This window comes from Lontra canadensis, unplaced genomic scaffold (genome assembly GCF_010015895.1).
Source record: "Lontra canadensis isolate GAN:19392208 unplaced genomic scaffold, GSC_riverotter_1.0 scaffold77, whole genome shotgun sequence".
NCBI lineage: Eukaryota > Metazoa > Chordata > Mammalia > Carnivora > Mustelidae > Lontra > Lontra canadensis.
Window position 1 is genome coordinate 2,859,133 of NW_022631071.1, and position 144,179 is coordinate 3,003,311.

Sequence of the window (144,179 nt, forward strand, 5' to 3'; positions counted from 1 at the left end):
CATAAAATGAATTAGGAAGTGATTTTCATCATTTATTTTCTGGAATAGATTGTACACAATTAGATTTAATTTTCCTCTAAAGAGTTTTGTGGAATTCTCCAGTGATACCATCTGTACTCAAGGATATCTTTATTTGATGGAGTTTTAAAATTATAGGTTCACTTTCTATAATGGTTATAGGACTATTCAGATTGTGTATTTTATTTTGCTTGAGGTTTAATACCTTGTGGTTTTCAAGAATTGGTCCAATTTCTTCTAAGCTATTGAAATTATGAGCATAAAATTGTTCATAGTATTCTTTCATTGTCTTTTAAAAATACTTATTTGTTTATTTTAGATAGAGAACACAACTGGGGGAGGAGCAGAAGAAGAAGAAGGAGAAAATCTCTAGTAGACTCCCTGTTGAGCATGAAGACCAACACAGGGCTTGATCTCTCAACCCACAGATCACAACTTAAGCCAAAATCAAGAGCTAAATGCTCAACCAACTGAGCCACTCAGGCACCCCTTTTTCATTATCTTTTCAATGTCTGCAGAAACTTCAATGATATTCCCTATCGAATTCTTTTTTTTTAAATTATTTATTTCTTTTCAGTGTAACAGAATTCATTCTTTATGAACCACACACAGTGCTCCAAGCAATACGTGCCCTCCATAATACCCACCACCTGGCTCCCCCAACCTCCCACCCCTTGCACCTTTAAAACCTTCAGATTGATTTTCAGAGTCCATGGTCTCTCATGATTCATCTCCCCTTCCAATTTCCCTCAACTCCCTTCTCCTCTCCATCTCCCCATGTCCTCCATGTTATTTGTTATGCTCCACAAATAAGTGAAACCATATGATAATTGACTCTCTCTGCTTGACTTATTTCACTCAGCATAATCTCTTCCAGTCCCATCCATGTTGATACAAAAGATGGGTATTCATCCTTTCTGATGGAGGCATAATACTCCATAGGGTATATGGACCACATCTTCCTTATCCATTCATCCTCTGAAGGGCATCTTGGTTCTTTCCACAGTTTGGCGACCATGGCCATTGCTGCTATAAACATTGGGTACAGAGGGCCCTTCTTTTCGCCGCATCTGTATCTTTGGGGTAAATACCCAGTAGAGCAATTGCAGGGTCATAGGGAAACTCTATTTTTAATTTTTTAAGGAAACTCCACACTGTCCTCCAAATTGGCTGCACCTACTTACATTCCCACCAACAGTGTAAGAGGGTTCCCCTTTCTCCACATCCCCTCCAACACACGTTGTTTCCTGTCTTGCTAATTTTGGCCATTCTAACTGGTGTAAGGTGGTATCTCAATGTGGTTTTAATTTGAATTTCCCTGATGGCTAGTGATGATGAACATTTTCTCATGTGTCAGTTATCCATTTGTATGTCTTCATTGGCAAAGTGTCTGTTCATGTCTTCTGTCCATTTTTATACATGATTATCCGTTTTGTGTGTGTTGAGTTTAAGAAGTTCTTTATAGATCCTGGATATCAACCTTTTGTCTGTACTGTCATTTTTTAATATCTTCCCCCATTCTGTGGGTTGCCTCTTTGTTTTGTTGACTGTTTCCTTTGCTGTGCAGAAGCTTTTGATCATGATGAAATCCCAAAAGTTCATTTTCACTTTTGTTTCCTTTGCCTTTGAGACATATCTTGAAAGAAGGTGCTGTGGCTGATATCAAAGAGGTTACAGCCTATGTTCCCTCTAGGATTCTGATGGATTACTGCCTCACGTTGAGGTCTTTTATCCATTTTGAGTTTATCTTTATGTACGGTGTAAGAGAATGGTCGACTTTCATTCTTCTACATATAGCTGTCCAATTTTCCCAACACCATTTATTGAAGAGACTGTCTTTTATCCACTGTATATTTTTTCCTATTTTGTTGAAGATTATTTGACCATAAAGTTGAGGGTCCATATCTGGGCTCTCTGCTCTGTTCCACTGGTCTGTGTCTGTTTTTATGCCAGTGCCATGCTATCTTGGTGATCACAGCTTTGTAGTAAAGCTTGAAATCAGGTAATGTGATGCCCCCAGTTTTGTTTTTCTTTTTCAACATTTCCTTAGCAATTCAGGGTCTCTTCTGAATCCATGCAAATTTTTGGATTATTTGCTCCAGCTCTTTGAAAAATACCGGTGGAATTTTGATCGGAATGGCATTAAAAGTATAGATTGCTCTAGGCAGTATAGATATTTTAACAATGTTTATTCTGATCCAAGGGCATGGAAAGGTCTTCCATCTTTTTGTGTCTTCTTCAATTTATTTCATGAGTGTTCTGTAGTTCCTCGAGTACAGATCCTTTACCTCTTTGGTTAGGTTTATTCCCAGGTATCTTATGGTTCTTGGTGCTATAGTGAATGGAATCAATTCTCTAATTTCCCTTTCTGTATTTTCATTGTTAGTGTATAAGAAAGCCACTGATTTCTGTACATTGACTTTGTATCCTGCCACATTACTGAATTGCTGTATGAGTTCCAGTAGTTTGAGGGTGGAGTCTTTTGGGTTTTCCATAGGAAGTATCATGTCATCTGCGAAGAGAGAGAGTTTGCATACTTTATTGCCATGTTGGATACCTTTATCTTTGTTGTCTGATTGCTGTTGCTAGGACTTCTAATGCTATGTTGAACAAGAGTGGTGAGAGTGGGTGTCCTTGTCGTGTTCCTGATCTCAACAGGAAGGCTGTGAGCTTTTTCTCATTGGGGATGATATGTGCATCCCATTGAGGATGATATGTGCATCCATATTCATCAGGGATATTGGTCTGAAATTCTCCTTTTTGGTGGGGTCTTTGCCTGGTTTGGGGATGAGGGTAATGCTGGCTTCATAAAAAGAGTGTGGAACTTTTCCTTCTGCTTCAATTTTTGAAACAGCTTCAGGAGAACAGGTGCTATTTCTTCTTTGAAGGTCTGGTAGAATTCCCCAGGGAATCTGTCAGGTCCTGGGCTCTTGTTTTTTGGGAAGTTTTTGATCGCTGCTTTAATCTCGTTACTAGATATTGGTTTATTCAGATTGTCAATTTCTTCCTGGTTCAATTTTGGGAGTTTATAGTTTTCCAGGAATGCATGCATTTCATCTAGGTTGCTTACCTTATTGGCATATAACTGTTGATAATATCTTCTGAAGATTGTTTCTATTTCCTTGGTGTTAGTTGTGATCTCTCCCTTTTCATTCATAATTTTATTAATTTGAGACTTCTCTTTTCTTTTGGATTAGTGTGGATAATGGTTTATCAATCTTATTGATTCTTTCAAAAAACCCACTTCTAGTTTCATTGATGCATTCTACTGTATCTCTAGATTCTATCTCATTGATCTCTGCTCTAATCTTGATTATTTCCCTTCTTGTGTGTGGAGTTGGCTTAATTTGTTGTTGATTCCCCAGTTCTTTAAGGTGCAGAGGCAGCTGGTGTATTCTGGATGTTTCAGTTTTTTTGAGGGAGGCTTGGATGGCTATGTATTTCCCCCTTAGAACCACCTTTGCTGCATCTCATGGGTTTTGGATCGAAGTATCTTCATTCTCATTGGTTTCCATGAATTGTTTAAGTTCTTCTTTGATCTCCTGGTTGATCCAAGCATTCTTAAGCAAGGTGGTCTTTAGTTTCCAGGTGTTTGAGTTCCTTCCGAACTTTTCCTTGTGATTGAGCTCTAGTTTCAAAACATTGTGATCTGAGAATATGCAGTGAATAAACTCCGTCTTTTGATATCAGCTGAGCCCTGTTTTGTGACCCATTATGTGGTCTATTCTGGAGAAGGTTCCCTGTGCTCTTGAGAAGAATAAGTATTCTGTTGTTTGAGGGTGGAATGTTCTGTATATATCTACGAGGTCCATCTGGTTCAATATGTCATTCAATGCTCTTGTTTCTTTATTGATTTTCTTCTTGGATGATCTATTGCTGAGAGAGGCATGTTAAGATCTCCTACTATTGGGGCGCCTGTGTGGCTCAGTGGGTTAAAGCCTCTGCCTTCAGCTCAGGTCATGATCCCAGATTCCTGGGATTGAGCCCCACATTGGGTTTTCTGCTTGGCAGGGACCCTTATTCCCTTCCTCTCTCTGCCTGCCTCTCTGCCTACCTGTGGTCTCTGTCAAATAAATAAATAAAAAACCTTTAAAAAATAAAAGAAAAAGATCTCTTACTATTAATGTATTCATATCAAAATGACTCTTTATCTTGATTAATAGTTTTCTTATGTAATTGGTTGCTTCCATATTGGAAGCATAGATATTTACAATTGTTAGATCATCTTGGTGGACAGTTCCTTTAAGAATGATGTAGTATCCTTCTGTATCTCTGACTACAGTCTTCAGTTTAAAATATAATTTATCTGATATGAGAATCACTACCCCAGCCTTCTTTTGAGGCCCATTGGCATGAAAGATGCTTCTCCATCCCTTCACTTTCAGTCTGGGTGTATCCTTAGGTTCGAAATGGGTCTCTTGTAGACAACATATGGATGGGTCCTGTCATTTTATCCAATCCACAACCCTGTGTCATTTTATGGGCGCATTTAGGCCATTCACATTGAGAGTGAATATTGATTGATACGTTCTTATTGACATTGTGTTACCTTTGAAATCTTTCTTTCTGCAGATTGTCTCTATATTTCTGTTCAATGCTATTCTTAGGATTTTTCCTCTTTTATGGAACCCCCCTTAATATTTCCTGCAGTGTCGGTTTGGTTTTCGCAAACTCTTTTAAGCCTTGCCGGTCTTGGAAACTCTTTATCTCTCCATTATTTTGGATGTCAGTCTTGCTGGATAAAGTATTCTTGGCTGCATGTTCTTCTCATTTAGTGCCCTGAATATATCTTACCAGCCCTTTCTGGCTTGCCAGGTTTCTGTGGACAGATCTGATGTTATTCTGATGGGCTTTCCTCTCTACGTAAGGAGCTTCTTTGTCCTAGCTGTCTTCAAGAGGGCCTGTCTACAGTTATAATTCCTTCTTCTTACTATCAGGTGTCTCGAGGACTTCTGAGAGTCTATAATCTTGGGGGGAGACCATTATGCCTCTAGTACATGAGTGCTGGTTCCATTCGTGAGATTGGGAAAATTTTCATGGAGAACTTGTTCCACTATATCTTCTAGACTTCTTTCTTTCTCCTCCCCTTCAGGATTCCAATAATTCTGACGTTGGAACATTTCATGGCATCATTTATTTCCCTGATTCTGTTTTCATGGCTTCTAAGCTGTTTGTTCCAGGCTTCCTCCTGATCCTTTTTCTCTATCTGTTTGTCCTCCAGATCACTAATTCTATCTTCTGTCTCAGTTGCCCTAGCTTTTAGAGAATTTAGATTAGATTGGAACTCATTGAGAGCATTGTGAACATCATCCTTGTTGGCTTTCAGTTCTTCCCTAGCATTGTGAACATCATCCCTGGTGGCTTTCTGTTCTGCCCTAATCAATTCTGTTTTGCCATCCATGGCTTTCTCCAACCTAGCTATTGCCTGGATAATTGTTCACCTGAATTTCTTTTCCAACATATTGTCTATGTCGATAGCCATTAGCTCTGTGGCAGAAGGCCCAGCCTCTGAATTTTTCTTCTGTTGGGCATTCCTCCTCCTAGACATTTTGTTGAGAGATTGCTGAACGGATGTAGCTGGATATATCAACCGTGGTGCAGTCAAGGTGCACCCTGGAATGCTTCTAAGCAATCAAGAGTCCCCACCCAAAGGAAAGAAAAAAAGAGAGAGAAAAAAGAAAAAGAGAGAGAGAGAGAGAGAGACAGGAAAAAAAAAAAGAAAGATAAAATGAATTAGATGGCCCAGCCCAAGCGGGCCCCAAGTTAAGATTTATGAGGTATCCAAACAAAAACAGACAAACAAAAAGACTGACAAAAGTATATGACAAGAGAAAAAAAAAATATATGTATATATATGTGCAGGACAAAAAAGGAACCTCATCAGAAAGAACCCCAAGTATAACCCAAGTATAAGATTTATATCTTATCAGGACAAATACAAATACACAGAAACACTGGCAGAAGGAAAAGATGGGAGAGTGGTTATAAGTTCTCAGTGTGAGGGAGGAAGGTTATTTTGATTCTTCCTGGATGTATCTTGATATCTTTGTTAAAGGACTCAACTTTCCTAAGATAAAGGGGGATTAAAAATTGGTTTACCTATAGGGGTAGCATTGATTAGGGAAAGGGGACTACCTTGAAGTTTAACTCTATATGGATATTACAAAATAAAAATTAAAAAAAGAATAAACTAAACTAAAATGAATTAAAAAAATTAAAAAAAAATAGAAAAGCAAAAGAAAAACACGTGTATATGTATAAAAAGTTCAGGTTAAAAGGTTATTATGGAATTATGGAGATGTACTGGACATCTCGCTGTAATGGTAAATACGTTAAAAAGTTATCTATAAAAAAAAGTGAACCAGAATAGTGGTAACGAATTAAAAATAAAAGTTGTGTCTGTGAAGTAGTGGTGGTTGTTCTCTTGTCTTTTTTTTTTTTCCCCAGTTGGCCTCCTGGGGGAGGGGTCTGTCATGTGAGTTTTTAGGCAGTGTTTCCTGAGTTAAGTCCTCCCACCCCCTCAAGGGGGTGGGCTCTGAGGAAACTGGTTTTTCAGGCTTTTGTTTACTGGAGGTTTTTATGTTTGTTTGTTTGTTTGTTTGTTTTCTCTTGCCTTGACAGATTTTGGTGGTTTTTAGAGGTTTAGAGGAAAGCAACCTGCCCCCAGACCTCCCTCTCAGAGAGAAGCCTCAGTCTGTTCCTCTCTGGGTGCTGCAGAGCACATATATTCCCCCTTGGCCGCTGGCAGAGCACGTTCCCAGTTGTGGTCCCTGGAGACAGAGGAACTCTTGCTTATACCCAAAACCAACACAGTGGCGGCTGTCTGGGCAGCTCCAGACCGCCAAAGAGGTTCCAAGCAGTGATCCCATACTGAGATTTTTCCCGCTGGCCTGGGCTGGGAGTGCCTGGTCTTTTCCGGTCCTAGAGTACCAGGCTGGTGCCTGCACGCACCGCTCTCAGGGGAGGGTGTGGGGTGTGACTCAGAATCTGGTAGCGTGGTGCAGTGCACACACTTGGGGAGTGCAAAAAGGCTGTAGTTCTGTCAGCTGGCGAGGTTCCCTGCCCCTTACGGGAGTTGCCTGGGCGCTCTCAGGTGCGATCACGGCTTAGGGACCAAGACCTCGTTTCTTCACCGCAATCTCTCTGGCTCAGCACCAGGAGTGGCTGTCCTGGGTTTGGTGACTTAAGCCCCTATCCCTAACCGCCCCGATTGCCACAATTTCCCCCCATGATCCTTTGCTCTTTTTGAGTGCTTTCAACCAGACTCCGAGTTAATGCTGCGTTCCCAGTCACAGGGCACTCTTGTATTGGGGTATTACTTTCCAATGGATCACCTCTGGTGGCTCCCTCCCCCTTTTGCTTATCTTCCGATATCAGTCCGTTGTTCCCACTCCACTTTACCTGCCCACTGGCGTCTTCTGCCCCCGTAGATTTCCAGATGTGTATAATTCCAATCCCAGGCTGATTTCATGGGTGATCAGAGTCCTTTGGCAGGTAATCAGCTCACTTTAGGGTACAGGTTGAAATGGCGCCTCCTCCTAGTTCTCCGCCATCTTGTCTCCTCCCCTATCTGATTCTTGATATTGATAATTTGCATCTTCTCTCTCTCTCTCTCTTTTGAATTTGTCAGTCTTGCTAAAAGATGATCAAATTTATTGATTTTTTTTGATGAACCAATTATTTTTCACCTTGTTTTATTTTTCTGTTTTAATTTTATTGGTTTCTGGTCCTATCTTTATTATTTACTTCCTTTTGCTTGCTATGGATCCATTTCACTATGTTTTGTTTGTTTGTTTCTTGACATAGAATCTTAGATTATTTAATAGAAGCAATACTGTTCTCCAACATTTTACCACTTAGTGGTAAAAATTGTTCTGTCAGAACTGCTTTAGAGGTATCCCATGTATATTGATAAGTTAAATCTTCATTATTTTTCAGTTCTATGTATTATTTCTATTTCAAAGAAGCTTCCTCTTTGATCAACAGATTAATTCAAAGTATATATATATATATATTTTTTTAATTTCCAAGTGTTTGTAGATTTTCTTTTTTTTGTAATTTGGTATTACAATGGTCATGGAACAAACTATGATTTCAATTATTTTGAATTTATTGAGTTTCTTTTTTATGGTTAATAATATGGATTATATTCATGAATACTTTGTGGACAATTGAAAAAATTGTGTATTCTGTTGTTGGACATAGTATAACGTGTGTGTGTATTTCAGATAGATCCTACTGATTAATTATGTTGCTTAAAGTATTAATGATTAAGCAAAAGTAAAATCCTTTTCCAAAGAAGAAAAAGGACTATATTTTGTATTTTTAAAGATTTTTTGTATTTTTAAAGATTTACTTTAGAGAGAGAGAGAGTGTGTGTGTGTGTGTGTGTGTGTGTGTGTAGAGTCTTGGGCAGGACTAGAAGAGGACTCAGAGAAGTTGGGAAGGAAATTTGGGATCCCAAATAACAAAGTGTCATCTAAAAGATGTTTCAGGAACTTGGTGGGAACTTCCCTTTGGCCACATATGCTCTTTACTTTGTGGGAGTGGAAGAACAGAAGGAGTGTTAGAGTCATTCCCTTTAAAACAGTTTCCTCAGCAGGGGCCATCCTTGCCAGGGTTTAAGAGCAATACAGCAGCCATGAAGAAATACAGATTGTACAGTTAGATATAACATAGTGCAGTCATGTGATTTAGTTATTTGAAAGAAAGATAATTTCTACATGTATTGACACAGAAGGAAGCCAATGTCACATGGTTAAGTAAAATAATGCAATATTTTTATATATTTATTAGAGTGAGGATATATTAATTTTGTTATAAAAAATCCAATGTATTTTTCATAATATCAAAAAAACCCCATGTATTGATTACCTACTATGTAACATGTAGTAGTAGGTGCCAAAGAAACCTCATCTTGGGGCGCCTGAGTGGCTCAGTGGGTTAAAGCCTCTTCCTTTGGCTCAGGTCATGATCTCAGGGTCCTGGAATCGAGCCCCGCATCAGGCTCTCTGCTCAGCAGGGAGCCTGCTTCCCTTCCTCTCTCTCTGCCTGCCTCTCTGCCTACTTGTGATCCTTGTCTTTCAAATGGATAAATAAAATCTTCTTCAAAAAATCCTTAAAAAAAAAAAAGAAAGAAACCTCATCTCATTTTTTCTTCACCACACTCATCCAGTTAAGATAACTATTGTTCCAAGAGATAAAATGATTTGCCCAAAGTCACTCAGGTAGTAAATGGAGAACCAGTTCGACCTCATGTCTTGTGAATCTAAGTTTATTACTTTCTTCAGGCTTACCAGAGTTTATTTCAAAATTAAAGAGAAGTGCTGGAGAAGTATTCTCTACATATGATTTGGATCTATTTGCCCCTACTTTTGACCAACTGTCTAGATTGCCCTATGACTTTCAGACCTCTAGTATACAAATTAGTGATTTATAAGCCTAATTTACACCACAGTATGGACACTGCTCTGTTTGTGGCTTCTTTACATGTTTATTTTTATTTTCAGGCTTGTCTGGCAAGATTATATGATCCACAGTTCATGTAATTTGGGCTATTATGTTGTTGTAGTGGAACAAGGAAGGCTCAAAGAATTCTCGGGCACTGAAGCAAGAGTTAGATGAAAGTTCATGACTAAGATGCAGAAGGCCATTTATTCAATAATGTCCTAGTGACCTGTACTCTGGTGTGAATTAGTGGTAGTGATATTTCACTGCCTCTCATATATATGCTGACAACCTGAAAGAATAAGGGACAAAACAGTTCTTTATGATTTAGTAAGGTGTGCACACACCATATCTCATTTCATTCCCACAACTACACTGTAATATAAATGTGTTAGGTCCATTTTATGGATGAGTAAACTGAGGATCTTAGAAGTTAAGCAACTTCGAACATTTTTTAACTTTTTTTTTTTAATAGGCTCCACACTCAATGTGGAGTTGAACTCATGACCCTAAGATCAAGAGTGATATGTTCCACCTACTGAGGCATAGAGAGAAGTTTAAATTTACCACAAAAGGTACCTGTATTAGTCAGGGCTCTCTGAAGAAACACAAACAAAAAGATGTGTATACACATACACACACCACACACACACACACACACACAATTTGGATACATATGAAACAGTTGCAGTTTGAGTTCAAGAACAGTCTGCTGGAAGAATTCATTTTTGCTTGGGAGAGATCAGACTTTGTTTTGTTAAGGTCTTCAACAAATTGGTTGCAACCCACCCACATTATACAGAGTAATCTGTTTTACTAAAAATCTTTGATTTAAATATTAATCTTATCCAAAAAACACCTTCACAGAAACATCCAGAATAATATTTGATCAAATATTGGGTCCTGTGGCCTTCTCAAGTTAAACACATAACCATCACAGCACCATAATTTAAATTTCCCTTTATGACTTGCTCTAAAAAATAGAAGACTCTGTTTTAATCTTTTAATCATGTTATTGTTGTTCAAATTTCAGAAAGTATATAGATCATTATACAGATCAATGTCCTCATATTTCATATTTAAAGGATGAACCATCTAAGAGAGAGGATACTGAGAAATGTAAAAATACTCAGCTAAACAAATTCCTTAAATCACCATGTTCATTGCAAGATAAGAAAAAAAAAATAACCATGTCCTAAATTTAACCTCTCTTTAGAAGGCCATACAAATTACATTTTTGTATCAGTTGAATTCAAAAACATAATTGTTCACTAACTCTTATTTAAACACAATTTTAAGAAATCCAGTAATAAAGTTAACTTTCTTCATTTCAATGCAAATATTCTTTTCAAAGTTTGAGCAATGGTTTAGCAAACACTGAGGCTTGTAAAATACCTATCAGTTTTTTTCTTTTTACTATGAAGAACAAAAATGTAATTGTTCGTTATGTGCATAACTCAAAAATTACCTTCAAGTGCTACTTTTCTTATGTTGTACTGAGAACTGTTCACGATGTGCTTTATTTAATAATAATAGAACCTGATGGGGGCATATAAGTGCTTAGTATATAGCTATAGAGACAAGTTATTTGTTAAATCTGTTCTAAAAATAAAACTAAAATCATGTCTACATAGAAAGCTTGAATCAAGTAAGGAGATTTGTTTTGGTAACCTGTAGCAACAATAGGTCAGTACCACAATACAATGTCTTTATAAGGATAGCCTGAAATAAGTAAACAATGTCAAGGTGAATCCATTTATTTGGACTATTATAATTAACCAAATCAACTATTTCATAATCTGACCAGTTATACCTTTATCAGCAGCTACCAAAGCAACCATGTGCAGAATTCTGTGTTAGCCATTGTGTAGTTATACCTACATAATACAAATTGAAGAACAAACTAATTTTATTTTTTTAATTTAAACATATGAGATAGTGGGGTGCCTGGGAGGCTCAGTTGGCTAAGCAGCTGCCTTTGGCTCAGGTCATGATCCCAGGTTGGATCAAGCCCCACATCGGGATACTTGCTCAGTGGGGATCCTGCTTCTCCCTTGCCTGTTGCTCCCCCAGTTAGTTTGTGCTTCCTTTCTCTTCTCTTCCTTTCTCTCTGTGTCAAATTTTATATATATATATATATATATATATATATATATATATATATATATATTTAAAAAAGCATATGAGGTTGTGTTAATTTTCTCCTGCCCCCAGAAAACCAACTAAAATGACAAAAATAGGATTTTTTTTAAGAGGATACACTCACAACATTAAAAGTAATAAGAAACAAAATGGCAGTAGATACGAGATGTCTACACATTTGAGGAAGATAGAAAATGTACGTATGAGTGGTGGTTACTGAAGAGATAGAACTCTAAGATCTAAGAGCTTTCAGAGGAAAATGTTAACCAGAACCCAATAAATCAGGGCTAAAGAATTCCAGAAAATCTCAAAATATGGAGTCATCAGTTACTTCAAAATCCAGGGTGAGGCAAAGGTCAAAGAGGAGGAATGCCTGAAAATCTGCCTATGGGGCTATTAGACTTTCAGGCATTCTTCCTCACTCTCTCTCTCTCTCTCTCTCTCTCTTTCTCTTTTTTTTTTAATTAACATACAATGTATTATTTGTTTCAGGGGTACAGGTCTGTGATTCATCAGTCTTACACAATTCATAGTGCTCACCATAACAATACCCTCCCCAATGTCTATCCCCCAGCCACCCTATCCCTCCCAGGCTTACTGCTGTTCCAGTGGATGCATAGTATATCAGATAGAGACCAATAGAGCTTCACTCCCTCAGGAAGAAAAATTACAGTAGAACATGCATTCAGTGTTCTGGATTTTCAGGGAGCTGCCTGAGTGAAAGAATTACAAATAGAATCCAATATATTCTAGAAGCCTGGGGTCTGCTGAGAGCATGAGAGTTGGATGACTTGTGGTAGACCCAGGTAATCAGTGGTATCTCAGACAGGAAGGGAAAAAAAGGAGCAAGAAATCACAAGCTCAAGGAATAGAAACTAAGGGATTTCATGCACAGACCCATCCTCCCAAAACAAGGTAAAGAGGTTCCAAGAAAATATAGCCAGGCTGATTGGAGAGGGTCTTTCCCTGTACAAGTCAGTTTGTAAAAACTAGGAGAAGGGACAAACTTTTCAAATGTGCAAATCCTAACAAAAAGTTATGAGAAACATAAAGAAATATGGAAACATGGCTCAAAGAAACAAAATAAACTGACAGAAACTGATAACAAAGAAATTGAGATATATGAATTATCTGATAAATAATACAAAAATAAGTGTCATAAAAGTCCTCAGTAAAGTCAAGAAAACAATTCATTAAAGAAATGAGAATATCAACAAAGAGACAGAAAATATGTTTTACTGAAAATTTTGAGCTGAAGAATATAATGGCTGAGTTGAGAAAATTCACCACAGGGTTTAACGTCAGACTTGATCAAGCAGAAGATAGAATGAGTGAACTCAAAGACACATGATTCTGAATTATGCAGTCAGAGGGACAAAAAGGGAAAAGACGGAAAATGCATGAAAGAAGCCTAAGGAATTTAATAAAACACCATAAAGCAAAACAACATATGTATTATGGGAGAGCAAGAAGAAGAAGACAGCAAAAGGGGAAGAAAGTTGATTTACAGAAATAACAGGCAAAATCTTTCCAAATCTGGGAAAGGATATGGACTTCTAAATTCAAAACGTATGTGCAGAAAGTTGGTCTAAAGCTAGAGGATTCACTGGTGAATTCTACAAAACATTTAAAGAATTACTCCAAATCTTCTCAAACTGTTCCAAAAATTGAAGAGCGGGGAACATTTCCAAACTAATCTTATGAGGCCAGCTTAATGTTGATAACAAAGCAAGACAATGAATCTTGGAACACCGAAAAAATAAAGTTTAAATTAAAAAAAAAAAAGGAAGTTAACAAACAACCTCATATATAACAACATCAAAAAGAAAAAATATACTTAAGAATAAACTTAACCAAGGAGGTGAAAGACTTGTGTAATGAAAATTACCAAACATTGAAGAAAGAAATTAGAGAAGACAAAAATAAATGGAAATACATCCTAGATTGATGAATTGGAAGAATTAATATTGATAAAATGTTCATATCACCAAAAGCAATTTACAGATTCAATGCAATTTTTATCAAAATCCTAATTGCATGTTTTTAGAAAAATATGAAAAACAATCCTAACACACTATGGAGCCAACTTGAATGGCTGAAACAATCTTGAGAAAGAAGAACTAAGCTGGAGGTATCATACTTATTGATTTCAAAACATATTACTAAAACTACAGTAGTCAAAACAGTATTTTACTGATATAGACACAGTTACAGATCGATAGAAGAGAGTAAAGAGCCTAGAAATAAATCCCATATATAGTCAAATGTTTTTAACAAGGATGCCAAGAATATACAATGGGGAAATGATAGTCTCTCTAATAAATGGTCCTGGGAAAACCATGTGAAAAAAAATGAAATTAGAGGGACATCATATACCATACAAAAAATCAATTCAAAGTGGACTAAAGACTTAAACATAAAACCTGTAATTAGAAAACTACTTGAAGATAACACAGGGAGAAAGCTCATTGGTCTATGCAATTATATCTTAGGATATCAAAAGCGTATACAACAAAAGCAAAGACTACATAAAACTAAAAAGCTTCTGTGCCCCAAAAGGAAAAAATCAAACAAATAAACAAACAGTAAAAAGGTAATCTGCAGAATGGGATAAAATATTTGCAACCTATCTATGTGATTGAGAGTTAATATTCAAGATATATAAGAAATTATTATAACTCTAACAAAAATCAAATAACTGACTTAAAAAATTGTTGACTTTAATAGACATTTTTCCAAAGAAGACATAAGAATGGCCAAGAGGTATATTTTTAAAAGCTCAATATAAGGAGTCATCTTTAAATGTAAATAAAACCCACAATGAGTTCTGATCTCACACCTATTATCATGACAACTATCAAAGAAGAAGGAGATGGTGAAAAGGAAAAAAAGAAAAGAAAAGAAAAAGAAAACAAGCATTTGCAAGTAGAGAAACTGAAACTTTTGTGAATTGTTGGTGGAAATGAAAAATGGTGCATCCTGGAAAACAGTATGGAAGTTGCCTCAAAAACAAAGATCAAACTATCATATGAGCCAGCAATCCTGCTTCTGGGTACTTGTCCAAAAGAATTGAACCCAGATTTCAAAGAGACATTTGCAATCCTGTGTTCATTACAGCAATAGTCACAATAGCTAAGAGGTGGAAACAACATAAATGTCAATCAGTGAATGAATGTGGTATGGGGAACAAAAGCAAAAGAAAGAAATTAAATTCCCTGACAACTTACAGCCCATTGACAAGTCCTTGAGACAAGCAGAGTGACCTTCCTTCAGGAACTCAACTGCTAGGTCATCTAGGTGGCTCAGTTGGTTAAGTGTCTGATTCTTGGTTTTGGCTCAGGTCATGATCTCACAGTTGTGAGATCAAGCTCCATGTCAGGCTCTGTTCAGTGTGGAGTCTGCTTTATATTCTCTCCCCCTTCTAACCTCTCTCTCTCTCTTTCTCTCTCTCTTATAAATAAATATTTTTTTAAAGGAACTCTACTGCCTCAATGTTAATGCTTCCCTAAGTGCAGAAAACAAATTTAGCTTAACTTTAGCCCAACGTCCAGGATCCTTTAAGTTTCCTTTAAGATATCAAATTTCCTTTGGAATCTCCCTTTATCTCTATCCCCTATGATATATGTTAGCAATCATCCTCCAAGCATATGGCTCACTGATACACATCTGAAGGATCTCATAAATAAAGTTTTACTGGACAATAATAAAGGACCTCTTCCTAACAACATCTAGCCTTCAAGGTCCTGGAAATCTTGCTTCCAAAAATCCTTAGATACTTATTTTATTCTTAACCCCCTCCCAACTTGAAAGTATATAATCAGCCACTCCTCAAAACCCCAGTGCATCTCTTTCTGCCCATAGGTCCCATTTTTGTGCTTTAATAAAACCACCTTTTTGCACTAAAGTTGTCTCTAGAATTCTTTCTTGACCATTTGCTCTGAATCCCAACATTTTTACATCCAATAGATCAAGAAAATGTGGTATATACATACAATGGATTATTATTCCACCATAAAAACAGAAGGAAATCCTGTCTTATGCTATGGAATAGATAAATCTTGAGGATCTGACAGGCAGGAAGACATTTCTCTGTCCTATGGTTCTTCAAGCTAGACTTAAAATCAAATTGACATGAGACAGATTAACAGGGAAAAATAAAGTTTAATAGGAATATTAAATAGGAGAATCCATGAAATTCCTAAAGGTGAAGCAACAGGAAGCTTATAGGAGCTAAGGAAATGAATAGGGGTAAAAACTCATTAGCAAGAAGGTGAAGAGTGGTGTTTGGAAAATCAAGATTGTTCTCTTATGCAGGTAAGTTCCTTAGGTAAAGTGGGCCTCTGTTAATACTTCTCTTCCTGTAGCAAGCTTTCCTTCCAGTATAAATTGAGGCAGTTATGAGGGAAGTAGAGAACCTTTCCTGTGTCTGCTGGGTGTTTATTACTTTTAACTCAAAATAATTTTTATGCCAAAGTGGCACATTTTGGGGTGTTTTATCATGCACAATTTCAGGATGTTATACTTAGTTGAAGTAAGCCAGTCACATAAGGACAGATACTGCATGATTCTACTTCCATGCAGTATTTAAAGTAGTCAAACTCATAGAAACAGAAAGTAGTACTGTAGTTTCCCAGGGCTCAGTAGTGGGGGATACTGGGAGTTGCTTATTCAGTATGGAGTTTTGGTCATGCAAGATTTAAAAAGTTCCAGAGAGGGCCACCTGGGTAGCTCAGTCAGTTGAGCATCTGCCTTCAGGTCAGGTCATGATCTCGGGGTCCTGGGATTGAGCCCCATGTCAGGCTCCCTGCTCAATGGGGAGTCTGTTTCACTCTGCCCCTTCCCCCTTCTCATGCTTTCCCTCTCTCTCTCTTTCTCTGTCTGAGGAGGATAGAGACTCCAGGGCCCCAGCCCCTACCTGTCCCCTGCTCCCCATTGCTCCTGCTGGGGCAGAAGAAAAGACCAAATGGCCATCCCATTTGGTTAAGATAAGATAACAAGTCATTGCTCTTGCTGAGGCAGAAGAAAAAGACAAGATGCCCCTCCTGTTTGATCCAGAAAAGAAAAAGAAACAAGTCCCCTGGGGGTGATTTAGCACTCTCCTGAGACACCTCCTCATAGATTATACTTCCACATAAAGGGGCCATTTGGCCTTGAGAGACTGCAAAAATGTCCTGCTACTATCTGGCATCACCTGTAACCATAAAAACTCACTCCTAACCCTGTTGGGTGCTCAGACTTTGAGAAAAGATCCCACTGAGCCCATCAACAATAATAAAGCTAAGTTTTCCCTAATTTCCCATGTGTTGCTTGAGTTTCCTAGGTTGCTTCAGATTTTCCACAACATGTCAATTAAATAAATAAATAGATATATAGATAGATAAATAAATAAAATCTTTTACAAAAATGAAGTAATAAAATACAAATTTCTAGAGCTCTGCTGTACAACTGTGGTTATAGTTAACAATACTGTATTTAAACATTTGCTAAGAGAGTAGATCTCATGCTATGCAGGGCTTTTTTTACTACAGTTAAAAAAATGGTAAAGATCTTAGCACTTTCTTCTTTATTTTGATCTTCTTCCTTTTCTACATTTCAGTGAATAAGCAGTATCAAACACCAAACACGGGGAAAAATAAGGATTTTTTTTTTCTATTGGAAAAGGATTAATAGTTAAAACATAGTTGCTTTGTTTCTTAATTACACATATGAGTAAAACCATATATTTGTATTTCTCTGACTTATTTTTCATAACATAATTCTCTCTATCTCTGTTCATGTCATTGTAAATGGCAAGATTTAGTTCTTTTTTTTATGGCTGTTTAGTTAAGGAGTCCATTTGTAATGAGCACTGGAGTGTCATATGTAAGTGTTGAATCATTAAATTGTACACCTAAAACTAATATTACACTGTATGTGAACTAAGTGGAATATAAAAACTAATATATATATATATACATATAAGTATATATGTGTGTGTATGTGTGTAAATATATATATTTATATATATAGCCCTAACATTATATATGTAAATATATATTTACATATATATAATATATATGTATATATATACACTATATATATATCAAACCCTCCTGACCCCTACATTATATATGTATATTATATATATTATATATATTAATATATATATATAAATATATACATATATTTACACACATATATATATATATATAATGTTAGGGCTCAGGAGGGTTTGATAGATTGAAATTATCAAATATAATTTAATTTATTGTACTTGACAACATTACTACAAAAAGAAATTTACCAAACAGGAGAAGAAAAGGATAAATTCTGGTTTGCTGAACCATAGGAAACAGCTGAGGTAGTACAGTATTACTCATTAACTACAGCACAGCAAAATGTAAGTATTTATAGTACATAAAATTTTCCTGCTTAAGGGTCTGATTAAGTTTCTTGAGCCTTCTTTTTGATCTATAAGATTTAATGTACCATATCACCAAATGTTTTCTTTGCTATGTATCAAATGGCAGCTACATTTAAGCAAATATACAGCAAAAATATACACCTGGAACTAGACCAGTAAATGCCATCTCCTTATATGCTTTGTAGCAGACATTTCTAATTCATGAATAATCTTAAAAGATTAACTTCTCTTATATGACTATTACCATTTCTGTTTTCTTTCAGGTTTGCGGTATTTTTAAGCATATGTGATGTGGAAATATTGGGGTTCAGGGCTGATGGTCAAGAAAGAATTCCTGAACCATTTTCAGTGCAAAAGGGTGTTTTTATTATAACACAGGGACAGGACCTATTGACAGAAAGAACTTCACTGGGGTTCTGAGAAGCAACTGATTATATACTTTGATACTGGGGGAAGTAAAGACAAAGGGAAGTTTCTAAAAGAACTAAAGAAGTTCTAAAAGGGCTAAAGAAGACTCACAGGATCCTGAAGGCTTAGCTGTTGCCAATCTAAGGTTGCTTTCCCCTCTAGCAAGGCATTAATGTTAAGATTAGGAGTTCACGGAAGAATGTCATACTCTGCCTGCCTCGAGTATTTGTCAGTGGGCTGCAGGTTGTAAGGAAATTTAATTTTATCTACATTTCTTTTGCCTTTGTTCTCCACATCAATATATTCTCCCTGACTTTTTTTCCCTTAATATATAGAATAAATGGAATGATGATTGGGACTTAGAAAGCTCATGAGCTCCTATATGTTTATGGCTTTGAGTTGTAAAATAAAATATTTTTCTAACTGGATATTGAGTTATCCCCGGTTCAGTTTTCAATTTTCCTGCTCAAGGGTTTAGGAAAAACAAATAAACAAACACACAAAACTACATCGAATGGAACTTTTCCAAAAGATTCAAAGACAGAGATAACACGATTTATCAATGAAATATTTTCCAGTTGGAAAGAAGATACATCTCCAGCTTAAATTTGTTAATGGTTTAACCTACATAAGACTTAGATAGAAATTTGATGACAGTCTCCCCCACAGTGGTTATCACTTTTAGTGAAATGTCTGCCTATATCTGGGGGGTTTTTGGTTTTATGTGTTAATTTAGTTTTGTTTTGTTTTAGTTCTAAAATGTTCTGTATTTCTGCCTATTAAGAATACCCATGAGTTGAGTACTGATATTCCCCCTATTTCCTGTAAATGTCTTGGACCAAAGTGGATGCAGTCTATTTGAACAAAATTGCTTTTGGAAAACCAGGCAGGTTATCATTGCAACATTGCCATGCATTTTTTTTTTTTGAATGCTACTTCGAATTGCAGACACAAAGAATTCGCAATAACACATGGGCTACTGCTTACCACCTGCACACTGATAATTGAAACAATGCAGGTGGATTTTAGAGGGTACCTTCCAAGACCAAATCATCATGGTAACATCATGGGTAATAGTATTCCTGTAAAAACATAGGAAGATGTCTTTTCTCCACACTCTGTCCCTATTCCAAAGCTTCTGCTTCAGCAACGTGCTATAGCCATTGACAACAAAGAAATGAATTGCATTTGAAGATAACTGATCCCTTCCATAGCATTATCAGCACAGCTGCACAACTTTAATGCTCTGTGTCCATACACAGATGGTCAGGCTAGAGGAAAGAGAGCATGCAGATTTCCAGTTCTGTACTATCCTGGCTTCTCTATTGGGTTGGCTGACATGTTCTAACAGCTGCAATTCTGTGGGCATCTAGTTGGAATTGACCCATCTTTCAAAAGATGAAACCGTTGAAACATTGAGGATGATCTGCGTACTTGGGGATGGTGCAGAATCCAGGTACAAATCAACTCCAAACCTTTGAAATTCCCTTGCATTGAATTTACTGTTCAACCTATTGAGCTCTTTCCTTTTTTTCTTTCCATAATTTGGGCAAATCAGCCTAATAAATTTAGTTTATGTGTTAATTCAGGTGGGAAAGTTTAAGATTAATTTAGATTTTCTTAATTGTATCCTATATCTGCAATTCAACACCCAAAATTTGAATATTTTGAATCAGAAAACAAGAGAAGAACAAAGAGAACTTCTCTTTGCAAGAGAAGTTCAGAAATGCAGAACAGTTCAGACAAATAAGAGTACACATTCAGCTTTTGTCCATTTCAAACACTGAATCTTGTGGAAGATAGAAGCAACACATAACCATAAACAGGCAAGACTCATTTTATCTTTTTTTTTTCCAACTTTGTGTAGGTTATAACATACAAAAACATCAAAGTCCTTACAGTCTTAGCTAAGAACAGAATCAAGTTTTCATCTGTTGTTTTATTTTGGAGAGCTGAGATAAGAACTTTTCCATGGACTTAGTATTATGCAAGTTTTGGATTGCCCCTGCTTTTTACTTACCACACCCCACTTTCTGGTATAGTTTGTGATAGCAACTTCTATTTTGGCTTAGATTCTACCCTGCAACAGAGAACACAGAAGCCTCTTTCATAATAAATGACTGGCTTAGATAAAATCCATGGGCATGCATCTAAATTAATGAAGTGAATTCTGCTTTCTATACTTTATACAAATTCCTTCTTCCAGCATGCCAAATATAGAGTGCAGTTCATATTGTGAGGACTATAGAATGAAAATTGAGGTATGGTTTGTCAAACAGATATATTTATTAAGTACTTGTGATACTCAAATTAGCTGTGATGGGTACTAGGACAGTTAGAAAAATTGTAAGAGACTTAGATTTGTCTTTCAGAAGTCCTCAAATCAAAACAGATAATAAAATATGCTTGAATAATTTTATTTATTTTTTTAAAGATTTTATTTATTTATTTGACAGAGATCACAAGTAGGCAGAGAGGCAGGCAGACAGAGAGGGGCAAAAAGGCTCCCTGCCAAGCAGAGAGCCTGATGTGGGGCTCGATCCCAGGACCCTGGGATCATGACCTGAGCCAAAGGCAGAGGCTTTAACCCACTAAGCTACCCAGGCGCCCACTGAATAATTTTAATAGGGAAACATCTTTAAGACTCCTAAACTGGTTGAAAAATGTTCCAATATAAAAGTGAAAAGTGTTAGTTGGGAAGAGGCTAATGTGGTTTACATGAGAAACATCTTGAAACTTGAGGTTTAGTTGATAGAGAAGCTGCATACTGATCTCATGAATTTATATATGGCAGAGATAAGCCATGTATGTCTTATTTACTTCTGGATCCTCACTATACAAAAATATGAACCTGATGACCACCATCAAATCGGTTCCATGATGCAAGATATTGAGAATTTAAAGCTTCTCAAACACAGTGGCAGAATTTAGGGTTTGGGGTTATCTGCTCAGGAAAGCTGAAAGAAATGAAGTTTATCATATGGTTCTGGAGAAAATATCTTTAAGATCCACTCAGCATTTTAAGCAAGTTTTTATGCAGTTTCATATATAAGGGGGAAAAATCATGTTTGGAGAAGGGATAAGTAAGTGCATAACAAATGATCTCAATAGTCAAAAAAGAGAAATATTGTGTGAGCCCACTCTAACATTTATATCAATCTATCAGCGGTAAAATTCCTTTCCTTTCATATGATTTTACTTTCCAATTAAGGGATTTAGATTTTTTAAGAGTTTGTTAAATGTAGTTGGGTTTGTATAGATTTGTACACAGAACTATGTTTTTCGTTGTTTACCATAGCTTTGTCTTGTCAACAATCACTACACATTAATCGCTATTCCTGGAGCTTCTATTTCATTATAAATACTGCATGTAAACACGTTTAGGTCATTTTAATAAAATGTATGAATGCAGAGTTACAATAAATTCATTTGCAAGAGTCATTGATGTGTTTTAAATTCTTTGCTGTAATATATTATAAATTATTTGTAAGGTATACATTCTTGTACACCATCTTTAGCAGACTTATAAATATATCATTAGCTCTTTATACTTCATTGGGAGCCTTTCCTTAAAATAAAGCATTCTTGTATCCAAAATAACTTTTTATGGTAAATGTAGATCTAGCCAGAAAGGCAAAATTCAATATGATACAACTATTTTTTTTTTAGTTTAGGAAATCAGAGAATATGAATACTTACTGCCTTTTTGAACAGAGACAACATGGGGATATACTTGCCGTGTCTTCATCAAAGACTAATTGGTCATCACAATTTAGAAGCTCCAAAGCACTGCCAATGTTTACACTCTATATTCTTACATTTGGAAATGGAAACTGGTCCTTTTTTAGACAATAGGATTTCAGCTAACACATGAATTTGTCTAAATGCATCTGCATCTCAGAGCATCCCTTCTCACTTCATTTTGCAGCTGTTCTTGCCCTCTTCCAGAGTCATATTTTTAAGGAAGAAAATAAAACTATACACTAGAAGCAAATTAAAAAGTGATCATGGCACTGTATGTCCTCTCATTCACTCTGTTTTCTGTGTAGTCTCTATTTAGATAACAGATAAGACCTAAAGGAATTTTATACTTTAAGTATCCTAAAGGAAATTAACATAGTGGGGGCTTTGTAGCAGGCCTGATATTTGAGTAATAAGACTCCCTTTAGAAGACTGTTAGAAGACTTAAGTGAGATACTATAGGCAATGCCTTTATTACAAGGACTAGTAATAAGGACATAAGGTAATAATTTTCTTATACTTTTATGTAGTTTATACTTGTCCCAGCACCTGAAGAGTTAATTATAGCACTTTAATTTAAAGGTCTGGCTAGAACAAATGTAGACAGTAAGAAAATTTGCTTACCTTTATAAAGTATCCAAAAGTGCTTCCCAGGAACAACTAATTTTTAGGTAGAATTTTTATGAAAACTTATATATCTTGCAACCAATGAACTTATTTTTGAAATCCTCCACTTTGTGGTACATTCAGTTTTGTGGCATGTGTTTTACTGATGAAACACTTAGGTTCTATATTGCTTGGCCAACTCATTACTATTTCCCTTTAACAGAAACAGATCCTGAGAACCCAAATGAGAATAGCTCTCTGATCCTTTCCATGGGTCCATTCTGAGCAGCACATCTTACTCTTGACCTGGTTCCATCTTAATCTAACATCACTAGATAAACAGAAAGGCCCCAACATCACTGCAAAACTTTATAGTCTGCCAAAGCATAAGCAAAGACTGCTCAGCCTGCTGCTGCTGCCTCTGTTACAGCAGTAGAATGTTACAAAATTACATACTCTCCCTATTCAGTTAGTGAGTGATCACCAGTTACACCAAGTGTGCAGCTGCTGCTTTTACCCTGGCTATTAAAATTTGCAACTATAGTCCATGTGGTCTAAAATTAGAAACATGGCCTTCATCTCAAACAAGCAAACAAACAAAACAAACCAAACAAAAAGGATTCTGGAGTAACCCAGGAAGAGAACTCCAGAGCCTGAATCTTTCCATCTCCTTCTCCTCCTCCTCCTCCTCCTTCTTCTTTTTCAAGTCAAATTCATGAATTTGGTACATTGCCAGCTTTATCAGACATGACAAAAAATGAAACCTCTGATACTGTGAGTAATGCAAACTGGAAGCTGAGAAACAGTTTCATTAATTCTTGCTATGATCTTGTACATGGAGCTTGTAAAAATGTGTTAAGAAAACATAACTCAGCACAGGGGTCTGAAAGCATTGAAGGGAGGGGCTCTCAGGGTGTACCATTTGTTGTAGCTTGCATATTCCAGCAGAACAAGAAAGACTTCCGGCTGAGCAACAGCAAGCTGCCCTGGCCTAAAGCCACGAGAAGATGCTGCCACTTTAAACTCTGATTTTCCTCCAATAAACTGTGGTCAAAACAACCATACCCAACTTTCTTCTTTCCTTTATAAAAGGATGGTCTCCTCCTTTGTTCTCCAGACTTGCCAATGCTTTGTCATAGTCTGCTTGTCCCAATTTGCAATTCCTCAGCTAGTCCCGAATAAACTCAATTTTGCTGGCTGAATCACTTACCTTTTTCTTTTAAAAGTTTGACAGGTTTGATCCTCACTCTTCCAGTGATGTGTTTAGAGGAATACCCCTCAGCATGCTACAAATTCTTAAGTCTCCATCATCACTTTTCACACATGCCTCTTTCTCACATCTTTGCCATTGGTGTTTCTAAGAAATGAGGAACACATCTTGCTTCCATGTTATCTGCATAGTAATGCCTTTCTTGTTATCAGGGAAGGCCCCTTGGGAGGAGCACAATATTCTTACTAATCGGCAGCCAAACTATGTTGAAAGGGAAACCAACTTCTTTAAAACAGTTGTGCCTCAGAAGAGGAAACATAAATCACAATTCCCAAATTATCAGCCTGTCCTCCATGAATAAACATATATGGAATTTTTAGAATAAAATATAATAGATAACCTAAAAAGTTAAAAGATGAGACACTCATAGAATTTTGTTATTAAAATGTGATAAATGAAATAACTTGAAAGATAAATCATTTTCTCCAACATTTCTGCCTGTATTAGAATAAATCTTTTTTGTGTGTGTTCCTTAAGACTAATTGCACTGTTAATTGCTAATATTTCATAGCACATGCAGTCATATACATTTTTTAGGCAAAGAAATGGTTACAGCTTCACATACTAAGAAGTATTCCTGGCTGAGGGATCAAGAAAAGGAATGTTTCTTAAAAATGCATGAATGTATGTCATATGTCCTAAGGATAGAGAAAGAGTGAGTGTCAACGGGGTACTGCAATACAGTTTTCCAAGCAAAAATTCCAGTTGCAGTTTAGATGCCATAGAGCAGCATAATTTTGTTTCCTTTAATGCACATTTAAGGGCCTTTGCACTTGATTTGATTGGGTAAGAGACAGAGGAAAGATGGAGAGAGGAGGAGAGATGATGAAGGACCAGGTAGCTCTGTCAAGAAGGAAACTGACAGGAACATTCAAAATAGCTGAGCTTTGGGCTGGGACAGCCTAGCAGTATGAAGGGAAGAAAAAATGATCACAAAACATCTTTGGCATTTTTATTTATGTCCAGTGGAAGAGGTGAATATATTTTAGCAACTCATTCCTAATGAGGAAACTTTCTAAGTGTGGACAATTGTTTCCCACAATAATGGGATACCCACAAGCTATTTTTTTTTTTTGTTTTTGATGATTCATTAAAGAAAGTGATGGAGAAAGAATAAAATGAACTTCTATTTTTTCTGCAATGCTACATCAGGTTTCTTTTCACATTTCTTTTGTGAAGGAAAGAAGAAACTGAAAAAGTGTAAAGGAAGAAGGAAACAGAATATTAGTTTAAATTGGTTGGAATATTATCTTACTTGAACACTTATCCCAGTAGTGAATTTAACTAAGAAAACCACACTAGGAAATTTCTGCAGTATAAGGAAGTTCAATTTATACTTTTTGTTGGCATTAGATTATGAATGAAAGAATACAGATTATAAAGGGGAAAACGAGTTTGAGAATCAGAAACCCTGCATCCACTACCCTCCAAAGGCAGGACAAAAGCAAAAACAGAAAAAAAAAAGTCTAAATACAGTAGGTACAATTTAATTTAGATATTAGAAGATCATAGAATTTGGAATTTAATCCAGTCAAAGGAGCATCCATTTCAATTTCTAACTCCTATAAGATCTCTTAGACTCAGTTTTCTTGTCTATTAAATAGAACTAGTATTGCTTAACTTACAGGACTGTTATAAGGAATAGATATGATCATAAGATTAATACATACCTGATATGAATAGATCAAATTATGTTTACTGTTATTGTTCTCACAGGTTTTTACCCAAAGAATGCATGAAATATTAATGCATTTTGGGAATTCCCAAGACCTGATCTACATTTAGCCAAAAAACACAGTATTCCAGGATCTCTGTCACATTGTTATTAGAGAAAAATAGGAATTTGGGGAAGGATGGGTGGTCCAGGACTAGGTAGGGATATGTTAGAAAAGATTCAGTTTCCTTCACATAATTCCCAAATCCACTGGAAATTAAGGAACTGCAATAGCACATAGTATTCCAAATATTTTGATGTCATTTTATCTAATGCAGGTGATGCTGAGATTTGATGGTGCTATAGCTGTATGCTATTTGCAATTCAGAATCAGATGGAACTGCAACGTTTTCCTTATTTTCCTTAGCCACGTTATAAGAACATTAGAATAAAGTTGAATGATAGAAACCGCGATAACTTTAGGAATCTATTCAGGACATGCAAGCCTGTTTTTCAAAAAATTTCTTAATTTAAGTTCACCTTAATTAACATATACCATATTATTAGTTTCAGGGACAAAATTCAGTGATTCATCAGTTGCATACAACACCCAGTGTTCATTACTTTAAGTGCCCTCCTTAATGCCCATCACCCAATTACACCTCCCCACCCACCACCTCCCTTACAGCAACCCTCAGTTTATATTCTAAAGTTAAGAATCTTTTATGGTTTGCCTCCCTCTCACTTTTCATCTTAATTTATTTATCCTTCCCTTCCACTATGCTCACTTGTTTTGTTTCTTAAATTCCACATATGAGTGAAATCATATGGTATTTGTTTTTCTTTGACTTATTTTGTTAAGTATAATACCCACTAGTTCCATCCATGTCATTGTAAATGTCAAGATTTAATTCTTTGTGATAACTGACCAATACTCCATTGTATATACATATACCATTTCTTCTTTATCCACTCATCTGTTGATGGACATCTGGGCTCTTTCCATAGTTTGGCTATTGTGGACATTGCTGCTATAAACATTGGGCTGCATGTTCCCCTTTGAGTCACTATGTTTGTATCCTTTGATAAATAATTAGTAGGGAATTGCTGGGTTCTAGGCTAGTTCTATTTTCAACTTTTAAAGAAACCTCTACACTGTTTTCTAGAGTGATTTCACCAGTTTGCATTCTGAACAAAAAAATGGGAAAATTTTTCATGTGTCTGTTAGCCATCTGTATGTCTTCTTTGGAGAAATATCTGTCCATGTCTTCTGGCCAATTCTTGACTGATGTTTTGTTTTTTTGGGGTTAAGTCTGATAATTTCTTTATAGATTTTGGATACCAGTTCTTTATCTGATAAGACATTTGCAAATATCTTCTCCCATTCCATAGGTTGCCTTTAGTTTTGTTGACTGTCCCTTTGCCGTGCAAAAGCTTTTTATCTTAACGAAGTCCTAACAGTTAATTTTTGCTTTTGTTTCCCTTGCCTTTGGAGACATGTCTACAAAGAAGTTGCTGTGGCCAAGGTAAAAGATGTTGTTGCCTGTGTTCTCCAGGATTTTGGTAGGTTCCTGTCTCACATTTGGTCTTTCATCCATTGTCACGGCCCGCATGACAAATCGACCAGGAATGTGAGGGTAAGAGGATGGTGAAAAGAAATTAAGAGACAAAGAGATGGGGGCAGGAGGAGCACTGAGGAGGATGTCCAACAGAGCCAATTTTATTCCACATCTTACAAGCATTTATAAGGCAGACCACAATAGAAGGAGTAATACATCAGTACCTAGTCAGATGACCGCAAGTTCCTATAACAAGTTTACATTAACTACAAACAAATCTCGTGATGCCAGGTAGTCACAGCTAATGCCATTAGCAAGACAATCAACCAGGGAGCGGGATATGGGAAGTACAGGAACAACAAGGACCAACTAAGAATTCATGACCCTGACCACATTGTTCCCTTCTGTAGGGAGAGCATGTGGGAGTCACGTAGGCGAGCGCAGGACACATAGCACAGACCCTTTCTCAGTGTTACTCAACTTTCCTGTCCTTAACCCCTTATCAAGGTGTCTGGACTTTAAAGGAGACACAGGTCAGGGCCTGGTTTGATCCACCACTCCAACCATGCCGTAACCTCCAACAATACATTTTGAGTTTACTTTTGTATATGGTGTAAGAAAGTGGTCCAGTATCATTCTTCTGCATGTGGCTGTCCAATTTTCCCAACACCATTTTTTGAAGAGACTGTCTTTTTTCCGTTGGATATTCTTTCCTGCTTTGTTGAAGATAAGTTGACCATAGAGTTGATGGTCCATTTCCAGGTTCTTTATACTGTTTCACTGATCGATGTGTCTGTTTTTGTGCAAGTACCATACTGTTTTAATGATTACAGCTTGAGGTCTGGAGCTGTGATGCCTCCAGTTGGTTTTCTTTTTCAGCATTATTTTGGCTACTCAAGGTCTTTTCTGGTTACATACAAATATTATAATTGTTTTTTCTAGGTTTGTGAAAAATGCTAATGGTATTTTGATAGATATGTCATTGAATGTGTAGACTGCTTTGGATAGCATATAGATTTTAACAATATTTGTTCTTCCAATCCATGAGTATGATTTTTTTTCCCATTTCTTTGTGTCATCCTCAATTTATTTCATAAGTATTATATAGTTTTCAGAGTACAGATCCTCTTTGTCTTTGGTTAGGTTTATTGTTAGCTATCTTATGGATTTTGGTGCAATTATTAATGGAATACATTTCTTGATTTCCCTTACTTTTTTTTCATTGCTAGTGTGTAGAAATGCAACTGACTTCTGTGCATTGATTTTATATTCCGTGACTTTGCTGAATTCCTGTATGAGTTCTAGCAATTTTTGGTTGGAGTCTTTTGGGTTTTCCACAGAGTATCATGTCATCTCTAAAGAGTGAATGCTTGACTTCTTCTTTGCCAGTAAGGATGTCTTTTTTTTTTTTCTTTTTGTTGTCTGATTGTTGAGGCAAGGACTTCCAGTACTATTTTGAACAACAGTGGTAATAGTGGACATTCCTGCCATATTCTGATCTTGGGGTAAAGATCTCAGTTTTTTTCCCATAAGGATGATATTTGCTGTGGGTCTTTCATATATGTTTTATGTTATTAAGGTATGTTACCTCTATCCCCACACAGCAGAGAGTTTTTATTAAGAAAGTGTGCTGTATTTTGACAAATTTTTTTTCTGTATCTATTGAGAGGATCTTATGCTTCTTGTCCCCTTTTTTTAATGTGGTGTATCACACTGATTGCTTTGCAAATGTTGAACCACCCTTACAACCCAGGACTAAATTCCACTTGGTCATGGTGAATAGTCCTTTTAATGTGCTGCTGGATCCTATTAGCTATTATCTTGGTGAGAATCTTTGCATCCATGTTCATCAGGGATATTGGTCTGTAATTCTTCTTTTTGGTGGGGTCTTTGGTTTGGGGATTGAGGTAATGCTGGTCTCTTAAAATGAGTTTGGGTGTTTTCCTTCAATTTCTACTATTTTGGAACAGTTTCAGAAGAATAAGTATTCTTTAAATGCATGGTAGAATACACCTCGAAGCCATCCTGGACTGGACTCTTGTTTGCTGGGAGACGTTTAAACACTGATTTAATTTCTTTATTGGTTATGAGTCTGTTCAGGTTTTCTCTGTCTTCCTGTTGCTGTTTTGATAGTTTACATATTTTTAGGAATTTATCAATTTCTTCCAGATTCCTGATTTGGTGACATATTATTCTCACAATATTCTCTTTTAATTTCTTCAGTGTTGGTTGAGCTCTCTCCTCTTTCATTCATGATTTTATTTATTTGGATCTTTTCTCTTTTCTTTTTGATAAGTCTGGCTAGGGGTTTATCAACTTTATTAATTTCTTCAAGGAACCAGCTCCTAGTTTGTTGATCTGTTCCACTTTTTAAAACTTTTTATATCACCGATTTTTGCTCTAATCTTTATTATTTCCATTCTCCTGCTAGATTTATTTATTTATTTAATTAGTTAGTTAGTTAGTTAGTTATTGCTGTTCTCTTTCCAGCTTTTTCAGGTGTAAGGTTAGCTTGTGTATTTGAGACTTTCTTGTTTCTTGAGGAAGGCCTGTATTGCTATATGCTCCCCTTTGCTAGGACTACCTTTTTCATCTCAAATCTTCTCAACTGTCATGTTTTCATTTTCATTTTCTTCCACATATTTTTACATATTTTTTTTATTTTATTACTGTTTTTTTTTTATTTCTTTTCAGTGTACCAGAATTCATTGATGCCTTTTATTTACTAGTTGAACCATGCATTCTTTATTAGGATGTTCTTTAGCCTACATTTATTTGTGGATCATTCAATTTTTTTTTTCTCATGATTGACTTCAAGTTTCATAGCATTATAGTCTGAAAATATGCATAGAATTATCTCAGTCTTTTTATACTTATTGAGACCTGATTTGTGGCCTAGTATGTGATCTATTCTGGATAATGTTCTTTGTGCACTCAGAAAGAATGTGTATTCTGTTGTCTTAGGATTAAATGATCTGAATATATCTTTTAAGTTCATCTGTGCCAGTGTGTCATTCAAAACCTTTCTTTCCATGTTGATCTTCTGCTTAGATGATATGTCCATTGTCATGAGTGGGGTGTTAATTCCCCCACTATTTTTGTATTATTATCAATGTGTTACTTAATTTTGTTATTAATTTGTTTATATATTTGGCTGCTCCCAAGTTAAGGGCATAAATATTTATAATTGTTAGATCTTCTTGTTGGATAAACCCTTTTATTATGATATAGTGTCTTTCATCTCTTATTACAGTCTTTGCTTTAAAACACAGTTTGTTTGATATAAGGATGAATACTCCAGCTTTCTTTTGCTGTCTATTAGCATGATAATTGGTTTTCCACCCCCTCACTTTCAATATGGAGGTCACATTGTGTCTCAAATGAGTCTCTTATAAGCAGAGATTTTTTTTTAATCCATTCCTATATCCTATATCTTTTGATTGGAACACTGAGTCCATTTACATTCAGAGTAATTATTGAAAGATATGAATTTAAGGCCATTGTATTACCTGTACAATCACTATTCCTGTAGATTGTCTATATTCCTTTCTAGTCCTTGTTACTTTTGCTCTCCCTCTGCTCAAACAGTCCCCTTAATATTTCTTGTAGGGCTGGTGTAGTGCTCACAAATGCCTTGTTTTCGATTATCCTAGAAATTATTTTTTTCTCCCTTTATTCAGAGTGACTGTCTTACTGGATAAAGTATTCCTGACTGTATATTTTTCTCATTTAGCACATTGAATATATCATGCTAGTCCTTTGTGGTCTATCAGGTGTCTGTGGACAGGTCTGCTGCCAGCCTTATGTGTATACACTAATAGGTTAAAGATTCCTTGTCCTGACCTGCATTCAGGAATTGCTCTTTATGTTTAAAATTTGCAAGCTTCACTATAATATGTTGAGGCATTGACCTGGTTTTGTTGGTTTTGAGGGGGTTTGTCTGTGTCTCCTGGATTTAAATGCCTGTTTCCTTCCCTATATTAGGGAAGTTCTTGCTATAATTTGTTCAAATAAACTTCCTGCCCATTTCTCTAACTCCTCATTAATTGGGATCACTATAATACAGATATTATCTCAGCTTATGGAATTGCTGAGCTCTCTAAGTCTCCCCTCATGATCTAATAGTTTTCTTTCACTTTTTTCTTTTCAGGTTCATTATTTTCCACCACTGATGTGCTATTCTAATTCTTTCATCCTTATTTTTATGGTTTCCACTTGGGACTACATCTTGATACTAGAATTTTTAATTTTGGCCTATCCAGATTATAGCATTTTTAAAAATTCCTATACTAAGGGATTCTCTAGTGTCTTCAGTGTCTTTTTCTTTTTTTTTATTTCTACTCTTTTTTTCAGTGTTCCAAGTTTCATTGTTTATGTGCCACACCCAGTGCTCCATCCAATACATGCTCTCCTATTTAATACCTGCCACCAGACTTTCCCACTTCTCCACTCCCTCACCTCCAAAACCTTCTGTTTGTATTTCATAGTCCACAGTCTCTCATGTTTCATCTCCCACATGGATATATCCCACTTCTTTTCCTTTCCTTCTCCTAATATCCTTCATGTTATTCTTTATGCTCCGCAAGTAAGTGAAACCATATGATAATTGATTCTCTCTGTTTGATTTATTTCACCCAGCATAATCTCCTCCAGTCCCATCCATGTTGACAGAAAAGTTGGGTATACATCCTTTCAGATATGGGCATAATATTCCACTGTATATAAGGACCATATTTTCTATTGTGGCCATTGCTGCTATGAATATTGGAGTACAGATGGCCCTTCTTTTCCCTACATCTGTATCTTTGGCGTAAATACACAGTAGTACAACTGCAGGCTCATAGGGTAGCTCTATTTTTAATTTTTGAGGAATCTCCATGCTGTTTTCCAAAGTGGCTCCACCAACTTGCATTCCCACCAACAGTGTAAGAGGGTTCCCCTTTCTCCACATCCTCTTTAACACCTGTTGTTTACTGTCTAGTTAATTTTTTTTCCAATTCTAACTGGTGTAAAGTGGTATCTCAATGTGGTTTTGATTTGAGTGATGATGAACATTTTTTCATGTCTGTTAGCCATTTGTATGTCTTCATTGGCGAAGTGTCTGTTCATGTCATCTGCCCATTTTGTGATGTGATTATCTGTTTTGCAGGTGTTGAGTTTGAGGAGTTCTTTATAGATCTTGGATATCAGCCCTTTGTCTGTACTGTCATTTGCAAATATCTTCTCCCATTCTGTGGATTGCCTCTTTGTTTTGTTGACTGTTTCCTTTCCTGTGCAGAAACTTTTGATCTTGATGAAGTCATAAAAGTTCATTTTTTATTTTGTTTCCTTTGTCTTTGGAGACATGTCTTGAAAGAAGTTGCTCTGGCCAGTGTTGAAGAAGTTACTGCCTATGTTCTCCTCTAGGATTTTGATGGATTCCTGCTTCACCTTGAGGTCTTTCATCCATTTTGAGTTTATCTTTGTGTATGGTGTAAGAGAATGGTCAAATTCCATTTTTCTATATATAGCTGTCCAATTTTCCCAGCACCATTTATTGAAGAGACTTTTTTCCACTGTATATTTTCTTCTGCTATGTCAAAAATTATTTGACCATAAAGTCGTGGGTGCATATCTGAGCTCTCTACTCTTTTCCACTGGTCTATGTGTCTGTTTTTGTGTCAGTACCATGCTGCGTTGGTGATCACAGCTTTGTAGTAAAGCTTGAAATCGGGCAACATGATGCCCCCAGTTTTGTTTTTCTTTTTCAACATTTCCTTAGCAATTCAGGGTCTCTTCTTGTTCCATACAAATTTTAGGATTGTTTGTTCCAGCTCCTTGAAAAACACTGGTGAAATTTTATATCAGGATGGCATTGAAAGTATAGATTGCTCTAAGCAGTATAGACATTTTAACAATGTTTATTCTTCTGATCCATCAGCATGGAATGGTCTTCTATCTTTTTGTGTCTTCTTCAATTTCTTTCATGAGTGTTCTGTAGTTCCTCGAGTATAGATCCTTTACCTCTTTCATTAGGTTTATTCCCAGGAATCTCATGGTTCTTGGTGCTATAGTGAATGGAATCAATTCTCTCATATCTCCTTCTATATTTTCATTGTCAGTGTATAAGAAAGCAACTGATTCTGTACATTGATTTTGTATCCTGCCACATTACTGAATTGCTGTATGAGTTATAGTAGTTTTGGGGGTGGAGTCTTTTGGGTTTTCCATATAACATATCATGTCATCTGTGAAGAGAGAGTGTTTGATTTCTTCTTTGCCAATTTGAATACATTTTATTTCTTTTTATTTTCTGATGGCTGTTGCTAGGACTTCTAGTATTATCTTGAACAACAGTGGTGAGTCTGGGCATCCTTGTGTTCCTGATTTCAATGGGAAGTCTGTCAGCTTTTCTCCATTGAGAATGATATTTGCTGTGGGTTTTTCATAGATGGATTTTATGTAGTTGTGGAACGTTCTCTCTATCCTTATACTCTGAAGACTTTTAATCAGGAATGGTTGCTCTATTTTGTCAATGCTTTTTCTGCATCAATTGAGAGGACCATGTGGTTCTTCTCTCTTCTCTTATTGATTTGTTCTATCACATCGATTGTTTTGTGAAAGCTGAACCACGCTTACATACCAGGGATAAATCCCACCTTGTCATGGTGGATAATCTTTTTAACATACTGTTCGATCCTATTAGCTAGGGTCTTGCTGAGAATCTTATCATCCATATTCATCAGGGATATTGGTCTGAAATTCTCCTTTTTGATGGGGTCATTGCCTGGTTTGGGGATCAAGGTAATGCTGGCTTCATAGAAAGAGTCTGGAAATTTTTCCTTCTGTTTCTATTTTTTGAAACAGTTTCAGGACAATATGTATTATTTCTTCTTTGAATGTTTGGTAGAATTCCCCAGAGGATCTGTCAGGTCATGGACTCTTGTTTCTGGGAGGTTTTTGATCACTGCTTGAATCTCATTACTAGATATTGGTCTATTAAGGTTGTCAATTTCTTCCAGTTTCAGTCTTGGAAGTTTATAGGTTTCTAGGAAGGCATCCATTTCTTCCAGGTTGCTTAACTTACTTGCATATACCTGTGGATAATAATTTCTGATGATTGTTTCTATTTCTTTGGTGTTTGTCATGATCTCTCCCCTTTCATTCGTAATTTTATTAATTTGGGTCCTCTCTCTTTCCTTTTGCATTAGTTTGGCCAGTGGTTTATCGATCTTATTAATTTGTTCAAAGAACCAGCTTCTAGTTTCAATGATGCATTCTACTGTATCTCTAGTTTCTAAGTCATCAATCTCTGCTCTAATCTTGATTATTTCCCTTCTTGTACATGGGTTGGCTCAATTTGTTGTTGATTTCTCAGTTCCTTAAGGTGTAAAGATAGCTGTTGTATTCAGGATTTTTCAATTTTTATTGAGGGAGGCTTGGACGGCTATGTATTTCTCCCTTAGGACCGCCTTTGCCATACCCCATAGTTTTTTCACTGATGTGTCTTCATTCTCATTGGTTTCTATGAATTGTCAAGTTTTTTGATTTCCTGGTTGTTCTAAACATTCTTGAACAGGATGGCCTTTAGCTTACAAGTGTTTGAATTCCTTCCAAACTTTTTCTTGTGGTTGAATTCCAGTTTCAAAGCATTGTGGTCTGAGAATGTGCAGGGAATAAGCTCAGTCTTTTGCTATCAGTTGAGCCCTGATTTGTGACCCAGTATGTGATCTATTCTGGAAAAAAAATTCCATGTGCGCTTGAGAGGAATGAGTATTCTCTTGTTTTAGGGTGGAATGTTCTGTATTTATCTATGAGGCCCATCTGGTCCTATGTGTCATTCAATGCTCTAGTTTATTTGTTGATTCTCTGTTTAGATGGTCTGTCTATTGCAGAGAGTGTCATGTTAAAATTTCCTACAATTAATGTATTCATATCAATATGACTCTTTATTTTGTTAAATAGTTGGCTTATATAAATTGGCTGCTCCCATGTTGGGGGTATAAATATTTACAATTGTTAGATCTTCTTGTTAGATAGACTTTTTCAGCATGATGCACCATCCTTCTGTATCTCTTACTACAGACTTTAGCTTAAAATCTAATTCATATTTTATGAGAATCGCGACCCCAGCTTTCTTTTGAGATCTGTTAGCATGAAAGATGCTTCTCCATCCCTTCACTTTCAGTCTGGATGTATCTTTAGGTTCAATGTGTGTTCTTGAAGACAGCATATAGATGGGTCCTGCCATTTTATCCAGTCTGCAACCCTGTGCCATTTTATGGGACAATTTAGGACATTCACATTGAGAGTGATTATTGAAGGATAAGTTTTTATTGATATCATGTTGCCTGAGAAGACCTTGTTTCTATAGATTGTCTGTGAATTTCTGTTCTATGTTACTCTCAGGTTCTTTCTTCTTTTATAGAACCCCCCCTTAATATTTCTTGTAGTGCTGGCTGGGTGGTCACATACTTTTTTAAATGTTGCCGGTCTTGGAACCTCTTTATTTCTCCATCCATTCTGAATGTCATCCTTGTTAGATAAAGTATTTTTGGGTGCATTTTCTTCTCATTTAGTGCCCTGAATATGTCTTGCCTGACCTTTATGGCTTGCCAGGTTTCTGTGGACAGGTCTGACATTATTCTGATGATCCTTCCTCTGTATGTAAGGAATTTCTCCCCCCTTCCTGCCCTTAAGCCCTCCTCTCTGAATTTATGATTGTGGATTTCACAATTAACTGTCTGGATGTCTTTGTAGACTCGTTGATCTTGGTGTGGTGTCCTCTCTGTCTCTAGGACATGAACACTTGTCCCATTCTCCAGATTAGGGGAATTTTCAACCAGAATTTGTTCAACTATATCTTCTAGTCTTTTCTCTTTCTCCACCCCTTCAGGGATCCCAATAATTCTAATGTTGGAACATTTCATGGCATCATTTATTTCCCTAATTCTGTTTTCATGGCTTCTAAGCTGTTTGTTCCAGGCCTCCTCCTGATCCTTTTTCTCTATCAGTTTTTCCTCTAGATCACTAATTCTATCTTCTGCCTCAGTTACCCTAGCTGTTAGAGTATTTATATTAGATTGGATCTCATTGATAGCATTTTTTTTTTCACTTCTGCCAGGTTGGCTTTCACTTCCACCCTTAGAGATTCTATGTTGTCACTAATGGTTTCTCCAACCTAGCCATTGCCTGGATAATTGTTATCCTGAGTTTCCTTTCTGACATACTCTTTATGTCTATATCCAATAGTTCTGTGGGAGAGAGCACAGTGTCTGAATTTTTCCTCTGTTGGGTGTTCCTCCTCCTAGTCATTTTGGTGAAAGATGTTTGAGGGGATGTACAGCTGAATATATCAACCATGATCTAGTCAAAGTGCACCTTGGAAAGTTTCAGAGAAATCAAAAGTCACCACCAAAAAGAAAGAAAAAAAGGGAAAAAAAAGAGAGAAAAGGAGAGAAAAAAAAACAGAAAAAAACCCTACCCAAATGAGCCCTAAATGTAAGATTTGTAAGGTACAAAAACAAAAATGAACAAACAAAAAGACTTACAAAATTAAAAGGCAAGAAGTAGAAAAAAAGGAAAGAAAAAAAAAAAAAGAAAAACCCAGCCAAAATGGATCCCAAGGACAAGATTTATACAGTACAAAAACAAATACACAGGAGCACTGATAGAAGAATTAGATGGAAGGTGGTTATAAACCCTTGATGTGGGTGAGGAAGGTTATTTTGTTTCTTCCTGGGTGTATCTTTGTTATTTTTGTTAAAAGACTCAACTTTCCAGAGATGTAGGGGAATTAAAACTGGTTCATATATAGGGGTAATATTGAATAGGGAAAAAGGATTACTTTGAAGCTTATATCTATATGTATATTAAAAAATTAAACACAGTTATATGTATGAAAAAAGTTCAAGTTTGAAAGTTATTATGGAATATGTTGTATTAAACATCTAGTTGTAATGGTAAGTAGGTTAAAAAATAAAAGAATAAGAACATGAGAATGAATTAAAAATAAAGAAAAGTTGTGTCTATGAAATATACAGGTATTGGGGCAATATCAGGGGTTTAATATATATATATTTTCCCCTAATGTTGTGGTTTTCCAGTTTTATGGGGAACCTATGTTTATTATCCTCTTGTTCTTTTGGCTTGTCTTCTGGGGTTGAGACCTACTGGCTTGTTCTTCAGTCAGTCTTGCTTGGGCTGAGGTGCCCTGCCCCCTATCAATGGGCTAAGGTCTGTCTGCAACTGGTTTTTCAGGCTTTTTGTTCTCTGGAGGTTTTTTTCTTTGGTGTCTTTTTTGGCTTTTCAGAGGCTTAGTGCAAAGTGAACTGTCAGCAGCCAGTCCTCCACCTCAGAGAGAAACCTCAGTCAACTCCCCTCTGGATGGTCCAAAACACACAGACACCCTCTCTGCAAACTCCACTGAACACTACAACCTCCCACAGGCAGTGTGCACTCCCAGCCACAGTCTCAGTGGTCATCTGAGGCTCCTGCTTGCCTCTGCACCCCCATGTCACTAAAATTGTGAGCAATATTGGTCTTGATGAGCCCAAACCCAGTGGCTGCCATTGCCAGGACTGCCGTCTGGAGATCACACCCATGCCAGATGCCTTCAGACTCCATGGCTTTGGTGCAGGTTGTGGAATGCTGGAGGTCCAGGGACCTCTGGCAGGAGCCTGCCCCAGGCTCTGTCAGGCACAGGCAGGGGTGCACGGAACCCCAGTGATGAGCCCAAACCCAGTGGCAACCATTGCCAGGACTGCCGTCTGGAGATCACACCCATGCCAGATGCCTTCAGATTCCATGGCTTTGGTGCAGGTTGTGGAATGCTGGAGGTCCGGGGACCTCTGGCAGGAGCCTGCCCCAGGCTCTGTCAGGCACAGGCAGGGATGCACGGAGCCCCAGTGGTGGTGCAAACAGCAGAAAGCCATAAGCTCAGGGACCACCAACTGGATCACCCACTGAGCTCTCTCTGACATGGGCAGGCGCTGGCTGTGACTGCCTTTGGACTGTGGGCTTAGTTCCATGTCTTAGGCCGCCTGATTCCAGCAACTGCCCCTTAAGACTCTTTGTTCTTTTTGTGTGCTTTTAACCAGACTCCAACTTAATGCTGGTTCCCAACCACAGGACACTTTTTTATTGGGGTATTACTTTGTAATGGGTCACTTCTGCTGGCCCCTTGCCCCTTCTGTTTATCCTCCAATATCAGTCTGAGCATTCCTACTCTGCTTTACTTCTCCACAGATGATCTCTTGCTCTGGTAGATATCCAGAAATGTATAATCTTACATCTCAGACTGATTTCATTTGTGTTCAGAGTATTGTGGTAGATTTTTAGCTCAATTCAGGGGACCAGTTGAAACATGGTCTCCTAGTTCTCTGCCAACTTGCCAACTCTTTTTTTTTTTAAGATTTTACTTATTTATTTGACAGACAAAGAGTGAGCACTAGTAGGGGGAGCCATAGACAGAGTGAGAGGGAGAAGCAGGTTTCTCATCGAGTGGGGAGCCTGATGCAGGGCTCATTCCCAAGACCCTGAGATCATGACCTGAGCTGAAGGTAGATGCCCAGTAACTGAGCCACCCAGGCGCCCCTCCAATGCCTTTTTTAAGCCCAGCTGTATCTTTATAATTGTTGTTTTAAATTCTAGTTTAGACATTATACTTCTATCTGTATTGATTAAATCCCTGGCAGTGAGTACTACCTCTGGTTCTTTCTTTTAGGGTCAACTTCTCCATTTTGCCATCTTGTCCAGAAAAATAAAAGAAGGAAGAGAAAAAACAACAATGACAGCAGAAAGGAAATAATAAAGTAAATAAAATAAAATAAAACTAGATTCTGGGTGTGTTCTTGTCTGCTTGTTAAAAGAAACTAGATCCCAAAATAAGAATTTCTTTATTGCTATATAAATAGCTTAACATATATATAGATAAATATATAAAAATATTATATATTTATATATAATATTTATCATATAATTTAAATATTTTATATATATTACTTCCATATATATGATAAAATGAAAGGAAACAATAAATAAATAAATAAATATTATATATATATATATTAAAATTAAAAAGGAATAAAAAAATAATTGAAAAGGGAATGGGTGACCCTGGTGTTGGTTATTAAGGAGGCCACATATTGCATGGAGCACTTGGTGTTATATGTAAACAATGAATCTTGGAACATTACATCAAAAACTAATTATGTATTGTTTGGTGACTAACATAACATAATAAAAAAATAAAAATAAATAAAACAAGAGTTTATGGGAAAATAATTTAAAAATAACAAAAAATAATGCTAAATGTATAAAGAATAAAAATACAAGGAATGTTATACACTGTTTCCCAAAAAAACTGAAGCTTTGCAGCCCTCTGTGATCAGTAAACACGATAGAAGTGAGTTGTTTCTGCTGGTCTTCTCACGGGGGTGGGGGGCTGTTGCACTGATTCTCAGGTGGACTTGCCCTAGTGCAGGTGCACCTCTCATGCCAGAGGCAGGATTCAGTGTCAGCAGCTCTGGATTCTACCTTGTGGTGCTATTTTGCTCCCTGAAGGTTTTTAGCACCAATGGCAGGATGAATATGGATGTGCCCCAGTCTCTAGCCCAGGAACTGAAAATTCATTTCCCCCCACTCTTCAGGGAGCCCTCATAACAAAGGAATCAATTACTCTTGTCTCCTCTGTTTCTGTGAGAATTCTGTGTTCCCCTGGCCTGTGACTGATAATTTTTAGATCAGGCACACAACTGAGTTTCAGAACTGCAAATTTTACAGATTCCTGTGGACCCATGCTCTTTCTCCTGGGGACAGAATGATGGTTCTTGCCACACTTCTGCTTTTTGCTGGACCCCTGCCAAAAAAGCAGTGACATGACCATGCAGCAGTTCACAGTTTATGTCAGCATAGAGCAGAGAGCCTGCACCTAGAATCTCTGTTTTCAGCCAGCTTCCCCACTCCTATGCTAGGATCTCTGCTGCATTCAGGCACCACCCATTCTTCTTGTGACCCCTGGGATCCTGAGACCACACTGTCACACCTGGGATTATGCCCACTTTACCACCTGAGTACTTTTAAGCCAGGGACATCCCCCACTGTAGCAGAGTTCTAAAAGTTCTGATTTTGCATTACTCTACTTATAACAATTTGCAATAGCCTCCTTAAGCAGGCTTCCTCCCATCCATCAGATCCTTAGTTATATCACAATGTATTCATGTCTCCACACCTACTACCTTACAAATGGTGGTTACTTTTCTACTTGTACACATGCATCATTTCTTTTCTCAGATCTCTGATTGATTTTGCAGGTGTTCAGAATGATTGGAAACTATCTATGTGTATTCAAGGGATGAGACAAACTTAGGATTCCCCTACTCCTCTGTCATCTTACCTTCTCTAGAATGAAGCATTTTTAAGGTATTTTCAGCCCAGATGGCTCATTGAGGCTATGATTCCTTTCAAAAATGAATGAGGGAATTTTGCTTCACTATGTCTGTTTCTTTTTCTGTAAAATGAAAAATAACAATGACTCTCTGACTCTTCTTTACAAAGGATTTTTTAAATTTTCTAATTTTTAAATTTTATTTATTTATTTGACACAGAGAGAGAGAGACCGAGAGAGTGCAAGCAGGGGGAGCAGGAGAGGGAGAAGCAGATGCCCCATTGAGCAGGGAGCCTGAGGCAGGGCTCAGTCCCAGGACCCTGGGATCATGACCTGAGCCAAAGGCAGACACACAACTCACTAAGCCACCCAGGCAACCCTGTAAATTTTATTTTTATGATAAGGATTAAAGATGATAATGAAGTCATGAAAATAAACCTCTCACTTTTTCCACATTAAAAAAATGTACAGAAATTAGAGATTTATTTATGTATGTATAATGTATTTATATATTTATTTATAAATATTATTTGAGAGAAAGAGCACAGCAGGGGGAGGAACAGAGGGAGCAGGAGACACAGACTCCCTGCTGACAAGAAGCCCTATGCAGGGCTCAACCCCAGAACTATGAGGTCATGACCTAAGCTGAAGGCAGACACTTAACCAACTGAGCCATGCAGGTGCCCCAGAAATTAGTTTTAAAGATAGGAATTGATCAAAAGATTGTCATAGCTCAAGAACAATTTAACATTTCTGGTTTCTCCTTTCTATTTTTTTTAATGGTAATGTATTCTTAGAAAAGCTCCTGAGCTCTTTGTCATGGTCCCATGTACTCTTTACCTAATGACTAAGGTGAAATAAAGAGGGAGATGGGAAAGAGAGAGAAAGTCAGGTTATATATTTTGGGTGTGACTAGGGCATGTTAATGGACTTAAAAAATTTTTAAGCATACTTGTAAAAAGGTGGTATGGTTTAGTAGTTAATAACATGAGCTCTGGTATCAGCCAATACTGGGTTTGATTCTCTGCACTGAGACAATGAACAAGATTATTTAAATCTCTTTCTGGCACACAGTAGCATCCAGTAAAGTGTAACATTTTCTAAAGTCTGTTTCTCACCTTCACCATTTATGGCACACTAAATATCCACCAAAATCAAGCCAAAGGTATTTGTAGATATAAACTAAATGCCAACGAGCCATGGAAAAAGAGTTTCCAGGCAGAAGCAGTAAGTCAAATATAACACAAAATTGTAATAATGAAAACTGGGTGAAATATACCGCAGTTGTCTCCAAATGGCAGGATTGAGAGAGAGAGAGAGAGAGAGAGAGAGAGGAAGTGCTCAGGCAGTAAAAATCAATGACCAGCGCAAGGATCTCCTAATTTGCTTTTATATGGCTTTGATCTTCTAGGTCCTTATGCATGACCAGGTTTCCTGTTGTTATTAGAAGCACTGGAATGCCTTCAGTTAAGTCTCTTAAGATATTATTTTCCTTCTTAACAACCTTAAATGGAAATTACAAGAATATCTCACAAGAAAGCTAGTTTCCATCAGGTATCTAGCACCTGGTGGTTTGAAGAGTTGAAAAAGTTTCAGTTAAAGCTAAATTTTTGAGCTTTGCTCTTCACTAGAATTCCCTCAGCTCATCAAAGCCACATCAGACTAGTATTCAAGTTAACAAGCTGTAAGTATAGCAGTCTCTTTGACTTTTCTAAAACTCAAAATATCATTGGTGTGGATCAGCACTCCTTGTAATCAATTGCTTTTTTGCTTTGGCCCTTTTTTTTTTGCTCTGAATAAGTTCTGCTGACCAAGGTCTCTTAATACTGCCCTGCAGGTTGTGCACTTTATGACTCTAGGGGACCCCATTCACATAGACATTAATGTGAATATCGACTCCCTGGAGTTGTGCAATATGCCTGGCATTACTGCTTATATTTATAGAGTCTACCTTTGGGATTGAGAATACTGTTGCAAGTTTAAAGTTGACCTTTAATTTCTCCTTATTATTTTTTAAATGATATCTGTATTTAGAGTTAGATCTTAACACCAATTATTAGTTTCAAATGATAAGGTAAAGCAAGACTGGTGGATAGCATTTTACTTCAATTTTCTCTTTAGACAGTAATTAGATACTTTTTTAAAATATATATATTGACTTGACAGTTGAAATGTGAGCACAGTAGGGAAGATGTTGACATACAGTGGTTTTTGCATATGCACTATCCTGGTGGAACATTTTCAGCATATTTGGGTTTGTTTTTAGTTTGTTCTCAGAAACTGTTTGATAAACCTATGATTTGAATTGGACTGGCCTAAAGAGAATACTTGTTTGAAGCATGCCTCTCTGTGGAAATGTCTTTTAAGAATCTCCCTTCCAGGGGTGCCTTGGTGGCTCAGTGGGTTAATCCTGTGCCTTCAGCTCAAGTCATTATCTCAGGGTCCTAGGATCAAGTCCCTCATGGGGAATCTCTGCTCAGCAGGGAGTCTGCTTCTCCCTCTGCCTGCCTCTCTGCCTACTTGTGATCTCTCTCTCTCTGTGTCAAATAAATAAATAAATAAATAAATATCTCCCTTCCATAGATCCATCTAGCCACATTACAGAAGTCCTTAAAGAAGGGCATACATGTCAATTCTGACATAAAGGCATGAAAAGATGTGGAGTCAGACAGAGATTGGCACACTAAGCAAGAACAGGGAAATAGGCTGAGACTCTGGACAAAATACAATTATTGTGACATAATTAATCCAATTAATTCCCTCAGCAAAATCTCACTGAACACATGATATGCAGAGATACTATGGAAGAGGGAGATGAATGATTAGTACATGAAAGTTTCAATCTTGGGATACCTGGTTAAGTGTCTGCTCTCAGCTCAGGTCACGATCCCAGGGTCCTGGGATGGAGTCTTCATCAGGATCCTTGCTCAGTGGGGAGCCTGCTTCTCCCTCTGTCTGCCCCTTCCCCTGCTTGTGTTCTCTCTCTCTCTGACAAATAAATAAATAAAATCTTAAAAAAATAAAGATTCAATCAAAGTCAGTGTCATATTGTTGTTAAGCACACCAACTCTAGAGCCAGGTCACTCAATTTCAAACTCACCTCTACCTATGTATAACATTGGTTACTTAAACTATCCGTGTTTCAGTTTTCTTGACTATAAAGTGGAAATCACAAAAGTAATTATCTCACAAGGTTGTTGTGAGGGATAGGTTACATAATCCATGTAAAGTACTAAGCTCAATGCTTGGTTTGTAGCTCTCAATAAAGACAGCTACTTTTATTATTATTATTATTACTATTATTATAGTATTAACAATAATTAGGAAGCAACATAGTAGAGAAATTAAGAGCATGAGTACTGGAGCCAGATGGTTTTGGATTCTAGATCTACCATTTACCAATATGTGATACTGGAAAAGTAAAATACCTCTTTGTATTTCAGTTTCCATCTTATCTAGTCATCACAAGAACTAGATGAATTGATGCATTGAAAGTGCTTTATAGAATGTTTTTCCCATGGAATGCCCTTGCTAATTGTTAGCTATTATTATTATAGGTTATATGAATGTGTCCTTCCATGGTGGATTCAATTTCCTCCAAAAAAATATGTCCATGACCCCCCCATACTTGCGCAGGTGACCTTATTTGGAATTAGGGTCCTTGCAGATGTAATTAAGATAAGAATTTAAAAATAAGAACATCCTGTATTTGTAGTGGGCCATAAATCCAATGACTAGTGCTCTTATAAGAGAAAGGAGAAGAAGATTTGTGATTCAAAGATACAAGAGAGAATTCCACATGAAGAAAGAGGTAAGGATTGCAATTATACTACCACAAACCAAGGAATCCCAGGAACTAGCAGAAGCTGGAAAAGGCAAGGAAAGATAATGTCTTGGAGTCCTTAGAGGAGCTACAGTACTACTGACGCCCTGATTTCTGACTTCTGGCCTCTGTAAGTGTGAGAAAAAATAAAATTCTGCTGCTTAAAGCCACCAAGTTTGTGGAAATTTGTTGTGACTGCTCCAGGAAAATAATAGACCTCCTATTATTTCAATTTCCTACTCTTAGCACATGAAAAAAACATTCAAACCCATTAGCCATCAGGGAAATAGAAACCAAAACCACAATGAGATACTACCTTACACCAATTAGAATGGCAAAAATTAACAAAACAGGAAACAACAAATGTTGGCAAGGATATGGAGAAAGGGAAACAATCTTGCACTGTTGGTGGGAATGCAAGCTGGTACAGCCACTCTTGAAAACAGTATGGAGGTTCCTCAAGGTGTTAAAAATAGAGCTATCCTATGACCCAGCAGTTGCACTACTGGGTATTAATCCCAAAGATACAGATGTAGTGAAAAGAAGGGGGATATGCACCCCAATGTTTGTAGCAGCAATTTCCACAGTAGCCGAACTATGGAAGAAGCTGAGATGCACTTCAACAGATAAATAGATAAAGAAGATTCATATACACAATGGAATATTACTCGGCCATTAGAAAGGATTAATACTTACAATTTGTATCAACATGGATGGGACTGGATGGGATTATCTAGGTGAAATATGTCAAGCAGAGAAAGACAATTATTATATAGTTTCACTTATATATAGAACATAAGGAATAGCATGGAGGACCACAGCAGAAAGGAAGGAAAACCAAAGGGGGAGAAGTCAGAGAGGGAGACAAATCTGAGAGACTATGTACTCCAGGAAACAATCTGAGTGTTACAGAAGGGAGGGTGGTGGGGAGATTGGGTTGCCAGGTGATGGGTATTAATAGGTAGCATGAATTATGATAAACACTGGGTGTTATATGTAACTAATGAATCATTGAACACTACATCAAAAACTAATGATACATTGGCTAACTGAGCATAATAAAAAATAAAAAGTAACATTTCCTTCTATTTTGAGAAATCTACCTTTAAATAGTAGAAAAAACATAATCATTTTAATAGCATTTTGCAGTTTTCAAGGCTACTTTTTAAATACATTTTATATACCTCCTGTTATGGATATTTGGAAGGTTGTTTTGTTTTATGCAAATGTGTCTAAGGATTTTGATTCACCTATTCACAAATATTTAATGTATTTAAGGTCCAAAGTCCTCAGAAAATGGCAAAGCCAAGAGGACCCTAAACTCACCTCATTCCATGGGCACAACTAGATAAAACTCACATCAGTGCAAATAACCCAGAAAATAGCCCGAAGACTGGCAGAACAAATTTTACAACTCAATGTACAGAAGAGGCCACATAGAAGAGGGTAGGAAGGGCAGACACTGGAGAGATAATCCCTATGGTTCTGGCTGCCAGAAGGAGGCCGCCACAGGTAGGGAATCACAGGCATGGAGATGGGTGAGAAACAGACTATCACATCAGGTAGGCTGCATGGGAAAGAAGAATCCCCATAGCATTTTACACTGAAAATCAGAAGGGCTGAATTTTATAAGTTCTTACAAACAACAGGACTTAAAGCCCAGAATTTTAAAAATCAGTGAGTTCAGCTCTGGGAAAGCTCGGGGCAATAGGAAGCTGAGTCCCTGGCCTTTGAGAGACAGCACAACAAACAGCCCACAGAGATATAGTTTAGAAGCAGCAGTTCAAAAAACACCTGGGACATGTGGGAGGGAGAATTAGTTACTAATTTCAGGGTTCTCTGAGGGACTTTTCCAAGAACAAAGGAGTTGACAGGTGCCATTTCCATCATACTAAACTTGCTATAGCATACCCTGTCCCCTCCAACTGAACCTGCCTCAGTCGCCGTGCTGTGGGTTCCTTCCCCCAGAAGACAGGGTCAAATCTTGGCAAAATGTATCTCCCAACCTCATATGGAGGACACACACACACACATTATCAAAACTGTACCCTTCCAACTCTCACTTGATTCCTGATGCAGCCCAACCAGTCTCAGACCCCATAGTGGCTTGCACCCCCTGTGGGAGAGGGCCTGATCTCAAAGCTTGTGGCACCACACTCCTACCCATTCAGGCTTTGCAGAGAAGACCAGGATGAAACAGTCTTGGTGACAGCTGTGTGTCCCCTGTAAAAGAGGACTGGTGCCACTTTATTAAAAGTGCATTCCCCATTCACTGCTTTCAAGAGCAAGAAACATAGATGACTTTCTGAAGACACAGAAAGAAACACAGAGAGTTAGTCAAAATGAAGTGACAGAGTAATATGTCTCAAAAGAAAGGACAAGAATATACCACAACAAAGGACCTAGGAAAAACAAAAATATATAATATGCCTGATAAAGAATTTAAAGTAATCATCATAAACATACTTGCTGGACTTGAGAAAACAGCAGAGGACATGAGTGAGACTCTTAACACAGAAATAATAAAGAAAAAATCAGAGATGAAGAACAGAGTAATTGAAATTAGAAATACACTTTTTGGAATAAATAGAAGGGTAGAGGAAGCAAAGAGACAAATTAATATTCTGGAATACAGTTAATGGAAAGTAATAAAGCTGAACAAGTAAGAAGAAAAATAATTATGCAAAATGAGAATAGACTTAAGGAATTCAGTGACGTCATTAAGCATAATCACATTTACATTATAGGAATGCCAGAAGAAGATAAGAAAGAAAAGGGGGAAGAAAATTTATTTGAAGAAATAATAGCAGAACACTTCTCTAATCTGGGGAGAAAACAGATCCAGTAGGCACAGAGTGCCCCAAAAATCAACACAAGGAGGTCCATACCCAGATATATAGTAATTAAAATGGCAAAAAGGACTGATGAAAAATTTAAAAAACAGCAAGAGAAAAGAAGACAGTTCCACACAAAAGAAACACCATAATGTTTTCAGATTTTTTAGCACAAAATGTGCAGTCCAGAAGGCAGTGAAATGATACATTCAAAGTGCTGATAAGGAAAAATCTGCAGCCAAAAATACTATATCCAGCAAGGTTATCATTCAGAATAGAAGAAGAGATAAATTTTCTCAGACAAATAAAAGCTCAAAAAGGTCATGACTACTAAACCAGCCCTAAAAGAAATGTTAAAGGAAACTCTTTGGGTGGAAAAGAAATACCATAAGAGTATGAAAAGTAAAACAAAAAACAAACAATCAAACAAAAACAACCCAAAAAACCCACAATAAAGCAGTAAAAATAAATATATCTGTACAAATCAGTCAAGGGACTCACAGAATAAAATGATGCAAAATATGACAACATATCCCTAAAACATGGGAAGGAGAAGAGTAAAGAATGGGTTCAAACTTAAGAAACCATCAACTTCATATAGACTGCTATATGCAGAAGGTGTTACACACAAACCTAATGGTAACCACAAATCAAAAACCAAAAATAGATATGCAAAGAATAAAGAGAAAGGAATCCAGTGATACCACCAAAGAAAGCCCAAAAAGTCATGAAAGAGAACAAGAGAAAAGGGGATCAGAGTAAAACAACAAAGTAAGGAATAAAATAGAAATAAATACACATTTGTCAATAATAAATATGAATGTAAATGGACAAAATACTCCTATCAAAATGTGTAGGTTGATAAAGCAGATAAAAACACAAAACCTATCTAATGTTTCCTATAGAAGACTCATTTCAGACATAAAAACCTGCAGATTGAAAGCTAGAGGATAGATAACCATGTATCATATGAAAGGATGTTAAAAGAAAACTGTGATAGTAAAACTTAAATCAGAAAAAATAGAATTTAAAACAAAGAATGTAACAAGAAACAAAGAAGGATGCTATATAATATAATAATAAAGGGGGCAATCCAATAAGAAGATATAACAATTGTAAATATTTATTTATCCATCATGGGAACACTCAAATACATAAAACAGCTAACAAACATGAAGTAACTAATTGATTACAATGCAATAACAGTAGGGGATTCTAACACTCCATTTACATCAATGGACAGATCATCCAAAGAGAAAATCATCAAGGAAACAATGGCTTTGAATGATACCCTATACCAGATGGATTTAAGAGATATATTCAGAACATTCCTTCCTAAAACAACAGAATACACATTCTTCTCAAGTTCTTATAGAACATTCTCCAGAATACATCACGCATTAGGCCACAAAACAATTCTCAACAAATTCAAAAAGATCAAAGTTATACCATGCATCGTTTTTTTTCCTGTTTTTTAAGATTTTGTTTATTTATTTGACAGGCAGAGATCACAAGTAGGCAGAGAGGCAGGTGGTGGTGGGGGGGTTGGAAACAGGCTCTCCGCTGAGCAAAGAGTCCAATGAGGGGCTTGATCCCAGGACCCTGGAATCATGACCTGAGCCAAAGGCAGAGCCTTTAACCCACTGAGTCACCCAAGTGCCCCCCATGCATCTTTTCTACCCACAATATTATGAAACTAGAAATCAACCACAAGCAAAAATATAGAAAGAGCACAAATACATGGAGATTAAATAACATGGTACCAAACAATGAATGGATAATCCAAGAAATCAAAGGAGAAATAAAAAATTACATGGAAAGAAATTAAAATGAAAATACAACAGTTCAAACCTTTGGGATGTAGCAAAAGCAGTTCTAACAGGAAAGTTCATAGCAATACAGGCTTACCTGAAGGAACAAGGACAATTTTAAATAAAAATCCTAACTTTATAATTAAAGGAGCTAGAACAAGAAAGCAAAAGCCGAAACCACCAGAAGGAAAAATAATAATAAAGATTAGAGCAGAAATAAATGATATACAGAAACTAAAACAAACAAACAAAACAGATCAATGAAACCAGGAGCTAGTTCTTTGAAAAGATCAGCACAATTGATAAACCTCTAGCTAGTCTCATAAAGAGAGAGAGAGAGGACTTGAATAAGCAATATCACAAGTGAAAAAGGAGAAATAACAACCAATACTGTAGAAATACAAATTGTATGAGAATATTATGAAAAATCATATGCCAAAAAATTGGACAACCCAGAAGGAATGGATAAATTCCTAGAAATATGTAACCCACCAAAATTGAAACAGGAAGAATTACAAAATTTGAACAGGCTGATTGTCAGCAATGAAATTTTATCAGGAATCAAAAAACTCCCAACAAACAGAAGTCCAGGACCAGATGCCTTCACAAGCAAACTACAACAAGCATTTTAAAAAGAGTTAATACTTATACTTCCCAAAATTTTCCAAAAAAATAAAAGGGAAAGGAAAACTTCCAAATTCATTCTACAAGAACACTATTACCCTGGTAGGAAAACCAGACAAAGGCACCATAAAAAAAAAAAAGAACCAAACATCGATGTCTCTGATAAACATAGATGCAAAAATTCTCAACAAAACACTAGCAAACTGAATCCAACAATATAGTAAAATAATCATGCACCACTATCAAGTAGGGTTTTTTCCCCAGGATGCAAGGGACTAGACATCCTAACAACAGATATTAGACAGCAAAATAATAAATAAATATATAAATAAATGCCTCTGAATCAGTAAGGAAGAAATAATATTTTCATTATTTATGCATGGCATGATACTGTATATAAAAAAATCCTAAAGATGCCACCAAAAACTGCCAGAACTGATAAGTCAATTCAGTAAAGTCACAAAATACAAAATCAATGTACGAACATCTGTTGAATTTCTATACACCAGTAATGAAGCATCTAAAAAGAAAGATTAAAATAATTCAATTTACAATTACACTAAAACAATTAAATATCCAGAAATAAACTTAACCAAACAAGTGAAAGACCTGTACTCTGGACATGAGAAGTCACTGACGAATGAAATTCATGGTGACCTAAAGAAATGGAAAGATATTTCATGCGCATGGGTCAGAAAAACAATTACTATTAAAATGTCTATACTACCAAAAGTATTCTACAGATTAAATGCAATTCCTTTTAATATGCCAGCAGCATTTTTCACAGTACTAGAACAAATAATCTTAAAATTTGTATGGAACCACAAGAGATCCTCAAGAGCAAAAGTGATCCTGAAAAAGAAAGACAAAACTGGAAGTACCACAATTCCTGACTTCAGGTTATATTATAAACTGTAATAATCAAAACAGTCTGATACTGACACAAACATAGACACATCGATCAATAAAACAGAATAGAAAGCCCAGGAATAAACCCACAATTATATGACCAATTAATCTTTAACAAAGTAGGAAATAAAATGAAAGGGGGAGAAGAGAGTCTGTTCATCAGGTGGTACAGGGAAAACTGGACAGCTACAATGCAGAAAAACAAAAATGGCTCACTTTCTTACACCACACACGAAAATAAACTCAATATGAATTAAAGACTTAAACGTGAGGCCTAAAACAATAAAAATCCTAGAAGTAAGCACAGGCAGTAATTTTTTCTGACATCAGCCATAGCAACATTTTTTTTTATATGTCTCCTGAGGCAAAATAAATAAAAAGCAAACATTAACTATTGGGACTACATCAAAGTAAAAAGCTTCTGCACAGCAAAGAGAACAATCAATAAAACTAAAAACTCTCCCAACCTACGGAAAGGGAGAAATTATTTGCAAATGGTATATCTGATAAAGGGTTAGTATGCAAAATATATAATGGACTGATACAACTCAACATCAAAAAATCCAAATAACCCAATTAAAAATGGGGAAAAGAGATGAACCCAATTAAAAATGAGGAAAAGAGATGAACAGACATTTTTTCAAAGAAGATATCCAGATGACCAACAGACACATCAAAATGTGTTCATCACTCATGATCAGGAAAATAAAAAATCAAAATTACAATGAGATATCATCTCATGCCTGTCAGAACGGCTAAAATCAGAAACACAAGAAACAGTGACTGCTGGTGATAACATGGAGAAAGTTGAACCCTCGTCCACTCTTGGTGGGAGTGCAAACTGGTATAGCCACTGTGGAAAACAGTTTGGAGGTTTCTTACAAAGTTAAAAATGCAACTACCCTGTGATCCAGCATTTACACTACTGAATATTTACCCAAAAAAGTCAAAAACACAATTCAAAGTGATACATGCACCCCATGTTTACTGCAGCATTATTCACAGTAACCAAATTATGGATGTGGCCCAAATGTCCACTGATAGATGGATGCATAAAAAATTGTGACCACACACACACACACACACACACACAATTATTCAGCCATAAAAAATAATGCAATCTTGCCATTTGTAGTGACATGAATGGGGCTAGACAATACAATGCCAAGAAAAATAAGTCAGAGAAAGACAGATACCTTATGATTTCACTCAGGTGTATAATTTAAGAAAGAAATTAAACACCAAGGGGGGGAAAAGGGAGAGAGGGAGGGATACAGAGAAAGAGAGAGAAAGAAACCAAGAAACAAATTCTTAGCTATAGTGAACAAACTGATATTATCAGAAAGGTGGTGGAAGAAGGGATAGGTGAAATAAGTGATGGGATTTGGAGAACATTTAACATGGTGAGCACTGAGTAATGTGAAGAATTGTTGAATCACTATATTGAACACCTGAAACTATTATAACACTATTAACTGTACTGGAATTAAAATTTAAAACTTAATAAAAATGTTAATTTAACAAACATTTATTGATGACTAATAATGTCTAAGACATTATACTGGAAGCAGTGGTACATTTCTTATCATAAAGGAGTTTACAGTCTATTAGTTTAGCTACTATGAATGAGATTTTAGGAGTCAGACAGACACAGATGTTAGGGACTTGGGTAAGGTTTATCTGAGAATTTTCCCAGTTTCATGATATCTTATGGATCTTTTTAAGAAAGGCATATCACTATGTTCCCTTGACAGAAATACTGGGTGTTTCCCTGTCATCTGTGTTTTTTGTTTTGTTTTACATTCTAGCACCAGTTATTAGACTGAGGTTTGGGAATCACTGGTTACTCCAACTCCACTCCTTATTTATAATATTCCTGTTAAGTGCTCTCTTGCCTATATTTGAAAACTGCTAGTGACAGAATCTCATCCTTTGTGAGAAAACTGGGTGCCTTTTTAACACAAAATATTAAAAAAAAGTTGTTCCATATACTGATCTGCAATGTAGTTCCTCTTAATTTCTATTCACTGGTCACAGTTCACCATTATAGAAAAACAATGCATAATTGAAATAATGGTCCTTTAGAACTTATAACCAATTCCTTTTCTGATTTGGCTATGCATACCTAGCTTCTCCTACTGTTACTTGTTTTGCATTTATTTCAGATCCTTCTTGTTCTTGGTCTATGTCCACTGATTAAGTTCTAATTTGCCTAGTATCCCTTTTAAAACTTGACTTCCGTAATTCATTGTGACACTTTGACCAGTGAAAATTCCAGTATGGCTGTTCTTGGAGACTAGACTTATATTAATACAAACTATTTGTAGCAGATTTTGAGTCACATCACCCTGTTAGCTCACAATGAACTTAAAGTCAACGTTTCCAGGCCTTTTTTTTTTTTAAACAAATGCTGTTTATAAACCAAGGCGACACTCATTCATTCTTTCTCATATGATATTTAAGGACTAAGAGAAGGACTTCAAATTTATTTCTATTATGTTTCATTTTATTTGTTTTTTGTCTAGTTCCCAATCTGTAGTAGTAAACTTTTGGTATTGTAATTCAGTCTTTCAATATATTTCCTTGTTTTTTATACTCCTTAAACTTGAAATATTGATAACAGTTTCCTAAATTAGATAAGGAGTGAGTCTCATGTGAGACTAAGAGAAGGAGTGAAATATAGTTAAATTATGTATCTGGATGCTGACATTGATATTTATTATCTCCATTGCCTTTGGGAATTTATTTAACTGTATAATCTCAGGTTATTTATCTGTAAAATGAAGACAATAATTAATGTACTTTATGGTGTTATTATGTGCATGACATGTAATAATGTTTATAAATAATTTAACATGATACCTGAAAAAATCATTCATTAATTCAGACATTCTTCTAAACCTAAGAGATGTTATACTATTAAACAGGGCAGATAAAGACATTTCATAGAAAACTTATAGCAGTCAAGTGACATCATGAGTGTCAGTTTCATTAGTGCCTTGAGAGCATGAAGGAGAGGAGTGGAAGATGTGGTCAGAGAGATAGACAGTGACTAAATCATTCAGGGCATTTTATGCTATGGTAAGATTTTGGATTTTATTTTAAGTGAAATGGGAAGACATTAGAAGACTTATATTTTTGTTTAAAGATCACTGTGATTGGGGCACCTTAAGTGTCAGCCTTCAGCTCAGGTCATGATCTCATGGTCCTGAGATCAAGCCCCACATCAGGCTCTCTGCTCAATGGGGAGTCTGCTTCTTTCTCCCTGTGCCTGCCACTCCACCTGCTTATGCTTTCTTTCTGTGTCAAGTAAGTAAATAAATAAAATCTTAAAAAAAAAAGGTCACTGTGATTGTTGTGAGGAGAATGATGTAGATATAGCAAGAGTGGAAGTAGAAAGGCCAGTTAGGATGGAAGTTCAGCAAAAAGTCAAAAGGTGATGATTGCTAGTGCAATAGTGGTAGCAATGTAAATTAAGGGAGTTTGTAGATTTAGATTATGTTTTGGAATTAGGTTTGACTGAATTCACTAATGGATTGGTATCAGAGAATTAAAAAAAATGTGAATGAATGGTTCTTTTCAAGTGTTCAATTAATTTAGGGTAGCATTATTATCTATATCTTCATGCAAATAACCAAAATATATGATATATGACACCGAGACTTTTTATTTATTTTATTTTTGTTTTGTTTTGTTTTTTGAGACTTTTTAAACATATTGATAACCATCCTTAATCAACAGTCGTTAAGATGAAGCATTTTATTCTCCTTTGAGGGGCTTTAATTATTACAAACTAGTGCAGTTCCCTAGTAACACTCTCTGGTATCATAGAGCTTGTGAGTCTTCTAGACCAGAGTCTACAAATGCAGATCTGAGGACCAGACCAGTGTGGGTCCAAGATAAGGTTATCAGCAGTCTACGGTAATAAGAATTTTTTTAATTAATAAGGAATTTATATAGAGAGATAATTAAATTCTTATGTCTTGAATATAGGTTGACACATTCTATTCTAAGAACTTTATATGTTAATTCCTATATTCCTCATAACAAAGATATTGCCTTCTCTTAGAGATGGAGAACCCAAAGGAATTGACAGGTTAGGTAACTTACCTAATCCACACAAAATACATAATGTGGTTCTAACTTTGCTATGTGTCCTTTCTTATAGCAGTTTACTTATTCTGTGTTTAAGTGTTTTGTACTATATTTTTAAATGTACTTTACTTTTGGAAATGGTTATAGTAGTACATGATAAATATATGCTAACATTCTAAAGGTATTTGAAATCCAAAAATCTGAAAACAACTCCTTGAGAAATGTATTCCAGTCTAGAACCTCCCTGAGATTTGAGGCTGAGGTCTTGAGTGCTACTTAGCATTAAGAAGCTTTACAATTTTGATTTGCAAATGTCTACTCCCATTCAGTAGGCTGCCTTTTCATTTTGTTGACAGTTTTCTTCATTATGCAGAATCTTTTTAGTTTAATGTGTTACCATTTGTCTATTTTTTCTTCCATTGCTCTTGTGTTTGGAGTCAGATCCAAAACAAAACAAAACGAAACAAAACAAAAAATAAAAAACAAAAACAAAGACAAAAAAATACATTGCAAAGACTGATATCAAAGACTTTATCATCTGTTTTCTTCTAGACGTTTTATGGTTTCAGGTCTTACATTCAAGTCATTAATCCAATTTGTGTATGTTGCAAGATAGTAGTCCAGTTTCATTCTTTTGCTTGTAGCTGCCCAGTTTTCCCAACATCATTTATTGAAGAAACTGTCCTTTCCACATTGTATGTTATTGTCTTCTTTATTGTTAAATAATTGACCATATATACATGGGCTCTTTTCTGGGCTCTCTATTCTATTGTATTGATCTATGTGTCTTTTTATGCCAGTACCATACTGAGTTGATTATTATAGCTTTGTAGTATAATTTTAAATCCTGGAGTGTGATATCCTAATACATTCTCCATTTTTTTCAATATTATTTTGGTTATTCAGGATTTTTTGTAGTTCCATATAATTTTTATAATTATTTGCTTTAGTTTTATGAAAAAAATTCCATTGGTATTGTGATAGAAATTGTAGTGAATCTCTAGATCAATTTGTGTAGTATGCACATTTTAAAATATTAATTCTTCCAATCCAAGAGCATGAGATATCTTTCCATTTGTTTATGTCTTCTTTAATTTCTTTTATCACTGTCCTATTGTATTCAGTGACAAGTCTTTCAACATCTTGGTTAAATTTAACCCTAGGTATTTTATTCTTTTTGATGTGATTATAAATTGGATTGTTTTCATAATTTCTCTTTCTGATAGTTCTTTATTAGTGTAAAAAAGCACAATAAACTTTAATAAATTAATTTTGCATCCTACAACTGATAGAATTCAATAAAAAAACTGAATTGATTTCTTAGTTCTAACAGTTTTTTGGGGGGAGTTTTTAGGGTTATCTGTATTTAGTGTCATGTCATCTGCAAATAGTGACAGTTTTACCACTTCCTTTCCAATTTGGGTGCATTTAATCTCTTTCTTGCCTAATTACAGTGGAATGATTCCAAAATATATAAAGAACTCATAAAACTCAATAACATGAAAAAAAAATTAAAAATGAACAGAAGATCTGAATGGCATTTTTTTTTCCCAAGAAACATACAGATGGCCAGCAGGCATATGAAAAGATGCTCAACATCATTAATCATGAGAGAAATGCAAATCAAAACCACAGAATGGCTCTATCACTATACACCTATCAGAATGGCTATTATCAAAAAGACATGAAATAACAAGTGTGGTGAGGATATGGAGAAAAGGAAGGCCTAGCACACTGTTGGTAGGATTGTAAATTGGGGCAGCCTCCATAAAAAATGGTATGGAGGTTTCTCAGAAAATTAAAAATAGAAATACAATATGATCCAGCAGTTTTACTACTGGGTATCTATCTGAAGAAATTGAAAACACTAATTCAAAAAGATATATTCACTGAAACATTATTTATAATAGCCAAGATATAGAAGCAACCTAAGCATCCACTGATGGATAAGTACACACACACACACACACACGTGCGCGCGTGCAGAGGAATACTACTAAGTCATAAAAACACAAGATTTTGCAAGTTAACCACTTATGACATGGATGGATCTTGAGAGTATTATGCAAAGTTAGATAAATCAGGCAGAGAAAGACAAATACTGCATATTTCATTTATATGTGGAGTATAAAATAAAACAAAACAAACAAAAATAACAAAACGAAATTTAGATTCATAGGTAAAGTAAATAAATTGGTGACTTTCAGAAGGGAGGGGGTTTGAGAGGCAAAATAGGTAAATGGAATCAAGAAGTACAAACTTTCAGTTATAAAATAGATAAGTCACAGGGATTTAATGTACAGCATAAGAGATACAGTTAATATTTCTAAGGTGATAGATGATAACTAAATTTATTATGTTTACAAATTCACAACATATGCAAATGTCAAATCACTATGTTGCATACCTGAAACTAATTTATACGTTAATAAAAAATCTTTTTAAAACACACAGCTGCTTTAAGTTTTCTCATGGTTTACTCATGGAATTAGAGACATATCAGTATTCTTTTCTGAATGACACATTTCCATGTAAATTTCTATTTCAATTTGTGTTTTAATTACAAGTGAACTGACACTTAACTTTGAGTTTAGTTTTATCATTTGTAACTTGAGCCAATTGCCACAGTGGTCATTCAAAAGATTTGGGGAGTGAGTGAGCATGGAAAGGACCTTTCCCAATTACCACAGCACTGGATTAGCAACAGCAACTGAGTGAAGCGTTCTTATGCCAATCTTCTGGTTGGCAGCATGGTTAATGATGAAGCTTTAGAATGTAAGTTTGGTCCAGAGCTGACAGCCAAGAAAGAATTCTTTTTATTTATTTTTTATTTATTTTTATTATTATTTTGTTTCTTTTCAGTGTTCCAGAATTCATTGTTTATGCACCACACAGAATGCTCCATGCAATACATGCCCTACACAATACTAACAACCAGACTCACCCAATCTCCCAACCCCCTCCCCTCCAAAACCCTCAGCTGTTTCCTCAGAGTCCACAGTCTCGCGTGGTTCATCTCCCCCTCCAATTTCCCCCAACTCCCTTCTCTCTATCTTCCCATGTCCTCCGTGTTATTCCTTATGCTCCACAAATAAGCAAAACCATATGATAATCGACTCTCTCTGCTTGACTTATTTCATTCAGCATAATCTCTTCCAGTCACATCCATGTTGATACAAAAGTTGGGTATTTATCCTTTCTGATGGAGGTATAGTACACCATTGTATATATGGACCACATCTTCTTTACCCATTCTTCCATTGAAGGGCATCTTGGTTCTTTCCACAGTTTGGTGACTGTGGCTATTGCTGCTCTGAACATTGGGGTACAGATGGCCCTTCATTTCACTACATCTGTATCTTTGAGGTAAATACCCAGTAGTGCAATGGCAGGGTCATAGGGAAGCTCTATTTTTAATTTATTGAGGAATCTCTACACTGTTTTCCAAAGTGGCTCCACCAACTTGCATTCCCACCAACAGTGTAAGAGGGTTCCCCTTTCTCCACATCCTCTCCAACACACGTTGTTTACTGTATTGTTAATTTTGGTCATTCTAACTGGTTTAAGGTGGTATCTCAATGTGGTTTTGATTTGAATATCCCTGATGGCTAGTGATGATGAACATTTTTTCATGTGTCTGATAGCCATTTGCATGTTTTCTTTGGAGAAGTGTCTGTTCATGTCTTCTGCCCATTTTTTGACATGATTATCTGTTTTGTGTGTGCTGAGTTTGAGGAGTTCATTATAGATCTTGTATATCAGCCTTTTGTCTGTACTGTCATTTGCAAATATCTTCTCCCATTCTGTGGGTTGCCTCTTTGTTTTGTTGACTGTTTCCTTTGCTATGCAGAAGCTTTTGATCTTAATGAAGTCCCAAAAGTTCATTTTCACTTTTGTTTCCTTTGCCTTTGAGACATATCTTGAAAGAAGGTGCTGTGGCTGATATCGAAGAGGTACTGCCTATGTTCCTCTAGGATTCTGATAGATTCCTGCCTCACATTGATGTTTTTTATCCATTTTGAGTTTATGTTTGTGTACAGTGTAAGAGAATGGTCGAGTTTCATTCTTCTACATATAGCTGTCCAATTTTCCCAACACCATTTATTGAAGAAACTGTCTTTTTTCCCCTGTATATTTTTCCTGTTTTGTCGAAGATTATTTGACCATAGAGTTGAGGGTCCATAACTGGGGTCTCTACTCTGTTCCACTGGTCTGTGTGTCTGTTTTTATGCTAGTACCATGCTGTCTTGGTGATCACAGCTTTGTAGTAAAGCTTGAAATCAGGTAACGTGATGCCCCCAGTTTTGTTTTTCTTTTTCAACATTTCCTTAGCAATTCAGGGTCTCTTCTGATTCCATACAAATTTTAGGACTGTTTGCTCCAGCTCTTTGAAAAACACCGGTGGAATTTTGATTGGAATGGCATTAAAAGTATTGCTTGCTCTAGGCATTAGAGACATTTTAACAATGTTTATTCTTCTGATCCAAGAGCATGGAATGGTCTTCCATCTTTTTGTGTCTTCTTCAATTTCTTTAATGAGTGTTCTGTAGTTCCTCGAGTACAGATCCTTTACCTCTCTGGTTAAGTTTATTCCCAGGTATCTTATGGTTCTTTTTGCTATAGTAAATGGAATTGATTCTCTAATTTCCCTTTCTGTATTTTCATTGTTAGTGTATAAGAAAGCAACTGATTTCTGTTCATTGATTTTGTATCCTGTCACAATACTGAATCACCTTTTTGCACCAGAGATGTCATAAGAAGGAATTCTTAAGAATTCTTAAGATGTCTCTAGTTCAAAATGGTGATTTATTAAAGCATGGGACAGGACCCATGGGCAGGAAGAGATGCTGCCCTGGGGATATGAGAGGTGGCAGGGTTGAGGAGGTAAAGAAAAATGAGGTTTCAATAGAACTTTCATATACTAAAGGTGATCTACAAGATACAGGAGGCATTGAGGCCTTGCCGTTGTCATGGTCATTTTTCCCTCTAGCAAGGTATTAACACTAAGATAGGTGGGAGATTCTTAAAAAATGTCACATATGTCCCACCCAGGAGTGGGGGCAGAAGAAGCTTGATTTTACTTTGTCCTCAGCGAGTCTTCTGTTCCCTCACCAGTTAAGATTACAATATTTCCCTACCTGCAACCCTGCAATCGTAGTAGGGCTGTAGAGATATATGGTTTTCTTTTAATCATGAGGTCTTCCTTAGTGTAAGATATGGTTTTTGAAGTTTGGTGCATTCTAGGCAACCGCCTTATTTCAATGCGTGGTAGAATGGAGGGTATGATGGGATGGAAGTGTGCATCTCACTTTTATATTATGGTCATATACTGCTATTTTCCCTTCCTAATGGAGTAGCTGCTGCTGTATGTACCACAGGATAATGGCTATTTTATACAGCAATTTACATCTTCAGTGTGTATTACAAATACTAACAAACTGATTCTCAGGAGAGAAGTGTTACATAATGCCTGGAGCAAATATGCAACCTTTGTATTTTCCAGTGAATTAGGTAGGTTCATGAAATACAATTAATGGATCATCAGTATTAGTTGTAGCTATAGTAAACAAAATGATCCCCTAGTACTTGAGTTAACAAATGATGATTACAGGTTCAGATAACACTGCATTACCAGAGCCCTGAAAGGGAGACATTTGCAAATCAATCTTCTGCTTCCTGGTCTCAGAGGATTTCCTTTAATAATGATTGACATTTCTTCACAGCCTCTAAATGGGTGCAGCTGGCATGGTGCAAGATACTTAAGCATTGTGGATTGTCTGACTTTACTCCATTTGTCAATGCTTCCTGTAAGGACATATTTTACTATGGAAATATTTTTGATAAAAGCTGCAGTGAAGTTTTGCTCTTACCCTTACATCATGTCCAGTTAAGGAAACAACAAGACAAAAACCAAAAAAAAAAAAAAAAAACTGCAGTAAGTTCTATGGAGGAAACAACTGCTTTTATTATAAAAACTTGGAATTGCTTCAGATCAATTAAAATAGGGTGACTCATAAAGGCTGATAACTGAACAAAGTAAATCATCACACAGTACTCAAATAATTTTTATGAGTCTGATTTTTTTCTGTTATCTTGCCACATCAAAACTAACCATGGGGCAAGATGACCAGTACATCACTTACTGACCTAAAAATTATTGATCTTTTTAAATAAATGTGCCTGTTTATTTGCTGGAAAAAAAAATCCCCTTTCTCACTGTCCACCTTCCACTTCCATCACACCCTCTCAGCCCAAACACACACACACAGACGCACACCAAGAGTTTCAGGATCTGTAAGAAATAAAGTGCCATGTGCTATGGTGAGTGCTGTGAATTGTGTAAGACCAATGAATGACAGACCTGTACCCTTGAAACAAACAATACATTATATGTTAATAATAAAAATTAAAAAAAGAAATAAAGTGCCAAGTAGGATAGTCTTTCACCTTATTGAATATCTTCATGGGTATTTTCTAAATGCCCCATTGTTATAAAGAACAATTCTTAATTGCAGTGTCTCTTTCACTTTATTGCTCTAAGGTAGGAAGGAGCTATTGTTCTGGAATTTAAGAGAAGGTTAAAAAAAAGTTCAAAGTGAGACTAAATCTCAAAAACATCATTACATAAAATCTAAATTCACCCAACTGCTTTGTTGATGCTGACGATAAGCCAAAAATTTATTTAGATTATTGTGCTTGAAACACTTCATCTGACTCACTTTTCTGATTAGCAAATATTTCATTTCCTAGTAATGTGTCATACTATATGGGAGAAGAATCCTAAAAATAACTTCCTTTTGACCTTAAATCTCTTTATCTCTTTAAGAAAATTTCATAGTTTAAGTAACTTAATTCAGAATATAGTATGTACTGTTCAGTTGTATGTATGGTAATGCCATCCAAAATGTGCTTTTATTTTTTATTATTGTTTCCCATTTATAAATCCTTCCTTTGTTCTTGAAAGCAATAAGAATAAACTTACAGAAATTTTAAAAAATGATGCTAAATATCATCTTTCATAATATAAAAATAAGAACAAAACTTTCTGAATTATAGATATTATTTTAGCTTATAAACAATATGAAAGTTAAGTAAAAACAGAATTTATAAGAATTTCATATAATATACTAAAATAGCCTTTCCTATAGAAGAATGGATAAGAGTATAAGACCAATAGAGCAATGACTTAATAGGAGCTGGAGAAAAAGAAATAACCACATTCAACACCCCACAAAACAAGCCCTATTATTTTTATTTGTCAATACTTTCAAGACTTATTCTCTAAATCATCTTTGATTTAGCAATAAGTTCAAAATAAGTAGTTTCAGATTTGGCATCCAGATGTGGACAACTACTTTGTTAGTAGACTTGGCTTTTAGGTCCCAATTTTGATTAAAGGACATTATCTGGTATGTGACTTTTTGGGTGAGAGAGCAATGCTGATATAATAAAGATAAAACAGTTGGATAAACTGAAAACACAGAAAGAAATGTTGGAAACCTGATGAAGGGGAGTTTGTCTGAAATTCTTTCATTTCCTTTCATCACAAATACAAACCAACTGGTACAATATCATGTGGTGTTTCCAAATATTATTTATAAGCCAAATATTTGATCTGCTTTCTTTACATCTACAGAGAGATATCCTAGAGAAAGCAAGCCTGGGGACAACAATAGAATAATTGTTGTGCCCAACAAACTAGAATTTTTACATCCAAATTCATAGAGATTGAATTCTGCAGATTTCAGAAAGACTTCAAGAGAATTGACACTACTGTGTGAGAGCTCATTACATACGTTTACAATTGGACTAGATAAATAGTTTTAGAAAAGACTAAAGGCATTTTTTTTTGTCTATGAACTAATCTTGCTTTAATTCGGTGATTTTGTAGCTATATAAAAACAACAAGTGCAGCAGTGCTTCTGTGCATGTGCTATCATTTTATAATATGAAATTTGCTTATGCATGCATCTGAGTAATACTGTAGCTTAAGAAGAGTGGGAGTTTGCAGACAGGGGCTTTGCAAGCAAATTTAAGTATCTGTATGAGATAAGATGCCATTTATTAATTTAATCTAATCTTAAGCAGTCACTCAAAACTTCACTAATGTGGAACCCACTCATTCAGAGTTTCTAATTCCAGCACGTAATATATTCAGATGACTCAATTAGATATATTGTTTTGCAATGAATCTTGGAATGCTATATCAAAAACTAATGAGGTACTGTATGATGACTAACATAACATAATAAAATAATAATAATAATAAATGTTAAAAATAATTTTTTGGTCTATTTGCCTATAAAGGTTGTGTCAAAGGTGAAAATTCCTGATGTATTACAGCAGAACTTCTACTTGAGTAATTTTGTGTTTATTTTCCTGTACATTTTTCAAAGCATTAGGTCTATATAGCTTTATGTAAAGTCCATGTAATACGGATCTCTAACCAATTTCACTAACTACAAGTATTTATTGAGTATGTTTGGTGATTCCATAACTGTTAGGTTCTAACAAAATGCAAAAAGAAGCACAGTACTGATAAGACAAATGGAAAAACACATAAAACAATCAGAAACCAATGAAGTGGTACATTTTGTGGTACAGAGCTACTATTTTTAGAAAGCAAAAAAGATGCAAAGAAGAATGAAGTAAATATTGGACTGGATATTCTCAAATCTTTTCATGAAGGTACTGGGACATAAAGTCAACCTTCAAGAGTAAGTTTGGCTTAGATAAGCAGAAGTAAGCATGGAAAACATTCAGGTTAATGGAAATCACATAAGAAAGTACGTGGAATGTAAAATACATACAGGAAATAGTAGGTAATAATTTGTTAGAGAAGGATCAGATTATTCGGGGCCTAGAAATCATGTCAGAAACTTTGTATTTGAATTAGAAGGTAAAAGGAGACTACTATAGGATTTTTCTTTTTACTATGAAGTATGTCATTCATGAAAAGAGAGTATATACAAAGCATTGTGTGGTTTCAAAAAGATAATATTAAAAGAACAAAGAAAAAAAAAGAATCTAAAAGACAGACTCTTAAATACTGAGAACGAATTGATGATTGCCATAGGGGAGTAAGGTATTGAGGTTGGCCAACAGACACATGAAAAAAATGCTCCACAACACTTGGCATCAGGGAAGTACAAATCAAAACCACAATAAGATACCACCTCACATTGGTCAGAATGGCTAAAATGAACAACTCAGAAAACAAGGGTTGGTGAGGATGCAGAGAAAGGAGAACACTCTTACATTGTTGGTGGGAATGCAGACTGTTGTAGCCACTCTGGAAAACAGTATGAAGTTCCCTCAAAAAGTTAAAACTAGGGGCGCCTGGGTGGCTCAGTGGGTTAAAGCCTCTGCCTTCAGCTCAGGTCATGATCCCAGGGTCCTGGGATCGAACCCTGCATCGGGCTCTCTGCTCAGCAGGGAGCCTGCTTCCTCCTCTCTCTCTGCCTGCCTCTCTGCCTACTTGTGATCTCTGTCTAATAAATAAATAAATAAATCCTAAGAAAAAATGTTAAAACTAGTACTACCCTATGACCAAGCAATTATACTAATAATTATTTATCCAAAGTGTAAAAACATAGTGATTTGAGGGGACACATGCACCTCAGTGTTTATAGCAACAATGTTCACAACAGCCAAAATATGGAAAGAGCCAAGATGTCCATCAACAGATGAATGGATAAAGAGTGGTATATGTATACAATGGAATATTACTCAGCCATCAAAAAGAAATGAATCTTGCCATTTACAACAACATGGATGGAACTAAAGTGTATTATGCTAAGTAGAATAAGTCCATCAGAGAAAGACAAATGTCACATGATTTCACTCATATGTGGAATTCAAGAAACAAAACAGATAAACATAGCAGAAAGAAAGGAAAAATAAAATAAGATGAAAATTGACAAGGAAGAAAGCCACAAGAGACAATGAAATCTAGGAAACTAACTGAGGGTAGCTGGAGGGGAGCAGATTAGGAAGATAGGGTAACTGGGTGATGGGTATTAAAAAAGGCATTTGATATAATGAGCACTGGGTGTTATTTGCAACTGATGAATCATTAAATTCTACCTCTGAGACTATTAAAAAAAATCACCTCAATTTTCCTGCACTCAATTGAAGAAACAAGAATATTAGTATTTTAGTATCCCCTTATATTTACTTCCAATCATGTAATATGACCTCCACTGCAGAGATAACTACAATCTTAACTTTTGTGTTATATACTGATTCTGTTGGTTTTCTTTAATATTTTAATACATATGTATGCAATTTTAAACACTATATTGTTCACTTTTGCTTGGCTTTGTAATTGATATATTATGATGCTATATATATCTTTCTCTTTTTTTCTTTTCCTCAAAATTATATTTTAGAGATTCATGAATACTGATGTCTGTATCTGTGGTTAATTAAAATTTTATACTGACATATAGCATTCTGTTGTGTGAGTATAAGAGTATTAAGAGTATTTCTTTTTCCTGTCAACTTCTTATGGACTAAGGTTTTATTCAGGTTTTGCTGTCATGAACATTGCTGTTATGAGTTTTCTTGTATGAGCTTTCTTTGGTAGTACATCTTGAGAGAAAAGCTTAGGAGAATTGTTGGGTCATAAAATATTCATATGTTCAGTTTTTCTAGATAATGTAAAACTTTTATTCATCAGAAATTTATTCTTCCCCTAGCAGAGTATGGATTCATGTTCTTTGAAGCATCTTCATATTCTTGTCAACACTTGATATTGCCAGATTGTTTAATTTTTGGCAATTTGGTTAATATAAATTTTATTTAATCATTACTAATTATAGGACACTGATTATTAATGAGGTTAAGGATGTTTTATATATTAATAGGCTAATTATGTTCTATTCTCTCTGAAATGTCTAGTTGTATTTTCTTTGTATCTTTTGAGTAGGTTACATGTGATGTGTTATATAAATTATAGGTAATCCAAATATTTTCATAGATTATTACTTGTGTCTTAACTCTAATGTGTCTTAGATGAACAAGTTTGTTTTTGTTTTAACTAATTTAACTTATCAATCTTCTCCTTTATAGTTACACATTCTGAGTAAGAAGTCCTTTTTTATCCCAAGGTTGTAAAGATAGTCTCCTACTTTCATTCAGCATGATGCTTTCTGAAAAGGAAATGGGCAACTCCAAGTAACAGTGAGTTTAGAGTCACTAGAGATATATAAGGATAGGAATATTAAGGAAGAGATTCATGGACTAGGTAAATAGTTGGATTAGATTACCCCTAAAACATTTGTCTACCCCAAGAGGTTTTGATGTGGAAATATAGGTGAAAATAAATTCTGAAGCAATTTTGAATTTAAAGAACATTCCCTCCCTGGGATAACTGGGTGGCTCAGTTAAGTGGCCAACTCTTGGTTTTGGCCCAGGTCATTATCTCAGAGTCCTGGGATTGAGCCCCAAGTTAGGCTCCATGCTTAGTCAGGAGTCTGCTTGAGGATTCTCTCCTCCTTTCCCTTTGTCCCTTTCCCTGCTCATGCTCTCACTCTTTTCCTCTCTTAAATAAACAAATGAATCTTAAAAAAAAGGACATTCCCTCCATATATGCTTAACTGTTTTATATTATCAGATCCTTTACATACCTTACCATGATCTCAAAAGTTATCCTTTTTCAAGAAGAAAAGTATGATGGATAATTTTATGTGTCAACTTGACTTGACCAAATTGTGCCCCATTATTTGGTTACACATTCTGAGTAGGTCTGCAAGGATGGTTCTGGGTGAGATTAACATTTAAATCATAAGACTGGATAAAGCATTGTCCTTCCTCAATGTGAGTAAGCCTCATCTAACGAACTGAAGTCCTGGACGGAACAAAGAGGCAGAATAAAGGAAAATTTGATCTATCTGCCTAATGGTTTTTGAGATGAGACATTGATCTTCTCCTGACTTTAAACTTAGATTGGAGCTTATACTATTTGCTTTCTTGGTTTTCAGCCCTTTGGATTCAGATGGGAACTAAACTCTCAGCTCTCCTGGATCTCCAGATTGCTGACTATACATGTTAGTACATCTCAGCATGTATAATTACATGAGCCAATTCTTTATAATAAATCTCCTTATATTTAATATACAGTTACATATATAATATTTTATATATTTATTCATAAGAGATTGATAAGTTCAATTATATGAAAACAAAAACAAATGTGTTTATCTAAGACACATTAGAGTTAAAACACAATAATCTGAAAATGTTTGCATATATGTATATGTATATCTATATCTATACCTATATATTCTACTTGTTCTGTTTTCCTAGAGAATTCTAATGCAGAAATTCTATAAATACTTTAGAGTTGTAGATGCTGTTATCAGGTAGAATGAGCAATCCTATATACTGGTGTTGCAGTATCTATACCATTCAGGGATACTGTGTAGAAGGAATAGAAAACCTAGATTTTAATCCTGGTTTTACTATTCACTTTCTTTATTCACTTTCCTATATTTCTTTTTTATATATAAAATAGGGATAGTAATACCATCACTGGTTTTATGCAGATAAAATAGCTTAGCATAATGTCTAGTAAATTATAGGGCTCAGAAAGAAGTGGTTGAATCATTTTTCCCCCATCACCTATGTGACCCATCCTCCCACCCATTTCCCCTCTGGTAACCACCAGTTCTCTATATTTAAGAGTCTGGGTTTTTTTGTTTTGTTTTTGTTTTTGTTTTTTTTCTTATTTGTCTCTTTGTTTCTTCATCAGTTACTTTTCTTTCTCAAATTCCACCTACAGGTGAAATGTTATGGTATTTATCTTTCTCTGACTAGTTTATTTCACTTATTATTATATTCCCTAGATCCATCCATGCTCTTTCATATGGAAATATTTCATTCTTTTTTGTGGCTAAGTGATATTCTAATATATATATATATACCACTTTGTCTTTATCTATTCATCTTTTGATGGACACTTGCTTTGCTTCCATAACTTGACTATTGTAAATAATGCTGCAATAAATATGGGGGTGCATGTATTTTCTCAAATTAGTGTAAATACACAGAAATGAAATTACTGGATCACATGGTAATTCTGTTTTCAATTTTTGGAAGAACTTCCATACTGTTTTCTATAGTGGTTGTCCAGTTTGCATTTCTTCCAACAAAGCACAAGCATTCCTTTTACTCCACATTCTCACCAATACTTGTTTCTTGTGTTTTTGATCTTAGTCATTCTAACATGCGTGAGGTGGTATCTCAATGTGGTTCGATTTGCATTTCTCTAATAATTAGTGATACTGAGCATCTTTCCATGTTTCTCTTGGCTACCTGTATGCTTTCTTTGGAGAGATGACTATGTCTTCTGCCCATTTTCAAATTTATTTATTTATTTATTTATTTATTTATTTATTTATTTATTTTTGATGTTGAGTTGTGTAAGTTCTTTATATTCATTTTCCCCAAAAGGAACATTTTTTACTTGAGGTATACTTCAGAATTCATGGTTCTAAAAGATATATACAAAACATTCTGGGACACCTGGGTGTCTCATTGGGTTAAGCCTCTGCCTTTGGCTCAGGTCATGATCTCAGGGTCCTGGGATTGAGCCCTGAATTGGGTTCTCTGCTCAGCAGGGAGACTGCTTCCCCCTCTCTCTCTGCAGGCCTCTCTGCCTACGTGTGATCTCTCTTTCTGTGTCAAATAAATAAATTAAAAACAAACAAACAAAAAACATTTCATCCAAGAAAAATAGAATACATATTTTCCTCATGTACACACAGAAGAATCCTCTGGTTAAATCACATGAAAAGAGAGATAACAAATATTACAAATTTATGATGACTGAAATCATACCAAGCATATATTCCAACCACAGTGGTAAAAAAACAAAGATGAAAAATAAAACGAGGTGGAAAACCTACAATGCAAATATTAAATATTTTATATGTAAATATTAAGCAATTCACTACTGTACAAGCAAATAAATAATAAAATAAATAAAAATAAATAATAAAATAAATTAAAAATCAAATAAAAAATCAAATGGCAAATCCAGTATATCTCATAATACAAGAAAAAGAAAACACAATATTCTAAAACCTATAGGATGCAAAAAAAGCAGATGTTAGAGTGAAATTTATGCTATAAATGTTTGTATTAGGAAGCAAAGTTCAAATGAACAGCTTAATATTACACCACAAGGAACTAGAAAATGAAGAAGAAACAGCGTAAATTTAATAAGGACATAAAAATTAGAAAAAAAATAAAATGGAGACCAAAATAAATGACAACATAAGATTGAAGGTAATGACCATTTAAAAAAAATGGCAGTGCTAAAAAACATTAACTAAGAAAGAAGAGAGCAGACTCAATAAGCAAAACAAGAAAGAGAAAACAATACAGCAAATAATCACAGAAATACATAACATGATGACATTACTATAAACAATTATATACTTACAAAGTAGATAAAATAGGGGAAAAAAACAGACAATTTTTAGAAATGCACAAGTTATCAACATTGAATCATGAAACTTGAATTCAGGAAGTAAGAAATCTTCTTAGAACAATAACAAGAATAAAAGTTGAGTTAGGAATAAAAAAATCTCCCAGCACAGAAAAGCCCAAGACCACATGGTTTCATTGGTAAATTCTACAAAACACTTAAAAAAGTAATGATAATCTTTATCAAACTCTTACAAATAATGGAATAGAGGGAAAACATTTGAAACTATTCCAGGAGGCCAGTGTACCCGATACCAAAGCAGGATAAAAACAACACAAGAACAAAGAAGTCTAGTTTGTCAGATATAAATATTGCTATTCAAGTTTTCTTTCAGCATACATATGCCTGGTAAATATTTATCCACCACTTCATATCAATCTGCAGGTGTCTGCAACTAAAATGGGTCTCTTGTAGGCAGCATATAAATGGGACTTTTTTTTTAATCCATTCTGACATTCTATGTCTTTTGATTGAGTATATAGTTCATATACATTCAAAGTAATAGTTGATAGATATGTATTTATTGCCATTTTATTAGTTGTTTTGTCATTGTTTCCCAAAAACCAAGAGCCCAGGACCTGATGGATTCCCTGGGGAATTCTACCAAACTTTCAAAGACGAAATAATATCTATTCTCCTGAAGCTGTTTCACAAAATTGAAGCAGAAGGAAAACTTCCAGACTCTTTTTATGAAGCCAGCATTACCCTGATCACCAAACCAGGCAAAGACCACACCAAAAAGGAGAATTTCAGACCAATATCCCTGATGAAGATGGACGCTAAGATTCTCAACAAGATCCTAGCTAATAGAATTCAACAGCACATTAAAAAGATTATCCACCATGACCAGGTGGGATTCATCCCTGGGTTGCAAGCATGGTTCAACACTCACAAATCAATCAATGTGATAGAACAAATCAATAAGAGAAGAGAGAAGAACCACATGGATAGAGTATTCTTGCCTGCAGGTTGTATTTTTCCCATTCAGCACTTTGACTATATCATGCCACTCCCTTCTTGCTTGCCATGTTTCTGTGCAGAAATATCCAGCTAGGCATATGGGGTTTCCCTTGTAAGTTAAGGATTTCTTTTGTCTTGCTGCTTTTATTTATTTATTTTTCTTTATCACATATTTTGCAAATTTAATTATATCTTGCTATGGATTTTTTAAAATTTTGTTGGGAGTTCTATGTGCCTTTTGGATTTGCATTTCTCTTTCATTCTCCAGTTTAGGGAAGTTTTTCAGGTATTATTTCCTCAAATAAATTTTCTGCCCCCTTTTCTTTCTTTTCTTCTGAGACTCCTATAACACGAATTTATTACATTTGATGAAGTCACTGAGTTCCCTAAGTCTATTTTTGTGTTGTGTAATTCTTCTTTCTCTATTTTGTCAGTTTTATCATTTTCCATTATTTTGTCTTCTGGGTCACAAATACGTTCCTCTGCTTCTTCTGTACTATGGTTCATTGCATCAAGCCTGTTTCCAATCCCATTAATATCCTTAATCTCTGAAAGATTCCTTTTTAACTCTTTTATCTCTGAGGGAAAGTTCTCACTGATGTCTCCTATTGTTTTCTGAAGCCCTGAGATTATTCTTATGATTGTTGCTTTAAATTCCCCATCAGGCATGTTACTTATATCTGTTTTACTTAGATCTCTGACCATGGTCTTATCTTATTTTTTCATTTGGGATAAATTCCTCCATCTTGGCATTTTGTCTAAGTCCCTGCCTTCTCTGTGTTATGACAGCTAGCTATGTCTGCTGCTCCTGAAAGTAATGGCCTTATGAAGAAGAGGTTATATAATGCTCGTGGTCATTATGCTTCAGTGAGTCTCTCTGTTATGCACTATGTGTGTTCTGCTGTTGTGTTTTGGCTCCTCTGTCCTTCAGGGCAGTCTATTGCAGAGCCCTTCCTTGCCTGTTGTGGGCAGTGTTTGTTTCTGGCCTGAACGTGGCAAATATTAACCAGGTGTGCTCTGATCTACTTGTGAAATGAGACCTGAACTAAGGTCCTGTAGAATTCTCTATTTGGTAGATGTGGTGTGGGCAGCGGTTTGTGCTGGTCTTCTGGGGAAGGGGCCTGTTGCACTGGGACTGAACCGAGTTTGACTGAGAAGGACAGTCCCACCAGAGCACAGGAGTGTGCGCCTTTGTATAAGTTAGGCAGCCAGTGTCCACACTGAGCTGCTTCCCTCAGATGGCTCTGTGTTTATCCTGAAGGGCAAGGGGGGAGGATGGTGCCAACCAGCTCCATTGTTCTAGAGAGGTGTCTCTATGAATACTGCTTCTCAGGGATGTGCTCCTAAAATACCAAATAACTTCCCCTTGTGTGACCCAGGTGTTTTTCAGATTGCTGTTTCCATGCTGTGTACCCCCTCCCGTTGTTTACCTGACTTATTTCCAGGAACATTTTAGTGCCTTTCTGTCTCTATCTCAGCCAAGCCTGCTGATATGTGAAACTCCAGGCTTTAGAGATGTGTGGACAGGGGCTTATTTATGCTGGTTTTTCTGGGGGAGGACCCCACTGTGATGGGACTGAGGTAAGCTTGAATGAGAAGGGCAGTCCACCAGAGCACAGGGAGGTTCTGTTTGGTGTAAGCAAGTTAGGCAGCCAGTGTAGGTGCTGTAAGAAGAGAAGGAAAACAGAATGGGAAGGCATCAGAGAGGGAGAAAAGTCATGAGAGACTATTAACTATAGGAAATAAACTGAGAGATACTGGAGGGGAGAATGAGGTAATTGGGTGATGAGCATTAAGAAGGGTGCATGATATGATGAACACTGGGTGTTATATGCAACTGATGAATTGTTGAACTCCACATCTGGTACTAATTATGTACTACTATATGTTGGATAATTGAATTTAAATTAAAAAAAGGTTGAATCTTGAACAACTTAGTTTACACAAAATCCATAATTTTTGTGGACTCTGACTCTGGAATAAAATAGAAGTGATCTTAAATCACAGTTATACTTCTTATCTATTTTATCTTAGGCAACTTATATAAACATTCTTAGCCTCAGTTTTCCAGTTAACAAAACGGGAATAATAACATTTTCTTTATCAAGTTACTATGAAGAATAAATGAGATAATGTACATAATATTGTTAGTAATGTTAGGTGCTCCAGAAATGTTGGTTGTTATTATTTTAATAGGTACATTGCCTACATAACCTTAAAAGGTATCTAATTAATAATTTTAGGTCTATACTTTATATATATATATATATACATATATATATATATAATATTATATATATTTATATACATATAAAGAGTTACCACTTGGTAACTCTTGTCAAAGGAAAAAAAAATAGAGTATCTATAGCTCATAGAAAATAAAGGGTGCTCTGGAAACATGTATTTTTGTCTTAGAATACAACCAGACATGCATATTTTGCATCTTTTCCCTTATGTCTGCTTCTGTCTCTGCTTCTAACAATGCAGCAACCTGAGAGGAGAAGGAGATTGATCATTGAAAGGTGCCTGCATGCAGTGAGAGGAATTAGGGCCAGGGTGACAGAAGCAAGAAGCATGAAGAGGATGCAGATAGGCTGTGAAGAGCTCTGAGACCTCCTGACTTCATCAGTGTATGTCATTTGAGAACACACATAATTTCAAAGCAATCCTTTCAGAATTTTTAGAGTGAATCATTTTCATTCTTACCACTGAATATTTCCTAGGATACAGACTAAAGATATGGAGGAGAGGTACAAGAAAAAATGAGAAATGTAATGAAGCTTATACATTAACCCTTTCTATATCTTAGCTTATTAAAAGTGCCTCCACATGCAATTGGCTGAAGAGCCTATGCAATGGAGGAAGGTCAGGGAATGGCAACATAGGCAGTGTAAAGAAATCTGCCAGCATTCAAGAAATGAAGCATACATAAAAGGGCTCTGTCAATCAATGTTTCTAAAATTTCTTTTTCAATTTAACAGCCACCACCAACCAACAAAATACTCCTGAGTCCATTTGAGTAGATGAGCTGTAAATCCTGTCTCTTCTTCACTTGATGACAAAAGGAACTCTAGTCAAAAAATATGACAAAAGAGAAAGAAATGGACAAATTAATTAAAAATAATATAATCAAAACTTAACAACCTCTCAGTTTTCTTTTCAAAAGAGATAAAGTGTGTGAGGCAAGGGACGCATTATCCTTCTCCTAGCTAGTAATTCACAGAGAACAGAAAATGGAAATGGGGTGGTGCTGCCTAGAGAATTATAAGTCAAAGATGAGCCCATTAGTTAGCACCACTTACTGTTTACATAATGGGGAGCGATTTGAAAGATTCCCAGTATGTTTTAGAAACCCTTCCACAGCCCACATACTAAATGCATAATTGGTCACAGTGGACTACTTTTTTTCATTCTGATATGCTTTGAATTTGAGACAGTCAAACTGGGAATACTGACTGGCAAGTGTCACTCCAGAAAGAAAAGTGCATCAATCTTCAAATAAAAAAGGGAAAAGCATGACATTTTTTAAATGGCAAATACTTAAATACAATTGAGAACAGCTTGTTTTCTTTTCCTTCAGTGAGTGGAAAAACCAAATTGAACTCGTTTTTCAGGGACAAATTGTACAAAACCCTGTATTTGGGTTTTTCCCTCTCAATAATCTTTCTTCCCCTTAAATTTAGAAAACACTACACAAAAAAATAAACAATAAACAGTTTTTAAAAAGTAATGCTGAGCCTCTTGCTAGATGGCGGAAAAGTAGCAGGCTGAGACTACTTCAGGTAGCGGGAGATCAGCTAGATAGCTTATCTAAAGATTGCAAACACCTACAAATCCAACGGGAGATCGAAGAGAAGAAGAACAGCAATTCTAGAAACAGAAAATCAACCACTTTCTGAAAGGTAGGACTGGCGGAGAAGTGAATCCAAAGCAACAGGAAGATAGACTGTGGGGGGAGGGGCGGCTCCCGGTAAGCGGCTGAGCAACGGAGCACAAAATCAGGACTTTAAAAGTCTGTTCCACTGAGGGACATCGGTCCAGAGGCTTAACCGGGGTGAAGCCCACACGGGGTCAGTGTGGTCTCAGGTCCCCCAGGGTCACAGAAGGATTGGGGGTGTCTGAGTGTCGCAGAGCTTACAGGTATTAGAATGGGGAAGCCAGCTACAGAGAGCCGAGCAGTGAGTTCTAAGCTCGGGGTTACCTTGAACCGGTTGCAGGCTTGGTCAGCTCGGAGTGCGGACGGAGGCCAGGGTGACGGGAGTAACTGGGTGCTGTTCTCTGAGGGCGCACTGAAGAGTGGGGTCCCGGGCTCTCGGCTCCTCTGGGCTGGAGACTGGGAAGCCACCATCTTCATGCCCGTCCTCCAGAACTCTACGGAAAGCACTCAGGAAGCAAAAGCTCCTGAAAGCAAACCCGAGCGGGTTACTCAGCAAGGCCCCTGGTAAGGGCAGTGCAACTCCGCCTGGGGCAAAGACACTTGAGAATCACTACAACAGGCCCCTCCCCCAGAAGAGCAACAAGAAATCCAGCCAGGACCAAGTTCACCTCCCAAGGAGTGCAGTTTCAATCCCAAGGAGAGCCGCGGAATTTCCAGAGGAGGAGAAAGCAATGCACGGAACTCATGGCTTTCTCCCCATGATTCTTTAGCCTTGCAGTTAATTTATTTTTTTTTTCTTTTTCAATTTTTTTTCTCTTCTTCTGCTAAATTTTTTTAAACTTTTAACCTTTTCTTTTTTCACGTTTTTTAACTAGTTTATCTAATATATATATATATATATATATATATATATATACATATATTTCTCTTTCTATATTTTTTCTTTATGCATTTTATTTTTTTAATTGTTTCATTTTTTTTTTCCTTCTGAACCTCTTTTTATCCCCTTTCTCCCCCCTCACGTTTTGGGATCTCTTCTGATTTGGTTAAATCATATTTTCCTGGTGTTGTTGCCACCCTTTTAGTATTTTACTTGCTCCTTCATATACTCTTATCTGGACAAAATGACAAGGCAGAAAAATTCACGACAAAAAAAAGAACAAGAGGCAGTACCAAAGGCTAGGGACCTAATCAATACAGACATTGGTAATATGTCAGATCTAGAGTTCAGAATGACGATTCTCAAGGTTCTAGCCGGGCTTGAAAAAGGCATGGAAGATATTAGAGAAACCCTCTCTGGAGATATAAAAGTCCTTTCTGGAGAAATAAAAGAACTAAAATCTAACCAAGTGGAAATCAAAAAAGCTATTAATGAGGTGCAATCAAAAATGGAGGCTCTCACTGCTAGGATAAATGAGGCAGAAGAAAGAATTAGCGATATAGAAGACCAAATGACAGAGAATAAAGAAGCTGAGCAAAAGAGGGACAAACAGCTACTGGACCATGAGGGGAGAATTTGAGAGATAAGTGACACCATAAGATGAAACAACATTAGAATAATTGGGATTCCAGAAGCAGAAGAAAGAAAGAGGGGAGCAGAAGGTATGTTGGAGAGAATTATTGAGAATTTCCCTAATATGGCAAAGGGAACAAGCATCAAAATCCAGGAGGTACAGAGAACCCCCCCTCAAAATCAATAAGAATAGGTCCACAACCCATCACCAAATAGTAAAATTTACAAGTCTTAGTGACAAAGAGAAAATCCTGAAAGCAGCCAGGGAAAAGAAGTCTGTAACATACAATGGTAAAAATAATAGATTGGCAGCAGACTTATCCATAGAGTCCTGGCAGGCCAGAAAGAACTGGCATGATATATTCGGAGCACTAAACAAGAAAAACATGCAGCCAAGAATACTATATCCAGCTAGGCTATCATTGAAAATAGAAGGAGAGATTAAAAGCTTCCAGAACAAACAAAAACTGAAAGAATTTGCAAACACCAAACCAGCTCTACAGGAAATATTGAAAGGGATCCTCTAAGTAAAGAGAGACCCTAAAAGTAGTAGATCAGAAAGGAACAGAGACAATATACTATAACAGTCACCTTACAGGCAATACAATGGAACTAAATTCATATCTCTCAATAGATACCCTAAATGTTAATGGGCTAAATGCCCCAGTCAAAGACACAGGGTATCAGAATGGATAAAAAAACAAAACCCATCTATATGTTGCCTACAAGAAACTCATTTTAAACCCGAAGACACCTCCAGATTTAAAGTGAGGGGGTGGAAAAGAATTTACCATGCTAATGGACATCAGAAGAAAGCAGGAGTGGCAATCCTTATATCATATCAATTAGATCTTAAGCCAAAAACTAAAATAAGAGATGAGGAAGGACACTATATCATACTCAAAGGATCTGTCCAACAAGAAGATCTAACAATTTTAAATATCTATGCCCCTAACATGGGAGCAGCCAACTATATAAACCAATTAATAACAAAATCAAAGAAACACATCAACAATAATACAATAATGGTAGGGGACTTTAACACTCCCCTCACTGAAATGGACAGATCATCCAAGCAAAAGATCAACAAGGAAATAAAGGCCTTAAATGACACACTGGACCAGATGGACATCACAGATATATTCAGAACATTTCACCCCAAAACAACAGAATACACATTCTTCTCTAGTGCACATGGAACATTCTCCAGAATAGATCACATCTTCGGTCCTAAATCAGGTCTCAACCGGTATCAAAAGATTGGGATCATTCCCTGCATATTTTCAGACCACAATGCTCTGAAGCTAGAACTCAATCACAAGAGGAAATTTGGAAAGAACCCAAATACATGGAGACTAAACAACATCCTTCTAAAGAATGAATGGGTCAACCAGGAAATTAAAGAAGAATTGAAAAAATTAATGGAAACAAAGGATAATGAAAACACAATGGTTCAAAATCTGTGGGACACAACAAAGGCAGTTCTGAGAGGAAAATATATAGCGGTACAAGCCTTTCTCAAGAAACAAGAAAGGTCTCAAGTACACATCGTAACCCTACACCTAAAGGAGCTGGAGAAAGAACAAGAAAGAAACCCGAAACCCAGCAGGAAAAGAGAAATCATAAATATCAGAGCAGAAATGAATGAAATAGAAACCAAAAAAACAATAGAACAAATCAATGAAACTAGGAGCTGGTTCTTTGAAAGAATTAATAAGATTGATAAACCCCTGGCCAGACTCATCAAAAAGAAAAGAGAAAGGACCCAAATAAATAAAATCATGAATGAAAGAGGAGAGATCACAACGAACACCAAAGAAACACAGACAATTATAAGAACATACTATGAGCAACTCTACGCCCACAAATTTGACAATCTGGAAGTAATGGATGCATTCCTAGAGACATGTCAACTACCACAACTGAACCAGGAAGAAATAGAAAGCCTGAACAGACCCATAACCAGTAAGGAGATTGAAACAGTCATCAAAAATCTCCAAACAAACAAAAGCCCAGGGCCAGACAGCTTCCCGGGGGAATTCGACCAAACGTTTTAAGGAGAATTAATTCCTATTCTCCTGAAACTGTTCCAAAAAATAGAAATGGAAGGAAAACTTCCAAACTCATTTTATGAGGCCAGCATCACCTTGATCTCAAAACCAGACAAGGATCCCATCAAATAAGAGAACTACAAACCAATATCCTTGATGAACTCAGATGCAAAAATTCTCACCAAAATACTAGCCAAGAGGATTCAACAGTACATCAAAAGGATTATTCACCATGACCAAGTGGGATTTCTTCCAGGGCTGCAAGGTTGGTTCTACATCCGCAAATCAATTAATGTGATACAACACATTAATAAAAGAAAGAACAAGAACCATAAGATACTCTCCATAGATGCTCAAAAAGCATTTGTCAAAGTGCAGCATCCCTTCCTGATCAAAACTCTTCAAAGTGTAGGGATAGAGGGCACATACCTCAATATTATCAAAGCCATCTATGAAAAACCCACTGCAAATATCATTCTCAATGGAGAAAAACTGAAAGCTTTGCCGCTAAGGTCAGGAACACAGCAGGGATATCCATTATAACCACTGCTATTCAACATAGTACTAGAAGTCCTAGCCTCAGCAATCAGACAACAAAAAGAAATTACAGGCATCCAAATTGGCAAAGAAGAAGTCAAACTATCACTCTTCGCAGATGATATGATACTCTATGTGGAAAACCCAAAAGACTCCACTCCAAAACTGCTAGAACTTGTACAGGAATTCAGTAAAGTGTCAGGATATAAAATCAATGCACAGAAATCAGTTGCATTTCTCTATACCATCAACAAGACAGAAGAAAGAGAAATTAAGGAGTCAATCCCATTTACAATTGCACCCAAAACTATAAGATACCTAGGAATAAACCTAACCAAAGAGGCTAAGAATCTATACTCAGGAAACTATAAAGTACTCATGAAAGAAATTGAGGAGGACACAAAGAAATGGAAAAAAGTTCCATGCTCCTGCATTGGAAGAATAAATATTGTGAAAATGTCTATGCTACCTAAAGCAATCTACACATTTAATGCAATTCCTATCAAAGTACCATCCATTTTTTTCAAAGAAATGGAACAAATAATCCTAAAATTTATATGGAACCAGAAAAGACCGCGAATAGCCAAAGGAATATTGAAAAAGAAAGCCAAAGTTGGTGGCATCACAATTCCGGACTTCAAGCTCTATTACAAAGCTGTCATCATCAAGACAGCATGGTATTGGCACAAAAACAGACACATAGATCAGTGGAACAGAATAGAGAGCCTAGAAATAGACCCTCAACTCTAAGGTCAACTAATCTTCGACAAAGCAGGAAAGAATGTCCAATGGAAAAAAGACAGCCTCTTCAATAAATGGTGTTGAGAAAATTGGACAGCCACATGCAGAAAAATGAAATTGGACCATTTCCTTACACCACACATGAAAATAGACTCAAAATGGATGAAGGACCTCAATGTGAGAAAAGAATCCATCAAAATCCTTGAGGAGAACACAGGCAGCAACCTCTTCGACCTCAGCCACAACAATATCTTCCTAGGAACATCGCCAAAGGCAAGGGAAGCAAGGGCAAAAATGAACTATTGGGATTTTATCAAGATCAAAAGCTTTTGCACAGCAAAGGAAACAGTTAACAAAACCAAAAGACAACTGACAGAATGGGCGAATATATTTGCAAACGACATATCAGATAAAGGGCTAGTGTCCAGAATCTATAAAGAACTTAGCAAACTCAACACCCAAAGAACAAATAATCCAATCAAGAAATGGGCAGAAGACATGAACAGACATTTCTGCAAAGAAGACATCCAGATGGCCAACAGACACATGAAAAAGTGCTCCATATCACTCGGCATCAGGGAAATACAAATCAAAACCACAATGAGATATCACCTCACACCAGTCAGAATGGCTAAAATTAACAAGTCAGGAAATGACAGATGCTGGTGAGGATGCGGAGAAAGGGGAACCCTCCTACACTGTTGGTGGGAATGCAAGCTGGTGCAACCACTCTGGAAAACAGCATGGAGGTTCCTCAAAATGTTGAAAATAGAACTACCCTATGACCCAGCAAATGCACTACTGGGTATTTACCCTAAAGATACAAACGTAGTGATCTGAAGGGGCACGTGCACCTGAATGTTTATAGCAGCAATGTCTACAATAGCCGAACTATGGAAAGAACCTAGATGTCCCTCCACAGATGAATGGATAAAGTAGAGGTGGTATATATACACAATGGAATACTATGCAGCCATCAAAAGAAATGAAATCTTGCCATTTGTGATGACGTGGATGGAACTAGAGGGTATCATGCTTAGGGAAATAAGTCAATCAGAGAAAGACAACTATCATATGATCTCCCTGATATGAGGGAGAGGAGATGAAACAGGGATTTAAGGGGGTAGGAGAAGACTAAATGAAACAAGATGGGATTGGGAGGGAGACAAACCGTAAGTGACTTAATCTCACAAAACAAACTGAGGGTTGATGGGGGGAGGGGTTTTGGAGAGGGGGGTCTGGTTATGGACATTGGGGAGGGTATGTGCTATGGTGAGCGCTGTGAAGCGTGTAAACCTGCGATTCACAGACCTGTACCCCTGGGGATAAAAATATATTATATGTTTATAAAAATTAAAATTAAAAACAAAAGTAATACTTATTTAGTTTAGTGCCCCACATTGGGATCCTGGCTTGGTAGGGAGTCTGCTTCCCCCTCTCACTCTACCTCTCTCCCTGCTCATGTTTTCTCTCTCTGTATCTCTCTGTCTCAAATAAATAAATAAAATCCTTAAAAATTGTTTAAAAATTAAAAATAAATAAAAATAAATACAAGATTTCATACTTCCATAGCATGCTTACTAATGGAATGGGCTACCTTCCCTTTCCTCCTTTCTGTCAGTTTATTTGCTTGTCTCACATAATTTTTTTCCAGTGATCCAATCAGAAGTTATCCCAAAGGGGAGCTTTCTATTGAGAACCAAAAGGGGTTTTATCTACCCACCAATTATTTTTTCAAATCAACTGCCGCAAATCCAGCGCTCTCAGTTACTATTATGGAAGCACAGGAATAAAGATTATAACTGTCTCCATGTACCTCCATTAAGCATGAATTGAGTAGCCTGCTTCCTTAATAATCTAATCTTCTTACAGAGGAGCCCATATATATGGAGAAATATAATCTTATTATATCTTATCTTTTGCGTGGTATATAATTTTCCATATGCGTCATTCTCATCTTATGTGCAAGAATGTTAGCTATTTGAGTGTGTCTGGGTGGTACAGTCAATTAAGCATTCAGCTTAGGTCATGATCTCAGGGTCTTGATCTCTGGTTTATGAGATTAATTCCCCCATCAGCCTCCATGCTCAGCATGGATTCTGCTTAAGGATTTTTCTCCCTCTGTCTCTGCCTCAAGCTCACTCACTCTCTCTCTCTCTCTAAAATAAAGAAATAAATCTTAAAATTAAAAAAAAAAACAAATATTTGAGAGCTTGAAATATGCCTTAAAATTCCTTTGTATTCTCCCTCTCCTAACTGGTGGCATACTGTTGCATGAGAACTTGACTTGGTTAATTAAGAGATTGATAGAGAACAAACTGAGTGTTGATGGAGGGAGGTGGGTAGGAAATGGGCTAGATGATGTTGGATATTAAGAAGGGTAATTTGTTGGCTCAGTGGGTTAAGCCTCTGCTTTCAGCTCAGGTCATGATCTCAGAGTCCTGGGATCGAGGCCCACATTGGGCTCTCTGTTCAGCAGGAAGCCTGCTTCCCCCTCTTTCTCTGCCTGCCTCTCTGTCTACTTGTGACCTCTCTCTCTCTGTCAAATGAACAAATAAAAACTTTAAAAAAATAAGAAGGGTAATTTGTGATAAGCACTGACTGTTGTATGTAAGTGATGAATCACTGAATTCTACTCCTGAAACCAATATTGCATTGTATATTAACTAAATAAAACTTAAATATTTTTTTTAATCCAAAATTTAGTGACTTCAATAAAAAACCATTTGTTTGGGGCACCTGGGTGGTTCAGTGAGTTAAGCCTCTGCCTTCAGCTTAGGTCATGATCTCAGGGTCCTGGGATCAAGCCCAGTATGGGGCTCTCTGCTCAGCAGGGTGCCTGCTTCCCCTCTCTCTCTGCTCTGCCTCTCTGCCTACTTGTAATCTCTCTCTCTGTCAAATAAATAAATAAAATATTTAAAAAAATTGTTTAGTTCATGAGTCTCTCTGTGGGTAGGTTGGGTTGGGAAGCTGGGCAGTCCCTCTGACTTCTCAAACATGTGTATGCAATCAGCTGTCCGTTAACCAAGCATTTCTGCTTTTGGTGGGTGGTTGATTTTTGGGTCTGGAAGTGGGGGTACAGTGGGTGTAACTACTGTATGTGTTTCTCATTATCTAGTACACAGGCCTGGCAGGATTATAAAAGAGTAAAAGTGTGCAAGATTTTTTGAAGTCTAAGACTAAAACTACCTCAATATTGTTTCTGTCATGTTCTATTGGCTAACAAAAGCCAAAAGGACAGCAAAAGAACCAGAGTGTCTGATATCCATCTTGATGAGGAAAGCTGAAAATTTGCAATCTACCAGAAAAAGCTCAAAATTATTGAGTACTTATTTATGCATAGAACTTTTATTTTATTTTATTTTAAATTAAATTAATTTTTTTTTATTTTCGGCATAACAGTATTCCTTGTTTTTGCACCACACCCATGCAATCCGTGCCCTCTCTAATACCCAACACCTGGTTCCCCCAACCTCCCACCCCCTGCCGCTTCAAACCCCTCAGATTGTTTTTCAGAGTCCATAGTCTCTCATGGTTCACCTCCCCTTCCAATTTCCCCCAACTCCCTTCTCCTCTCTAACTCCCCTTGTCCTCCACGCTATTTGCTATGCTCCACAAATAAGTGAAACCATATGATAATTGACTCTCTCTGCTTGACTTATTTCACTTAGCATAATCTCTTCCAGTCCCGTCCATGTTGCTACAAAAGTTGGGTATTATCTTTTCTGATGGAGGCATAATACTCCATAGTGTATATGGACCACATCTTCCTTATCCATTTGTCCGTTGAAGGGCATCTTGGTTCTTTCTACAGTTTGGCAACCGTGGCCATTGCTGCTATAAACATTGGGTTACAGATGGCCCTTCTTTTCACTACATCTGTATCTTTGGGGTAAATACCCAGTAGTGCAATTGCAGGGTCATAGGGAAACTCTATTTGTAATTTCTTGAGGAATCTCCACAGTGTTCTCCAAAGTGGCTGCACCAACTTGCATTCCCACCAACAGTGTAAGAGGAGAACTTTTATTTTTAAAGATATTATGTATTTATGTATGTATTTATTTATCCATTTCTTTATTTTTGTTTATTTAAATCCAATTGGCCAAGGTATAGTACATCAACAGTTTTTGATATAATGTTCAATGATTCATCAGTTCAGTATAACACAGTATAACACTCACTGATCATCATATCATGTGCCCTCCTTAATGCCCATCACCCAGTTATCCCATCCCCTCACCCACTGCCCTTTCCACAACCCTCAGATTGTTTCCTGGAGTCACAAGTCTCACATGGTGTGTCTCCCTCTCTGATTTCTTCCCATTTGTTTCACCCCCCCCATCCCAACTGTCAATTGCACTATTCCTTGTGTTCCACATAAGTGTGAAACCATATGATAAAGGTGTTTCTCTGTTGACTTATTTCATGTAGTGTAATACCCTCTAATTCTATCCATGTTGCTGTAAATGGTAGATACTGATCCTTTCTGAGAGCTGAGTAATATTCCATTGTATATATGAACCACATCTTCTTTATTCATTTATCTGTTGAAAAGCATCTGAGCTCTTGGCTACCATCTTTCACTATTGTGGACATTGCTAATATGAACGTTAATGGACATGTGCACCTTCTTTTCACTACATCTGTATCCTTTGGATAAATACCTGTCGTGCAATTGCTAGGTTGCAGGGTAGCTCTATTTTTAATGTCCCAGAGGAACCTCCATACTGTTTTCCAGAGTGGCTGTTCCCTTTCTCCACATCCTTGCCAACATTTGTAGTTCCCTGTCTTGTTAATTTTAGCCATTCTGCCTTGAGTAACCTGGTATCTCATTGTGGTTTTGATTTGTATTTCACTGATGACAAGTGATGTGGGGAATTTTTTAATGTGTCTGTTGGCCATTTGTATGTCTTCTTTGGAGAAGTGTTTGTTTTCATGTCTTCTGCCCATTTTTGACTGGATTACTTGTTTTTCAGGTGTTGAGTTTGAGAAGTTCTTTACAGATCTTGGATACCAGCCCATAATCTGTAATGTCATTTACAAATATCTTCTCCCATTCCATAGGTTGCCTTTTAGTTTTGCTGAATGGTTCCTTTGCTGTGCAGAAGATATTTATCTCTCTCTCTTTTTAAGATTTTATTTATTTATTTGAGGAAGAAAGAGAATGAGAGAAAAAGGATGAGCTAGGGGAGTGGCAGATGGAGAGGGAGAATAATATCCTCCACCGTCAGGGAGCCCGATGTAAGGCTCAGTCCCAGGATCCTTGAATCATGACTTGAGGCAAAGGCAGATACTTAACCAATTGAGCCACCCAGGAGCCCTAGAAACTTATTATCTTGATGATGTCAAAAAAGTTCGTTTTTGTTTTAGTTTCCATTGCTTTTACAGATGTGTCTTGCAAAAAGTTGCTTTGTCGATGGTAAAAGAAGTTGATAGTTGTGTCCTCTTCTACAATTTTGACAGTTTCCTGACTCACATTTTGATTTTTCATTCATTTTGAGCTATGGTGTAAGAGAATGGTCTAGTTTCATTCTTCCACATGTGTCTGTTCAGTTTTTCCAGCATGATTTTTTGAAGAGACTGTTTTTGTTTTAGTTTTTGTTTTTCCATTGCATATTCTTTCCTGCTTGTTGAACATTAGTTGACCATAGAGGTGAGGGTCCATTTCTGGGGTATCTATCTTCTTCAATTGATCTGTGTCTCTGATTTTGAGTCAGCACCATGCTGTCTCAATGATCACAGCTTCATAAGAGAGCTTGAACTCAGACATCCTGATGGCCCCAGATTTGGTTTTCCTTTTCAACATTCCCCTGGCATTTCAGGGTCTCTTCTGGTTCCATACAAATTTCAGGGTTGTTTGATCCAGCTCTGTGAAAAATTGAGATACTATTTTGATAGGGATTGCACTGAGAGTGGCGATTGCTCTAGGCAGCATAGACATTTTCACAGTGTTTATTCCTCCAATCCATGAGCATGGATTGCTTTTCCATCTCTTTGTGCCTCACAATTTTTTCACAAGTGTCCTGTATTTTCTAGAATACAGACCTTTTACCTCTTTGGTTAGGGTTATTCCTAGGCATCTTATGGGTTTTACTGCAATTGTAAATTGGATCAATTCCTTAATTTCTCTTTCTGTAGTCACTCTGTTAGTGTATAGAGATGAAACTGATTTCTATGCATTGATTTTATATCTTGCTACATTGCTGAATTGCTGTATGAGTTCTAGCAGTTTTGGGGTGGAGTCTTTTGGTTTTCCACATAAAGTATCATGTCATCTGTGAAGAGAGAGAATTTAGGGCACCTGGGTGGCTCAGTGGGTTAAGCCTTTGCCTTCAGCTCAGGTCATGATCTCAGGGTCCTGGAATCAAGCCCTGCATCAGAGTCTCCGCTCAGCAGGGAACCTGCTTTCTCCTCTCTCTCTGCCTGCTGCTCTGCATTCTTGTGATCTCTCTCTCTGTCAAATAAATAAAATCTTTTAAAAAGTGAAAGAGAGAGAGAGCTTGCTTCTTCTTTGCCAATTTGAATAGATTTTGTTTCGTTTTGTTGTCTGATTGATGAGGCTATGAATTCTGGTACTACATTGAACAAAAGTGGTGAGAGTGAGCATCTCTGTCGTGTTCCTGACCTTAGGGGAAAAGCTCTTAGTTTTTCCTATTGAGAATGATATTCTCTGTGGGCTTTTTGTCGATGACTTTTATGATATTGAGCTATGTGCCCTGTATTCCTACATTTCGAAGAGTTTTAATCAAAAAAAAGGATGCTGTATTTTGTCAAATGTTTTTCCTGCATCAATTGAGAGGATCCTATGGTTCCTGTCTCTTCTTTTGTTAATGTGATCTATCACGATGATTCATTTTTGAATGTTGAACCACCATTGCATCCCAGGAATAAATCCAACCTGGTTGTGTTGGATAATTCTTTTAATGTACCATGGGATCCTATTGGCTAGGATCTTGTTGAGTATTTTGGTATCCATATTCATCAGGGATATTGGTCTGTAATTCTCCTTTTTGATGGGGCATTTGTCTGATTTGGGGATCAGGGTAATGTTGGCCTCATTGAATGAGTTTGGAAGTTTTCCTTCCATTTCTATTTTTTGAAACAGCTTCCATAGAATAGGTATGCTTTCTTCTTTAAATGTTTGGTAGAATTCCACTGGGAAGCCACCTGGCCCTGGGCTCTTGTTTTCAGGGAGGCTTTTAATTACTGCTTCAATTTCCTTGCTGGTTATGAGTCTGTTCAGATTGTCTATTTCTTTCAGTTTCAGTCTTGGTAGTTTATATGTTTCCTGGAATGCATCCATTTCTTCCAGATTGCCCAATTTGTTGGCATATGGCTTCTGGTAATACGTTCCAATAATTGTCTCTATTTCCTTGGTATTGGCTGTGATTTCTCCTCTTTCATTCATGATTTTATTAATTTGGGTCCTTTCTCTTTTCTTTTGGGTAAGTCTGGCCAGAGGTTTATTGATCTTATTAATTCTTACAAAGAACCAGCTTCTAGTTTTGTTGATCTGTTCCACTTTGTGTGTGTGTGTGTGTGTGTGTGTGTGTGTGTGTGTGTGTGTGTATAATGGCATATTACTCAGCCATTAGAAAGTATGAATGCAGGACAACTGGGTGGCTCAGTGGGTTAAGCCTCTGCCTTCAGCTCAGGTCATGATATCAAGGTTCTGGGATCAAGCCCCACATCAAGCTCTCTGCTCAGCAGGAAGCCTGCTTCCTCCTCTCTTTCTGCCTGCCTCTATGCCTACTTGTGATCTCTCTCTGTCTCTGTCAAATAAATAAATAAAATCTTTGAAAAAAAGAAAGAATGAATACTTACCATTTACATTGATGTGGATGGAACTGGAGGGTATTATGCTGAGTGAAATAAGTCAACTGGGGAAAGACAATTATATGGTTTCACTCATATGTGGAATATAAGAAACAGAACAGATAACAGGAAAAGCAAAAGAAAACAGAATTAAAAGAAATCAGAGAGTTAGACAAACCATGAGAGACTCTTCACTATAGACAAACAAAACAAAATAAAACTGAGGGTCCTGGAGGGGAGGTAGGTGGGAAGATGGGTTAATTGTGTGATGGGCATTAAAGAGGGGACATGATGTGATGAGCATTGGGTTTTATGTGCAACTGATGAGTCATTGCACTCTACATCTGAAACTAATGATATGTACTATATGTTGGCTAATTGAATTTAAATAAATAAATAAATAAATAAATAAGTCATCCCCAAAGCCTTTTCTTTTAGACTTGCTTTTGAATGCAAGGATAATGACCAATTTCATTACATGTTTCAAACCAATACACTATTATTCCTAGGTATTTTTTTTCAATTTCTTAGTGGTCTTTATATTAGAATCTTATGTAACAGAGGTTGCCAATATGATAATTCATCCTGTCCATACTGATAAAATAGAATTTTATGAATAAGTATAGATGAATCTCACAAATAGTCAATTCGAAAAGCATTGTAGAAGGAAGTACAAAGGATAATGACATTTATATAAAATTGTAAACTCTATACATTGCAATGTATATAATTCTATACATTGTTTAGCAAGATAAGCATGTAATCAATATTTTGGGAAACACACCAAATACAGAATAATGGTTATTTGATAAGGGTAATGTAGTTAATGCACTAAGGGAAATGTCATTGGTAATTACAACAGGAAAATTTACCTATTAAAATTGCTGCAACTAGGAGTTATCATATCAACCAAGTAATCAAATTTAGTATCATGAATAATAGTAAAAACTAACATTGCATATATCCTGACATAATACAATACATAGAACACAGCATCACTTATTTTTTAACAAAATTGTTTAACCTGATCCAAATCCAGCCTTTATATCTTCCTTCCAGATTAGAAGAAATATAGGGGATAGAGGACAATGTTAAACAACATGCAGAGGAAAAAATCAGATCTAGAATGAGGGCATTGTATCTCACAACTGGTCTGATGTTTTCAAATTATCACTGTTATGAAATAAAGATAATAGTATTACTCTACATTTAATATTTAAAGACTTATAATGCATTAACTTTGATTGGACTCTAGTTTAAAAAAGCAGTTATACAATGTATTTATACAGAGAGATACAGCTCAAGCAAGTATGCCATTTTTTTAAGCAAAGGGTAATTGACACATTAAACACCATTCTTTTTATTTAACTTCTCTGTATATTTGAAAATTTTAATAATAAAATTTGAGAAAGGATGGATTATTCATTCAGTAAATGTTGTTAAGATAACTGATTATCCATTTAGGGAAAACAAAAGTAGATTCTTAAACTTTACACCAAACATTTAGAAGAAAATACAGAAGAATATATTCATGACCTTGGGTTAGGGGAGAATTTCTTACACTTATTGCAAAAAGCTTACCACAAGAGGGGAAAAGTGTACAAACTAACTATATTAAAATTAAAAATGCTCTGATGCATCAAAAGACAATTATCATACCCTGAATTACTTAGAAAACAAAGCATGTGGCAAAAGTTTATATGTAAGTAGTTTGTCAGGGTATATCATCTTAGGGGGCATGATTGAGGGACAGGAAAAACAAAGCAGAAAACGTAAAACAACCAAGACAAGGATGCATTATAAAGTTGGCAACCTCTATAGGTCACTGGCTGCTTTATCTCACAGGACCATCTGATTACCCATATGAAGCATATCTGTTTAGGGAGAGTTAGAGGATGGAATTTATCCATTAACCTCCATACTGATGACCAAAGTTTTGCCTAACAGATCATTTACTTTTTCATATTTCCAGGTTGTATCTGCATGAAACCTGAATTTGTTCTTACAGTGTTTCATGGTCACTGCTGCAATAGAGAAAACAAAGGATAAAATAGAGGATGGAAACCAGAGGTATACAATTTGGGCCTGAATTAAAGTGCTACCAAATGTCTTTTACATAAAACTGATCATATATGACACAATAACTGTATCCACAGCAGTGGCAAGCATAAGAGACTGGTGAGGCCAAGATGAATTATGTATAAGAGGTATTTGATATAGTCTACACCTTGCATCCAAACACAAAATATGGGATAGTGGTAATTTCTAGAGAAAGAGGTAGGGGAAATGAATTCAGGAGAGTAGAAAGGTATGTAGGAGTCTTCAACTGTATATGTAATATTTTATTTCTTCAACTGTATATGTAATATTTTATTTCTTTAAAATCACATGTGAGACAAATAAAATGTTTAGATTTAAGAAAGTTGGGTGGTACATGGATGGGTGTTCATGTTGTTTTCAAATTTATTCTCTATCACATTAAATATGAAATATTCCAATATAAAACTTCAAAAAGAGAGTCTATACTGTTTTCATTGTCTTTCAAATCATCGTGGCTCAACATAACTTTGTTCTTGTCATTCCTTCAACCTTATCTGGAAAGATAACTATTGGGCTGATATTCTTTTATGCAAGTTAAGACTACTGGGCTTTTAAAACCTTTGTGGTAAGTTTAAGATATAATTTTTTGGGGGAATGCCTTCTTTATCACCTTTGCATGACATATTATCTCACTTCTTACATGTGTTTGTTCCCCACAGAGCTTTCTCTTACCTTTCTAAGAGAACATACTTATGAAGTTCTGTTTCTTTACTTTTTATTATTTGTAGCACATTAGAGTGTATATTTGTTTTTTGTTGGTTTTCCAAAATTAGAGTATCAATTTTATGATAGCAGACTGTTGTTAACCACTGCATGGTTAATATCTAGAAGAGTGCTTGGCATATTTTAAGTATTGAAAAAAATACTTCATGAATGAATGAATTAATGAATGAAAGAAAGATAAACAAATGGCTCTTTGAAGTCATTTACTCAGCTGCCAGTTTTATTAAAGTCCTTCGTTATTTTTCACATAAAAGAAAGTGGAGATAGACAAAAAATAGGTGTTAAAAAATAGAAATCATGTCTCTGTGTTTGGATATAAGAAAACACATAAATATATGTTTGCCTATGTGTATATATTTATTTAAAGTGTGTGTGTGTGTGTGTGTGTATGTATAACCCATATACACACATTTTTTTTTCAATCAGAAAGACATAAACTTTTTTCTGTTCTGAAGAAGAAAGAAACTTAACAATAGATATTTACATTGTAACTGCTTTGTTACTTGAAATTTAAATGCCCTGACTTTCTAGAAATGCAGCAGCTTTTCAAATCTTACCTCAGTAAAATGCACCTTATAAATTAAAACAGAATCTATTTAAACAACTAGACTTTGTCTTAGCAGGAGTTTCAAATTATTTAATTAACATATTAATAATAGTTACAATAACTTGTAGAGAAACATTCTTGTACTTAAAAACAATCTTAATATTTTATAGGTTCTTCTTTCTATTCAATTTCTTTTATATTACCTAACTTATAATTATATAAATAATACCTGAAAACATTCTTATTGTTTAAGATTTAAGCCGTGTAGAAACTTTAAGAAGAGCATAACCCAAGCATATTTCCTTACATAATCAAGATCATGCTATACATATTGCCTTGAAACATTATTATTTAACACTATGACTTATATATTGTTACATTACTATATAAATATTTTAAGGGAGGCACGGTTCAAAAGGTCTCATGTTTCTGTGAACAGAGGCACTAACTGCCATTTTGTTCTCATTTTTTTCCAAGGAAATTTGTAAAGAGCCTTCAAAGATAATAACAATGTCTCTCTCCAGAGCAAAGGGCAGTTTATTTGTTTGTTTTTCACTGTTTGGTATGGTAAAGATAATGTGTCCCTCCAGGGAACATTTCAAGCAGGTTTGCTTGCAACTCATTTTAAAAGATTCTGGTTCCTAACCTTGCACTTTTTCAGGCATGACACAAACCCACTATATGCATGGCATACACCTTCACTGCTCTGTGTTGTTCCTGTGGGACTTGGGGTCAAGGGCAACAGACACAAACAGGAAGTTCATCCTGTTTACTACATTGTGAGTTATCAAGAACTTTGTCTCTGACCCTGAAGTCTCATGTCTTTTGCCAGTATCCATGAAACTATAGTGGGATAACTTCTTAGATGGCAAGTAGTAAGATCTCAGACCTTCAACTGTTTTTGACAGCTTTTGATGATAGAGATAGGACACTGATAGAGAAATGGCTTTTTGGAAGAGAAAGGATGAGGTTCTTACAAGTCAAGTTTGGGATGTGAAATGATTATCTGAGATGCAATAGTACATGTTGTTGTACAGATGACAGAGACAAATAGTAAAAGACTATCACTGTCCTGCCTGTTACTGAATGTTTAGAGACTGATAAATAAGTGGTAATATTGAAAGAAACCACAAAATGGTATTTTTATTGTCCCTACTCTCCTCCAGGAGGGAGGAAGAATAGATTTTATCACTACAGTGGAGCAAAAAACCCAGACCCCAGCTGAAAAGCAATGTGGATATAGCAACTGAGTCAGGAGATCTCCAAAGGTGAAATAAATGATGTAAACAATGAAGTACAGAGTTTTGGGTGGATATAAAACATACAAAACATACATTCATTTAGTTAAGCCATGAGTACTTCCCACTTCTCAAAACTGAGTGTCTTCTATACTTACATGCAGCCATTCCTTTCCTCCACATCCTGTTTCCTTCTTCTCCTTTAACTGTAGCCATAGTTTCTTTAGGTGCAAAGATAATTAAGCAGGGAGCTTGACCTCAAGAAGGACCAAGGGTTATATGTGTCCAAATAACTTGCCAGGGAACTTTAGAAAGGAGAAAGATTAAAACTTTGATGTCTCCATTGGATACAGGAACCCAACACAACATCCTTCCTGATCAGGCTATTGGGGGAAAGAGGGTTCAGATTCAACTGATGGATTTTTGATTGGGTTTACAATAGGAAAACAAAGCTAACATGGCTTTATGTGTAGGGTCCTTTTGGTTAGTTTAATGTTACTCTTGACTCTACATTTACATGTATAATAGATTGATGTTACATGCTTGTACTTCCTTTCCTCTTTTATCAGAGAATATTATCCCAACTAGATAAAAAGCCACACATAGAGAAGTGTTAGTACATTTAAGGCCCATAGACTTATTGACACCTTTGAGCTGTAAGTCTCTATGACTCATGATTTTTCCAATCAGACCATCTGATAAAGGGAAGAGGTCTCCATGTGGAAATACCATTGGGGTTTTGGATTCATCACTTCTTTTGAAAAACATCTAATAAGTTGCTATTGGGCTTTTGTCAAAACTTAATACTTGAGTCAAGGAGATCCTGTGACTCTCCAGTCTGATAGTTTTTATTTTCCACCCACTTGGGTGGATCAAGTCAGACTTGATGACTAATAAGGTAAGGAAGCCTCAACAAGACTCACTTTTTAAATGGAAATAGTTTGTTCAATAATGCAGCCAGTCTGGTCCCAGTAGACTCTTGTTTTTACATTTAAATAGTGACAGCTCTCCTTTTGGGGGATAATTTATTGCTCACTCTGTCACCTGAAGGAAAACTGCTGGTTCAATGGAACCCTAAATTCATAGTTTCCCATAAATGCCTGGGACAGGTTCACTGATAGGCTAATCTGAAACAATAGGATCCACTGGATGTAGTACCTGTTAAACCTCAACTCCACCTATATAGAATTGAAAATGGATATGGTTACCCTATTCAGAAGACAAAACTAAAGTCTGTTCTCATGCCTCTGGCCAGTAGTCTTCTCAATGAAACTTGTTATATTTTTACTATTGCCAATAGCCTAGCTATTGAGTTGTCACTTAGAAAATTAGAGACTGACAGATTAAAGACTTCCCTCTGTGGAGCTGCAAGCTATAGAAACAAGTAAAGACTACTGAACAAACTGTGACAGTCATTCATGTGATGCTGTGGGAGGGTCCATTCTCTCATGAGACTAAAATTAAGCTGCTGTTTAAGTCTGTATTGATCACATTACCAGCAATGCTGCATGAATCTGCCACCATGCTGTAGAGGGTAACACATCCACCATCATAGGCTGGGTACAAAATAAAGGTCTCTATTTTTTTGTTGCAGAAACTACCACTGCATGCCAGACTTGTGATCCCTGCCAAAAGTCAACCTGGTTGTTTCATGGTGGGAGACTCCACATATCACAAGTCACATTTCCCTGCCCACTCATAGTACAATGCCTATATGAACTTTTGAACCTTTCTCAAAGCCAAGTGTATTACCTCATGTCTGTTTACACTTTCTCAAACTATAGAGTTTCTATTCCACTTTGATTAGATGATTCTAGTCATGCCATCATAGCTCTTCAGATTAATGTGTGTCATATATTCAGCTTTCTGGATCATTTGAAGTCTGACAATAATGTACTATTTTTATCACAAAAAGTGATTCAACAATGGACTGATGGATGTTTCATGCTTCTTACCATTCACAGATATCTATTATTGTTGACTTCCTCAAAAACCATCTCAAAAAGATTTTTCAATCTTATCTACTTCTGATCTGCCCATTTTAGTAAGGCAGTTTTGTCACTAAAATCACCTTTTCCTACAAAGAGATCATTTATTCTCAACAGATTTCTGGAAAATAATCAGGACAAAAAGGGTAGGGAATCATTATAATGCCCTGTATTGAAAATTCAGTATTCTTTTCTGACCATTCCTGAACATGGTATGCCATTCTTTCCTCCAACAATAGACCTATGCTGACATAATTGATGCACACTCCAGGTGACAGCCTAGACAAAGGAGGATTCAAATGTAATTCTGAATAAATTTTATAATAATATTCTTGTCCCTGTTGAATCTGATTCTTCCATATGAAATGTCTGGGTGTGAACAGGAGATAATTTTTGAAAAGGTAAAGTATGATTACAGGAATAGAATATACTGATATTGTAAAGATGGGGGAAGAGGAATGCCTTACATGCTGAAAGATATGAGAAAAATTAACAGGGTTTTTTTTTTTTTTTGGTCTTTCAGAACCACCCCTGGATTCTTTGTCATGAATGAAAATGCCCTTGTGCTGCTCTTCCAAACTCTTGCTAGAAGATTAAATTTAACTGATTAGTGGGTCTTCCATATCCTACTAGCTAGCTCCAAGAATGAATTAATCACTATTCCCCTTAACTTCACTGGGAAGTCTATCAGAAACAACAGTAGATGGCTGCAGTTCCTGTAACTCTAATGTGTAATCTCAGATGTCCCTCCTTCTCAGTCATTCTGTTGGGTAGAAGGTTGCCACCTTGCTGATGATAGGCATAAAGCACAGATTTACCTGACTGCCTTCAGGCAGACACTTCAAAAACAGTTGTTATTAAACTGCATTTGGAATGTTAGAGTTTGCCGGTTGGCCAACAGGCCACACTGGAGGCACTATAAACCTGCTATCTGATTAATGTAGACCCCACTGGTGGAGCCTCGCCCATTGTAAACAATATTTTCTTCCCATGGACCTCATATGTACCTTCTGTACTTCTTATGCAGAAGCCAAGCATTAACTTGCTTCTCTGCAGAAAGCATGATGATTTGTAGGGATGGTTATAAAAGGACTTCAAATATTAAGGAAATAGTGCCTTGGCCCTAGAAGACATGTAAATTAGTCTCAAATCACTGGACAGGATTATTATAAAAGATAGAGTTATCCTAGATTTCCTCTTTATGAACCAAGGTGGATTCTATACAATTACATTCTTTTGTAACTGTATTAATACTTTGGGGCAATTAGAAAGGTCAATAAAAAAAACACTTCAGAGTAAATACACCTGGATTTCTGTTAGTGACTGGATGTTTGTGTCTCCCCTGCCCCCAAAATTTATATGTTGAAGTCCTACCCCACAGTGTGATGGTTTTTGAAGATAGGGCATTTACAGAAGTAATTAACTTTAAATGAGATCGTATGGGTGAGGCCCCTCTCTGATAAATAATGTTCTTATGAAAACAGATACCAGAGAGCTCGTGCTCCTGTCCTCCCCACAACCTGGCATATGAACACACACAGAGGAAAGACCACGTGAGAACTCTGCAAGAAAGTGGCTGTGTGCAAACCAGGAAGAGAGCTCTTACCAGAAACCAAATTGATTGGAACCTTGATCTTGGACTTCTAGCCTCCAGACTGTAAGGAAATAAATTTCTGTCTTTTGAGTCATTTGGCCTGTGATATTTTGTTATGGCAGCCTAAGCAGACTAAGATACCTTCTAAGGTAGACCCTGAATGAGTTATGGTATTTGTTTAATTGTTTGGATTCAGAAGTTTGAGACTGGGGAAAACACATATTTGAAGGCAATACTGCAAATTGGGTTCATCTTTATGCTTGGAACCTTATTTATAGTACTCTTAATTAAATTATATATATGACAAGTTAATCCTATCCCTGTTGGTCAAATTAATCAGAGTAGCAGCATATTCATGGGGAAATTTGACAGGTGCCAAAATGGTGTAGAAATGAGAGATGGATATTGTTGGGAGACAATTTTTTATGGGTCTCTTGTTTCTGCACCAGTTGAAGGCAGAGGTACTAACTGCTTTTTGTTCAGAACTACTTTTTCAAGAATGTGTGTAGAGAAAATAGCTTTGGAAGATAGAGTTGTCTCCCTCCGGTGGGGAAAAGGTGAAGGTATATTCACTGTGCACTATAATAAAATAATAAAGGTAACATTTCTCTCCAGGGCAAATGTCCAGCAAGTTTTCTTACAACCCATTATGTAAGATTCTAGTCCCTAAACTCCAGATTCCTCCTCTATGATACAAGCCTACTATATGTGTAGCATCCAGGCTAGACCCTCTATATCATCTCTTTAGTCAGGGGAAACTTTATGAACATGAATTTCTTGATGCTTTCTGTGACATGAATGATAAAATTATTTGAATGTGACCCAGGAGTTTCATGTCTTCTGCCAACACCTGTGGAACACTAAGTCATTAACTTCCAAGTAGGGTAAAATCTCAAACCCCTGACAGTTCTTGACAGTAGTTTCATTTCATTCTTTCTAAGGGCCACATATTTGTATGTACAAAAAATATTTAATCAGCTGCTTGTTTTTGGAAAATTAGGGTGTTTCAAATATTTTTCTACTAAAATAATACTTCAGTGAATATCCTTATCCATATGTCTTTAAATACATGAGTGCTTTTCTGCAGGACAGACAGTTCTTATAACAGACATGTTGTTCTTTTTAAATATATTCATTTATATGCCAAAAAAACTGTAATCATTTACATATCTGTCAGTACTTTATGAGAGTAACTCTTTATTTATAGATGAAAAATACTATGATGTTTTAATTTTAATTTCCTTATTATTGGTGGGAATGATTTCCTTGTCATGTTTATTGACTTTGTATTTGTGCATTGCATGTATTATATAACTTTGTTTATATTTCTTTTATAGTCTTTTCATGTATGTGACAAATTTTCCATCAGGTAGTTTTATTTTTATTGAATTATATAAACTCTTTATATATGGACTTTAATTCCTTTTGTTACACATTATTAAAATACACATTCTAATTATAAAATTAGTTGTGCTGATGGTGTTTAAGTCATAAAGAAATTTTAAAATTCTATAGTTCAGTCAGTCTTTTCCTTTATGGTTTATAGATTTATTTCCTTGTTCCAAAATGCCTTTGTTACTAAGTTTATTCTCCTTTATACATCTTAATTTCTTCTAATAACTCTAAATTTTTAAAACTATTGTTTATTGTAACAGACCATAGTCACATATCTTCTGTAAATTTGTACCATGTGAGAAGTTAATTTTACAATTATTATACACTCAAAATTATATTATTTCTAATCTGTTAAATACCATCTGCTCCTTCTCTACTTTCAGTTAATAGTCCCTGTTTATTTAAAGATAGAAATATGACATTCTTTATGAATTTATACAACACACTTTCATCAGAACAATGACAATGTTTTCTCTTTCACTGAGATATACCAAAATTGATTACTTTGAAACTATTTTTAGGTGAGCATCATATAATTCATGGAAGTGAATATTCTTACCCAAGGTCATAAAAAATAATCTTGCACAAGGCTAAAACCCATAGTCCCAGTTATATTTGTGTGTATGTGTGTGTTTTTTCACTGAGCCATGTTGACTCTTAATTGAGGCCAAAAAGGAAAATATTTGTTAAAAATGTGTGAAAATTATAGAAGAAAGATTTTAATCAAAATTACATATTTAATATCTCCACTTCCGTTACCCAGCTGGAATCTGAATTCTTCCTCATTCTACCGTTTTGGATGAGAACAGCTGCTTATGATGACATAGGCAGTCTTCTCGAGCCTTGTGCTTCAAGCAGCAGTTTATGCCTTTCTCTTTGAAATTATCTGGAACCATTTTAAGCATTTTCCTTTTTCCTCTAGACACATGCAATACCAGGATAAGGATTACAGCATCTGTCCTCAAGACTGTGTAAATTTTTACAATGTTTCTTGATTATTTGAGGATCAGCAAATTAAGAAGGTAAGAAGAGAAGTTTGTAGTTATATTAGATCAATATTTAAATAAACAGATGAAAAGTGGTCAATGTTTATGGTGTAGAGGGGAAATAGAGCACTTGGGGAGTAATAGGGGTATTTCACATCAAAGATGGTTCCACATTGAGAAGGGAAATACCAGTTATCTAAAGGATTTAACCTGGTGGGCAATAGACACCATGGAGAGAGTATGCTTGTGTTAGGTTGATCAAAGAATGTGATACATTTTAGATTTTCTTGCTGCACTAATTCTTCTGAAGATCTTTTCTGCCTACTTTGCCTCATAAAATCCCATTCTAAAGCAATCGTCTCCTGTTCTCCTAGTCAGCTTGCCATTGTTCCCACCTGTCCCAACTAGGACGAGCTTATTCATATTCTCTATTGCTGATGTTCTTATAATGCATGGAAAGGCAAATATCTCTGAAAATTTCCTCAAGTAAAATCAATTTGTTGAAAACAGATAATAAACAATAAGGAAGGACAGGGACATAATATTAGAAAGGATATTTTAGTGATGCCAGAGAAGAAAAATGTACATCTATCACAGAATATAGGAAGAAATTCCATCCAAAGACTAGAAGAGTAAAAAACCTTCCAAAACACGTGCACATATGCATACACACACACACACACACACACACACACACACAGGAAAAAGGTTGCCAAGTCAATGGGAAGAAAAACATGTGTTGGGATAGGGAAAAAGGTTGCCAAGTTGGTGGGAAGAAAAACTAATGTGTTAGGATAGTGGAAATCTAGATTTAATAATTTACTCCCATATAAGATATACTTATTTTAAAAATAATAATGTAAATACCCTTGTTAATAATGGAAAAATGTCCGCATACAGCAGACCTAAGCCACATTACAAAATAGATGATGTCATTTGCACTTTCTTATTTCACTTGTAAGTGCTCATTAGAAGAATACTTCTCAAACTTAGTAGTATTCTTTGTCTTATTTTTTTATATTATTTAAATTTTTTTTTATAAACATATATTTTTAGCCCCAGGGGTAAAGGTCTGTGAATCGCCAGGTTTACACACTTTACAGCACTCACCATAGCACATACCCTCCCCAATGTCCATAACCCCACCACCCTCTGCCAACCACCTCCCCCCAGCAACCCTCAGTTTGTTTTGTGAGATTAAGAGTCTCTTATGGTTTGTCTCCTCCCGATCCCATCTTGTTTCATTTATTCTCTTACTACCCCCCAAACCCCCCACTTTGCATCTCCACTTCCTCATATCAGGGAGATCATATGATAGTTGTCTTTCTCCGACTGACTTATTTCGCTAAGCATAATACCCTCTAGTTTCATCCACATCATTGCAAATGGCAAGATGTCATTTCTTTTGATGGCTGCATAGTATTCCATTGTATATATATACCACCTCTTCATTATCCACTCATCTGTTGTTGGATACCTAGGTTCTTTCCATAGTTTGGCTATTGTTGACATTGCACTATATATATTTGGGTACACATGCCCCTTCGGATCACTGCATTTGTATCTTTAGGGTAAATACCCAGTAGTGCAAATGTTGGGTCATAGGGTAGCTCTATTTTCAGCTCTTTGAGAAACCTCCATGCTGTTTTCCAGAGTGGCTGCACCAGCTTGCATTCCCACCAACAATATAGGAGGGTTCCCTGTTTGCCGCATCCTCGCCAGCATCTGTCATTTCCTGACTTGTTAATTTTAGCCATTCTGACTGGTGTGAGGTGGTATCTCATTGTGGTTTTGATTTGTATTTCCCTGGTGCTGAGTGATGTGGAGCATTTTTTCATGTGTGTGTTGGTCATCTGGATGTCTTCTTTGCAGAAATGTCTGTTCATGTCCTCTGACTATTTCTTGATTGGATTATTTGTTCTTTGGGTGTTGAGTTTGCTAAGATCTTAATAGATATTGGATACTAGCCCTTTATCTGATATGTCATTTGCAAATATCTTCTCCCATTCTGTCAGATGTCTTTTGGTTTTGTCAACTGTTTCCTTTGCTGTGCAAAAGCTTTTGATCTTGATGAAGTCCCAAAAGTTCATTTTTGCCCTTGCTTCCCTTGCCTTTGGTGATGTTCCTAGGAAGAAGTGGCTGCGGCTGAGGTCAAAGAGGTTGCTGCCTGTGTTCTCCTCAAGGATGTTGATGGATTCCTTTCTCACATTGAGGTCCTTCATCCATTTTGAATCTATTTTCGTGTGTGGTGTAAGGAAATGGTCCAATTTCATTTTTCTGCTGTTCAATTTTCCCAACACCATTTGTTGAAGAGGCTGTCTTTTTTCCATTGGACATTCTTTCCTGCTTTGTGGAAAATTAGTTCACCATAGAGTTGAGGGTCTATTTCTGGGCTCTCTATTCTGTTCCATTGATCTATGTGTCTGTTTTTGTCCCAGTACCATACTGTCTTGATGATGACAGCTTTGTAATAGAGCTTGAAGTCCGGAATTGTGATGCCACCAACTTTGGCTTTCTTTTTCAATATTCCTTTGGCTATTTGAGGTCTTTTCTGGTTCCATAAAAATTTTAGGATTATTTGTTCCATTTCTTTGAAAAAAAATGGATGGGATTTTGATAGGGATTGCAGTAAACGTGTAGAATGCTTTAGGTAGCATAGACATTTTCATGATATTTGTTCTTCCAATCCAGGAGGATGGAACATTTTTCCATTTCTTTTGTCTTCCTCATTTCTTTCATGAGTACTTTATAATTTTCGGAGTATAGATTCTTTGCCCATTTGGTTAGGTTTATTCCTAGGTATCATATGGTTTTGGGTGCAATTGTAAATAGGATTGAGTCCTTAATTTCTCTTTCTTCTGTCTTGTTGTTGGTGTAAAGAAATGTAACTGATTTCTGTGCATTGATTTTATATCCTGACACTTTACTAAATTCCTGTACAAGTTCTAGCATTTGTGGAGTGGAGACTTTTGGGTTTTCCACATATAATATCACATCATCTGCAAAGAGTGATAGTTCAATTTCTTCTTTGCCAATTTGGATGCCTTTAATTTCTTTTTATTTTCTGATTGCTGAGGCTAGAAATTCTAATCCTATGTTTAATAGCAGTAGTGATAATGGAAATCCCTGTCGTGTTCCTGAATTTTTGGGAAAAGCTCTCAGTTTTTCTCCATTGAGAATGATATTTGCAGTGTGTTATTCATAGATGGCTTTGATGATATTGAGGTATGTGCCCTCTATCCCTATACTTTGAGGAGTTTTGATCAGGAAGGGATGCTGCACTTTGTCAAATGCTTTTTCAGCATCTATTGAGAGTATCATATGGTTCTTGTTCTTTCTTTTATTAATGTATTGTATCACATTGATCGATTTGTAGATGTTGAACCAACCTAGCAGCTGTGGAATAAATCCCACTTGGTTGTGGTGAATAATCCTTTTAATGGACTGTTTTATCCTATAGCCTGTATTTTGGTGAGAATTTTCGCATCTGTGTTCATCAAGGATGTTGGTCTGTAATTGTCTTTTTAATGGGATCCTTGTTTAGTTTTGGGATTAAGGTGATGCTGACCTCTTAAAATGAGTTTGGAAGTTTTCCTTCCATTTCTATTTTTTTGGAACAGTTTCAGGAGAATAGGAATTAATTCTCCTTTAAATGTTTGGTAGAATTCCCCTGGGAAGCCTTCTGGCCCTGGGCTTTTGTTTGTTTGGAGAATTTTGATGACTGTTTCACTCTCCTTACTGGTTATGGGTCTGTTCAGGTTTCCTATTTCTTCCTGGATCAGTTGTGGTAGTTTATATGTCTCTAGGAATGCATCCATTTCTTCCAAATTGTCAAATTTGATGGCATAGAGTTGCTCATTTTATGTTTTTCTTTGGTATTGGTTGTGATCTCTCCTCTTTCATTCATGATTTTATTTATTTGGGTCCTTTTTCTTTTCTTTTTGAAAAGTCTGGCCAGGGGTTTATCAATCTTATTAATTCTTTCAAAGAACGAGCTCCTAGTTTTCATGATTTGTTCTATTGTTTTTTTGGTTTCTATTTCATTGATTTCTGCTCTGATCTTTATGATTTCTCTTCTCCTGCTGGGTTTAGGCCATCTTTGCTCTCCTTTCTTCAGCTCCCTTACGTGTAGAGTTAGGTTGTGTATTTGAAACCTTTCCTGTTTCTTGAGAAAGTCTTGTACCACTATATATTTTTCTCTCAGGACTGTCTTTGCTATGTCCCACAGATTTTGAACCGTTGTGTTTTCATTATCATTTGTTTCCAAGTGTGTGTGTGTTTTTTTTTTTTTTTAGTTCTTCTTTAATTTCCTGGTTGACCCATTCATTCTTTAAAAGGATGTTCTTTAGCCTCCATGTATTTGAGTTCTTTCCATATTTCCCCTTGTGATTGAGTTCTAGCTTCAGAGCATTGTGGTCTGAAAATATGCAGGGAATGATCCCAATCTTTTGATACTGGTTGAGACCTGATATATGACCCAGCATGTGATCTATTCGGGAGAATGTTCCATGTGTACTAGAGAAGAAAGTGTATTCTGTTGCTTTGTCAGGGAATGTTCTGAATATATCTGTGATGTCCTTCTGGTCCAGTGTGTCATTTAAGGCCTTTATTTCCTTGTGGATCTTTTGCTTGGATGATCTGTCCATTTCAGTGAGGGCAGTGTTAAAGTCCCCTACTATTATTGTATTATTGTTGATGCGTTTCTTTGATTTTGTTATTAATTGGTTTATATAGTTGGCTGCTCCCATGTTAGGGGCATAGATATTTAAAATTGCTACATCTTCTTATTGGACAGACCCTTTGAGTATGATATAGTGTCCTTCCTCATCTCTTATTATAGTCTTTGGCTTAAAATCTAATTTATCTGATATAAGGATTGCCAACCCAGCTTTCTTTTGATGTCCATTAGCATGGTAAATTCTTTTCCACCCCCTCACTTTAAAACTGGAGGTGTCTTTGGGTCTAAAATGAGTTTCTTGTTGGCAGCATATTGATGGGTTTGGTTTTTTTTAATCCATTCTGATACTGTGTGTCTTTGATTGGGGCACTTAGCCCATTTAAATTCAGGGTAACTATTGAGAGATATGAATTTAGTGCCATTGTATTGCCTGCACGGTGACTGTTACTGTCTATTGTCTCTGTTACTTTCTGTTCTACTACTTTTAGGGTCTCTCTTTGCTTAGAGGACCCCTTACATATTTCCTGTAGAGCTGGTTTGGTGTTTGCAAATTCTTTCAGTTCTTGTTTGTCCTGGAAGCTTTTAATCTCTCCTTCTATTTTCAATGATAGCCTAGCTGGATATAGTATTCTTGGCTGCATGTTTTTCTCGTTTAGTGCTCTGAATATATCATGGCTGTTCTTTCTGGTCTGCCAGGTCTCTGTGGATAAGTCTGCTGCCAATCTAATATTTTTACTATTGTATGTTACAGACTTCTTTTCCCGGGCTGCTTTCAGGATTTTCTCTTTGTCACTAAGACTTGTAAATTTTACTATTAGGTGACGGGGTGTGGACCTATTCTTATTGATTTTGAGGGGGTTTCTCTGAACCTCCTGGATTTTGATGCTTGTTCCCTTTGCCATATTGGGGAAATTCTCTCCAATAATTCTCTCCAATATACCTTCTGCTCCCCTCTCTCTTTCTTCTTCTTCTGGAATCCTAATTATTCTAATGTTGTTTCATCTTATGGTTTCACCTATATTTCGAATTCTCCCCTCGTGGTCCAGTATTTGTCTCTTTTTTGCTCAGCTTATTTATTCTCTTTCATTTTGTCTTTTATATCACTAATTCTTTCTTCTGCCTCATTTATCTTAGCAGTAAGAGCCTCCATTTTTATTGCACCTCATTAATAGCTTTTTTTATTTTAACTTGGTTAGATTTTAGTTCTTTTATTTCTCCAGAAAGGGCTTTTATATCTCTGAAGAGGGTTTCTCTAATATATTCCATCATTTTTTGAGCCCGGCTAGAACCTTGAGAATCGTCATTATGAACTCTAGATCTGACATGTTACCAATGTCCGTGTTGATTAAGTCCCTAGCCTTCGGTACTGCCTCTTGTGTTTTTTTTGTTTGTTTTGTTTTGCTTTTTTGTTTTTTTTTTCCCTGTGGTGAGTTTTTCCGCCTTGTCATTTTGTCCAGATAAGAATATATGAAGGAGCAAATAAAATACTAAAAAGGTAGCAAAGACCCAAAGAAAATGTGCTTTAACCAAATCAGAAGAGATCCCAAATCGTGTGTGTGGAGGGAAAGGGGGTAAAAAGAAGTTATGAAAAAAAATTAAAAAAAATTAAAAAAAAATATAAAAAAGAATATATATATATACATATTAGACTGGTGACTAGAATAGGGTCACCCACTTAATTTTGGAAGTATTTTGGTCTCTTAGAAGAAACTACCTCCCAAAATTTCAAAGAATGAGAAACACAATGAAAGGATGGAATATTCCTATAAAGATGAATTTTTTTTTAATTTCTAAATAAATTAAGTTGATAAAGTAAGTTGGTTGGGAGAATAAAGAAGAAGAAAGTGGAGAGAATTTGCTCAGGCTGGAGACTAGAACAAGCCTGGTGCTATATGTATGGTATATTTTGATCTTTTAGAAGAAGTTGTACCCCAAAATTTTTAGAAGAAAAAACCCTATGTGTGTACAAAAAATAAGTTAGATACAATGAGGGATAAAATATGACTATAATAATGAAGGTTTAAAAAAGATTATTTTTTTTAATGAAATGTATTGTTAAGATAAACTAGTTAAAAAATGTTAAATGAAGAAAGGGTAAAAGTTAAAAAAATTAGCAGAAGAAAAAATAAATACAATTAACAAAAATTAATTAACTGCAAGACTAAAGAATCATGGGAAAAAGCCATTAATTCCATGCTTTACTTTCTCCTCCTCTGGAATTCCTCTGTTCTCCTTGGTAAGTGAAATTGGTGTTGGCTGGATTTCTTGTTGATCTTCTGGGGGAGGGGTCTGTTGTAGTGATTCTCAAGTGTCTTTGCCAGAGGTGGAATTGCACCGCCCTTACCAGGGCCCGGGCTAAGTAATCTGCTTGGGTTCACTTTCGGGAGCTTTTGTTCCCTGAACACCTTCCGTAGAGTTCTGGAGGAGAGGAATGAAAATGGCAGCTTCCCAGTCTCTTACCTGGAGGAGCTGAGAGCTTGGGGCCCCACTCCTCAGTGTGCCCTCAGAGAAAAGTGCTCAATCATTCCCGTCTCCCTGGCCTCCAGCTGAGCTCCGAGCTCACCCAGCCTGTGACTGGTTCAAGGTAACCCTGAGTTGAGAGCTCACTCCTCAGCTCTGTCTCAGTAGCTGACTTCCCTGCTGTAATACCTGCAAGCTCTGCAACACTCAGACACTCCTGATCCTTCTGTGACCCCATGGGACCTGGGGCCACACTGACCCTGAGTGGGCTTCACCTTGGTTTAGCCTCTGGAGAAATGTCCCTCAGTGGAACAGACTTTTAAAAGTTCTAATTTTGTGCTCCATTGCTCCACAGCTTGCCGGGAGCTGGCCCCTACCCCTGCAGTCTATCTTCCCATAACTTTGTATTCACTTCTCCGCCAGTCCTACCTTTCAGAAAGTGGTCGATTTTCTGTTTCTAGAATTGTTGCTCTTCTTCTCTTCAATCTCCTGTTGGATATGTAGGTGTTCAGAATGGTTTGATAAGCTATCTAGCTGATCTCCTGTTACCTGATGTCGTCTCAGCCTGCTACTTCTCTGCCATCTTGACTCCTCCCTCTGTCTTATTTTTTTAAGATTTAATTATTAATATTAGAGAGAACACATGACCATGAGCAGAAGGGAGGTGAACAGAGGGGGAGAGAGAGAAATCCTCAAGCAGACTCTGCACTGTGCATGAAGCTCCACACACTTCTTGATCCCAGGACACAGAGATCATGACCTGAGCCAAATCAAGAGTTAGATGCTTAACTAACTGAGCCACCCAGACACCACTCTTTGTCCTATTCTTATAGGTTACAGCCCTCATCTCAATACCAGCTATTCTGCATTATAGTACTATAGGATTATGCTCTTCCTCAAGCACTGTACACTTTACAAATTCCTGGTCAGCATTCAAAAGCTAAATTCTCTAACAATAAATCCTTACCCTCCTCTCTTCATAGAAAGTGTAATTATTTCCTGGTTCTGAGCTTGACTATAAGTTCTGAGTCTCTACAGCTATACTAATAACACTGTGGTATAATTATTTGTCAACTTCTTTGTCTCCTCCAATAGACTAAGTTCTCTTTTGTGGCAGAAGATATATATATATATGTGTATATATATATATATATATATACACATATATATATATATATATATATATATATGTATGTATATGTATATGTATATATATATTCCAAACCGATGACTACACTTGACAAAGAGTAGAAATTCAATGTTTAAAGGAATCATTATCCATTCTTATTACCATTACTTATGGTTCAAGTTTTTTTCATTTTTCATTTTTCAGGTTTCTCCCAAGAGATATTATAGATTAAGAACAATGGTCTTGTCTAAAATGCAAACTGGTGTAGTATAGCCTGAAAAATTGGGCATTTGCTTTTGTGTAGTCTTTTATAAAGGGCACTTTATCATTATATCTGCAAACATCTAAGACTTCTTCCTGTCTTTCCATTATACCCTTTTCTTTAACATCTCAATTCCTGAATTACTAGGTATATTACACCAAGTACTTCATCACTAAATGTGTTTTTGTGATGACAAATAACACCACTTTTTCATTTTATTGTATGTTTATATTTCACATTATAGTCCAAGGTTTGAAAATGAATGCATGTTACAGAAAGGCCTGTTGCAAGAATATTTTAGCTGTGTTGATCTATCACATGACTGGCATGAAAAATATCTAATAAAGTGTGTTATTAAGTATTTTTACTACATTGAAGAAGATAAAAAAATACGAAACTACTCTTCTCAGTAAGGAGTAAATGAACTGATTTTTATTCTGGAGGCTAAGAGGAGAAACATACTATTAAGGAATTGTTATCATTATTAAATCTTTCTTATGGCATTTGCTATAGGGAAGTATAGAAGGTTCTGATATACATATATATTTTTTATTTTTTTAATTTCTTTTCAGCGTAACAGAATTCATCGTTTTTGTACCACACCCAGTGCTCCATGCAATATGTGCCCTCCTCAATACCCACCACCTGGCTCCCCCAACCTCCCAACCCCCGCCCCTTCAAAACCCTTAGATTGTTTTTCGGAGTCCATAGTCTCTCATGGCTCACCTCCCCCTCCAATTTCCCTCAACTCCCTTCTCCTCTCCATCTCCCTATGTCCTCCATGTTATTTGTTATGCTCCACAAATAAGTGAAACTATATGATAATTGACTCTCTCTGCTTGACTTATTTCACTCAGCACAATCTCTTCCAGTCCCGTCCATGTTGCTACAAAAGTTAGGTATTCATCCTTTCTGATGGAGGCATAATACTCCCTAGTGGATATACATATATTTTTGCATGACTGCACTGTTCATACCTGCTCTCCTGATTTTGAAAGTGTATGCAAATACCAAGAGAAACTATGCTTCGAGTTCATGTATTTGTCGGAAAAAAAAAAAAAGAGTTAAGATGGTGGAATAGTAGGAAGACTTTATTCTTGCTTTGTCCCTTGAACACAGCTAGATAATTATCAAAACATTCTGAACACCACAAACTTATCTGAGGACTGAGAGAACAAACTGCACAATTAGAGGGAGAAAAGAGGCCATCTCATGGAAGGTAGGAGGTGTGGTGATGTAACTTGGGGGAGAAAGGAAATGGGTGCTGTGGAAGGTAGGGAGCCCTGATTGTGGAGAAAGGAGAGAGAGAAAGAGTGACCAAGAGAAAGTAGGGCACCACACAGGGGATTGCACAAGAAAAACATTTCCCCAAAACCATTGACTGGGAAAACAAGACAGGCTGATTATTGCAAGATTTTACTTGCAGTGGATCTGAAAGTCTGAAATTTAGAGGTCCACACCATTGCCAGGGTCGAGCCTGGCAGTTGTAGTGATGCTCATTTGGATAAGGAGGACAGAGGCCTGGGAGCAGAAGGCATGTTCTGAGGATCCCTTGGTCACACTGGGAGAGACAGTTCCCCTTCTTGGGGTGCACTTGGGATAAGCTGCACTGCCTCTTAGGAAACAAAGGGCCCCCAGTCATCATTCATTAGAATATAAGCAGAGACACCTGCTGAGGACAGCTAACCTGAATGCAGTTTTTTTTATTATTATGCTTTCCCATAAACTTCAAGCCCCTGAATATTCTGTAACTGATTTTTTGGGACAAACCTGTACCAGGCATAGCATGGGAAGCCCTCTCCTGGAGAATCAGGCAGATCTCTGCCATGCCAGGTCCTTAAAATTAAGATTTTTGAAACCCACCCATGAGACTGAGATAAAACACAGGAGCACGATGCCATCACTAGGCAGGTGGACAGTGTGGAAACAGTGAAAGCGGGGATGGGACAGTAGCCTGGGACAGAAGAGGGAAGATTACTCACTTGTCTGTGAGGATTTCTTGAAAAGCAGCAGACATGAACATCCTTCACCAATGAAAAAAAGTAGGCCAATGACATTTTCACACACACCCCCCATCAGAACAGATGGACTTCAGCAAATGGCATAGTACACAAAGCGGAGTCTTGAGCCACTTACACCAAGTCTTGACCCCTGCACTTTGCAGGTGTCTTTTTAATATGGCAGCCATGATTGAGAGTCAGAGCAGCAGTGGGCCTCTCCCACAGAAGACCAGCACAACCCCCACCCCCCCACACACATAACAAGCCTACTAATCATACATTGCTGCAAGCTACAGTTCTAGTGGGAATAGGACCAGACACAGGCTTTCCTAACATTAAAAACAACAACAACAACAACAACAAAACAAAACAAACAAACCAACCAAAAAAACAGAGACATAGACAAAATGTCAAGACAGAGGAATTCATCCCCAAAGAAAGAGCAAGAAGAGGTCATGACCAAGGAGCGAATCCAAATAGATATAAGTAATACCCCTGAACCAGAATTTAAAACAACAACTATAAGGATACCACCAGGGCTTGAGAAAAGCATAGAAGAAAGCAGAGAGACCCTTATTGCAGAGATAGAAGAACTAAAAGCTAGTCAGCCTGAAATAAAAAGTGCTATAACCAACATGCAAAACTGACTGTATGTAATGACTACAAGGATGAAAGAAACACAGTAATTAATAAGTGATATAGAAGTTAAAATTATGGAAAAAAAATGAAGCTAAAAAGAAGAGGGAAATAAATATATTGGATCCCGAATACATACTTAGGGAATTCACCAATTACATGAAGCATAATAAAATGTGTATCATAGAATTCCCAGAAGAAGAAAGGGAAAAAGGAGCAGAAGGTTTATTTGAGGAAATTATAGCTGAACACTTACCTCATCTGGGGAAAGAAACAGACATCCATATCAGGGAGACAGAGGGAACTACCATCAAAATCAAAAAAAGCTGGCCAACACCATTGCATATCATAGTAAAATGTGCAAAATACAGAGATAAGGAAACAATCCCGAAAGCAACAAGGGAAAAGAAATCCCAAACCTACAAGAGAAAACAAATCAAGTTAGCAGCAGATCTCTCCACAGAAACCTGGTGGAGCAGAACACATTGAATATGCTGAAAGGGAAAAATCTACAATGAAGAATACTTCATCTAGCAAAGCTACCATTCAGAATAAAAGGAGAGAGAAAGGGTTTCCAAGACAAACAAAAACTAAAGGAGTTTATGACCACTAAATAAGCTCTGGAAGCAATATTAAATGGGACTCTTTGAGTGGGAAGGGAAAAAAAAAAGTGACAAAGACTAGAAGGGAACAGAGAAAATCTCTAGAAGCAGACTTTACAGGTGATACAATGACAGTACATTAATATCTATCAATAATCACTCTGAATGCAAATACACTAATTACTCCAATTGAAAGACACTGGACATCAGAATGGATTAAAAAAAGAGAGAGAGACCCATCTATATGCTTCCTGCAAGAGACTCATTTATACCTAAAGATACCATCATATTGAAAGTTAAAGGGATTGAAAACCATGTTAATGAACATTAAAAGAAAGCCAGAGTAGCCATATTTATATGAGACAAACTAGATATTAAACCAAAGACCATAATAAGAGATGAAGAAGGGCCTTATATAATAATAAAAGTTTCTATCCAACGAAGATTTAACTATGGTAAATATTTATGCACCCAAGTATAAAAATCAATTAAAAACAAACATAATGAAACTCATTGTTAATAATACAATAATAATAAGGGACTTTAACACCCCAGTTACATCAGTGGAAAAGTCATCTGAGCAGAAAATGACAAAGAAGCAGTGGCTTTGAGTGATACACTGGACCACACGGGCTTAACAGATATATTTGTAACATTTTCATCCTAAAGCAGGAGAATACACATTTTTTTTTCAAGTGCAGATCCCAGAATAGATCACATGCTAGGTCACAAACCAGGCCTCAACAAGTACAAAAAGATTGAGATCACACCATGGATATTTTTAAACCACAGCACAATGAAACTTGAGTCAACCATGAGAAAAATTTTAGAAAGACCACAAATACTAGGAGGATAAAGAACATCTTACTAAAGAATGACTATGTTAACTAGTAAATTAAGAAATTATACACACACTCACACACACACACACACACAAACACACACACATGCATATATATATATATATATACATACACATGTACATATATGTATACATGCATACATGGAAGCAAATGAAAATGAAAACACAGCAGTTCAGAACTTTTGGGATGTAACAAAAATATTTTATATTTTGTATACATAACCAATATATTTCCTAAGAGGGAAATATATTATAGTACAGGCTTCCTCAAGAAGCAAGAATAGTCTCAAATACACTACCTAACCCTACACCTAAAGGAGCTAGAAAAGGAACATCAAATAAAATCTAAAACCAGCAGAGGAAGGGAAATAATACAAATTAGAACAGAAATAAATGATATAGAAACAAACAAACAAACAAAAAACAAAAAACAAAAAAACAAAGAGAAAGCCAATAGAGCAGACCAATGAAACTAAAAGCTGGTTCTTTGAAAAAACTAATAAAGTTGATAAACCCCATTGCCAGACTTATCAAAAACAAAAGAGAAAGGGCCAAAATAAATAAAATCATGAATGAAAGAGGAGAGATCAAACACCACAGAAATACAATTATAAGGGAATATTATGAAATATTACAAATTGGGCAATCTGGAAGAAATGGATAAATTCCTACAAACATATAAACTAACAAAACTGGAATAGGAAGAAATAGAAAATTTTAAGAGAACCATAACCAACAAAGAAATTGGATCAGTAATAAAAAATCTTCCAACAAACAAGTCTTTGGGAAGATGGCTTCCCAGGAGAATTCTACTAGATATTTAAAGAAGAGTTAATACCTATTCTTCTCAAACTGTTCCAAAAAATAGAAATGGAAGGAAAATTTCCAAACTCATTATAAAAGGCCAGCATTGCCTTGATTCCAAAACCATACAAAGACCCCTCTAACAGAGAGAATTACAGGCCAATATCCCTGATAAACGTGGATGCAAATATTCTCAAGAAGATACTAGCAAATCAAATCTAACAGTACATTAAAAGAATTTTTCACCACATTCAAGTGGAATTTATTCCTGGGCTGCAATTATGGTTCAATATTTGCAAATGAATCAATGTGATACACTGCATTAATAAAAGAAAGGTGAAGAACAATATGATTTTCTTAATGCAGAAGAGGCATTTGACAGAGTACAGCATCCATTCTTGATAAAAACCCTCAATAAAATAGGGATAGAAGGAACATACCTCAACACCATACAGTCCATATATGAAAGGCCCACAGGTAGTATCATCTTCAACAGGAAAATACTGAGAGCTTTTCCTCTACAGTCATGAACAAGACAGCAATGTTCACTGTCACCATTACTATTTAACATAGTGCTGGAAGTCCTAGCTTCTGCAATCAAACAATGAAAAAGGAAATAAAGGCATCCAAGTCAGCAAGGAAGAAATGAAACTTTCACTATTCACAGATGACATGATACTCTATGTAAAAAACCTGAAGGACTCCAACAAAAATTGTTAAAATTGCTAGATTAATTCAAGAAAGTCACAGGACACACAGAGAAATCTGTTGTATTTCTATACATCAATCAGGAAGAGGTAGAAAGAGAAATCACAGAACTGATGCCATTTACAATTGCACCAAAACCGTAGGATATCAAGGAATAAACCTAATCAAACAGGTATTAGATTTGTACTCTGAAAACTGTAGAACACTTGTGAAAGAAATTGAAGAGGACACAAAGTAATGGAAAGATATTCCATGTTCATGGATTGGAAGAACAAATATTGTTAAAATGTCTATAGTACCCAAAGCAGTCTACACACTTAATGCAATCCCTATCAAAATCCACCAGCACTTTTTCCACAGAGCTAGAACAAAACTAAAGTTTGTATGTAACTACAAAAGATCCCAAATACCCAAAGCAATCTTAAAAAAGAAAAACAAAGCTGGAGGCATCACTTCCAGTTGTCCAGTTCTGGACTTCAAGCAATATTACAAAGTTGTAGTGATCAAGACAGTATGGTACTGGCACAAAACAAATCCATAGATTAGTGGAACAAAACAGGAAACCCAGTAATGGACCCACAATTATATGGTCAGTTAATATTTGACAAAGCAGAAAAGATTATCCAGTGGGAAAATGACATTCTCTTCAACAAATGATTTTGGGGAAACTGTACAGAAACATGCAGAAAAATGAACCTAGACCACTTTCTTACATCATATGCAAAAATAGGTTCAAAATGGATGAAAGACTTAAATGTGAGACAGGAAACCATTAAAATCCTAGAGGAGAATACAGGCAACAACCTCTTTGACCTCTGCCATAGCAGCTTCTTACTAGACATGTCCTCAGAGACAATAGAAACAAATCAAAAGTGAACTATTGGGACTTCATCAAGATAAAAAGTCCTGCACAACAAAGGAAACAATCAATGAAATAAAAGGCAACCTATGGAATGGGAGAATATATTTGCAAATGACATATCTGACTAAGGGTTAGTATTCAAAATCTATAAGAAATTTATCAAACTGAACATTCAAAAAAAATCCAGTTAAATGGACAGAAGACATGAATAGGCATTTTTTTTTCCAAAGAAGACATCCAGATGGCAACAGACACATGAAAAGATGCTCAACATTGCTCACCATCAGGGAAATACAAATCAAAACTATGATGAGATACTACCTCAGACCTGTCAAAATGGGTAAAATTAACAACACAGTAAATAAGAGATGTTGGTAAGGATGCAGAGAAAGGGGGAACACTCTTACACTGTTGGTGGGAATGCAAATTGCTGCATCCACTCTGGAAACCAGTATATAGGTTCCTCATAAACTTAAAAATAGAACTACCCTATGATCAAGCAATTATATTAAGTATTTACCCAAATGATACATAAATACTGATTCAAAGGGACACATGCACCCCAATGTTTATAGCAGTATTACCAACAATAGCCAAATTATGGAAAGAGACCAAATATCCATCAACTGATGAATGGATAAAGACGATGTGGTGTATACAGACAATGGAATATTACTCAGCCATTAAAACAATGAAGTCTTGCTAATTGCAATGATGTAGATGGAGCTAGTGTGTATTATGATAAGTGAAATAAGTCAATCAGAGAAAGACCAATAACATATGATCTCACTCACATATGGAACTTAAGAAATAAATGAATATAGGGAAAGGGGAAAAAAGAGAGGGACACAAACCATCAGATACTCTTAACTATAGAAAACAAACTGAGGGTTGATGGAGGGGAGATAAGTGGGGATGGACTAAATGGTTGATGTGTATTAAAGAGAGCATTTGTCATATTGAGCACTGAGTATTATACATAATGATGAGTCACTAAATTCTACTCCTGAAACCAATATTACTTTATATGTTAACTAACTAGAATTTAAATAAAAATGTGAAAAATTAGATCATAAAGTTCTTGGTAATAGCAGAATTCTGGGTGCTCAAGTATCCAGAGATTACCATGAGCTATATTATGAAGTAGGTGATGCCATTTGCAACTTTCCTATAACCATTCTTAGTGTTCACTACTTTCATACTTTAGATGTCTTCTGTGCCCCATTTTTCCAGGGCATGTTTTTTTTATCTCCATTATGGTGCCAGGGAATCATTTCCTAAAAAGTGTTTCTCACAGTGAGGTCTGTTGATTCCTTACATCAGAATTATCTCTAAGTTTTCTGTTAAAATGCAACTCCTTGTATCTAACCTCAGAACTATTGAATCAGAAGATTTGGAGGTATGATACAAAACCTTCCTAGGTTCTCCCTGTAATTCTGGTGTGAAATGCAGTTTGTGAACTACTGACTTATGATATTTCCCTTCCTCACTTAATAAATACCTAGAGTCAACCCCTAGTGACAGATTTAAAGGTACCATGGCCCAAAATGGAGGAAACAGTCCTTTTGGGAAGTAGGTGATTCTTCCCATTATCTCACAAAGCTATCTAATCATATAAAATTATTTCATGCTTATTCTAACAAAGTACTATTTTAAGCACATAAAATTTACTTGTTTATAATGCTCACATACCCTCTTGTTCCTATAGAAGTTGAAAAGATAAATATGCTCCTATATGAAGATGGAAGAGTTTTAATTTAATGATCTATATGTGGCCCTAAGAAATGACCAGTCTCACTATGCTTCCAAGTAGGTGGTACATAATCCACTATTGAAAAACTCATCATTTTTTGGTAAGCATTTCCCAATATTTGACAGGCTTATTGATAATCACCCTATACAGCAAACACCTTTTTTTAGTTAATTACAATTATGTTTTACAGGCAGCCAGTCTTAGAGAGGTCACCAGAGAATGACACTGCTCAAGTTTTATGAGTGTTTTTAATGAGTTTTGGTTTATATATGAGTAAATATTTGGTTATATCCTATTTAAAAAAAAATAATCCAAGTGAACAAATAGTAAGTACAGGCACTATGATACAGAACTTTGGAGACTTGACTGCTTGTTCATTTATGGGATGAAGCAAACTTTAACTATTTGGGGGGGGGGATTTTGCTCCTTTTCACAGGTACTCTTTTGACTCATTTTTGTAAAACATGTCAAAGAACTCCTGTTCAGGTAAGTGTCCTCAATTTTAGTAAGAGGACTTAGATTCTACCACAATTCTGTTGATTATTTAACACATATCTGCTTACATCTAAAAAGCAATCAGATTAGCTTCAATGCAGTTGCCAGAGAGTATTACCTAAAAATATCTATCATGAAATATATGTCAAAATTTAGATAAGGGAATATCTCTGGAAGACTGCTTGAGAGAACTAAAGGCAACCCATTCTTGTAGATAATATTTGATTTCATTATGGTTTAAGCCAGACCTGACACTATTGCTTGCGCTATTTACTCATCTCATCTAGTCCAAAAGACAGGCAGAATTTATTTTATGTAACTAGGTTTAAGCATAATTGCATAATACCAATGTTATACATGAAAGATACTACAAAACACCTTAGTGGTGTTTGTTGTTTTATTTAAAATTGTTGAGGACATTATTCACTACATTATACACTATAATATATATGAGGAATCACCATAAAATTTTCAATCTGGTTATATTTTTGAAAATGATTTTAATTCTGTTAGTTTTTTTCTCTTTTAGTGTTTATTTAAATTCCAGTTAGTTAACATACAGTGTAATATTAGGTTCTGCTGTACAAATTAGTGATCCAACACTTACATACAACACCTGGTGTTCATCAAAAGAAGTGCCCTCCTTAATCCCCATCACCTATTTAACCCACCACTTCACCCCCCACCTTCCTTTTAGTATCCATCAGTTTGTTCTTTATGTTAAGATTCTGTTTCAGTTACATGATGAGCACTGGGTGATATATTCAACTAATGAATCATTGAACATTATATCAAAAACTAATGTATAATACCTTGGCTAATTTAATTTAAATTAAAAAAAAGGAAAAATCTGCTTCCTGGTTTGCCTTCCTCCTCTATTTTTTCCTCCTATGATCGTATGTTTCCACATAAGAGTGAAATCATATGGTATTTCTCTTTCTCTGACTTATTTCCCTTAGCATAATACTCTCTAGCTCCATCCACATCATTGCAAATGGCAATATTTCATTCTTTTTATGGTTAAAATATTCCATTGTATATATCTATATACATATATATACCACATATTTATCCATTCACCAGTCAGCAGGCATTTGGACTTTTTCCATATTTTGGCTATTGAAGATAATGCTGCTATAAACATTGGGTATTTATTGTAGGTAATGTTGCTATAAACATACTTAATTTGTGTTTATTCAATTATATTATCAAAGTATTCCTTTGAATTAGTATTTTTGTATTCTTTGGGTAAATACCTAGTAGTTCAATTGCTGAATCATATGGTAGTTCTATTTTTAACTTTTTGAGGAAATTCCATACTGTTTTCCAGAGTGGCTGTGCCAGTTTGCATTCCTACCAACAATATAAGAGGGATCTCCTTTCACAGTAACCTTGTCTATCTTAGTTTTTTTTTTTTTGGGGGGGGGCTTCTTTTTTTATTTTGCTTTGTTTTTATGAGCTACACTTCATGTAACAGGTTATGTTTCTTTCTGTACTTCATATCATACAATTTTGGAACTAATCTCACCTCTGTACTAATTTTACTTTACTAAACTTTTTAAACCCTTCACAATGATTTCCTCATTTATTTGAGGAAAGTCTTGTTGCGCTACTCATATTTGTGTATACTAAAGTATATTCTGCAAAATGGCAGCATATAAATAAACATAATAACTGATTCCAAAGAAAGCCAATTTTTTTTAATGGTTCTGATATCTCTTGGTATAGAAAAATGCAGAGAACAATGTACCATATTATCAATTCCCTGGGCATCTAAATAGATCAAATGTGGAAAAATACTATGTATTTTCTAGTTTTATCTTAAATCTTCAAGAGTATGAAAAGATTACTGTATTATCCTATTTAAATGAGACTTGAAGACTAGGAATTAATCTTTGTTTGATGTATCTCCTGAGATTAGCTGAACAAATCACATATGTGAGATTGTTGTTTTCCTGTACAAAATTAGATAATTCAGTTTTCTAACACGTATGAATGTATGTTTTAGACATACCTGAAACTTAGCTTAACTAATTGCAATTTGTTACCAATGTCTAATCAATAATATTGTTAAATGTTTCATTTTAACTTCCTGGGGAAATAGCCACTTCCTTCTAAGCCCACTTTTTATATTGCAACTATTTATGGTTCTGGCATAGACAGAGAGACTACTGGCCAGTCATGATTGCTAAAGGGAAAGTGATTCCCATAAGTAGTGTGATGTGAAGACATAAAGCATAAATATGGTAGAGTCTAAATTAGGACTAAAACTTCCTCTGCAAATCTCCTGCTGTGTCTCAGCATGAGATCAAGTCTGTTATACATGCAGTTTGCTCAATGTCTTATAAATTAGTATTTTTCCTCTTTCATATGAATTTCTGAAAGTTGTTAAGCTATTGCTGATCATTTGTTCATTTTATTCCTCTAATTATATGGAAAAAATGTTTTCAATTATTCCACAAACTATTGCATCTTAGAGGTGGTGTCCAAGATGGTGGCATGATAAGATCCTAAACATACCTCCTTCTATGAACACACCAAATTTACAGCTATGTATGTAACATTTGCTTTAAAAAAAATTGTAAAACCAGATGAACTGCTTCTCCACAGCAAAGGATAAAAGGACTGTATCAACATGGATGGGAGAGGTACAGGCACAGTTTTGCAAAACCCCCAGCCCAGTGCAGTGACAGACAGTAGGGTAAGATATCACCAGTTCAACACTTCTCTCAGATGACTGAAAGATTGGTGCCCCCACATCAGGTAACCGAATCCTTGGGATCTACACTGGAAAGACAAGCTCCCAAAAACATATGGATTAGAAAACCAATGGGGCTGACATCCAGGAGACCCAAAATTCTATAGGCTATAGGAAACAGATTCTCCTTTTAAGGGGCTAGGATACAGTCTCATGTCAGGATCCAGTGCAAAATCACCAATTTGAAAAGTACAAGCATCATATGTAAATTAGATTTATTTGGTGGTCTGGGGACATCAGGGAGGGCAGGGAATAGTTGGGGCCTTCTCCAAAGGTGGAGATGCTGTTGGATTTCATTTTTTCCTCTCTGCCTGCTAACACAGGCATGGCACCCTTTCACTGTTTCATCAAAATGAACAAGGATGAGCAGTGTGGCTCTGTCCTGTTGTCTTGCTGTGCATGCTGAACATGAGAAATTGCAGTAATCCTCACATCACAGTAGAAGGAAACAAATGCCCAGTCTTCCTGTTAAAAAAAGAAGGCCTATTTACTTAAACTGGAGCTTCAACCTAAGGGATAGTTTTCAGGTTTCCCACTTATCTAGAGGCTAAGGAGGCACTCCCAGGAAATATAAGCATGGAGATACCAAGTATGGTGTCTCCATTCTTGTCTACTCCCTTGGCCTTACTTCACCTGGATAAGACTTCTGAGAAAGAAGTTTATACACTCATTTGGAGCCTTGATTTTTTTTTCAACAGTCACCCAGAGGTCATCTGTAGATCTTTCAATCTGGAGGCAGGAAAGTTTATGTTTACAGTTCCATAGGACTGCCTATATTGAATATTTTAAAAGTTGCTGCTTGGGGTTTGGGTTCCAAGCAGGCTGAAAGGAGGCGTTAAATGAGATTCCTCCACTTAGAACACTGACAGATCTTGGCATACACCCAACAGTGGACACATATCAAGAATAAATCATATTGTTTAGATAATCACAGAGGTTTGAGAGACTATCAAGAACTAGAAACAAGGGTGAGTGAGATGAATCATCAGTCACACCAGGCCACTCCTTTAGGAATAAGGGAAGTAGCTTTGCCTAGTGCATAGAAGCAAACACTGAAAGTCAACCAAAATTAAAATCAGAAAAATATGTTCAAAATGAAATAACAAGGAAAAAACTCAGAAAAAGACCTTAATGAGACAAGGGTGAATGATCTATCAGTTAAAGATTTCAAAGTAATTGTCATAAAGCTTGTCACTGAATTCAATGGAGGAATGGATGAAGACATTAAGAATTTAGTAAAGGGATAGAAAATGTAAAAAAAAAAAAAAAGTACCAAACAGAAGTCACAAAGCTGAATAATACATTAACAGACCTGAAAAAATACACTGGAAGTGTTTAACAACAGGCTGCAAGAAACAGAAGAATGAATCAGTGAGCTGGAAGACAAACCATTAAAATTCACATAGACAAAGCAAGGGGAAGAAAGATAACTTATGTGACCCATAGGATAACATCAAGTGGAATAAAATTTGGATTTTGAAGTCCAAGAGAGAAAGAGAAAGTGCCAGAAAACTTATTTGAAAACGTAATGGCTGAAAAATTCCATAATTTGGGAAAGAAATTAGACATCCAGGTCCAGGAAACCCAGGGAGTTTCAAATAAAATGAAACCAAAAAATTTCACACCAAGACACATTAAATATCAATAATTAAATAAAGAGAAAATCTTAAAAGGAGCAAGAAAAAAGGTAATTCTTACATACAAAGGAAACCCTGTAAGTCTATGAATAGATTTTTTAGCAGAAATTTTGCAGGCTACAAGGGAGCAGTATGACATATTCAAAATGTTGAAAGATAAAAGGTTCCAACCAAGAATATGTCACACAGCAAGATTATCATCCAGAATAGAAAGAGAAATTAAGAATTTGCCAGTATACAAAATCAATGTAATCAGTTGCTTTCTTGTTCACTAACAATGAAACTGTAGAAAGGAAAATTAGAGAATTGATTCCATTTAGTAAAGCACCAAGAACCATGAGATACCTGGGAATAAGCCTAACCAAAGAGGTAAAGGATCTGTACTTGAGGAACTACAGAACACTTATGAAAGAAATTGAAGAAGACACAAAAAGATGGAAAAGCATTCCATGCTCATGGATCAGAAGAATAAACATTGTTAAAATGTGTATACTGCCTAGAGCAATCTATACTTCCAATGTCATCCCAATCAAAATTCCACTGGCATTTTTCAAATAGCTGGAACAAACAATCCTAAAATTTGTATGGAACCAGAAGAGACCCTGAATTGCTAAGGAAATGTTGAAAAAAAAAAACTGGGGGTATCACGTTGCCTGATTTCAAGCTTGACTACAAAGCTGTGATCACCAAGACAGCATGATACTGGCACAAAACCAGACACATAGACCAGTGGAACAGAGTAGAGAGCCCAGATATGGACCCTCAACTTTATGGTTAAATAATCTTCAACAAAGCAGGAGAAAATATACAGTGGACAAAGTCTCTTCAATAAATGGTGCTGGGAGGCACCTGAGTGGCTCAGTGGGTTAAAGCTTCTGCTTTTGGCTTAGGTCGTGATCCCAGGGTCCTGGGATTGAGCCCCGTGTCGGGCTCTCTGCTTGGTGGGGAGCCTGCTCCCTCCTCTCTCTCTGCCTGACTCCCTGCCTACTTGTGATCTCTGTCTGTCAAATAAATAAATAAAATCTTTTAAAAAATGGTGCTTGGGATATTGGACAGTTATATATAGAGGAATGAAACTTGACCATCCTCTTACACCATACACAAAGATAAATTTGAAATGAATGAAAGACCTCAAGGTGAGGCAGGAATCCATCAAAATCCTAGAGGAGAACATAGGCAGTAACCTTTTCAACATTGGCCACAGCAACTTCTTTCAGGACATGTCTCCAAAGGCAAAGAAAACAAAAGTGAAAATGAACTTTTAGGACTTCATCAAGATCAAAAGCTTCTGCACAGCCAAGGGAACAGTCAACAAAGCAAAAAGGCAACCCACAGAATGGAGGAAGCTATTTGGAAATGACAGTACAGACAAAAGGCTGATATCCAAGATCTATTAAGAACTCCTCAAACTAAACACACACAAAACAGATAATCATGTCAAAAAATGGGCAGAAGACATGAACAGACACTTCTCCAAAGAAGACATGCAAATGGCTAACGGACACATGAAAAAATGTTCATCATCACTAGCCATCAGGGAGATTAAAATCAAAACCACATTAAGGTACCACATTACACCAGTTAGAATGGCCAAAATTAATAAGACAATAAACAGCAAGTGTTGGAGAGGATGTGGAGAAAGGGGAACCCTTTTCCACTGTTGGTGGGAAGGCATGTTGGTGCAGTCACTTTGGAAAACAGTGTGGAGATTCCTTTAGAAGTTAAAAATAGAGCTACCTTATGACTCTGCAGTTGCACTACTGGGTATTTACCACAAAAATACAGATGTAGTGGAAAGTAGGGCCATCTGTACCCCAATGTTAATAGCAGTAATGGCCACAGTCACCAAACTGTTTAAAGAGCCAAGATGCCCTTCAACAGACAAATGGATAAAGTAGATATGGTTGATATATACAATGGAGTATTATGCCTCCATCAGAAAGGATGAATACCCAACTTCTGTATCAACATGGATGGGACTGGAAGAAATTATGCTGAGTGAAATAAGTCAAGCAGAGAGAGTCAATTATCATATGGTTTCACTTATTTGTGGAGCATAACAAATAGCATGGAGGACAAGGGGAGATGGAGAGGAGAAGGGAGTTGGGGAAAATTGGAAGGGCAGGTGAACCATGAGAGACTATGGACTCTGAAAAACAATCTGAGGGGTTTGAAGTGGCTGGGGGGTGGGAGGTTGGGGGAACCAGGTGGTGGGTATTAGAGAGGGCACGGATTGCATGGAGCACTGGGTGTGGTACAAAAACAATGAATACTGTTATGCTGAAAATAAATTTAAAAAAATAAAGTGAAACGCAATTAAATTTTTTTTTCCTGATAATAAAGAAGTAAATTTAGTTAAAAATATGAGTCAGTCCTTTGATATTCAGGTTGGGGGAAATTGGAGGGGTACCAACAAACAATGAGAGACTGTGAACACCAGCCATTTCCAGAGCTTCCACCTCATCAGACTTGGGGAGATGTCTACAGACACTTTGATCCTTGAGTTACCCTGATCCCCCAGATGGCTCACAGGACTAATTCCACTCTTCCCTGGAGTCTGAGGTGCTGAGAGAAAGCTTCTGGCATTTCATTTTAGAATGCCATGGCTCAGTGAGGGGGAGGTCCACCTAAAATTTTTGAGCATCTTTGTCTTGTACTCCTGATCTTGGAAGGTCCTTAGTGACCAACTCTGTAGTCTCATCCCCAGTGAACTTGCACTCCTGAAACTTTAAATCAACCATTTGGCACCTTCCTGGGAGGAGAAAACAGAACCTTCTCGAAGAGAGAAGTGCCAGTTACTGACCCTGACTGGGTCTTCTCTAGAATGTTTTATTAATTTAATTTCAGTTAGGAAAGAAAACCAGGATATTTGGGACTTTGGTGGCCTTGTATTTTTGTCCCTTGGAGGTGACCTGTTTGGTGGAGGATGTTTTGCATAACTGTTGGCTCTTTTCCCTCAACAAACCAAGCTTTATTAAGGAACCACCTAAGGTGATCGACATCTCCTTTTCCACGGAGGTGAAATTCATATGTCATAATATTAACTATTTCAGATTGGGAAATTCCGTGGCACTTAGTACATTCACGATATATGCAACTATCACCTCCTTCCAGTTCCAGAACATTTTCGTTACCCTAAGAGGAAACCCCACACCCATTAAGCAATCACTCCTCATCCCACCCTCTGCCTTAACACCACCACCAGGGCCACCACTAGTCTACTTTGTGTCTCTATGGAAACCTCATAACAATAGAATCATGCAATGTGTTGGCTAAAACAAAAACAAAAACAAAAACAAAAAACCCACAAAACAACAACCAAAAAAACCAAAACAAAACAAAAAAGGGATGGTTTTGGAGGTGGGGTGGGGTGAGCCTGGTGGTGGATATTATGGAGGGCACGTATTGCATGGAGCACTGGGTGTGGTGCATAAATAATGAATCTTGGAACACTGAAAAAAATAAATAAAATAATATAAAAAAAGAAAATTTTGAAAAATGAACTTTCCATATAAGCAAAGCAAAAAAAAAAAAAAAATCACACCTAAATTAACTTCACAAGAAACATCAAAGGAACTTTTTACCTTGTAAAGAAATGATACTAATTAAAAATAAGAAATCATTCAAAAGTAAAAATCTCACTGGAAAAGGTAAATATATAGTAAGGATAGTGTATAAATCACTTATAAAACTAGTAAAAAGGTTAAAACACAAAAGCAGTAAAATTAACTAAAACTATAATAATTAATTAAGGGATACATAAAATAATAAGGGGTAAAATGTGACATCAAAAATAAAATGTGGGTGACAGGAGTAAAAACTCAAAATTTTAAAATGTGTTCAAATGTAAGTTGCTATCGACCTAAAATAAACTTTTGTATGCCTAGGTTGATAGCAACTTATATTTGAACACATTGAGACAGAAACTCAGTAAGGAAACTTAAGCATTAAATGGCATTAAACCAGATGGACTTAATAGATATATACAGAACAGTTTTTCCCAAAGCAGCAGAACGCATATTCTTCCCAAGTGCACATGGAATAGTCTCCAAGATAGATTGCATGTGAGGCCACAAAGCCAGTCTTGATAAATTCAAGAAGACTGAAATCATATCAAACAATTTTTCCAACAACAATGGATGAAATAGGAATCAATTGTAAGAAGAAAAGTGGAAAAACACCAAATACATGGTGGTTAAACAGCATGTTACTGAACAGCCACTGAGTCCTTGAAGAAATCAAAGGAGAAATGAAAAAAAAATCTAAGGAGTGCCTGGGTGACTCAGTCTGTTAAGGGTCTGCCTTTAGCTCAGGTCATGATTCCAGAGTCCCAGGATTGAGCCTTGTGTTGGGCTCCTTGCTCAGTGGGGAGTCTGCTTCTCCTTCTTCCTCTGAATTCCCCCCACTTGTGTTCTCTCTCTCTTTTTCTCAAATAAATAGATACAATATTTAAAAAAATCTAGAGACAAATGGAAACAGAATTATGACCTACTAAAATCAATGGAATGGAGCAGAAGCTGTTCTAAAAGGGAAGTTCATAGCAGCATATGCCTACCTGAAGAAACTAGAAAAATATCAAATATGCTAAGTTTATACTCTAAGGAACTAGAGAACAAAGAACAAATAAAATCTAAAGTTAGTAGAAGGAAGAAAATAATAAATATCAAAGAGGAAATAAATGAAATACACACTAAAATGAAAATCAAAATAATCAATGAAACTAAGAGATATTTCTTTGAAAAGATAAGCAAAATTGATAAAATTTTTAGTTAGATTCACCAAGAACAAAACAGAGAAGTTTCAAATAAATAACATCAGAAATAAAGAGAAGTTACAACTGATAAAACAGAAATGTAAAGGATTACAAGAAACTATTATAAAATTATATGCCAACAAATTAGATGGACTAAAAGAAATGGAAAAATTTCAAGAAACAATTTTCTAATTCTGAATCAGGAAGAAATAGAAAAATTGGAATAGAACAGTTACTAGTAATGAAATATAATCAGTAATCAAAAACCTCCCCAAAAAATAAATATACAGGACCAGATATCTTCCCTGGTAAATTCTACCAAATATTCAAAGAAAATTTGATACCTATATCTCTCAAACTTTTTTTTAAATTAAAACTAAGACTTCCAAACTCATTTTACAAAGCTAACATTACTCTGATACCAAAACCAGACAAGGACGCCACAAAAAAAGGAAATTATGTGTCAATATCCCTGATGAACATGAATGCAAAAGTTCTCAAAAATAGCAGCAAACTGAATTCAACTATATATTCAAAGGATTATATACATGATCAGTCGGATTTATCCCAGAGATGCAAGAATGGTTCAACATCTGCAAACCAATATGATACACCACATTAACAAAAGAAAGATAAGTTATATGATCACTTCAATAAATTCAGAAAAGCATTTGACAAAATTCAACACACTTTCATGATAAAAACTCTTAACAAAATAGGTATGGAGGAAACATACCTCAACACAGTAAAGGTCTTATATAACAAACCCATAGCTACCATCATACTCAATGGTGAAAATCTGAGAAATGTTCCTTTAGGATCAGGAATAAGGCAGGAATGCTCACTGTTCCCACCTTTATTCAATGTAGTTTGGAAAGTCCTGGCCATAACAATTGAGCAAGGAAAAGAAATAAAAGTCATCTGAATTGGAAAGGAAGAGGTAGAACTGTCACTTCTTGCAGATAATATGAAACTATTTAAAAAAAAAACCCTAAAGACTCCACCAAAACATTGTTAAAACTAATCAATGAATTTAGGAAATTTTCAGGATACCAAATTAATATATGAAAATCTGTTGCATTTCTATGCACTAACAACAAAGCATCAGAAAAATAAATAAAGAAATCAATCTCATTTACAACTGAATAAAATACTCAGGAATAAATTTAAGCAAGGAGGTGAAAGACTTACACACTCAAAACTATAAGAAATTGATTAAAGCAATTGAAGAACCCTCAAATAAGTTGAAAGACATTCTGTGTTCATAGATTAAAGAATTAATATTGTTAAAATGATCATAGTACCCAAAGCAATTTGCAGATTCAGTGGAATCCCTATCAAAATTCCAATGGCATTGTTTTTGCAGAACTAGAACAAATAATTCTAAAATATGTATGGAATCACAAAAGACTCCAAATAACCAAAGTATTCTTGAAAAAGAAGCACTAAATAGAGTTGTCGTATCTATAAATTTCAAACTATAGTACATGGGGTGCCTGGGTGGCTCAGTCAGTCGAGCATCCAACTTTTGATTTTAGCTCAGGTCAGGATCTCAGGGTCGTGAGATTGAGCCCTGCATTGGGCTCCATACTCAGCGGAAAGCCAGCTTGAGATTCTCTCTCCCTCTCTCTTTGCCTCTCCCACCCCCGACTCTCTCTTTCTCTTGAAAATCAATCATCAATCAATCAATCAACCAATGTTCAAACTATACTACAGAGCTACAGTAATCAAAACAGTATGGTATTGGCAAGATCAATGGGACAGAAAAGAGAGCCCAGAAATAAAACCATATATATATGGTCAATTAATTTATGACAGAGAAGTTAATAATATACAATGGAGAAAGGATATTATCAATATCCTTTAATTTATGACATTATTTTGATATTGACAGTTGATGTATTATGATATCAATAATTGATATTATCGATATCAATTAATTTATGACAAAGAAGGCACTAATATACAATGGAGAAAGGATATTATCTTCTTTTTTTTAAGATTTTATTTATTTATTTGACAGACAGAGATCACAAGTAGGCAGAGAGGCAGGCAGAGAGAGAGGAAGGGAAGCAGGCTCCCTGCTGAGCAGAGAGCCCGATGCGGGGCTCGATCCCAGGACCCTGGAATCATGACCTGAGCTGAAGGCAGAGGCTTTAACCCACTGAGTCACCCAGGCGCCCCTTCTATTGATGGTATTGGTAAAACTGAATAGCTTCATGCAAAAGAATGAAACTGGACCACTATTTCACATCATACACAAAAAATTAACTCAAAATGGATTAAAAACTTGAATGTAAGACCTGAAGTCATGAAACTGCTAGAAGAAAACATGAACAGTAAACTCCTTGACAACAATTTTTGTGATTTTTTTTGGGGGGGGGATCAGACTTCAGTGACAATGGCATAAAAGGAAAAACAAACAAGTGGGGCTACATTAAACTAAAAAATTTCTGCATAGTAAAGGAAACCATGAACAAAATAAAATGGCAACCCACAGAATGGGAGAAGATATTTGCAAATCATATATTTGATAAAGGGTTAACATCCAAAATATGTGAAAAACTCATACAACTCAACTCCCACCCCCAAACACACACACACTCACACACACACACATACACATACTCCTGAATCTGATTAGAAAATGGACAGAGAAGAAAAAAAAAATGGGCAGAGGACCTGAATAGACTTTTTTTCCAAAGAAGACACACAGATGGCCACCAGGCACATGAAAAGATGCTCACTATCACTAATCATCAAGGAAATGCAAATAAAAACCACAATAAGATACTACCTCACACTGGTCAGAATAGCTATTATTAAAAGCAACCCATAACAAAACAAAACAAAAAGCACAAGAAGGAACGAGTACTGACAAGTATGTGAAGGAAAGGGAATTCTTGGACATTGTTGGTGAGAATGTAAATTGGTACAGCCACTATGGAAAACAGTATGGATATTCCTCATAAGATTAAAAACAGAACTATCCTATGATCCAGCAATTATACCTCTGGGTACTTAGCTAAAGAAAGCAAAATCATAAATTCAAAAAGAAGTATGCACCCTATGCTCGTTACAGCACTATTTGCAATAGTTAAGATATAGAAACGACTTATGTGTCCATCAGTGCATAAGTTATATACAAAAGTAGTGGTATGAAGTTGACCCTTGAACAACATGGGGGTCAGGGTGCCAACCTCCTATACAGTGAAAAACCATGTAGAACTTTGACTTTCTAAAAACTTAACTACTAATAGCCTGTTACTGAGCAGATTTACTGATAACATAAAGTCAATTAACACATAGATTATATATTTATCATATACTGTATTCTTACAGTGAAGTAAGCTAGGGAAAAGAAAATGTTATTAAGAAAACCATAAAGAAGAGAAAATACATTTATAGTACTATATTGTAAAAAAAAATCCACATGTAAGTGGATCTGTAAGGTCCAAATCTATGTTGGTCACAGATCAACTGTATATACAATGAAACACTACTCAGCCATGAAAACAAGTGAAATCTTATTATTGCAACATGGATGGACCTTGAGGGTGTTATGCTAAGTGAAATAAGTCAGAGAAAGATAAATGCCATGCGATTTCCTTATATGAGGATTCTAAAACAAAACAAAACCCAGTCTCACTGATAGAGAACAGACTGGTGAAGAAGGAAAGCCAGAGAAGAAGGTTGTTAGAGGCAAAATGGGTGAAAGGGGTCAAGAAATACCACCTTCCAGTTATAAAATAAATAAGTTATGGTGATGTAATGTGCAATATGGAGAATATAGTGGATAATATTGTCTTAACTTTGTATGGTAACACATGGTAACTGGGCTTATTGAGGTGATCATTTTGCAATGTATGCAAAGGCCAAATTGCTATGTTGTGCATCTGAGACTAATATAATATTGTATGTTAATTACACTTTATTTTTCTTAAGGCACTTAAGTAGAGCAAGCTGGGAAAAAAATTGCACCTCACCAGTGTGCATTTTGGCAGTTATCCAGCAATGGCTAGAGTGTAATTGAGACTAAAATTAAACAGAAGTGAGTGTGGTTACTGAAGTGGAGAAATATTCTTTCTGATACATTTGTTTTATGTAAAAAAAAATTACCTATCCAAAGACTTTTGTTGAATATGAAATCATGGAAATAAATGGGTTCATTTAGAGCAAGAATATGTATGAAAAAGAGCAAAGGGCACACAACTGAAGCTTTTCAATATGTTTACCTTTCTGCTAACTCCCACAGTGTGAAACACACTTTCTATAGGGAAATAAACATTTGTTGCCTTTATTAAATCAGAGATATAAAACAGAATAAAATTAATTTCTGTGTTATTATAAATATACAAGATAAGCAATGATCCTAGGTCAATATCACTTGTGGCTCATCCAAGAGAAATAACCTGTCTTAAGGTATTATTTTTAAGTTATACTGCTTACCTAGATAGACTCCTCAGGGTATTAGAATCCTGGATAGTTAGTCAGGTTCAGATACTCTTTTTTCATCAAATCTGAAACACTCTTTCTAAACTGAAAATTTTATATAAATACCAGCAAAGATAACTTTTTATAATAGCAGAAGTCATACTACTGAATAAACTGTACATGACTTATTGGTAATTAATTTATTTTATTATTAACTTAAGTACCATTAAAATAAGATATAGCTAAAGTGTAAATCTAATATAAATGTTACTTCTTCCTCAGTAGGGAATTGAGTATTTTGGTATGACCAAGGTAAATGATTCTGTTCTGCTTTTGTCTAAGTATTCCTCCTTCACTCTCTGTGTTGCATGATCTGTTGACCATATTCTGAATTTGTTTTTTGTTTTTTTTTAATATTTTATTTATTTACTTGACAGATATCACAAGTAGGCAGAGAGGCAGGCAGAGAGAGAGGTGGGGAGAAGTAGGCTCCCCGCTGAGCAGAGAGCCTGACACAGGGCTTGATCCCAGGACCCTGGGATCATGACCTGAGCTGAAGGCAGAGGCTTTAACCCACTGAGCCACCCAGGCGCCCCGACCATATTCTGCATTTGAGTACTGATTCATATCTCAGAGATTTCCACACCAATCTGTGTTAGATAAATCAACTCTGTTTGTAAATTGCATAGTTTTAACATTAAAATAAGTCATTAGTTGACTTTGTATAATTTCAGTCATTTATACTAATGCACAAATCTGTACAAATGTTAAAACGTAGTGAAATTAAAAAAAAAACTTACTGAAATTCATTTTCTCAAAGCACCCTCTTCAAAACATCCAGCTGTAACTGTTAGCTATACATACATGGAAGGTGATATGTTGCAGGGGTCAGGGAGACCATAGTTAATGTTAAACAGAAAGCACATGTAAATTAATTAACACAGTGCCTGCCACATAATGAGTTCTCAAAAACAATGATCTGTTATTAAAAATAATTTTTCCAGTATAAAAACCTGGCTCTACTTGCTGTGCAACTTCGAGAGTTTCTTAATCTCTCTGAGCAGTGAACTCCCAAATGATATCTACTTGGTATGGTATGTAAATGGGGTGAATTGGTATAAAGATGAAATAATATGACTTACATAGTACTATATTTGAAACATTGGTAGAACTCATCCTCAGTGTATTTCCTAAGCCACCAAACTAAAGATCCTTTTAGCTATGGTTTCATGTGCCATCATTTAATATCAATGTAATATATGATCTACATGAGCAAAATGGAAAAGATCAAGGCACTTAGTGGACTGTAAGATTATAGAGTTTCTAAGACAAGTCTTCTGAAGCAAAGTTGATATCAGTTGACAGGCAAAATGGAGGCAGAACTACTTTCAAAGGATAGCCAATGATGTCCACTTCATCTTTAATAATGAAAAAGAGAACAATAATGGCAAGTCTTGCCAATATCTTAAATGTTGATTTAGTCTAGTGCTTTCTGTTCTGTATCTTTTAAAATTTTCCAGCAGCAGAATTTAAGAAACAAAATGAACATAGGAGAAAGAAAAAGGAGAGATAGAGAGAGGCAAACTATAAAAGACTCTTAATCATACAGAACAAACTGAGGGCTGCTAGAGGGGAGGTGGGCAGGGAATGTGCTAAATGGATGATGGGTATTAAGGAAGGTGTTTGTGATGAGCATTAGGTATAATATGTAAGTGATAAATCACTAAGTTCTACTCCTGAAACAAATATTGCACTACATATTAACTAGCTCGAATTTAAATAGAAACTTCAAAAATAATAAATAAATAAATAATAAATAATAAATAATAAATAATAAAATTTTCCCAGAGGAAAAGGATGAAATTGAGAAGCGTGTAAATTTTGTTGACTTTCAGATAAGATTCACAAAGATTTCGTAGGGAAAAAGGAGGGGAAACTGGTTCAGGATGTACCCTGTCTGGTATTAAATGATCAGTAATTTTATACATTTGTCTCTTACTCTAATAATCATTAGATATTTTAGTGTCCACTCTTTACTAAATATTGCACTAAAGAAAGTTGGAGAATAAAAAATCTCTGACCTCAAATAACTTATAATTGGCTCAGAATGATCAAATATTTATCATTGAAGCAACATTTATATATACAAAACTATATATATAATATATATAATTTATATATATTATATACATATATGTATATATTATGTACATAAATGTATGTATATGTATATATTATATATAATATATAATTTTATATATAATTGAACACTATATTTGAACACTATATTTGAATATAATTGAATACTATATTTGATAATAAAGGTAAGGGTTCAAGGGAACTCAGCTTGGTGACTAATGAAGTAGCAAATGTATAGTTAGTTATAGAGGATGTGGGTCCGGAGTTAATAGAATTTTTAAAAGATTTTCTCTATTTCAGGGAAAGAATGCAAGCATGAGCAGGGGGAGTGGCAGAAGGAGAAAAAGTTTTCCCCGCTGAGCAGGGAGGTGCATGTAGGGCTCCATTCCTAGACTCTGGGATCATGACCTGAGCTAAATTTGAATGCTTAACCAACTGAGCCATCCAGGAGCCCTGAGTTAACAGGATTCCAATAAGCAGATGGAAAAGGGAAATGGTCATTCATTTCATTTATTTATTTAAGAAACATTAATATAGCACTTAGTATATTCCAGGCACTATTTTAGGCAATGTGTTTAAGTTTTTCTTTTCTTTCTTTTTTTTTTTTTAGTTTTTTAAACTTTTTTTTTAAATATATTTATTTATGTTAGAGAGAGTGTCTGAGAGGCCAAGTGGGGTGGGGGGAGGGGAAAAAGGAGAGAATATTCTAGCAGAGTGAGACACAGAGTGCAGAGTCTGACACAGGGCTCAATCCCAGGACCCATGAGATCATGACCTGAGCCAAAACCAAAAGTCGGACACTTAACTGACTGAGTCGCCCAGGCATGCCAAGTAATTTAATTTTTAGAAAAAAAAATTATCAACCTCATGTTATAGAGGAACTAAGGTACAGAGAAGTTCTAAGTGGTTGGTTAAATATACACAGAGATATGAAAATGAGAAAACATATTCACATATACACACTAATACATTTGTACAGAGAAATGTTATCAAGTGCCTTAAAAGTCAAACAGAAAGGTTTATGTTGGCCAGTTGGAATCATGATTTATTTATTTATTTATTTATTAGTAGGGGAGTAACATGATAAACAGTAGGGTGAATAGTAAGGAACACAGTAATGGAGCAAGTTGTTAAGTTTGGGAAAGACTGATCGGAAAAACTAGCTAAAAGATTAGTTAGTAATCTGGACATAAGATAACAAGACCCTGGATTAGAGTTTTAATGGGAAAAGAGAGACTAGTGTCAGGGAAAAATAATGAAGGGAAAATCAACAGAAATTTGTAAATGACCTCAGTGTGGAAGATAAACAAAAACAACAAAAACAAAAACAAAGCAAAACAAACAAACAAAATAACGAAGAGTCAGGTAACAATTTTGAGCCTAAGAGGATGTTAGATCTCTGACAAACACAGAGAAGTCAGAAACACATTCTATTAATTATTCTGGTAAATGATCTCCTGGTGAGATGGAAGGAGATGTAATTTTTCTTCTTCTATGTCTGCTTCTGATGCTTTGCCTCCTGAGTAGGCTTTTAGGAGCTGAAGATTCTCCAGCTTTATTGCAGAGGCATTGTGGCCTTGAACCCAGATATGGAAGAAACATCCTGCAAGAGCAGATGCAGGAATTCACAAAGTTGGAAATGTGGCTTAAGGAGCTTAAGGAGCCCATTCCATGACTATGAACCATGCCATACTACTGGGATGTGTTAAGCACATTCTTAATGGACAGTATTGGCTTAAATTGCCAATTAAAGCTATGTACTCAGCCAAAGCAGATTAACTTCTATAACTTTCTGTCTGGATTTTTGCCACATTTCACTGTTTTCTTCAGTCTGCTAATTGGCCTATGCTTCCTTTTTGGATTTGTTTTCCCCCATGGATAACAATGAGGACTTAGCCATTTGTTCCTCAGGGGAGGGGAGAAATAGCTTTGATAAATAGCATCACTTATGTAGTTTCATTTCTAGTCATAATATGAGTGAGATTAGTTCAATTATAAAATAGGTTTTTACAATGTGTTTCATACCTAATATGCATTGGGGAATAAATGACTTAGGGCAAAATCTCTGAAAACTCCCTCCACATTCTAGAGGTCATTTAGTAAAAGAAATTCTCCCATGAGCAAACTTGTCTTCTACTTTTCTCTACCTGTAAACTTCTTTCCCAAATCATCTATAATGCTTAATGTAATATATGATTATCACAAGGGACTATTGGTTTGCATTCTATATGATAGATGGATTCTGTACCAGCTATTCATTGCAAAAGAACATTAAATAAATTCATGATAGATGATGATAGATGATAGGTAGATAGATAGATAGATATTACAAGGACAAAATATTTGTCTTGTATAGCTATGTTACTCACATGAATGTAATAGCAGGCACTTCAGTGAGGCCTCTGTCAACATTGACTTGGGATTAGGTATATTTATTCAAAACTGATGATAGCTGTTTCACTGATTCTTTTTCAAAAGTTATTTAAAGAGATAAGTGAAATAAGAAGTCTCTATTTGGAAGTGTCCCTGCTTATTTTTTTTATGATTTATTTATTTATTTGACAGAGATCACAAGTGGGCAGAGAGGTAGGCAGAGACAGAGAAGGGGGGAAGCAGGCTTCCCGCTGAGCAGAAAGCCCAATGCAGGCCTTGATCCTGGGACCCTGGGATCATGGCCTGAGCTGAAGGCAGAGGCTTTAACCCACTGAGACACCCAGGTGTCCCAGAAGTATTCCAGCTTATATTACTAAGGAAGGAACATTTTAAATCAAAATAACTTCTTACTATTTTACTCTGTCTGTAGGTTGGATAATGAAATGAGATTGGTTATTTCACTTTGGTGTTTTCCTTTTATATTTCAGAGTCCACTTGGTTTGCTGTCATTAAAATTTGTTTTCTCCACAGTGACCCACACTGACTTACAGAGATCTAAGAAAAAAATATGAAATTTTTTTTATTCACTTATGTAACCAATTCCTTATTGTCTGTACTTGAGTCCCCACTCAAGCTAATGGATGTAGGTAGCTAAGACAAAGGAAAAAAATGGATCTCAGTAAAATTGGTAAATCTTTCCTTTAATAATAAAATTTGATTTAATAAGTTATGGTCTATATGTTGTTGAAACTGAGAAAATTCCTTTGCTACTGCTGAGAAAAGTGAAAGGTAAATGTAATTTCCCTGAGGGATTTCAGCTACAGTTTCTAAATCTTCTGTTTGGGATGATGGGTAGTTGAGACAGAACTTTTAGGACTTATTCTGACTCTGCCTCCTTGAAAAGCTCTCTTACTTTTAAGACTGATTTACTCTTATTAAAAATCTTCTCTTGTACCAAAGAGGAGAGTGAAGCCTTTAAGAAGCATAAAGTGGAAAGGATGTGACATTTAGATTTCCAACCAGTAAAGGGATGAAAACTAAGTCTATTGCCAACAAATGCATTTGGAATCTATTTCTCCTCGAGTGATATTTATCAAGTGCCCATATATGCATGGCTCCATGCTAAGTACTTCACAATACAAATTAAATAGATGTGGTCCCTGTTATCTGCCAGTTTACATCTTCCTTTGATTCAAATTCTGTAACAGAGTGCTTAAAAGGCCAAATCAGCTCATGAAGGTTATATATCTCTCCCTGAAGGATAGGTTATTGAGGTTACTCTTTATGTGCTGGGCTGGGTGAGAGATGCAGATGTGGCAAGTTCACTATCTGCGCCTTTCCACTACTAATTATTTGCAGAAGTGTCTAAGCATCGATGCATTAACTAGAAATTCCATAAAACATTTTTGATTAATATCAGCAGCCAAAGGAAGAGAACATTAATCTTTGTGGAGACCTAGAGCTGACTGTTTGAAAGAACAACTACCCCCCCATACATTTTACCCTAGAATCTTTGAGGTAGATTTTTACACTTCTATTAAAAACCAAGTCATAAGCGTATATATATACTCTCTGCTACTCACAACCATGGACTTATGAGTCTTGTAGATAGTTTGTTAAGTTACTTTGAGCAACCATGTAGTATGGTACGATGGGTAAAGTTCAATCTGAAAATTAGAAGACCTGGATTTTAGTCCTGGCTCAAACCCTAAATAAATGGTTAAGTAGAAAAAGTCATTTTACATCTTAGCTTTAGTATCACCTCAAAATAAAGAAACTGGAGTTACAAATTTTTCAGTTTTAATATCCCACTGATCTACACGTGAACTGATATCATGTAGAAGTTGCACAGTGATCTAAGAGACAGTGAAAGATGAGGGGATACATATTTCTTTATTTTGTGTCTTCATAATTTATTCTGAAATATGGGTGATAACCACTTTTGAAGTCTGATATTTAAAAAAATCAACTAGTGATCTAATTAAGATTGAAAAATAATGTAATCTAGGAGCCTAAGAGGAATGAGTTTTTTTGTTCAAGAATAATAACTAAAGATAAAATTGACAAGCTAGGATTTAATTTTATATTCTGGACAACAAATATGGCTTCAAATGTAAAATTTGGGGAATAGGGTATCTTTCCAACTAAAATAATTAGAAATATATTTTACTTTGCTCTCTAGAAGGAAAGGAGAACATCTGAACCTATCAAATTTCTTTTGGATACCATGGTGAGCAGCAAATGGAAAGGGTCCAGTTGGAAGACTTCCACTGAATCCTTTTTTAAAAAAATATTTTTATTTTTTTATTATGTTAAGTTAACCACCAGGCAATACATCATTGTTTTAAAATAGAACAGTTGACAGATCTTTAATTCATAGAGGAAAGCATTCTATGATTGATTTATAATATTAACTTTCCAGTTGTAATAAGTTCAGAGGCTGGTCATCAGCCTTTCACATTTTTAGTATCTGTTTCAATTCTGGATGATAAAATATTATTTGAATACACCATCTATGAAAAACTATGCCATTTTGGAACTGTAAGTTCCTTTTTAAAAAAAAATATTTTATTATTTTTCAGTGTTCCAAAATTCATTGTTTATGCACCACACCCAGTGCTCTATGCAATACGTGCCCTCCATAATACCCACCACCAGGTTCACTCCACCCCCCAACCCCCTCCAAACCCTCAGTTTGTTTTTCAGAGTCCACAGTCTCTCATGGTTTGTCTCCCCCTCCAGGTTCCCTCAACTCACTTCTATCTCCCAGTATCTCCCATATTATTCCTTATGCTCCATAGTAAGTGAAACCATATAATTGACTCTCTCTGACTGACATATTTCACTCCGCATAATCTCTTCCATTCCCATCCATGTTGATACAAAAGTTGGGTATTCATCCTTTCTGATGGAGGCATAATACTCCATTGTTTATATGGACCATATCTTCTTTATCCATTAGTCTGTTGAAGGGCATCTTGGCTCTTTCCACAGTTTGGCAACTGTGGCCATTGTTGCTATGAACATTGGGGTACAGGTGGCCCTTCTTTCCACTACATCTGTATCTTTGGGGTAAATACCCAGTAGTGCAACTGCAGAGTCATAGGGTAGCTCCATTTTTAATTTCTTAAGGAATCTCCACACTGTTTTCCAAAGTGGTTACACCAACTTGCATTCCAAACAACAGTGTAAGAGGGTTCCCCTTTCTCCACATCCTCTCCAACACTTGTTTTTTTTTTTTTTTTACTGTCTTATTAATTTTGGCCATTTTTTAAGGTATTCATTTATTTGATAGACAGAGATCACAAGTAGGTAGAGAGGCAGGCAGAGAGAGAGAGGAGAAAGCAGACTCCCTGCCGAGCAGAGAGCCCGATGTGGGGCTTGATCCCAGGACCCTGGGATCATGATCTGAGATGAAGGCAGAGGCTTTAATCCGCTGAGCCACCCAGCACCCCAATTTTGGCCATTCTAACTTGTGTAAGGTGGTATCACAATGTAGTTTTGATTTGAATCTCCCTGATGGCTAGTGATGATGAACATTCTTTCATGTGTCTGTTAGCCACTTGTATGTCTTCTTTGGAAAATTGTCTGTTCATGTCTTTTGCCCATTTTGTGACATGATTATCTGTTTTGTGGATGTTGAGATTGGGAAGTTCTTTATAGATCCTGGATATCAGCCCTTTGTCTGTATTGTCATTTGTGAATATTTTCTCCTATTCCGTGGGTTGATCTTTGTTTTGTTGACTGTTTCCTTTGCTGTGCAAAAGCTTTTATCTTGATGAAGTCCCAAAAGTTCATTTTCACTTTTGTTTCCTTTGCCTTTGGAGACATATCTTGAAAGAAGTTACTGTGGCCGATGTCGAAGAGGTTATTGCCTATGTTCTCCTCCAGGATGTTGATAGATTCCTGCCTCACATTGAGGTCTTTTATCTATTTCGAGTTTATCTTTGTGTACAGTGTTAAGAGAATGGTCAAGTTTCATTCTTTTACACATAGCTGTCCAATTTTCCCAGCACCATTTGTTGAAGAGACTGTCTTTTTTCCACTGTATAATTTTTCATGTTTTGTCAAATATTATTCAACCGTAGAGTTGAGGGTCCATATCTGGGCCCTCCACTCTGTTCCACTGGTCTATGTGTCTGTTCCTGTGCCAGTACCATGCCATCTTGCTGATCACAACTTTGTAATAAAGCTTGAAATCAGGCAATGTGATGCCGCTAGTTTTGTTTTTCTTTTTCAACATTTTCTTAACAATTTGGGGTCTCTTCTGGGCATACAGTCCATCATTAATTTTTGATGTAGTGTTCAATGATTCATTAGTTGCATATAACATCCAGTGCTCATTACAACATGTGCCCTCATTAATATCCATCATTCAGCTCTCTCTTCCACCACCCCTTCTCCTCTGAAACCTTCACTTTGTTTCCCAGAATCCATAGTGTCTTGTGGTCTGTCTCCCTCTCTGATCCCCCCATTTCTTTTCCGTTCCTTTCCTTAATGTCGTCTGTGCTATTCCTTATGTTCTACATACAAGTGAAACTACATGATAATTGTTTTTCTCTGCTTCACTTATTTCACTTAGCATAATCCCCTCCAGTTCCATCCATATGGATGTAAATGGTGGGTATTAGTCCTTTTTGATAGCTAAGTAATATTCCATTGTATATATGAACCACGTTTTCTTTATCCATTTATCTGCTGAAGGCATCTTGGTTCCTTCTACAGTTTGACTATTGTGGACATTGCTGCTATGAACATTGGGTGAATGTACCCCTTTTGTTCACTATGACTGTATCTTTGGGGTAAATATCTAGTACTGCAGTTACTAGGTCATAGAGTAGCTCTATTTTTAATGTCTCGAGAAACCTCCATACTGTTTTCCAAAGTGGCTGTACCAGCTTGCATTCCCACCAATAATGTAAGAGGATTCTCTTTTCTCTACATCCTTGCCAACATTTGTTGCTTCCTGCCTTGTTAATTTTTGCCATTCTAACTGGTGTAAGGAGGTATCTCACTGTGGTTTTGATTTGAATTTCCCTGATGATTAATGATGTTGAACATTTTTTCATCTGTCTGTTAGCGATTTGTATATCTTCTTTGAAGAAGTGTCTGTTCAATATTCACAAGTCAATCAACATGAGAGAGCACATTAATTAAAGAAAAGACAGGGACTATATGATCCTCTCAATTGATGCAGAAAAACATTTGACAAAATACAGCATCCTTTCCTGAATAAAACTCTTTAGAGTGTAGGGATAGAGGGAAATTTCCTCAGTAACATGAAAAAAAAAAATCAGTGAAAAGTCCACAGTGAATATCATTCTTGATGGGGAAAAACTGAGAACTTTTCCCTTAAAATCAGGAACACAAAAGGGATTCCCACTCTTGTTAAGTCTTAGCCTCAGTAATCAGACAACGAAAAGAAAAGACATTCAAATTGGCAAAGAAGTCGTCAAATTCTCTCTCTTCCCAGATGACATGATACTTTATGTGGAGAACCCAAAAGACCCCACCCCTGAATTACTAGAACTCATACAGCAATTCAGCAATGTGGCAGGATACAAGATCAATGCAAAGAAACCAGTTGTTTTTCTATACCTTAACAATGTAACTGTAGAAAGAGAAATTAGGGAATTGATTCCATTTACAACAGCACCAAAAACCGTAAGATCCCTAAGAATAAACCTAACCAAAGAGATAAAAGATCTATATTCAAGAAACTACAGAACTATTAGGAAAGAAATTGAGGAAGACACAAAAAGATGGAAAAACATTCCATGTTCATGGATTGGAAGAATAAACTTTGTTAAAATGTCTATGCTGCCCAGAGCAATCTACACTTTCAATGCCATCCCTATTAACGTACCATTGGCATTTTTCAAAGAGCTGTAACAAACAATCCTAAAATTTGTATGGAACCAGAAGAGACCCTGAATTGCCAATTGGATGTTGAAAAAGGAAAACAAAGCTAGGGGCATCACGTTGTCTGACCTCATGCTACATTACAAATCAGTGATCACAAAGAGAGCATGGTATTGGCACAAAAACAGACACATAAATCAATGGAACAGAAGATAATCTCCAGAAATCGACCCTCCATTCTATGGTCAACTAATTTTTTTTTTTGACAGACAGAGATCACAAGTAGGCAGAGAGGCAGGCAGAGAGAGAGAGAGGAAGGGAAACAGGATCCCTGCTGAGCAGAGAGCCCAATGTGGGGCTCAATCCCAGGACCCTGAGACCATGACCTGAGCTGAAGGCAGAGGCTTAACCCACTGAGCCCCCCAGGCACCCCTGGTCAACTAATCTTTGACAAATCAGGAAACAATATCCAATGGAAGACAGAAATACAGTCTCTTCAATAAATGTTACTGAGAAAGCTGGACAGCCACATGCAGAAGAATGAAACTGGACCATTCTCTTTTACCATAACCAAAGATAAACTCAAAATGGATGAAAGACCTCAGTGTGAGACAGGAATCCATCAAAATCCTAGAGGAGAAAGTAGGCGGTAACCTCTTTAACATGAGCCACAGAAACTTTTCCAAGACACATTACCAAAGGCAAGAGAAACAAAAGCAAAAATGAACTTTTGGGACTTTATCAAGATAAAAAGCTTCTGCACAGCAAAAGAAACAGTCAATAAAACTATGAGACAACCCACAGAATGGGTGAAGATATTTGCAAATTACATTACAGATAAAGGGCTGATATCCAAGATCTATAAATAACTTCTAAAACTCAACACCCATAAAACAGATAATCAAGTCAAAAAATGGGCAGAAGACATGATTTCCACTGAATCTTGAAGAAAATAACAAGCTAAAATAAGGCATATGGAATGTCCTATTTCAATAATATAGTAACATATTGTCTCCTCTTTTTCTTTAGCAGAGTAAGTATTTCTGAATCCCATGTATGAGGAAATAAATACATTTTGGGGATTAAATCCTTAGTAAAATCCATTTTCCCCTTTAGAAACTTTGGTTTTCCCAGCATATATCTCTAAAAATGTTCTGTTTATTATTCCATCCATTGGTTAAAAATACAATCAAAGAATGTTAGAAATGGGAAGTACCTTAACAATTGTAGAGTTCAATCTATTTATTCTCCCAACAAAGAAGTCCTATCCACAGAAGTGACTTACCTAGGTTCTTACAATTTTCATTAACAGAGATAGGATTAGAATCTAGCCTGAACTGTGAAAAATTGGGAAGGAAAAGGGAGACAGTATGCCAAGTAGGAAAACAAAGAGAAAGGAATCTGAAAGAAAAAACAATACTATGTCAAATCTTTATCTAAAATAAGGGTCAGGAAACATCCACAGACCAAATTCAGCTTGTGGCCTGTTTTTATACAACCCTCAAACCAAGAATGACTTCTGCATTTTTAATTGGTTGTTTAAAAAAAAAGAAGAGAAAGAATGTGTGACAGAGACCATATGTGGCCCATAAAATCTAAAATATTTACTATCTGTCTTTTTACAGAAAACATTTGTTGATACCCATTTAAAACACTACAGAGACCACACACACAGTATACCTAAGCAAAAACCCAAATGACCTTCAGAAAGATCCCACAGTGACTGGATTTGTCCAGGAACAGTTTGCTTTATCCATTTTCCAATCCAATCCACTATATCCAATACTCTGACCACATAGACCAGAAGAAGAGACTTTTTTTCCAGAAACCACCAGGGTCTTATTCTTAACAAAAACAAGTATAATGTTCAGAAAATGTTTAAGGGTCAGACAAGAAATTATGAAAATTTTATTCTCCTTCCTTCCTATAGTTTTCAGTTTCACATTTTGAAGAGTTTTGAAGACTTTCCAGATTCCACTGTGTTTGTTTTCTAATTCTCTGTCTCTGAGCAAACTATTTTTATGTTGAAACATATGAAATGGCCAATAGTCAACAAGTTGTGATTTATAGAATGGCAGTGTTTTATGGTTCAACTTAATATCTAGCTTTCTGGTCACTTTCTCTTCTTGAACTTTTGCCTTTTATCATTTTGATACATTTTGCCTTTAAATAATTCTTTTTATTGGTGTTATCCTGCTTCCCACTTGTCTAGAGCTTCCTTATACAATGAAGATTTAGTTTCTAAATTTGCAAACTACCCTTTTCAAGATCTTAATTTACTGAAAATACTCTGAATACTTCACTTAAAGTGTACTTAACTAGCCTTTACTATCAATAGGCATATTTGGTGGTATCAATTTAGTTAACTGGTGAATAAATAATTTCTATTTTAAGTTTGGGATCATCTAATACCATGCAAGTGCAGTTCATTTGAAAAAGTGCATAACCTGTTTTTGAAAAAAAATTAACCAATTATCAGAAGGCAGAATCTTCTGATTCAACTTTCATTATTCCTACCTTTGTTTAGTTAAAGTAGTATTCAGTCAAATTTGCAGAAATGAAGCTTACTGTTAAGAAATACAGTCAATTAGAATTGGAGATGTTCTTTCTTGCTCATATATTTGGTATTATGATGCAGCAAAACAGAGATAAAGAGGTCAGTAAATGTAGACTTCTTCTCACAGAAAAAAACTGAATATTGTTATTGATTATGCCAATGTATTTGAAGAGAGAAATGAAAAATGAATGTAAAAAGCAGTGTAGTGTAGAGGAAGCCTCTTTAGTTTACTGTAGTCATTTAGACCATGTGATTTGGAATTGGATGAATCTGGATTTGAATCCCAGCTCCTCCTCTTACTAGATATATATAATTTGGACATATTATTTTATCTTTATTTCCATCTGTAAAATGGAGATGCCACTTATTCTATAGATTTTTGGCAAATATTAAAGGCATAACATGTAAAATAAGCATTCAATGATAACTTTGTTACTATTAGTAGAAACAGCAATAACATGGATGATACTGAACTTGATGATAATCCTCAAGTTTACTTAGATCTGAAATGCTACAGAAAAAGAAATTGGGTAAAGTCACTTAAATATTAGAAGGAAAAACTCAAGAAATGAATTTGAAGAAGATAAATGTTACCTAAAGTTCATAAGAACTATAGTGCAAATTCAGTAACTCAGATAAGCAGTAAGAGGGATAAAATTCTTATAACATTTACTTTAATAATTTTCTCATTCACTCACCCTTTCAATATATTTTTTTGAGTACCTGCAATTCAAGAGACTGTTCTAGCATGGGGAGAAGAACAGAATATATACAAGAAAGTTTGTACCCTAAAGAGAATTGTAGCCCAGAGATTTGTGAGTTTTATGAAATCTTACATGGAATCATGATTGAAAACAGAAAATAGAGAAGTTTCTCTGGTTAAACAGGAAGAAAAAGGACATGAAACCATATTTACTTAGTGTTTCCCTGTCTTTCACCCATTCCAGAGTGCCCACTGGCACCTCCACTGCCTTTAAATTTTATGAAACAAAGTTTGAAAACCACAAATTTAGTCTGTTGTAAAGACAGTTTGCATGAAACCCCACTTTTAGGGTCCTTTCTTTAGTCTAGAACACAGGTAGCCCTTCTAAATGCATATATTATACTAGAATTATAATACAGTAGGCTATTTTACACTTCTATATCCATAATTACATTATTTAACTGTTCTCCTAGCAAAAGACAATGAAAAACAAGACACAAGACCAGCAAATTTTAATTAGAAAGGGAACTGTTATCAAGCAAATTGGAAAACTTGGTAATGTCTAGAACAGGCCTGGCAAACTCCAGTATAAGGAACCAAGATAGCTAGAAGTTGAATGGATGTGCTAGACAAGAAAAAAAATGCAAATAGGGTGGTAAAGAAAGTTTGAAGTCCCTCAAAATAATTTGCCACCACATATATTTTCTTCTGACAACTTCATGATGAAAAGAAATTCATTTTTTTTTCTGTATTTCATATCAAGGAAGAACTCTAAAGTGATTTAAGTTGGAACCATGTATATGGCTCATGTCACAAAACAAAAGTATATCAAAATGTCATGTAAACCAAGAAAAGGTGTTAGAGAAGCATTCTTAGATTTGATCACATCAATAAACAAGGGGAAATAACAACATCTCAATACATAGGAAGGAAAGACTGGTAACAGGTTATCCTAAGGGGTTTCCAAACTTTAAAGAGTCCTAATTTTGAAAGGCTAACTCTTGGAAGCAATTTCTAAATAGATAATATAGCACCTATTATAGGCATAATAGATGCATTAAATATAAGTGACATATACATGCCTCTGAAGTCTTCTAGACACAATGCTTTGAGATATCATAACAAATAGTAGAGAACATTTAACCTTATCATCAAAGGAAATAGGAAAAAATAAAAATCTGGTGCCTTCTCCTCTCCATTCATAGAGTGCTTTGCCAGTACAAACTTAACCACAAACTGATATGTTCAATGTTCTCTTGCCTCTAAGCCTTTGTATATGCTCTGAATTGTTTCTTTCCTCACTACTATTATCAACTCTTGAACATCTCTCAAGCCCTAGGTTAGATTTCACTTTCAAACAACAATGACAACAACAATAACAACAAGTCCTTCTTTGGCTGCCTCCATCTCTCTGTTGCTCCAAGGCCATGCTGGCTGTGTTTCCTTTGTGCTCCCTGTTACTATCTCACACCACATAGCATATGATATTATAATTGTTTCATTGCTGTTATCCCTTTATTAAACTATAAGCTCATTGAGGATAAAAACATCTGTTTTGACTATCACTGTGTCCCCAGCACAGAAAGAGGCATATCCACACAGTAAATGATATGAAAGGAATGATGGAAAGGATAAAAGAATACATAAACAATCAAAGAGTTCCACATATCAGTAACTGCAAGGTTATCTTTGTGTATGATATAATTTAAACAGTGTTAGAAGAAGTCTTTTCCCTAAAATAATTCCCTCACCATTTTTTGGGGGGGAAGATCTAGTTTTCCACTATTTACAGTCTGGATTATGAAGACCATTTCTTGTTCTAAAGCTCTATTATGATTACGCAAATGTATCTTGGTAAAGTAATATGTTAACACAGTTTCCACCTTACTAGAAATATGAGTCCTAAGCAATGACATGTACAAATAAGATTCTAGGGCAGCATTGTCCAGTAGAATATTTTTGTAGCCATAAAAATGTTGTTAGTATAACTGAGAAACACAATTTTGGATTTTATTTAAATTTAATTAATTTAATGATTTAATAAAATCTTAATTTATTAAATTAAATACACTGGCCATTGTATTTCATAGTGCAATTCATAGAGGGGCTAAAACACTGAAAGGAAAAATGCTTTTCAGGGGATATGAAAAGCATTATGGAGACCTTCAAAGACTACTCTGTAAGGCTCAGAAGTCCAGTTTTAGTTCAGAGAAAAGAAATCGAGTTGTACAATACATGACAATAACAAAGCCAGAAATGAACCAAAGATTTGGGAGTTAGATGAGCCACAACCACATGTAGCTGGCATGCAGATTATTATTTCAGCAACCCCATATTCAAGAAACCATTAGATTGTCCAAATCTGGAAAGAATTACTACAGTCTTTTTGAGACTGAAATGACAGCACTAGCACCAAACTTAAATTTTATTTATGTCATTTGAT